Source organism: Podarcis melisellensis, assembly GCF_964234715.1.
Source record: "Podarcis melisellensis genome assembly, chromosome: 2".
Lineage (NCBI taxonomy): Eukaryota > Metazoa > Chordata > Lepidosauria > Squamata > Lacertidae > Podarcis > Podarcis melisellensis.
The window spans coordinates 26,480,264-26,624,442 of record NC_138529.1 but is presented as its reverse complement, the minus strand read 5'-3'; positions in this window follow the sequence as shown (position 1 = coordinate 26,624,442).

Here is a 144,179-nt window from a genome sequence, read left to right as displayed (position 1 = left end):
CATGGATGACTGGCATGTTCCCTCCCTCCTGGTCGATCGTTCAGGAGCTTCAAAAGCTTTCTTCGGCCTGAACATCACAGCGACTGATGCCAACAGACATCGACACACTTAGGGATCCCCAGAGTCTTCACAGCTTGCTTAACAGACCTCAGCAACTCAGCATTTTGGCTAATCTACTTTATTTACATATAAACACACACGGAGCACTGCAATATGGCTCCCTCTCTCTGTAGCATCAGACAGCAAAGAGAAAAAAGAAATAATAATAATAATAGTCCCACTTCATGGAACACAGTAACACAAACATCCTGTCTCTGACACTTTCCACTCTGTGGAGTCAAAACATATACCGCCATGTGATAGACAACAATCCCATGACTGCAATCATGGAGCAGGACTGCAATCATGGAGCAGGAATTCTAACACACATACCCTCCAAAATTTAATTAGTTATACCCTTGCCATCTGATTGGGTTGTCCAAGCCACTCTGCGTGGCTTCCAACTTATAAAACAACAACATTAAAAACATTAAACATTAAAAAACCTCCCTGTACAGGGCTGTCTTTAGATATCTTCTAAGGGTTGTATAGTTACTTACCTCCTTGGCTTGCATAACTCCATCCCCTCTGATGAAAACAGGGATGCCCTAAGGAAAAGTGGGACATTCCAGGATCAAATCAGAAACCAGACTGACTTCTGTAAATCTGGAACTGTCTCTGGAAAATAGGGACACTTGGCGGGTCTAATAATAAAATTTAATCATTGTTATCCACGACCCAGCATATCAAGATTCTGATTCCTGCTCAAGACTAAGCATGTCTCAATCTTCTGGAGTTGTCCTCGAATCTCAGCCTGCCATCTAGGCTGGCATGGAGCTCCTGCACAATCAGAAATTTCTACAGCATTTCAAGTGAAAGATGGGAGCTGAGCGGGCGGTGTTTGCAGCCTTTGAACTGCAGTCAGTGCTCTGTGGAAGAAAGCAACCCTATTTGGGCCAGGCCAATAATGAGAATGTGCAGATTTGACAAAGCAGTAGGATAGAGTCATTTCAAAGCAAACCTGCCAGGATCTTGCTGCATATCCTTGACTGTAATTGTATTATAGATGGGCACAAATTTATTCGGTTCACGTTTTAATGTGAATCTACCCAGTTTCACACTTTGTAAACCGATATGTGAACACAGCTATCCTTGGAAATTTGCAGTTCTCTGAATTTTGCATTTTTAAGTACAGTTTGCCTTAGTGTACATTTTTGTACATGTATCTTGGTGTTGAGGGACGCGGGTGGCGCTGTGGGTTAAACCACTGTGCCACTTGGGCTTGCCAATCGAAAGGTCGGCAGTTCGAATCCCCGCGACGGGGTGAGCTCTCATTGTTTGGTCCCAGCTCCTGCCAACCTAGCGGTTCAAAAGCATGTCAAAGTGCAAGTAGATAAATAGATACCCCTCCAGCGGGAAGGTAAACAGTGTTTCCGTGCACTGCTCTGGTTTCGCCAGAAGCGGCTTAGTCATGCTGGCCACATCACCCGGAAAAACTGTCTGAGGAAACGACAAATGCCGGCTCCCTCGGCCTTTAAAGCCTCAATCCCAGAGTCATTTGCGACTGGACTTAATTGTCAGAGGTCCCTTTACCTTTACTTATCTTGGTGTTACAAAGTTCAGAGAGGAGCAGATGGTGGCTGTATTTCAATTCTTCATCTATTAGCACGGGAAATAGGTGGCCACTTATGAGTCTTTTCAGAAGCCCCAAATAGCTGGCCTTATGAGGTCATCATGATAATGTTACTTTTTAACTCAAATATATAAGTTTCTTAGCCCCAGGGGTTTAAATCAAAACTTGGAATCACAGCAGCAACAAATCTTAAAGAATTAAAAAGACTGCAGATGAAAAGACCTCAAAATGTATTATGTTTATGTTCTAATTACATTGTGTTTTATACCATCTCATCATTTTTAGTGGCCTGAATAATAACTTCTGAGCATTTTGTGCTGCAACATACTGAATAATGGTAATAAAACGGTAAGGATTATGTTTTAAAGGAAGAGCTGAACAGAGGAGGAAATACTTTTTTTGAGCTTAAGAGGGAGGGAAGATTCCACCAAGACTTGCAATAGCAGCACAACAATAGAAGGGAGGGAGGGAGAGAAATGCGACAGAACCGCAGGCGAAGTAAATTGCTTTTTTCCGCATAATGTGTTTCTTATTCTTCCAGGTGGTTCCGATGCTCAAGTCCCAACTGAATGAGTTTCAATTGTCTGAGTCTCTATACTGATGGAAGGTCAACAAGGAGCGGGGAAGGAACAATAGTGAGTTGTGAGGGGTGAAAAAGACTGATGGGGCTTTTTTTTCTAATGCAGGGCACCCGCCAATTCTATGATTCTATGATAATAGCCATAATCTCGTTGCCAGATGGGTGACTGCGCACCATTGACTTGCACCAGCGGTGACTAAAAACGTAGCAGGAAACTCCTCGGTGGTGAAAACATGGTCCAGGTGTGTTGGGAGAAAAGCCATACCCTAGAGAGGTCTGCTGTATTCTAAAACCACAATTCTGGAGAACTTTTGCAACTCCCAAAACTCTGTTTCTGCATGGTCAATGGCTCAGTTGGGTGGTTTTAGATTCAGGACTTACCAGGTGGTAGCCATCTAAGTTTTTTCTCAGAACAGAGCCATTGAAATGAATGAACACAGCCAAGTTAGGTCCACTAATTTCATTTGGTCTGCTCCGAGTAAAAGGATAGTTGAATACCACCCACCCATCTTTATATGGTACTCTCTGTTACCTGACATACTTCGAACTGTGGTAAACCATCCCTGTTGCATTTGTGTGTGCTCCTCCTGGACTTAAGAGCCTGCTAGATCAGTCCAGTGGCCCATTTGGTTAACCATTCTGTTCTTACAGCAGCCAGCCAAGTCCACAGGCAGGACCTGAGAATAGCAGCACTCTCCCCTCTTAAGGTCTCCAGCAACTGGCATTCAGACATACTGCCTCCAACTCTAGAGCCAGAACAAAGCCATCCAAATTGTTGGCCATTGCTGCCTCTTCTGCCTCTAAGTCCTGTATATAGTCATGTTGCTTCTGCCTAGTGTAGGCCAGCACAGCCCATTTCACAACACACAATACAGACATACGTACCCCCCTACAGTGCTTCAAACTCTCTTGTTCTCTGTGCCTCATTGTCCTCATGCCTCCAATTAAAAAGTGAATCTGGCGATGAGCAAAGTACCTCCTAGAAACCATGTGGTAAAATGAGAACACCTCTTTAAATTTCAAAAGAGGATTGATTGCTTGGTGGAATTACACTGAGTGGAAGTTCCCAAAGGTGGCCAAGGATCTACTTAATTTGATAAGGATAGATCTGTTGCGATTGATTGGTTTCTGTATGCAAAGGTCACTATTCAGAGGTAAGCACAACCCCCCGTTTAAACTCTCAGATCCAAATTAGTAAATCAAACATGAACTTTTTATTGTGAAGAATAAAACTTCATAACGTCCAGCTTCTGGTTAAATCAAATTCAAACGAACCTTCAGGTTTGGTCTTATATTGTCTTAGGCCTAATTCAGACATGACAGATTTTCTTCTCCAAGGGTGGGAAAGTTGCCACCCTCCAGATGTTGTTTAACTGTTAGAATTCCTGATCTATGATTGCAGTCATAGGATTGTTGTCTTTCATATGACGGTATATGTTTTGACTCCACAAAGTGGGAAGTGACGGAGACAGGGTGTTTGTGTTACTGTGTTCCGTGTAGTGGGACTATTGTCCTTCATTCTTTTCCTCTTTGCTATCTGATGCTAGAGAGAGACGGAGCCATGGTGCAGTGCTCTGTGTGTGTTTATATGTAAATAAAGTAGATTAGCTAAAATGCTGAGTTGCTGAGGTCTGTTACACGCAAGTTGCGAAGACTCTGCGAATCCCTAAGTGTGCCAGTGTCTGTTGGCATCATTCGCTGTGATGTTCAGGCAGAAGAAAGCTTATGAAGCTCCCGAACGATCAACCAAGAGGGAGAGAACATGTCATTTGGGCATGTGTCTCTGCCAGGGTCCTACTCAAGTGAAGGCTGAACTCCTGACTCCATTTCCTTTCAACTCCAGTTAAAAATAGCCAATGGTCATGGGTGAAGGGGTCTTAAATCATCTGGAGAACCACAGGTTCCTCACCACTTTCCCACACAGAAAACATTCCAATCTAGTATAGAAAGCACCCAGACAGAAAGATGTCCCCAAATTTCTTTCCCATTGACGTCCACTAAGGAATGTGCCCTTCTGATAGGTCTCTTCCTGCATACTGAACAGAACTTTATTCAACACTTTTTGCACCTTCCCCCATGACATTCTTCAGAGTGCGTGATGACGTTCTTTCCTTGTTAGGCAGATCACTGGTTAGCAACGTAGAAAGCTGCCTTATACTGAGTGAGATCCATTGGTCCACCTGGCTCGATACTGACTGCACTCACCAGCAGCTGTTCTCCAGGATTTCCATCTAAAGTTGCTGGGATCTTCTGAATGCAAAGAGGATGAGATCTCCTTTTCCTTCCACTCTTCAAGAAGCAGACAAAATCTACAACGCCCCACCCATCCCTCAGATCACATAGATCTTTCCAACACCGCATTAACTGATGAGAATGCAAAAAGCAGTATGCAGGGAACAGTGGACTGGGTTGGGAATTTGCTTTGCTTTTTGGATTTTCCCAGGATTGTGATAATCTAAATTTATTCTAAAAGTAGGGGGTGGGGTGGGGGTTCTGACAGAGGGCAATGCCATGCAAATGAAGCCCAGAAATATTGAGCTATATATTGGGCCTCAAACACACAATAAAGCCCAATTTGGACAAGCACTTAGAAACATTTTCACTCCTATCATGAACTAGATGCACTTGAACCACTGATGGCTTTCTCTGAAGTACCAGTTTAAAAGATACTCTGTCAGCTTTTCAACAGCAGTCTGGTTCAATCCTGGTTCAAGTGTAGCCCATACCCATAGGTGCTGACTCCTAGGGGCCATGGCAGTTTTGGGGTCCCCAATGTATTTTTTTGAGATGGCCAGGCCCCAGGCATTTGGCTGTACCCCAGTCTCCTTGCAATGTTGCACGCACAACATTAGGCTGTCGTGCAACGTCACATTGGGCCCCTTTGAAAATCTGGAGAAGCTGGTGCCTCTGCCCATACCTTTATATAGACCTGATGTGCCCCGACTCCCCAATGCCTAACAAATCCTCCTGATTCCACCATCTCATCCATGAACTGAGACTCTTCAGCTGTGCCTGCTTAGCTGGCCCTGCACATGGAACTGGCAGCATTCCAGAGAAAGGCTACCTTGAAAGGTCCTACCTTTCCATCTCTTACCTAGCAGTGGTGACACAGTAATATATGTGGCTTCCAAGACAACACAGCTACATCTTCCCCACATCTTTGGTGCTGACATGTGCCACAAGTGCTGATCTCTCCCCAGCATTACCTACCAAGGCTCTCTAGCCAATTGCTATTTATGTTGCAATTGTATTGGAGCAACATTCGCTGCCTCAGTGCAATGGAAGCTCCTCCTTCTGATGGATTCTTCATGGGTAGATTGTAACCCTGTAAGGGTAGATTGAGGTTTATTGGCATTGTGGTTCTGAGTGCTCAGAAGCCATTTTGTGTGTGTAAGGAAGTCCACAAAGCTAAGTGCTGAGTGTGGTTACAGTGTTTTGCTGGAACTCCATTATGTTGATATTCTGCACTTATTTTTTACTGCTGGCCCATTAGCAAGATAAGCCACGACACTCCTTTTCTATACTACACAGCACTTTTATGAAGAGGGTGAAAGCTGTTGCTTATATCAGCAGGCACAAGATAGTAAAAAGGGGAGTAAGAAGGTATCGTTTTCTGTTCCACTCACATGCAACCCTGTTTCTGTTCTACCATAGTTTATCTTCTGCCCAAAACTTTGTTACTTGTCTCACTGCAGCAAAATTGTGTATCTTACTTAGTTTACGTAGTTCATTAAGGTAAAGGTAAAGGACCCCTGGACCGTTAAGTCCAGTCAAAGGTGACTATGGGGTGCAACAGTCATCTCGCTTTTCAGACTGAGGGACCCAGTGTTTGTCCACAGACAGCTTTCCAGGTCATGTGGCCAGTATGACTAAACCACTTCTGGTGCAGTGGAACACCGTGACGTAAACCAGAGTGCAGGGAAATGACGTTTACTTTCCCATGGTACCTATTTATCTACTTGCACTGGTGTGCTTTCAAACTGTTAGGTTGGCAGAAGCTGGGACAGAGCAACAGGAACTCACCCCATTAGGTGGATTTGAACTGCCGGCTTTCCGATCGGCAAGCCCAAGAAGCTCAGTGGTTTAGACCACAGCACCACTGTGTAGTTCATTACATAAATTACATGCTCATGTTATTCCATGCCATTTGTGTCAATACAAAGGAAGTGCAATGCACCTCAGGTTCAGAATTTAATTCGTTCTGGAGGTCCGTTCTTAACCTGAAACTGTTCTTAACTGGAGGTACCACTTTAGCTAATGGGGCCTCCCGCTGCCGCCACGCCACCACAGCGTGATTTCTGTTCTCATCCTGAAGCAAAGTTCTTAACCCGAGGTACTATTTCTGGGTTAGCGGAGTCTGTAACCTGAAGCATCTGCAACCTGAAGTGTCTGTAAGCTGAGGTACCACTGGACACGGAAATAATCAATTACAGATAATTTGTGGACTGAAAGCAAAAACTACAGCGAATACCAATTGCATTCGCTGGATCAATTTCTTTTCTAGACATGGGACAAATAAGCAAACATCAAGAATTTCTGCTCCTGTTTACATTTTCATCAGCATTCTCTGACATCCCTCAATGTAGAGGAGAATCTTTCACGTCCCACCAATTTAGGAACAGCAGTTTTTAAGCGTCCCTTATATTAACACCCGTGGGAAAAGTTGGGAAGACATAAGAATGTCTAGTAGGGGGAAGGACATGGTGCCAAGTCTACTGCCTGAAACTATTCACGGGAAGGTCAAAGGCAAGGCAGAAAGTAGAGCCAGCAATTTGACCCTACAGCAACCAAGAATGCCGCAAAATCTGCAAAGTGTCCCGTCCAGCCTTTATGTGGATAAATGATTTAGACAGTTGTATTAAAATGCAAATTCCTGTCTTGCTTCCTAGTTTATCATCTGACTCGTTATACAATTTGCCAGTTATAGAAGAAAAATTACCATAATGGGCCCCCAGGGAACAGTTATAGAAAGGATACCAAACATTACTTATCTTCCCATTCTGCTACAATTATCTCCCACTTTTGTTCTTTACTTGTTCACTTTCCCCCCTTGGAATTTTCTTTTTCTTTTTTTAAAGCATCAATAGAATCCACACAGTTAGGTACAAATGAAGTGGTAGGCATAGTTAATCCCCCCCCCCTTGCCTTCCGTAAAGTATATTTCATCATTGCACACAAATCCTTTTTCTCCCACTCAAACCATTCCCTTGAGACAGCCTTTCTAATTGTTTGGAAACACCAGGACTTAGGAGATTGGGTCCTCTTTGAAGGAGCCATCAGGAAAAAGAAAATGCAACAACTTTAATGTTGCAACTTCAAAAATGTAGACTGGAAAGAGCTGAGGACATTGTGTAGTGTAGCAAGAACTCTTCAGTGCGGTGCTATGCAAAGGGATTAAAGAATTCTTTCTTTGCTTTCCAGCTCCATGGGAGTAATTTAACTCTGGCCCTATGAACCCGCGAGGAGAACAATTTCCTTGTTATCCAGAAGCTTTTTGGTCAGCTCAGTAGTTTTGAAAAAGGTGCTACTGGAAAGCAATTTTTTAAAAAATAAAATACGGTAAGGGATTCTGCTAACCACTCCTTTATTTTCCACAATACTGGCTTTCATTTCACCAACCTTCATTTTAAGGTTTTGGGGTTTTTTGCTTGCATGTAAATCTCATTGCGTTTGTGTCTGTCACCCAATTAAAGAAGAATCCTTTTAATGTCTACTCAGAAGGAAGTCGCACTGAACTTAGTGGGGCCTACTCCCTGGTAACTGGGTATAGGATTTCAGTGCACAGCAGGAGCTTTACTGCACACTGTGGGCTTACTTCTGAGTAAGCATGCATAGGATTGCACTCTTAGCTGATTTGATTTGAATGTTAAAGTAATTAGTTTACAGTACAGTTTTTGGAGGAAGCATTCTCCCTCCTTTCTTTCTTTCTTGCATGATGGCATGCCTTTTCTAAGATACTGATGCATGCATACTCAATGGCCACGGGATCAAAAAAAGCTTTCCTTCCTATGCAACAGAGAAAGGAGCATTAATGCTTGGATTCAGGTCCTAGATATCTATGTGCATGTTTGCCCTGTAGAGTTGCCAGATGGTGTAAGGGCACATTTGATGGACATGGTTATCTCAAATGAATGGCATCATACAATGTTGAAAAGAACATGGAGTCATGTTTATACAAATAAAGGAGGATCCATGATGTTGTGTGGAAGGGACAGCCAACATGATGCCCTGCAGATGTTGTTGGACTACAGTTCCTATTATCCCCGACCATTGACCATGCCGGCTGGGTCTGATGAGAGTTTTACTCCAACATCTGGAAGGCACTGAGTTGCTACCCATGTTGCATGGGATTGCGATGCTCAGGCTAGTATAGTGGTTGTAGCAACAGAAACCTATTTCCATGGGGCCTAGAAGTGAAGGCACATTGTTTTGTGGCTCACTGATATATTTCAGCTTTGCCAGTGGATTGTGTCTGCTCTCAAGGAGCAAGACAGGGGGTGTAGGAAAGGTATCTGAAAGATGATTAGTTAACAGAGCCAATATGCTTTTGGAACTGTCCATGCTGAGCACAGCAGAGAGACAGAAGCATATCTCTGAAGACTCATACATACCAATATGGGGGAGCTTTGGTAAGAATGGTATTGAAGCTATTTGGTCATGTTTAAGCTTCCAGCAGGGGCAATGCAATACAATCTACTTGGGATGATTTTCAGAACATTTTGACTCATGATTCACATGCACATCTCTTTATTTCTCCCCAGTACTGGTTCTCCAGGGCCTTTGGGGAGGGGCCTTTCCTACCCTTTTCTCTCTAGGATCCTAATGTTGGGAGATTCCATTCCACCTTCTGTTGCAGACGTGGGATTGTAGCATGTCACATGTCTGTTTACATTCCTGCACAGGCTGTTGGGTCTCTTGAGCGGAACTTCCTCTCTGTGTACAGCTTCTGTTTTGAGAGTCTCTCCCAGAAGACGGCAAGGAGAGACGACATGTTTCTTTGTTCTGATTTATGTAAAATAAATCCGTAGTTTTAGTATGTATCCACAGCCTCAGCCTCTTCTGTTGTGCAGTTTACACTGCTACGTATAGTGTGCTCAAGGCAGCTTGAGTTGCTGATTTACGTCGGAGCCAGAGGTCAATGAATCTCCGCAGCATGAGGGCTGAGCGGGAGATGATCCACCTGGGGGCTAGCCAGCTGGCCTTTTGACCCCCTGGATGCTGACACCTAAATGGGACATACCACAGAATGAACCTGGGTTTTATTTGCAAAGCATGAGCTCTACCACTGAGCTAGCTGTAGCCACATACACCACCCCAGACACAGTTCACATATCAATTTCAAAGTGAAGAATTCAAGGAAGAAATTGGGGCTCCATGTACGAATTATTTAGAAAGAGGTGGCTAACTATGTTGTGGTCCCCACTGACCACATTCATTCTTACCTAGCCCTCTTGGGGTCACAGTTCAGTCAGTGGTGGTTGTGGCCACCCCACACTCTCACACCTGCTCTTACATGCTTCTTCTTCTTTGGCGATCACTCATAGCTGAGTAAGATTGTCTTCCATAAACCCGGTTTTAACCATGAGTCAGTAAGTGACTGAGGAAGCCAATTCCGGTTCCACATGCCCTTCCACAGTGGGGACATTGGTTTCTGGATGGGAGTTGATCACAGTGTGGATTTGCCAAGTGTGCCTTCCTCCTAGCACGTTTCTCCCTTGCATCCTGACGCCTTTGGCTGTTCTCCAACTGGAGCGCTCGCAGGCCAGTGTTTCCCAGTTGTCAGTGTTTATACTACATTTTTTAAGATTTGCTTTGAGGCAGTCTTTAAACCTCTTTTGTTGACCACCAGCATTACGCTTTCCATTTTTAATTTCAGAATAGAGTAGTTGCTTTGGAAGACGATCATCAGGCATCCGCACAACATGAGCAGTCCAACAAAGTTGATGTTGAAGAATTATTGCTTCGATACAGACACACACTTCTTCCCAGCTGATCTGGAGTTATCAGTCCTCTCCACACATCCGATGAACAATCTGATCCCTTGGTGGGGACAATTGGTATCTCCTCAAGGGATCAGTCTAACCCACACCTCCCACTCGCATTAGCATTCTATCTACTTTATTCCCTTCTTGCCACTCCTGCCAAAAGTTGTGAGGTCTAGGGAGAGGCAGAAAAAATGTATTCCTAGAGGCCTAATCCTCCTGACCCCACCTTGGGGTTAGCAACCCCCAGTTTATCAGGAAATGCGACGACTGAACACAGGAACAGAGTGCTAGAGGAAAGGCATTCGGACTATACTGAATCAAGACCCATTGCCCTTCTCAAAAGTGGGCTACCACAGTATACAATTCAATAGGGCTCCCTATAGGAGTGAGCTGACACAGTTCATTGGCCTGTACCATAAAGAAGTTCAGACTGCACTTTCTCAGTGGGACCCTCTGACCTTTCAAACCTATAAATCTCCAAAATGTTCTTCTTTCAGAACCTGGGCACTCTGTTGACATTAGAAACGCCCTTTCCGCCTAACCACCCTCCGCCCACTCGTGTTACACTGTGAGAGCTGCTGATTCAATGCCAAGGATTTATAACCGGGAGCCAACGCAATAAATCTGCTTTCAATTGCCCGTTACTCCGGGTCATTTCTTCCCAGCTGCACAGAGTGTGATACGATATCCCCGGAAGCGGGCTGTGACTGCAGAATGGCTTCTAATCGTGTTATCTATGCAGCAGGCGCCATGTACTGTAATGTAATCATAACACTGGCACAAATTAATCCTCCCAGATTACCCCCAAGAAGGGAGGTAAATCCTGGTAACCCCATTTCACAGACGTGGAAGCTATGCTGACTTGCCTGAGGGCGAACAGCGTGTCAGGGAGGCCCCCTCCCCACCCCTCCGTAGGTATCACTTACCCAATTTTTCTGTGTTGAACAGCGCATTTCAGCCAAACATTTTCTGCAGGCCAATAAGATCCCAGCTAGTTGTGGCTTTTGAACCCAATTTTACAGCAGATTAGCTGCACCGTGAAGTGTCTGCCAAACCAGGCTTTATGGAGGGAAGGTGCAGGTAGTTCCAGGAAAATGGGGCAGAGACACCTCTTTTCTCATTGCTAATTGATTCGAGGTAGATCTCATAGCATTCATTCCCCACACAACCTTGCAATTATGGAGTGATGTTCGCAGTCACCTCAAAGCAGCTGCTATAATCCCTGGCCATTGGACAGGCTGGCTGGGGCTGATGAGAGTCCAACAATGTCTGGACGGCTATGGGATACTCCATCCCTATTTAGAGTGCATTTATGGCTTCCTTGTGATGAATATCTCAGTTGGTAGAGCAGGAGATCCTTAATCCCAGGGGTGTGAGTTTGGGTGCCATGTTGGGTGAATGATCCCTGCTGCATTGTAGGGAGTTGGACTAGATCAGGCATTCTCAAACTCGGCCCTCCAGCTGTTTTGGGACTACAGTTCCCATCATCCCTGACCACTGGTCCTGTTAGCTAGGGATGATGGGAGTTGTAGTCCCCAAATAGCTGGAGGGCCGAGTTTGGGGATGGCTGAACTAGTTGATCCTTGTGATCCAACTCTATGATTCTATGAATTCCAAATTGTATGCACCCAAAATCTCTGAGGGGCGAAAACGTCCAGGGGCACAGCCTTACATGAGTTTGGCTAACTTTGGTAGGAGGTTGCTAGGGGCTTCTTTGCGTCTTGTAATCTTTTTGCTACTCCCTGGAAAATACCCTGATGTTGGGAAAGATGGAGGGCACAAGGAGAAGGGGACGACAGAGGATGAGATAGTTGGATAGTGTTCTCGAAGCTACCAGCATGAGTTTGACCAAATTGTGGGAGGCAGTGGAAGACAGGAGTGCCTGGCGTGCTCTGGTCCATGGGGCCACGAAGAGTCGGACACGACTAAACGACTAAACAACAACAACAATCTTTTTGCTTTTTTATGGATGTACAGGTTGAGCATAAGTAGAAGCACAGCTTAAATATTCCATCCGACATCCAGGTCCACTGCTCCCACATTAGGCAAGAACACAGGCAACACCCTGTGATGCTACAAGAGCCTCAAATTCAACTCTCTGCCTCAAAACCGCAGCTTTCTCCTCTTCTTCTTTTTATACACAGAGGGCTTGATGATATCATTTCCAGCCAAGAAATGGGGAAAAGCAAGCTCCAATTCCCAAATGGCTTTCTCCTTCCAGAAGAGTCTCCAAACTATGGTCTAACAATTTGTTCCCATGGCGACATATCACCTGTACTTGGTTAACTACTTAGTTACTATAGCAACATATATTACCTATATTTGTCTAACAATGGAATGTGCCCGCTAGACCTACCCAACCAGTTTGATCACTTAAGCAGTCTTCCTCTTGTTCTGATCCCAAGCTTGCAACCATGGTCAAAAAAATCTGTGGAAGCGACGCTGAAGGTCATTTAATCTGCTCACAGCCATACTGTATCCACTATATAACATCCTCGTTCTGTCTTCGTCCATTTCTTTTTCCTGTTTGTTCTTCCTTTATTTATTTATTTGTTGTTGTTGTTGTTGTTTATTTCTGTTATCCAGCTAGGACTGCAAAGAGAAAAATGGCTGAGTCCTAACATTTCTAAAAGGTTATTCTAAATAAAGCATAATGAAGTTTAGAACAACTCTGCTGAAGAGCACCGACCGCAACATGTCAGGATCACAAATCTGAATGCTGATGCAGAAGCTACCTCTGATTCTCTCATTTAGTCACATCAACTCTGCTAGGTCAATCTCATTAAGATATTTTAATTAAGAGCCCTTAATTATATGTTTTTAATATTGACCTGAACTCTGATTCAATAAAGACTTCAAGTGGCTTAGATGAATAAGGTAGAGAGAGAATAGATTGGAAGAAGGAGTAGGCAGAGTAAATCCTGTGTTGTGATTTAGGTTGCCCATATCCTTTATACCCCCTCATTGCTGCCTGGAGGGCACTTACTCCTGGACTTATCTTTCAGCGACAAAATCCAGGAAGAAAAACCCGGACTGATCAGACACAGCCCACACTCCCTGTACTGTCTCCATGCATTAAATAAAGTAAGAATGGTGTTGGCTTTGGTACATCTGTATTGTAATGTAATATGTGAAAACCAATAAGGAAGGAAGGAAGGAAGGAAGGAAGGAAGGAAGGAAGGAAGGAAGGAAGGAAGGAAGGAAGGAAGGAAGGAAAAGAAAGAAAGAAAGAAAGAAAGAAAGAAAGAAAGAAAGAAAGAAAGAAAGAAAGAAAGAATTTCAAGTGCCAGATTCTACAGGTTGTAGCCCAGTTGGAATTCTGCATGCCAGATCCACCTTGCAACAACAACAACAACAACAACAACAACAACAACAACAACTTATTTACACACCGCCCATCTGGTTGAGTTTCCCCAGCCACTCTGGGTGGCTCCCAATCAAGTGTTAAAAACAGTACAGTGCTACATATTAAAAACTTCCCTGAACAGGGCTGCCTTAAGATGTCTTCTGAATGTCAGGTAATTGTTTATCTCTTTGACATCTGATGGGAGGGCGTTCCACAGGGCAGGCGCCACTACCGAGAAGGCCCTCTGCCTGGTTCCCTGTAGCCTCACTTCTCTCAATGAGGGAACTGCCAGAAGGCCCTCGGCGCTGGATCTCAGTGTCCAGGCTGAACGATGGGGGTGGAGATGCACCTTCAGGTATACAGGACCGAGGCTTCTTCTTTTGCAGCGCCTTCCTTATATTGCAGCCCAACTTTCAAGAAGCCAGAATTCAAGACTTCAGAATTCAACATGATGCAAGGGGACTGCCACGCTGCAAAGTGCAGAATACCCTGTGTGCAATAGGTTCCGATCCTCAGCAGGAAGTCCCACCACCTTAATAGGGTTTGCTCAACATACATTCGTGCCGAGGTCAGTGTGAATGTGAGTTGATTGGTGCATATGCACAAAGCACGGGGTAGAAAATGTCTCCCTCTTGGCCGTACTGCTGAGAGGGGATTTTGCACACTGCTTGCTGATACCTGCCAATACCAATTGATGACTGGAATGTCAAACACTACTCTGTCAAAATGTATACTCCTGGAGCAGAGAACATGCACTTTGACTGGCCAATGTGCATGCTAACTGCTTGAAATTTTCCAGTTGCACAATGATGCTTACATACTAGGTTGGGGGCCTTGAGGGAGGGTGGGAGTAGCCACTCCACGACCCACCAAGGGACATGGAATTTGTTGTGTATTGTGCTGGCCTACCTGCCAGCAGCTTACCTGCCCAATTGGCCAATTGCAGGCAGGCTGACAGACTTGGCTGTGCCCCAGGGGCAGATTGGACTGAGGCAGCAGGCTTCACTCTAGTCCTCCCCTTGGGTATTTAAATGCGACCTGCCTCCACCTCCTTCTCCAGCTGCATAATATTATTTGGAGACTGTGTATGCCGAGCAGATGATTTGTGAAATTCTCTGTCGATGCTGCCCATTTCTGTACATCCTCTACACCTTCATATAAACATGCCCAGTTGTCAGTGTTGATGCACGTTATCCATTCATAGTTCATTGGCAGAGCTTTAAATGCAAACAGTCCCAGTTTTGATTCCTGGCATCTCTAGGGAAGACCCCTGCCTGAAATCCTGGTCTGAATTAGTAGATTCCTATGTTTCTGTTCAACTTGTATGAACACAAGAAGCTGAACACATCTAGGGACATCTTGCTCTGGATGCTTTCATCTGGGTCTATCTCAGGGTTCACTCATCAATCCATTGATAGATGCCAGCACAACTCTTGGCTTATGCCATGGCATTTGTTAGAACATTCAGGCATTAGGAAGTGAAAAAAAAGAACAATTAATTGAATTAAATGGGTTCATCACTGCAGTATCAAAAATCGATCTCACAGCAGACAAACACTGCCCTGCCCTTTATATATTTCTGCTTTTCAGATTACTTCATTTACAGAATGGCATCCAGACTGCTCTGCCCAAATGAAAGCATCAATGAGAGAGCTGACTCACGGGGCCTTAATTATGTTGGACTTTTTCCAACGCAAGCTTTATAAACTGATAGCTTCTTCTGCCCTTAAGCATTGTCCTCTGCAGTTAGTTGATAGTGTTTCTCAGTTATTTCTCTTAACGCTTTATGCTTCGGGGAAAGAGGGAGCAACGGCGGAATAGCCAGGAAACCAGGCACGTAGATCTCAGATGAGTCAATATCTTTAATATAGAGAGTAGGAGTTTTCCAACTACAGGTTTCTCAGGACTCTATAGTGGCAGGTGCAGTTTTGAGATCTAAGCAACACTTCCCCACCTGCCTGGCTGTCCTCCCATGGCCTTTAAAATGTACATTTTGCAGAAGGGGTCACAAGAGGTAGGGTTCAGATAAAGGAAAATAAGAAGATGTGGTTGAGACAATGAGGAGTGGAGGGGCTGGGTTCAGGGGGAATTTCAGCAGCAGATGTTGAGGGTGCTGTGAGCCAGGCTCTTCTGCTTGCAGCTGCTCTGATATCAACCATGAGTCAGCGTCGTCTGCCCAGGAGGTCTCAGAACCTCATCAGAAATAGAAGTGAAAAAAATAGATCCACTGTGAGGAGGATGGAGCGTGAGCAGATCCAGAAGAGTTGAGCTGAGCAACTAAATTGGTCCACTCATCCACAGGACTCCACTGGTGGAGACACAGTGAACAGTTTGTGCCCATGAAACAAAATTCAGGATTCCAAATCAGAATGTTACTCTTTTACATTCAGTTTGCTGGAGGGGTAGGACTTTATGAGACACTGCTTGTGAACATACATGGACTCAATTGGGCATTGCTAGTTCAACATCTGCCTTCTTGGTAATCTCTCCCAGATCCTGTGATACCTGTCCTTCTGACCCTATAGTCTTGCTACTGTGCTGCCTGCTACATCATATTTGGGGGGGGGGCAAAGGTTCAGGACTTGGGAGTCTCTGGTTGTGAGGAATGTGTGCAGCAGCTAGGTCCTGTGACTGGTAGTGCCTCGCAGGACTGGGGCCTTCCTGAGTTTGGCCTGGAAGGGCACAGGTGAGGCTTGACAGGAGACTCGTAGCACCTGGTGGCAAGGGCCGGGAGGGGTATATAAGACCAGCATTTCACTCTGGCTCATTGCCACAGCAACACGCTACCCACCTAGCTGTGCTTAGGCTTCCTGACTCCTGGTATCATGACTCTTGGACACTTGGCTTCCTGACTCCAGGTTTCTGGACTCTTGGACCCTTGGCTTCCTGACTCCTGGTTTCTGGACTCTTGGACTCTTGGCTTCCTGACTCCTGGTTTCCTCATTCGTGGACCCTTGGCTTCCTGAACCCTGGACTGCTGATCCTGGACTGCTGGTGGACTTCCCGACCTCTATCCCGGTCCCAACGTTCTAAGCCGGGACTGCCTGTAACCTGGATCGTGACACTGGCCCTCTGTATATTCTCAGAATCATAGAATTGCAGAGTTAGAAGGGACCCCAAGTGCCATCTAATCCCTGCAATGCAGGAATCTCAGCTAAAGCATCCCTGACCTCCAACCTCTGCTTAAAAACCTCCAAGGAAGGAAGAGTCCACAATCCCCTGAGGGAAGACCATTCCACTGCCAAACAGTTCTTACTGTCAGAAAGTTTTTCCTGATGTTTAGTCAGAATCCCCTTTCTTGTAACTTTGGTTCGAGTCCTACCCTCCATTGTTGGACTCCATCAGCCCACATCAGCATGGCCAATGGTCTGGGGTGATGGGTGTTGTAGTTCAACAGCATCAGGAGGGTCAAAGATTCTCCAGCCCTATGTTAGCTACAACTTTCTATCTGCTTCTTGCTGCTGATTGGCTTCTACTGAAGGTCAATCTCCCCCTGGTCTTGCTTTGGTGTGCTGATGACCTGGCTGGAACAAGGCAGGTCATTGCGAGCCATGGCCATAGTTGCATGAAGGCTCGCCCTGTGATGAGTGTGGCTTCCTATGACTCCATTGAAATGTGCGCCACAGATAACTGGATCACATCATGAATATGCAATGTTCTCCTTGAGAACCATAAAGCAAAGCAGCCACACACCACTCTTCCCAAAGTACTTGACCTGCAGTTGCTATTATGCAGACAGAATGAGGACAGCGTTTGTGCTGCCTTTATATGCATTTCCAAAGCTGGACAGCAAATTAGCCTGCCTTCCACCCCATCACAACCAGGATTGTCAAGATTTTCCCCATCCCACCCCTTCAGAACTCTAGAGACCCAAAGGCACAACTTCTGTTTGACAAAGTACCCTAGCCATAGAGCACTCTGAAGAGAAACTAATTTTTCGTAGTACAGATCTGGGGACTCTAATCATTATCCTGGTGGGTTCAGTGAATCCATAAAGGTGATAGACTGAGAAAGTGAGGGAGTGACTCAAGCAATTCTCCTTCAATTTCTTTATGGTCAGAGGTGCAAAAGCTATGTGGCTTGCTTCAGCCCAAGGAAGGCTGGGCTATGAAAGGTTAGCATGAACTTAGACATGCCCTTGTAAGAAACTTTACTGGTGTGGTGACAACAGCCCTTTAGGTTTGCTCCTATGCTAGAACTGTGTTTTGTGCAAAGTCTTCTGTTTATATGGATCTATCTTTCACACATGACTACATAATAGGCAAGAAAGTGATAGACTGAGAAAGCCAGGGCTTTGCAGAGACACACTCTAAATTAGACTTGCTGAGATTCGGAGTAGGGTAGAAATTCACTTTGTGGGGACCCACCTAATTTGCCCTTCCCAAAACCATATGTGAACTGAAATGCAGCTATCCTTCAATATTCACATTTCTTCAAATTTTGTGATGCAGTTCTTCAACCAAATAATGCATACACAGTGTATATAATGCATGCATTAGTGAGTGTAACATTAAGAAATGCATAGTATTAGGGGAATGTCCACTAAAATGTGTATATTAGGCAACATTGCACACAAAATGTATGCTAACATATAAAATGAGTATATGAGAAATGCACACAGATAATGCTGACAATTTTTGCGATGGCTTCTTAAAATTGTTATCGCAAACTGATTTGGAAATGTGGCGAATTGAACTTAAGATTGGAAAAATGAGAAACCAAGAAAAATGGAAAGTGATGAATTCCTTAAATTAAAAGCTCGTGTGACGACAGGCTTGACCTCTCCTGGCAGATGGTGGGTAGCAAATAGTGCCACAGTGTGGAAAGGCTGCCCATCTATTCCACTGTGGTCAACTCACTGTGGACGAACCGCAGCCCAATAGAGGACATAAGCATCCTCTGGCTGGCCAGAATACTATATTGTGGCTACCATTGATTATGTGGGTTCACTCACTCAGCACTTTTGGGAAACACACTCAGTCCTGCACCACCAATGGGCCAATATAACTTTTGAATGTTCAGGAGTGGCACCTGCTTTGAATGTTCAGGAGTGGCACCTGGAATCTCAGTCTCAAACCCGAAAGCCATTGCAATCCAATCTGAAAGCAGAAATACTGTTTTAGAGGCAGCCTGCCTGCCTGCCCAATCTAGTATTGAATAAATGTGGTCCCATCCTGATGACAAAACAACAAACCTTCTTCTCCACCACCCAACCACCAGATATGCCACCATAGCCCCTACTGTGCACATATTAGGATTAGTACATGGTATCACTGTTTTAACCTTTTGGTTTTTGTCCATTTTCAGCCAGCACTGTCATGTCTGGATGCTGCAACAGGGATACTGTAACCAGACACATGTTCTGGTATTCCGGTATTGCTGAATGGTCTCCTTTTGAGCCTGCTATCAGCTTACCTAGCTGGAAAGCCATCCCCTTCCCCAAAGAGAGTTAAGGCAGCAGACTGAAGCAACAGCACCTCACATTCATGGGTTCCCCCTGCCTTTGCTGGGTCTTATATCTTGTAGTCTGATCATCCAAACCAATAGCCTAACAACTTGCCTAGAACATTTGCAGGCTTTTAATAATGATTTGCTCGTTTGCTGAGTTGCTTCTGTTACAGTATTCTGTAAGAAACGTAGAATCATCTCATGATAGCCTGTAAGTACTACATTTTGCCAACCCTGTCCTGCAAACTGCACTTAAGTGCAACCCACCTACGCAAGCTTTGGTTTGTGCACCAGTGCGGTGCTGACTTGGGATGTGGCTGAAAGCTCAGTTGTTCTGTTTCTCAGCATCATCACAAGCTGTAAGGACTTGGGTAAGTGGCAGCCCTAGCTCTGCCTCTGTATAATTTACTGCAAGGCTATAGTCCATCAGGGGCAGAAAATCATCTTTATCTGTTTAGCAACACGTTCATTAAATAAACACCTTCCTGGCAGCAAGCAATTTCCTCAAGCGTTTCTGTGAAAAATGCCCTCAACCAGATTATGATGGGACATTTTTCACTGGCAGCATCCAGCGGGAAAGACAGAGCTGGAACTGAAACTCGTTCATCTAGCTTAGCCCAAATGCGATTTCGGATGCTTGGTATATCACAGACCATCGTCAGAGAGACAGCGTGGGTCAGTAGGCCCCAAATCTGATTTACCTTGTTTATTATTTTGTCTGCTTCAAAGTCTGAACCGTTCTTTACTGGGTGTGTGATTTGCTGTCTGTTCCGTTTGTTTTCGCCCAGTTCCAAAGGGCTCAGAAGTAGCCTCACTCGCCTGCTTTGGTTTGCAAATGTTGGTTAGACTTTCAGAGCCTCGGTCAAGCCTGCCAGATTTATATCTGATACCCTTGGAAACATAGACAGCTACATTATGTCTGGACATTGGTCTAATCAAGGGTAGCGCCATGTTGGCTGGGGCTGATGGGAACTGTGGTAAGAATTTGCTTCTATACCACCTTGCTCTCAACAAGGTGAGACACCACCTTTTAAACAAAACATGGAACCAAGGAAGTATGGTAAATCAAGTTCAGTATCCCATTAGGAACCCAGTGGTTGTTCAACAATTTCAGTGGGTTTCAAAAAAACAACAACACAATTTTGGGGTCTTCCTATAAAAAGCTCAACAACTTTGCAGGTGTCAGGAATGTAACTTTTTGAAATATGGCAACCGATAACTTCACCCCCGCAATTACGTTGGGGTGCTCATAAGTGCCCAGGCCATTTGGGTCTCAAATGTCCTACTTTATCACTGTTTCCTTAACAACCAGGTCTTCAGCGGGGTTGTTGACATTCTTGTCCCTATCTCACTTCCCTTTGTCCCTGAACCATCCCAGGAAGCTTAAAGGAGATGCTTGGATTCACACTCTGATGTTAACTACAACAACATCCTTTATGACAAAATGTGCCACTTTCATAGTTAGATAGAGGTTTCTTATTTATGGCCTAGAGAGCACAGGGGTTATAAAATGTAGGTGCACAGGAGCAATACATAAAAACTATTCCATGATGCATTCTGTCTTTCTAAAGGTTAAATGCCATTAATATTTGAAACATAATTAAATCAAAATATACACCCTGGATCTCTGATTCTCATATCAGAAATACAGTTTGAAACATCTGGAGGCCCCAGGTTGTCAAAGGCTGGTACAAATAACATGTTATTACTGTTTATAAAACTTATAGGTTACTTTTTATACTAACTAGGCTTAAAACTGTACATAAAACCAATTCAAGGGAGCAATTAAAAACAAATAGCACAGCAAAAGCTCAAACAGCTGTAATTACCCAGTGCTGAATAAATATTGCCCAATGTTCTCTTCTTTGAAATGTGAACATCTCTTTCAGAGAAGCTGGATTTTTTCAGCGAAGTCTGATTGCATTCTTTGTCAAGTGGAAATGGCTGCTCTTTTCAGTTGCTGGGGATACCTTTTTGTAAGGCAGTTCTGAGACAGAGCTGCAGGTTCTTCATCAGCTCATGTGATGTTTCAAATTCTCACATGAGAATTCCCAAAGACTGTGCTCTTGTTTAAATCTTTTGTGTCCTCCCTTCCTTTCTGCTGAGCTCATGCTGTAAATTTGCACAAGTTTGCGAAAGGTGCTAAACCTTTGCATCAAACCAAATCGTTTCAGGAGAGATTCGATTTCTCACCTTCTCAGAGCACTTTTCTGAAAGCTGTTTTGAAAATCCATGGGATGCACTTGTGGGACTGAGCAGCGGTAACATGATAAATGAGCCTATCTGGGGAGTCTCTTTGGGCTGGGGTGACCTGTTCGGATTCTGCAATGTGCATGTCTGTTGGATGATTTAAAACTGGACACCTGTGGTTGTCAGTGGCAGGAGGGAGGCTGCATTCACAATCATTTTTCTCTCACACCTTTGCTTTACTTTGGGTTCATTTGGCCACCTGTTATGAAGATACTATTCTGTGGGATATCTTTGTGCAACCAATGTGTCTCTTGTGGAGCTGTTGGCTATAGAAGGTGGAGGAGAATGTGGAAGAGGCACTGTCTATGCACCCCCAACCCCACACAGAGGAGCTGCCATGCTTGTAGTGCCCTTTGAGGTCTCCATGGCTAACAATGACTTCCATAAATAATGTAATGTGAAGTTATTAGGCCAAAAAAGTTTCTGTGCAGGAGATATGATGCATGCATTGCTGAGACATAGCATTGTTTCTCAGTCAATGGTTGCTGAATATTGGTGTAGTCAGCAAGTCAAGGGAAAGAGGGGCACTTTGTGATCATAGAATCATGATCTGGCAACAGATAATTTTAGACCCTCCAAGTGTCCCTATTTTCCAGGGACAGTCTGGATTTTCAAAAGCCATCCTTGCTTCTGAGTTGATACTGGAATGTCCTTATTTTCCCCAGAGAAATGTTGGAGTATACGGAGTTATGTGACCCCTGAGCCAAGGAGACAAGTAACTATACAACCTTCAGAAGACATCAGAAGGCAGCCCTGTATGGGGAATTTTTTTAAAAAAAAAATAAAATGTTTTATAATGTTTTTATATAGGTTAGAAGCCATCCAGTGTGGCTGGGGCAACCCAGTCAGATGGATGGGGTAAAATTTCATTATTATTATTGAATAGGGTGTTCCTTTTTTCATTGGAGAAATGTTGGAGGGTATGTAATTTAACTGCTGAGTCGAATGCGACAATTCAAACTAACACAGAGAAACATTTTGCAGAAGTGTGCACATACACCCAAGATGAAAACGGGCCTTGGGACTTACAGTTGGTGGAAATGAGCTTGCGAATGGGTGAGTCGTTTTATTTAATCACATGTATTGATTGCATTTATATCCTGCCGTGTGTTGTATGTGGTTCCCACCTCTTCATTTTATCCTCATAACAACCTTGTGGGGTAAGTTAGGCTGAGAAAAAGTGACTGGCCCAAGGTCATCCAGTGAGCTTCATGGCCAAGTAGGGAATTGAACCCAAGTAGGGAATTGGATCCACAGCGGACACGGAGCAATGGATCCAAACTACAAGAAAGAAGATTCCACCTAAACATTAGGAAGAACTTCCTGACAGTAAAAGATGTTCGACAGTGGAATTTGCTGCCAAGGAGTGTGGTGGAGTCTCCTTCTTTGGAGGTCTTTAAGCAGAGGCTTGACAACCATATGTCAGGAGTGCTCTGATGGTGTTTCCTGCTTGGCAGGTGGTTGGACTCGATGGCCCTTGTAGTCTCTTCCAACTCTATGATTCTATGAACCCTGACCTCCCAGGTCCCGGTGCAACACCCCAACCACAACATCACACAATTTTGTCAACCTGGAAGAGTCTGATGTGAGGAACATCTGCTGGGTCCACAGGGGACCGTCACAATGCCTGATGTGCAACATTTTTGCCTGCAAACTAGTTTGAACAGTGGCAAGTTGAAGCAGGCAATGTTTGTCCTGGTGTAGTTTTCCTCACAGTTAGCCCCAAAACTATTGTGATTCTCAGATGTCAACACTGTAGACAATGCAGACTGCAGAGCACATGCTAGAAATCCACAAGTCTCAGATTTACACAGACCCCTCCACCGAAGCAAACCCGAATGGACTAGATTGAGAGCTACACAAGAGGAGGAGGAGGAGGAAGGTAACAAGAGGTCTGGAGGGTGGCAATGCACTGGCTCCCGGTGGAGTACAGGATCAGGTTTAAGGTGCTGGTTTTAACCTTTAAAGCCCTATACGGCCTAGGACCCTCGTACCTACGGGACCGCCTCTCCTGGTATGTCCCACAGAGGAACTTACGATCTTCAAACAAAAACATCTTGGAGGTCCCAGGCCACAGAGAGGTTAGGCCAGCCTCAACCAGAGCCAGGGCTTTATCGGCTGTGGCTCCGATCTGGTGGAACGCTCTGCCACAAGAGATTAGGGCCCTGTGGGACTTGACATCTTTCCGCAGGGCCTGCAAGACAGAGCTGTTCCACCAGGCCTTTGGCCAGGGCACAGCCTGACTCCCTCCTTTGGCAATCTTCACAGAACTCTAGCCCACTGGTTGCCATCAATTTGATTTGAAGTAATTTTTTAATGAAACGATTTTGGAATGTTGTATTATTTTATTGTTGTTAGCCACCCTGAGCCCGGCCTCGGCTGGGGAGGGCGGGATATAAATAAAAATTTATTATTTATTTCTTATTAAAGGGCCTTCTCTGTGGTGGCTCCCCATTTGTGGAATGCTCTCCCCAGGGAGGCTTTCCAGGCACCTGGAGATATGTAATGAGACCATTGACTGATGGCCTTTTAAATGAGTTTGTGGGATAGAGTGCTATTGGTTTGTTTTTGTTTTGTTATGTATTCTGTGTTCTCATTTTGTGTGTTTCTCTTGTGAACCGCCTTGTGATCTTCAGATGAAGGGCGGCATACAAATTAAGTTAATAATAATAATAACAACTGATCAAGCCATGTCAGATTGCAAGGCAGCTTTCCTGATACTCTCTTCATCCGCACCAATTATAACACTGGAGTCAAACATTACAAAATTCCACTTCATTAGAGCTCCAAGGCAGATACATAATGTTAATCACAAGAACCTTGGTATTCTATAGGAGTCTGAGCCTGGAAGCAGGGATATAAAAAAAAAAATGAAAATGAAAAAGCGCCTCACTTTCAAATGCTTTCATTCTACTTTGAGGTTAATAGAAGGCTAATTTGAAAGCATTCGGTTAATGAGAAAGCTAAAAATACACCTCCCCACGAAGACCTTCCCTCTTGGCATCTGTCATGGCAGCAGCAGCTGTGAGGCATTTGTGAGAGAATGCACCATGATGCTCTTTGGAGGGGTAAATGATGATAAATTTTATGGAGGGTGGGAGCAAAGCAGCTGTTCCTCGTCTCCATTGCAAAGGGCCTCACATGCTGGGACTGTGAAGGGCCCATTAGCGAGTTAACTGCCGCCATAAGGTTGCTAGACAGCACGCAGATGACTCAGGGTATCTGTACACAAATAGGGCAAATAGTTTTGGATGAAGCTCATTCTCAAAGTTCAAGCTAAGTTCCAGAGATGCGTCAGGCAAATGGGGCTGCTGCTTGCATTCCCTCCATCCTTGGGTTGACAGTCCGCAATGGGTCATGGGCAGCAATCTGAGGTGAACCAGGAGGCAGGATCTGGAAGGAGCAAAAGGAAGAGCAAAAACACGCTGCAGGTAAGCATAGCTTCCGATTGCTTGGAAGAACCCCTGGAGAGGAGGAGAAATAGATGGCTGTGGGGAAGCAGGGACTTTCCTCATTGGCAAGTGATTTCATGGAGTAAGACCAGGCTTGCTCAACCTCGGCCCTCCAGATGTTTTGAGACTACAATTCCCATCATCCCTGACCGCTGGTCCTGCTAGCTAGGGATCATGGGAGTTGTAGGCCAAAAACATCTGGAGGGCTGAGATTGAGGAAGCTTGAGGAAGACCTACAGGGAATGAGCTGCTGTGCTCATTAGGCCTGACACTCCGCCTGTGAAGATCACGTTTTTGCTAATAAAGAAACAAAATTTTAAAAATCCTTCAAGTAGCACCTTAGAGACCAAGTAATTTTGTTATTGGTATGAGTTTTCATGCCCACGAAAGCTCATACCAATAACAAACTTAGTTGGTCTCTAAGGTGTTACTGGAAGGAACTTTTTACCGTATTTTTTGCTCTTTAAGACTCACTTTTTCCCTCCTAAAAAGTAAGGGGAAATGTGTGTGCGTCTTATGGAGCGAATGCAGGCTGCGCAGCTATCCCAGAAGCCAGAACAGCAAGAGGGATTGCTGCTTTCACTGCGCAGTGATCCCTCTTGCTGTTCTGGCTTCTGAGATTTAGAATATTTTTTTCTTGTTTTCCTCCTCCAAAAACTAGGTGCGTCTTATGGTCTGGTGCGTTTTATAGAGCGTAAAATACAGTAATTTTGTTTCGACTACAGCAGACCAACACGGCTACCTACCTGTTGCTAAGAAAGAGCTAACTCCAACTTTGAACGGTGTGATTTACTGACCAGCTTGCTCTGTGACACATATTCAAAGCAGTTCTCTGGAGGGAAGAGTCCTAGCTCAGCAGTAGAGCATCTGCTTTGCACTGAGAAGGTCACTTGTTCCATTCCTGGCATCTCCAGGTAGGACTGGGAGAGTCCCCTTGTCTGAAACCATGAAGAGCCACTGACAGTCAGTGTAGACAACACTGAGCAAGATGGACCAGTGCTCTGACTCCTGTGTTCCTCTCTTTCGCCAGCCCCCTCTCCTTATCAGAGACACATGAGCCAACTTTAGTTAAAGGTAAAGGTAAAGGGACCCCTGACCATTAGGTCCAGTCACGGATGACTCTGGGGTTGCAGCGCTCATCTCGCTTTACTGGCCGAGGGAGCCGGCATACAGCTTCTGGGTCATGTGGCCAGCATGACTAAGCCGCTTCTGGAGAACCAGAGCAGCACACGGAAATGCCATTTACCTTTCCGCCAGAGTGGTACCTATTGATCTACTTTAGTTAGTTGCTGCCTATTTGCAGGAAGTGCATAAGCAGCCATGTTGGACATCGGAACAAAACGTCAGCCTTATTGTCACCCTCCCTCCGGCTCTCTCCACATCTCTCCACCTCACCTTACCCAAGGCAGCCTGGTGCTGAGAGAAGATAATAGTATATTTTGTTTTGTATTCTACAGTCCATAATGAGAGATGTAGCCAAACAACGATCTGAGATAGCAGGCTACCTAGAATTCAGGATTCTAGGGTAGTCTGGGAGAGTGATTTACTATTTCCTTTTTGTGTTCTGACCTCCTCCTTGCTGCCCACCTGCCTGCTGCGTTCATTGCAATAACACACCATCAATATATCTTTCCCCCCTCCCCATCAGCCTCTTACTCCTCACCCCCCACCCCCCACCATCCTTGGCATGTGCATGTCATTTATAATATACTCCAGTCGAGGGAATACACTGTTTTATGGTACATAACTTTGTAATGTGAAACTAATGTTCTGTGGACAGTTACGCTGCTGTGCTGGAAACTCTGGGATACAACAATGAGGAAGCACCATTTCCCTGAGATGCTGCGTGACAGGTGCTTTGATGTACACAGCTGTTGCTGCTTTTGGCTCAGGTGCAAAAAGATGGGAGCAAAGAACGCAAGGTCCAACTTATTGGGCCCAACCATTGTCCTCTTACTGATTTTTGCCTCTCATAAGGAAGGACTTCTAGTAACCCTGGACCTTTGAAAGAAGGCATAGTGGAAATCCTTGTATTTTCACAGATAGGGCTATCATTATTCTCCATTATTCCCTTTAATGGGACATTATTCTCTTCTAACAGCCTGTTCATAAGAGCAGCTGCATGGAGACAGAGATTGCTGAAATCAGAAGCGCAGGTCTGGCACTGCGGTCAGTTTGCACCCCGCATCCCGCCTTGCACATGAGCCACAATCTGACCATAGTCCAAGGAATGGGGCAGATTTTGCAAAACTATCTGTCCAACACATGCAATTTAGGAACTGAGAGCCGCTAGTGAAAAGCCACTTTTGCTGCAGAAAGCAACTACTGTATTCTGTCTCAATCTCCGCTGGGAAGCTCTACTGGTTACATTTATGATGGTTGTAAGCCACCGTGAGTGTAGGAGGAGGCAGATTTTTTTAAAAATCAATTAAATAAAGACAAGATGGTGATCAAGAAGTAGCAAACATTCGCTCACACATTCACTAGTTTCAAAACTATTTTCAAAAGCTACGAGATATAGTCATGCAAGAGTGGATAAGTCTCATAACCTGTGAATCCCTGCAGCTAGATGCTGCTGACTTGATCATAATATCTAACCATCCTCCAAGAGGGTTGCGTTTTGTAGGAGAAATACACTTCAGCACTCCAAGACAACAGTTTGGAGAACAGCATCACCCATGTAGATTACAGCTGCTCCATAAGTGGTCTCAACTACCAAACCTCTTGGGCTTGCTGATTGGAAGGTTGGCAGTTCGAATCTGCATGATGGGGTGTGCTCTGTCCCAGCTCCTGCCAACCTAGTAGCTCAAAAGCACACCAGTGCAAGTAGATAAATAGGTACCGCTGTAGTGGGAAGGGAAACAGAGTTTCCATGCTTCCTCTGGCTTCCGTCATGGTGTCCCATTGCGCCAGAAGCGGCTTAGTCATGCTGGCCACATGACCTGGAAAGCTACCTGTGGACAAAAGCAAGCAGCCCGAAAGCAAGATGAGCTCCACACCCCATAGTCATCTTTGACTGGATGGAGTCCTATACCTTACCTTACCTCCATAAGGCAGCAACGTATTTCTTTTAGCTAAAAAAGGAAAGCAACTTCTCTTTGCAGGTGCAATGCAGAAGCCTCGCTGCTCACCCTGCCTATCTGCAGTCTGAAGGCTTCCCTTCCTCCTTTCACACAGCTCCTTCATCCCTCCCTTTCAGGTTGTTAAGAGACCATAGATCTCCATCACTTTCCAGCAGCAGCCTGAGCGATGGATGGTGCAGATTTGACCACAGCTGTGTGGTCCTGCACTAAATCAGAGAAGCTGCTTTGAATTCCTGTCAAATGGTCCTTTGAAATGTCTGCGGCCTCCTCGGCAAAGCTGACTTTTCACATGTTTGACTTTATTTCCCACCCACCCACCCCCCTTTTTTTTCTTTCTATGGTATCTCTTCCTTTAACCCTCCTTAATCTCTTCCTCTGATCTTCCTCTAATTTATCTGGTATTCAGCTCCACTGACAAATAAAAGCCATGGTGGTTTGGCTGGCTACTTCAGTCAAAGCTCAGGAGACCACTGCTATTTGTGTTCTGAGGTGCCCGGCTGGAAATCAATGGGTTGTATCTGTGAATTGAAGGGACATATTGAAGAAAGGGTTCAACAGCATTGCTAAGCAATGAATACCTCTGGGAATCGGAAGGCATTTCTGAAGGCTGTGAAATTCGGCCGGTGAATTACAAGAGCCAACAGACCTAATTTCTGCAGTCACCTCTTAGATCCTTAGTATGCCTCTGAATACCAGTTGCTGAGGAACATAGAATCATAGAATTGTAGAGCTGGAAGAGATCCCTAATGTTTAGTTGGAATGCTTAGTTGCTATGTTCTTTCCTTGTCCACCTTGTTGATATATTTTTTTGGCACATATGCACGCATGTATGAACACACATGCCCTTTCCGTCACCTTTCAGTTTTCTCACCTCTCCCATTTAATTGTATTGGATTTACTGAATTTTTAGATGTGCATTTGAAAAGCCAAATTTTTGCAGCCTTTGAACTTCTTTTATAAGGAAACCTCTGGTGAAACCGAGTTTCGCTTTTCTTTCTTTATTATCATTTCATAAGAGAAAATGCCTGGGGTTGTGTGTGTCTGAGAAATGTGTAGTTCTGCAAATCAAACATAAATAACCCTCAAAACAGCACAACAACACACCTGAATAAAGTGGGATAGAAATGCGCAAACATCTCTTGTGCCAGTTGGAGAAGTGCAGGCAACTTGACACCTTTTCTTCTTGTAGAAATTATTTATTTGTATTATATAATTTATTGCATTTCTTTCCCACCCTTTTCTCCAAGGAGCTCAATGTGGCCTACATGGTTCTCCTCCTCCTCCTCCTCCTCCTCCTCCTCCTCCTCTTTGAATTCCAACAACAGGGGAATGAGGTAGGTTAGGCTGAGAGACAGTGACTGGCCCAAGGTCACCCAGTGAGCTTCATGGCTGAGTGGGGATTTGAACCCTGGTTTGCCATATCCCAGCCCTGCACTCCAATTTAGGGAGCCAAGAGGAACACTTTGGAGCAGCTTTCGGCATAAGCTCAAAGGTTCAACCACCCCAATGAATGCTAATAAATTTCCGCAGCATCCCTAAAGTGTTTTTCTCTGCGCAAAAGTAGTCTAGCTCGAACCGTGCAAAAACTGCGGCTGCTGATTGCCCAGCATTTTCAGTGCAGGGGGAAACTGCGGGTCACTTATTCATTAAATCAAGTTTAACTGAAGCATTGACCTGTGATGCAGACATGGCCTGAGCTGCACGATGAATGGGGTTGGGCGGAAAGACCTTTGCACGTGGCTTGATAACGGCAATATATTCAATATCCTCCCGGATGCCACCCATGCAAAGGGTTAATTAACAGCAAATGTCCAAATTAGCTGTGTTAGCCAGAGCACATCAGCCTTGCAGGCTTTTTATATATATATATATATATATCCTGTATATGAGCAGCGTTTGATCAGAAGTGCATGCACACCAGGAAGCTGATTGCCATTAAATGCAGAGCAGAAAAGAGCAAGAAGATTAGAGCCAAGCTGGAGGGTGGTGGGGCAGGGGAAATAGCAAAACTGAAAATAAAGACAAGAGGAGAATGTAGAGGACCAAACAATGTACATTGCAAACGTCCACACTGTAATTGGATATGCAGCTCATAGGTGTCCGCAGGCATCTTGCCAATTCAATTGATTACATCTGTGAGCACAGATGCCTTTTTATTTCACACCAATGTTCACAGCCAGTCCTGAGGTTTTTTTGGGGAGGGAGGGAGAATATAAGAAAGATGCAGGAAATAGAATTTGAGGATAGGGAGGAGGAGAGAAGAAGAAGGTACTGAATGTTAAAAGGGGAAAGGGAGAGGGAGTCTTTTTTAAAAAACTGAACATGACCAGAGCAATTTCGGTTGGAAGATGTTAACGTTTTATCTCTGCTATCCCTTGACCCTTCTGACTAACTTTGACAAGGGACATGAATCACCCACCAGCTCTGGTTTAAAAAACAGAAACCAACCACTTAATGGCCAGGGGCGAGCCCTGGGATGACTTCTGGTTAACAGGCACTGTGATGTTTGTAATGTCCAGGAAGTGAAAGGGAGAAAGACATTGAGCTGGAGGGAAGACGGAAGATCCACCACTGACTGCCAACGGGGATTCATTCACATGAGCCTTTAATCTCGGGTCATAAAGCAGGTTGAATGCACATCCCAGCTGCCCTAGTTCTGCTATGGCCATGACAATGATCTCAGATAATTAGCAAACACATATTGAACTAAGTGTAAAGGGACAGGGGCACAGGGAGAGGAAGAAGTCACTTGGCTCAGACCGTCCTCTCCAACACTCTCAATTTATGGAAAAGCACAGGAGTTCACTTCACCAATGGGAAAAAGGCAGTCTGTTTGTTGACTTGCTCCACCATCTTGGACGAGCAATGGAATCTCTCATCCACCTCTGCTTTAATTGTTAGGAAGGGCTGGTAGTGGTTCTGCTTTGGAGAATTTCAGGGGCGCTTCCAGACAACCTGTTTACTTGAGCACTCATCCTGATTTGTTTGCAGGGAGGCCGGATGGTGCTGGCTATTTATTTATTTACACTCCACCTTTTTCTCCAAGGAGTTCAAACGGGCATACAAGGATCTCCTCATTTAATCCCAGCAACAAACCTGTGAGATCGGTTAGGCTGAGAGGCAGTGACTGGCCCAAGGTCTCCCAGTGAGTTTCACTGCATCAGAGCAAGCATTCTTATCCCAAACCATCCGCAGCATTTCCCCAATACTTTCTTTATTGCAAAAAGCCTGATCATTTGGGGGAAGTGGGTTTGCTGTGCAAGACCTCCCAATCAACTATAGTTGTGCAACCAGAATTTTTCTGGACTGTGAGTGAATCACACTACAACCAAATAGCAACCGTCTGGAAGTGCCAAGGCTCTCAGCCACCCAGTGGGCTCATGTGGGTGTGAACCGGGTGCAACCATTGAGTTCTGGTCAAAGGAAGGAACTACACAGGGTGGCCAATCAGACTTCCAAGAATGAACAGAGGAAGCTGCTTCACAAAGAGTCAGATTGCTGGTCTAATCAGCACAGTATCGTCCACACTCTTGGCCAAGTGTATTCTGGTCTTTGCCGGAGGTGAGGAAATTGCTCGATGATATTGTTCCGAATGTGTGGAGCTATCTTTCTTCCCCTTTGATATAGCAGGTAGTACAAAAAAGCAATCATGGAATATACAATCTACTATTGCTGCATCTGGTAAGTACAACATCCCCACAGAAAAACAACATTGATTTCATAAGCCATTTTCAGACCTTGCTCTGTTTTTCCATTATCAAAATGCACTTCTGTGGTATGATGCCATCTTGCATTCACCATCTGCACCTTAGAATGATATATTCATGCTGAACTTAATTAAATTTATATAATCTTGTTCAAAACAACCATAAACACGGAATAAAGCAGCCCATATATTATAGCATCATATCTATATCCTAATCATGTAAATGACCTCACCTGTGGTTCTTTTGGCATATACTGTCAACAACCGTGTATTTATCTATTTTCCTAGCTTTTCTCTCTCTCCTGCTTCTGAATAATGAATATTTGAAGCAAACAAGTGGTTTGCCATTAGTTCACAAACAATCCATGGCAATCTAAAGTTTTTGAGGCTTAACAGCTTGAATACTGCTTTTCCAACATAGCTCCTTAAGGCATTGTGGTGTAGTGGTTAAGAGTGGTAGTCTCGTAATCTGGGGAACTGGGTTCGTGTCTTCGCTCCTCCACATGCAGCTGCTGGGTGACCTTGGGCTAGTCACACTTCTCTGAAGTCTCTCAGCCTCACTCACCTCACAGAGTGTTTGTTGTGGGGGAGGAAGGGAAAGGAGAATGTTAGCCACTTTGAGACTCCTTCAGGTAGGTTTGAGACTCCAAACTACTACTACTACTACTACTACTACTACTACTACTACTCCTCCTCCTCCTCCTCCTCTTCTTCTTCTTCTTCTTCTTCTTCTTCTTCTTCTTCTTCTTCTTCTTCTTCTTCTTCTCTCTCTTTCTCTCTCTCTCTCTCTGTGTGTGTGTGAGTTGGGGGTCCTCCCCCTTCTCTTAGCTAAGACCATAAGATGCATCTAGGCAGCCTTAATATTTTCCAGTATTCCTTACTGTGGTTTTTGGTTGTAAGTGACCTACCATTCCTCCTCTGCCCCTAAAAGAAACCCCATGCAAATCAAAACTCTTACTTGTAAGTAAGAAATAGATATTTATTCAAGCAAATAACGATATAGGCTCTGCAGAAGACACCATGCTCAGGAGTCAATGCAAGAGCAGGGAAAGATATTTAGAACTCGACAGAAGTGATGAAGATGTCTCAACAAGTTTCCCTGCCCCTCCCACCAAGCTTTTAAAGCTGGGGCATGGGGTGCCCTCCCACCCTCCTGCTTTGCTTTGCAGCACTGGAGCCTTACCTTGCTGTGGGCAAATGCATAGCAATGATATTTGATAGTTACTCAATTATATCACATGATAATTTTGTTACAACAGTTGTTCCAAATGCCGCAGGAAATGGGCTAGATGATTTAGATATTGTTGGACTACAAGTCCTATCAACCTCAGTCAGCATGGGCAATAATCAGGGATGATGTGAGTTGTAGTTGAATACCTGGACAGGAACCACATTGGCAACCCCTGCCATAGTAGGACCTCATTTCACCATTTGTTGCATCTCAGCATCAAACCAACAGGCACATTTTCTGCTAAGTTCTGCACCATCTTTACAGAGCAAATCCAAACTATACCCACAGATGGCACCCATTATTTGGCAAATATATAATGACACCCACGCACCACAAACATTCCTTTTATTATACATTCAGGATTTTTTGTGTACTCCTGATGCTATCAGAGTGGTCACATGTGATTTCATTTTCAAAACTGTTTGCAAATGTTTTGGGGTGGTCACACTGCTTCATTTCCAGTATCCCATATCCCATAGCTTCCTCCTAAAATCTTGTAACTTTTTATACCGCGGATTAGTCTGGTTTGTTTTTCTTCCGCTTTTGCTGAACCATAGCCCCTTCAGATAGCAAAAGTGTGGCAGGACTTCGCGGAACAAGCTTACACAGAATAAATCTAGCAATAGAACACCAGTCTAGAAGGGGCCTAAATAAATCTGTTTTAACTTGTGTTATTCATATTAATTATTTTTTGCATTAGTCAAGCCTACAAAAGAAAGGAGTTGCAAGCTAAGCCAGCAAATATTATTTGCATGATAATCATTGTGCATTAGAGACATTGCCGTGATTTATGCATGGTGCTGTGCTGTTGGTTGGAGAGCTAGCTGTGCATCTTGAATTCTGTGGAATGTGCATTTGTGTACGTTAGTATAATATATCCTAACAATAAAAATCAGATTTCTTTTCTGGTTGCAGAATAATGATGTTGTACTGGGCGTGTATGTTATGAGGATTTTATTCCAAATTGCCCAGAGAAAGTAACTGGGCTCTTCCGGCTGTCCTGTTTATTGAGCATTCATCTCAATTTGTTTGGAGAGAGATTAGACGATGTTGGCTATTTACTGAGCATTCTTTTGGATTCACTGGCATGGAGATTAGATGACGTTGCATCAAAGCAAGTATTATCCCACACTTCCCTTATTGCAAAAAGTCCAATCTTTTCGGGAGAAGCATTTGTCGTATGAGACGTCCCGATCAACTATCATTTTGCAACCTGAATTCACTGGAATGTGATTGAATCCCACCTGAACCGTCTGGAAATTCCTGCTACCCTCTCCTCTCTTTACATTATCTCTCAGGCATCCTAAATGCAAATGTCTTTTTTTCTTCTTCTTCTTTTTTCTTTTTTTCTTTTATATTTTGGATTTTTTTGGAAACTTCAATAAATATTATTTTTAAAAAAATACATTATCTCCCAGGCATGAAAAGCCCAGCGAGTTACTGATTGACATTGTAGTGAGTCATTGCTCTGCGGGATTCCTTTTGTTTCAAGGTTCTGGTTATTTCACATGCCTTATCCTGGTGCGGATTACCTGAAACCTGTAATCACGCTCACAATTGCTCATCACCACAACAGTCTGGAATGGATATAAGCTAGCTAAGTAACTTGAAGCAACAAGGGAACTGATGACTGCTGAAGTGAACGTGGAGTCCCACAATGGCTGAAAAATCCCCACATTTGAAAGGCGACGGACCAAAAATCTTTCATCGATACTCTTTGTCTTGAACTTCCATATTACACTGATCCTGGTCAGACTGGACTGGCTGACAATGTTTCTGGGCCTAATATAAAGTGCTGGTTTTGACCTATAAAACCTTAAATGGCTCAGGATCACAATACCCCAAGGACTGCCTCTCTCCATATGAACTTACATGGACCCTGAGCTCATCTGCTAAGGCCCTTCTTCATGTCCTCTATGAGAGGTCCAGAGGGTGGCAACACAAGAATGGAACCTTTCTGCAGTGCCTCCTCATTTGTGGAATGCTGTTCCCAGGGATGCTAGCCCTCTTAAACCATATTTTAGCCATCTGATCTCACTGTACCAACTTGCTTTCAGCTTAACAGCCTTTAAGCATGTGGCTACAACAGATTGTTGTGAGTTAAAGTGTTGAATCAAGAAAAGGTGGGTCGAGAACCAGTCCTTAATACAGAATTCTAGGAACTGTTACAGAAGGGGGGGGCATGTCTTCTTCACCTTCTTCGCTACAATATATTTGCTCAATTTCTCTAGGACTCCCCTGTCCTCCATAATCCCTCAAGTAAGGTGTCAAGACCCTAATCCTGTCAAATCACTCTGCCAAACCTTTCCTCCGGGCAATGCCAGGTGACAGATTATGCATACATGGACCATTGTCTTCCCATCACCGGCACTCAGGAAGCGCTTATCTGCGCATATCTCCAGCTCTGCATATTCCCCCCCCTCCTCCATATGTTAATCCGGTGTAACCCAACCTCTCCTTAATGAATTCATGATGTAATCTGTGTAACCCAACCTTTCCTTAATGTATTCATGATGTAACTGGGATGTATTTTGCACTGTATTCTGGGACATGGAGGGAGTTTCAAAAGTTCATGTCACCCCTTTCTCGCTGTTCAATCTCGTCTTGAACCTGTTGCGCAATAAACTTGGATCTTCTGTAGTTTGCTCCTGTGCTCCGGCTGAGCTCATTTTCTTCCGCTAGGACCTGCAGACTTAGTCCGACGAGCTGGGTGGCAGGGTAGCTCTGCACCCAGATTTTAGCCGTAACAGTACAAACCTCTGAGTTTTATATTACTCAAAAGCAAATCTAGTGGAAGTAATGGGTTGTAGGGGGAAATTTTCATTTATCTCTAATAATAGGCCACCGTGAAAAGTCATGTTCTTTTATGGATTTGCAGCGAGCTTAGCGTTATCTCACAACGATCAATTACAGCTACGGTACAGTGTGTCTGTCTCAGAAGTTTGCCCCTGATGCACTTGCTGCATCAGAACCTCCAAAAATGCAAGACTTTCTCCAAGTTGTATCATTTCCTCCTGAGAAAGAGTAGGTGTAAGTTCAGATAGTCTCAAAACTGATACAGGCTATTTGAGAACCAATTGGATTAAGGGCAAAATGGATAGCTCACCTGGTTAGAGTGTGGTGCCGATAATGCCAAGGTTGCAGGTTCAATCCCCATAAGGGACAGCTGCATACTCCTGCATTGCAGGGGGTGGGACTAGGTGATCCTCAGGGTCCCTTCCAACTCTATGATTTTATGATAATTCTGCGATGATGATTGCATAGACACATGGAGGGCTGCCCATGTCATTTACAAAAGGAGCAATAATTTGGAACTTACTCCTGTTTGCATATTTTGGAATTGTTTTGCTATTTGAATCTTGTTGGGAAAGCATAATTGCTAGAATCAGAATATTACTCATTCTTATGTGGTCTCATTCTGGGACATATCCTTGTGATCTGGAGATTTCTAGAAACTGCTGTACTTTTGTGTTAGGGTCTGGGCAGAGGAGGAATCATGGAGACCGCCTCCCCAGCCTGACCTTCCCAAGGAGGAAGAAAAGGAAAGCAGTATAGATTTCCAACAGGGGTTTGAGGGAGGGAGCAGCTCAGAGGCAGAAGATGAGAAAAGCTGGGAAGTCATGGGAGAGCCAGAACAACACCCAGCTGACATGTTGTCATTAGAAAGCATTCCAGACCCACCATCTCCCAGAACCCAGCGAACCTTAAAAGTAGGAGAGCAAAGAGCTCAAAGACAGAGGGCACGTAGCAGCAGCCGTAGAGGAGATGATGAAAATGATGAATGAGGAAGTGGGAGAGACGGGGTAGAGATTCACTCGGGACAATGCCATTATCCAAGAGGCTGGGTTCTATAGCCTCTCTCTGTAAAGACTGAAATAAAAAAGGATGATAAGAAACTTTCCCTTGTCTTTATGCTTTCCTGGGCAACCATCTGGGAGCCGCTGACAGCATCCTGACATTTTGGTTGCTAAACTGCATTAAAAGCAAAAGCAAATTGTATTATAATTCTGGAAGTCGCGATCTGCATCTAAAATCAAGATCTTGTGTTGCAGGCCTCCCAGAGTTGTACATCGAAAAACAGTATTTTTTTCCCGTAGGAGAGAGTGCATAGATAAATTCAGTGCCATTTGGCAACCATTACTAGACCCTCTTAACGTGTTCCTCTGATTCTCATTCATGTGCAAAAATTGTCTACTTCTTTTGTTTCCATTTGCCTGTTTGTTTCATTTTCCAGTTGGCTTAAAATTTCTCCACCTTTTAAAAGCAGTTATAATAATCTGGAGTGTTAATTGGATTAGTCGTTTGGTTAGGCGGGGTGCTAACATGGGAGATATTAAACTTGCTGTCTTATTCTCTCCTTTTTTGACGACATTGTGTGTACGTGCGCGTGTAAGAGAGAGACAAAATTCTCCAGTTAATATTCAATAAAATGTTAATAGCCCCCCCTACGTCCCCACAGGATATTAAGATTACAATGAAGGCAACATTAGATGCTGATGCCATTCTGTTTGATGGCTTACTTCCAAAGGATGGAACACAAGTTTAATGCAGGATCCCCAAAATATCCTTTCCTGCAGGTAGGTAAATTGTAAATTTTGACCAGGAAAAGGAATATACGATGACATCAAGGTTATGCAGTCCTGGGCTGACAAGATGGATTATCTCCAGTGATCTGTCATTTGCCAAGATCCTATTGGATTTTCTCTTTCACTCTCGCTTTCTTTCTTTTTTCCTTTCTTTATTTATTTAAGAAAACATTTTTAGAGGCCTTAATAACCATAGAAGGATGTTGTAAAGCAAGCAAAGATATATATCATTTTTATTCAGTCGTGCCTGATAAAAAGTAAGTTCTGGCAATAAATCCTACGACCTTGAGAATTTAAAAATAAAACACCATGACCATGACTTCACCGTTAAAGCAGCTCTTCTTTCAGCCCTTTATAGGGGAGTTTCCAGCCTTCTTTCCGCTGCTCCTAAATCTCACTTACAACAAATGGGGAGGACGGGAAACTATGGGGAGGGGAATCTCCCCTGTGTCATTAACAATGTTGTAAAGGCTAGATCTGCTCCCACAATGGTTAGGGGTTGGAGAAAGAGAAGGCAGCAGAGCACAGGACTCTGTACAGTTTTGCAGCTAAGTGCAAATGGGCACTCAGAATTATCCATCCTATTTGCGGGTGCAAATATTAACAACCTCAGATATGCAGATGACACAACCTGGATGGCATAAAGTGAGGAGGAATTAAAGAACCTTTTAATGAGGGTGAAAGAGAAGAGCGTAAAATATGGCCTGAAGCTCAACATCAAAAAAATGAAGATCATGGCCACTGGTCCCATCACCTCCTGGGAAATAGAAGGGGAAGAAATGGAGGCAGTGAGAGATTTTACTTTCTTGGGCTCCAATGATCACTGTAGATGGTGACAGCAGCCATGGAATTAAAAGACACCTTCTTCTTGGGAGAAAAGCAATGACAAACCTAGACAGCATCTTAAAAAGTAGAGACATCACCTTACCAACAAAGGTCCGTATAGTAAAAGCTATGGTTTTCCCATACATCCCATGATGTATGGAATTGAGAGCTGGACCATAAAGAAGGCTGATTGCTGAAGAATTGATGCTTTTGAATTATGGTGCTGGAGGACACTCTTGAGAGTCCCATGGACTGCAAGAAGATCTAACCTCTCCATTCTGAAGGAAATCAGCCCTGAGTGCTTTGGCCACCTCATGAGAAGAGAAGACTCCCTGGAAAAGACCCTGATGCTGGGAAAGATGGAGGGCACAAGGAGAAGGGGACGACAGAGGACGAGATGGTTGGACAGTGTTCTCGAAGCTACCAGCATGAGTTTGACCAAACTGCGGGAGGCAGTGGAAGACAGGAGTGCCTGGCGTGCTCTGGTCCATGGGGTCACAAAGAGTCGGACACGACTAAACAATAACATTTGCGGGTGCAAAACCTGGGGGTAGGGGGTAGAAACACTGCATTTGCTGAGCAAGAAGAGAAATTCTCCAACAGTTTCTCAAAGACAGGGCTTACCATTAACAGCGATAATAGCACAGCTTCTTTCTCCATCACCACTCCTTTTTTTTTTTACAGCTTCCAACACAGCAAACAGCAGCAGCAATGGTAATGGCAGCCTCAGGACCAGCCCTACTGAGCAGCATGTTGCAGCAGCCTCCCCCCAGTGCTACTGTGGAACCAGCCCTGATCCCACATCCGCAGCTTGAGAAATGTTCAATGGAAAGGGATGAGATAAGAAGTCTTGCTGTGGAGCAGCTGCAGTAGTAACTTCTTTTAGTCCCACATTTCAACGGAGGAATGAAACTGGCTAGATCATGGGCAGCTCCTGGTGTAATAAATTTCACTCCTAGGACTTACAGCGCTAAGGCAGGGGTGCCCAAACTGTTTTCAAAGAGGACCGGATTTGATGAAGTGAACATGCGTGAGGTTTTTTTTTACAATTTTACCCCAAAGTTGTTGAGCTTTTTAGGATTTTACCCCAGGACATATACTGCCACGGGGGCCGGATTAAATCTATCAGCAGGCCGGGTTAAGCCCCCGAAGTGGACTTTGGACGTGAATTCATGTTGAAAAGCAGCCACCCCTTCACATATTGGTCACACACACACACACACACACACACACAGGTCTCCAAAACAGTTCCAGCAAGGCATTATCCATTAGGTGCCTGTAACATGTAACATACCCTCCAACATTCGTCTGATGGAAATAGCAACACCCTATTCAATAATAATAATAATAATAATAATAATAATAATAATAATAATATACTATTTATACCCTGCCTATCTGGCTGGGTTCTCCCAGTCACTCCAGGCACCTTCCAGCATATATAAAAACAGACTGACCTGGGGTGGAATCTAGACACACACACACACACACACACACACACACACACACACAAAACACACTGTGAAAATGCTTTTTTAAAAAAAGTCTTCGCCAGAAGAGAAAACTTCCTGGAAAAGACCCTGATGTTGGGAAAGATTGAGGGCACAGGAAGGGGACGACAGAGGACAAGATATTTGGACAGTGTTCTCGAAGCTACAAACATGAGTTTGACCAAACTGCGGGAGGCAGTGGAAGACAGGAGTGCCTGGCGTGCTCTGGTCCATGGGGTCACAAAGAGTCAGACACGACTAAGCGACTAAACAACATTTAACATAAAAAACCCTTGCCTATACAGGGTTGGTTGCCTACAGATGGCTCAGAGGTCAGGTAACTCCAAACAGTCCACCATTTGTCCCATAAAAATAGGGACATCCTAAGGAAAAGCAAGACATTTTGGGATCAAATCAGAAACCGAGGCAGCTTCTGTAAGTCCGGTACTGTCCCCGGAAGATAGGGACACTTGGGGGAGGTCTGCTGTAATTGTCAGATTGAAACAGACCCAGAACATCACATTTCTGAGGGGTAGCTTGGGCTTTCTGACATTACATCTTGAATTGATACCAAAAAAAAAAGAAAGAAAGATGAAAACCTGCTTTTGACTAGATACCATATAAAGGTAAAGGGACCCCTGACCATTAGGTCCAGTCGTGGATGACTCCGGGGTTGTGGTTCTCATTTTGCTTTATTGGCCAAGGGAGACGGCGTACAGCTTCCGGGTCATGTGGCCAGCATGACTAAGCCGTTTCTGACGAACCAGAGCAGCGCACGGAAACACCGTTTACCTTCCTGCCGGAGCGGTACCAATTTATCTACTTGCACTTTGACGTGCTTTCAGACTGCTAGGTTGGCAGGAGCAGGGACCGAGCAACGGGAGCTCACCCTGTCGCAGGGATTCGAACCACCGACCTTCTGATCGGCAAGTCCTAGGCTCTGTGGTTTAACCCACAGCACCACCCGCGTCCCTAGATACCGTATAAAGGGATGCAAAACAGGAACTCAAGCGCCATAGGCATAACAGACAGTTTGAGAGGTGCCATGTTGTTTTGGGATTCACGAAGATCTCCATGGCATGAGCAGCTTAGGAGGAAGCAGCACAGTGGGGCAGAGAAAAAGAAAATGGTAAGAAAACCTGAATGAATGCACCCTCTTTTTCTTCCATGTGTTTTCAAGAAATATCTCCAATTTGTGAAACTTCTGTCTTAGAGTTTATATCATTTGTAGTAGGAGCACTGCATCCAGCTCCCTCATTATTTTATTATTATTATTTATTTTATTTCTATACCCCCCCTATATCCTAATGTCTCAGGGTAATTCACATAAAATATCAAATACATAAAATCAAAACAGAACCAACAACCCAATAAAACAAACCCTAACAGCCAGCATTTTTAAAAAGGGTATCGGATGTGGATAAAGTCAGCCAAAGGCTGGTTGAAAAGGAACGTTTTTGCCTTCCACCTAAAGGTGTATGGTGAAGGCGCCAGGCAAACTTCCCTGGGGAGAGAATTCCACAGACGGGGAGCCACTGCAGAGAAGGCCCGTTCTTGTGTTGCCACCTTCCTGACCTCCTCAATGCTTGTTCTTCAGTTGCTTTCTGCATACAAATACATTTCAGGAAGAACCAATCTTGCTTTGCTTGCTCCTTAGTTTTTCCCCGCCTTTCATTTTCTGTACTGAACTCCATGTGGTTGTTTTTTTTAAATTCCTCCATAGCTCACTAGAAAAATGACTGCATTTTCTAAATAAGAGTAAGATGCATTGAACAAAAAAAAAATGAATGTATGAATTATTTCAAAAATAATGAAATCCTTCAAAAATAATGAAATCCTTCAAAATATGAAATAAAAGTAAAATATTATCAGAAATACTGAGTTCTGTAACAGTGGCATAGCATGTGTTGACAGTGCCCAGGGCCATGCAGAGGGAGGGAAACAGAGTATGCATGCACATTCAACTACCTAATGGCGACTGTGTCACCCAGAAGATCGCAGCCACAGAGATAAGAAAAGAAGAGTCATTCCCTTGTCTGGAGAGGTCACTTCCTGGTTTCCATTGAGAAACTGTTTGCAACGTAGCCCCGCAATGGAAGTGCGCAGTCATATTGTGGCAGCACCCTGGTGTTGAAATTTTGCACCCGGGGCAACCCCCCCCCCGTGGGCCCCCCCATGCTACGCCACTGCTCTGAGCCCTAGTCAGTTACCTAGTAGATCTAACAATAGCACTGACCATGCCTGTTTCACTGCAGGACCAAGTTCCTATTCCAATCACTCTCAGTGTTGGGGACCTCACAAAGCTACTACAAGAGTCCCACAGTCCCCTCTGAAGCAAAAGGACTCTGGAAAGTCATTTCCCTGAACTTTCCCCATTTGGGCGAAGGGGAGCAAAACAACAGCACATAAACATCGGCTAGGTTTTGTGCCTGTGCTCCGGAGAGTTTCTTTATTTTGCCTCCCCCCCCCCCCGCCTTGATGCTTTTGCTATGTAATTGCTGTTGATTTAAAGATGGAGGGAGTTGCAATGGGCACACGCAGAGCAGGCGTGCTCTGGACCACAGGGAGGCGTTGATCGTCACTGCTCCCGGATCAAATTGTTTTGACAGTTTTGCCAAATTGCAGAAATGGAGGCTCCTGTTGTGTGATAGAAAAAGAAATGACAGCACCAGGGAACTGCTTGCAACTCATTCCCCGCTATATCCACCACTAAGTGAATTTGCATCCGCTTAGTAATGAAGCCAGGCAGACCGTCTCTCGGGGAGGATCCCTGCGCACAATAATTTTTGTCTGCAGCTTTTTTGTTGTTGTTGCAAATTGTTTGTTTCCTCAGTGAACCAAACTCACATGAAGAAACACCATTTTTGTTGTGAAATCTGCATGGCTGTCTGCAATTCCTGATGGGTTCTGGGGAAGAACAGGGAGAGCCGTTCATTGTTTGAAATTGCTGATACCTCTCCAACTGTTAGGAGATAGCAAAACAACCCCGCAAAGCCATCTTCAAACAACAGGGGAGATGCTAGAGAGGAGCAGCCCAACTGAATCAAAGCAGCATGCTTAAATGCAATATAAATAAACCAGCTTATGCACAATTCAAGAAAATTCTAGGGAATCCTGCATAAGCAGATCATCACCTAGGCGGCCCTAAAGTAATGAAAAACCCTTCAGAAACAATATACCACGCAATATAACCCTACGGATTGCTTTGAAATCCCCAGTGAAATAAGATATACACATAGCCAGAGAGAGGATGAAGTTTGTTGTGGAACTTTATTCACCAACAATTCCTTATGACGCTTCAGTGGGCGAATTTTGTTCATGCTCAAGCTCTGTAAAGGTAAAGATAAAGGGACCCCTGACCATTAGGTCCAGTCGTGACCGACTCTGGGGTTGCAGCGCTCATCTCGCTTTATTGGCCAAGGGAGCCGGCATTTGTCTGCAGACAGCTTCCGGGTCATGTGGCCAGCATGACTAAGCCACTTCTGGCGAACCGAAGCAGAGCACGGAAACGCCATTTACCTTCCCACTGGAGTGGTACCTATTTATCTACTTGCACTTTGTGCTTTCGAACTGCTAGGTTGGCAGGAGCTGGGACCGAACAACAGGAGCTCACCCCGTTGCGGGGATTCGAACCGCTGACCTTTTGATCTGCAATCCTAGGCTCTGTGGTTTAACCCACAACTGGTAGCCAAATGTGAGGTTGGAGAAAGCTTTCCTTCAGGTCACCAACTCACACTTAGCTTTTGGCATTGTCCTTCAGTAAGTGGTTGCTCTAGTCATCTGGGCCACTGCTGTCCCGACAGCTTTAGCAGTGCACCTGGTTTCTGCTTGAGACAGATTGCGGGCTGGGTTGTGCTGAGATTGGGCATTGACTGGTGAAGGGACTTGCCTTTCGGTTGGATGAGATGGTCTTTTGGTCCCTGTCAACTCTTTGAGCTGGTTCAAAGGAGTATCTCTGGGACACCAGTTTTGTGTGGCGCCTGCTATATTATCAAGCAACTATGTGATTTTTCTAAGAATTTCAAATGCCCAGATTGCTCAGCTGAGAGCAGTTATTACTTCATTGGAACCTGAATGTTCTGAAGGTTTGTGCTCCAGCCAGGATCAGCTTCCCACGCCAAGCCCTGCATTCTCAGTGGGGAGGAGGCGCTGGCTATCCCACAAAGCCGCCACACACCTAAAAGGGGGTTAGTGGACTTGTGGGGTGGCCACTGTATGTTTGAAGAAGCCCATATAAAAATGCAGTCTGCACAGAAGTTAAGCACATGGTGGTTACATTCATACCTGTGGGTTAATTTTAAGATAGTGTATACACTCACACATGGATAGTCTTGCTCCCAATGATCAGCTAATGCCACCTGGATTTGTCTGTTTTTAAAAAGCACCACAGCTGTCTTCCTGATAGATGTCCACCAAGGAGTACTGGCTTGTCCTGAACAAATTAATGAGTGGGCTTGGCCACAGATTCCAAATGGTGGAGGGGGTCTTCCATTCCACCACTTAGAAAATGACCCTTCCTTATAAACTAGGCCAGCCAACCTTTCCAAACTGTTTCCCTTTTGACAAGTGCTTTTGCCTCACACAGGGAACCTTTGGTGGACAGAGTCGATGTGAGTGTGAACGAAGGAAAGGCCATGGAAATGTTAGCTTCTTCCCAATGCGAAGGGCTTATTAAACACCCCAGGTCAGGAATGACAAGACAAAATTAACCTTTTCTCTTCTCCCTGCCAATTCCCCCTCAAATGTCTTCCTCCAGTCAGTCTCACCGACCTGTTGTCAGGAGGCAGTAAAGGTCATGAGACCTTGATATTTGGCTATGATTAGGTGTTGAAGAGAACCCCACAATGGGTGATTGATGGACACCCACAGGCGCCCAAGGACAACCTCCACTTGTCCAATTCACATCTAATGGAACTTAAAATGTGGCATGTCAGCCAACAGCCGGCATTTGTGGCCGATCCAAGTCACGAACAGCCACCGTAAATAACAGTAAAAGAACGTGGCTGTTGACTTCACCACCCTGAGCTAAATTTCTATTACCAAACTTTTTGGCTACGCGCCCAGCTGCCGTAATGCGCCTTTTTGCTTCTTACTTCATTGCTGCCACTGTGGGGAAGGGTGATATTAATATGAACTGGCATGTACTAGGCTGCCATGGTCTCATGTTGACACTAGAGCATGTGATTAAAAGGGATTGATGACACCGCCACAGAATTCCTTTGCCTACTTGAACTGGAATGCTGCATCTGCCAATTTACTAGGGATCTTTCAAGTTGCACATTGTGGCATAGATTTAAAGTCAACTGAAGTGTGGATTCATTCAACCAACTTCACCGTTCCCACCCGCGAAACATTTCCTTTTCAAGAAACATTATTTCAGCAGCAATTTTATTTCTGTTTTCTTTCTACTGGTGAAAATCCTATGTGTGGATTGTTGTTAAAACTGAAGAATGATGCCATCTATCGTGATTTGAACTCACATCTTCTACTTCATGCCCCTGTGCTTTAAAAATCACCAAGTATCAGAGAATCATGCCGCTGAGGCAACTCTGGTTCTTTCCCTCTGCTGCAGGGATGGGGACCCTGTGGCCCTCAAGATGATGGTGGACTCCTTGACCATTGGCCATTGTAGCTTGGGATGATGGGAGCTGGAGTCCAACAGCATCTAGAAGGCCACAGGGTTCTCTGTCCCCGCTCTGGTAGGTGATAGATAAGTGGATCAATGGAGGAACTGGTGAGACGGGCAGCAGTCACATTCTGTCCTACTGCCTCAAAGCATTTAAAAGGACAGGCAGGATTTCTTTTGACCAAGCCCCTGGCAACCTTATCTGTAATCAATTTTCTTCTTCTTCTGACAGCAGTGCTGATGGAGTGAGCTTTCCACGATGGAGACTTCCTTTGATAGATCCAGTGTCTGATATCAGGGGGAGGGGGGAAAACCCAACTCTCAGTGTTCAAACTTCTCCCTCCAACCCCTTCATCTTTCCTTTTCTTTTTTTCCCCAGACCTGCCAAACTCAGAGAAAATGTTTTAAGACAAAGCCTCATTCAAGCTTATAACTGAAGGTTGACGCCATTGGCAGTTTTTCAAAGGAAAAACCGGGGAGGCAAGCCGCCTCAAATGAGCAAACGTTTCTGAGAACTCAAATGACAGCTCAGAAGGTGGCTTAAAAAACACACCAAACTATCAATGAACCCCGGCACCACATGTTGTTTTTGTTGTTAGAGATGGAGGGAAAATTTGTTCGGACTGCATTTTAAAGCGAAGCAACCTAATTCACTGATTGCAGACTTACATGCTGATCAACAGAGCACAGCTATTAGTTAGATTACACACTCTTAATTTTACAAGGTAGCTTTGGTTCAACACACACACTTTACGGGGAAATGAGCATAGAAACAAAGGAAACTGCCTTTGAAACTGAGTCAGGCCATTGGCTCATCTAGCTCAGGTTTCCCAAACTTGGGTCTCCAGCTGTTTTGGACTATAGCTCCCATCATCCCTAGCTAGCCGGACCAGCAGTCAAGAATGATGGCACTTGCAGTCCAAAAACAGCAGGAGACCCAAGTTTGGGAAATTGTGGTCTACACCGACTGGCAGGAGCTGTCCAGGATTTCAGGCAGGGGACTTTCCAAGCCCTACCTAAAAATGCTGTGGATTGCACCCAAGACCACCTGCATGCAAGCTAACTGCTCCACCACTGAGCCATGGAACTTCGCTATCAAAATGCATACAGAAATGTGTGTTTTAAGTGAATAGTGCATATTTTAGGGGACTGTGTGTATGGTTTAAATGCAATTTTCTGTACCTTTTTAAAAAATGGCCAAAAAACTGGGATGAACACAAGTGAAACTGTCATAAAATGGAAATAGGTCCACCCACCCACCCATCATTGTTGTGCTATTACAAATATTTATAACCCATCCTTCACCAGCCAGCATGGTGTAGTGGTTAGGAGCGGTGGACTCGTAATCTGGTGAACCAGGTTCGCTTCCCCGCTCTTCCACATGCAGCTGCTGGGTGACCTTGGGCCAGTCACACTTCTCTGGAGTCTCTCAGCCCCACTCACCTCACAGAGTATTTGTTGTAGGGGAGGAAGGGAAAGGAGATTGTTAGCCGCTTTGAGACTCCTTAGGGGGAGTGAAAGGCAGGATATCAAGTCCAAACTCCTCCTCCTCCTCTTCCTGGGTACAGTCCATAAAAAATTAATCATATAATACACAACAACAAAGCCATCATAGCACCTCATGTTAATCATAAAGCAATAGGCAGAGGGGGCAAGCTGGTAACAAACCATCCCCACTGCTATGGCAGAAGTAACTCGATAGCTTGATAGAATCAAATCCTGACAATAACTTCTAACATGCACATTTTCATGTTGTGGAAAAGCCAATAACAGCAGAATGCTGCTAGGTCAACCCTTTGATATCATGCAGGCAAATACAAGCATCCGCATGCTCTCCACACAACTTCAAGAGGTCAAGTGGGAATCGTGAGCCAGCCTCATGCAGAGCATTTTCCTAAACATGGGTTTCTTTATGCATGCACTAAGGAAACTCAAGGTGGAATCTAACTGTGTGTGAGCACGAAGGCAGTTCAGGCAACTGACTTTTTACTCCTGTAGCCTTCTGTCCCCTTCCCCTGCTCAAGCCTCTTTTGAGGGTTGGAGGAGCTGACCAAATATGGGGGGCGGGGAGGTTTTATACAGTTTTTGAAGAATAATCCAAAATCAGGTGGAAGGATCTTGCAGTGCTTGCAGAAGGTTCCCACTTTTAGACATTCCCCCCCTCCAACTGTAGCCCCGTTTGACACAATCCACAATTATCAGTAGATCCCTCCAGCCCAAGCAATTTCCCCTGTACTCAAGAAACCAACACACATAGGTGACCATTCATCTAGCAAAGTGAGTTTTGGCCCACAATATATTATGCACAAGATATCTGTTAGTCAGGAAGCTGCCACAAAATTCTGTTGTTTGTCCTGCAACAGACTAACTTCTCTGGGAGCAAAACCAAAACCTGTATATGCTGTTATGCTCTTTAATGGCCAAGACATGATGCAATCAAGAAATATAACCGTTAAGCTTTGGGTAAGAGGAACATCGGCATGTCAGGGATAAAGAGAAGCCCAATTCAGGCTTGGCATCAGATACTTTAGAGGACTCCATACTCCAAGCCCCAGCCTCTCTAGTGAGGAAGGGGGTGGTTTTGTGGCTGCCGCAGAAAAGAGGCTGGGCGGTGGAGCTGCTTATTTGACCAATGAGATGGGTGGGCAGTCTAAGCTCACTTTTGAAGCATCCATCCAGCTTCTCTAGACTTTCCAATGCAGGGTTATCCAGTCATAAGTGGACCAAGTAGTAATTATGGGTTGTTGTTGTTGCCTGCTCTAAACTGGAACTCCAGAGAACTGCTAGGTACCACAGTGATGATTGGCAGAGACAACGTGGGTTCCAGGGGATTTGCGAAGGAAGAAACTTTGGTGCCATTGTGTAGAATGAGTGGGACTGCAGACACAACCTAACAAGTGACTTTATTCCAAGTGTATCAACACCTTAGCAACTAAAGCATTAGGGTTCTCATGTACAATTTGTCACCTGGTCACCCTACCAAGGTTGAACCTGATAGCTCTTGCATGCAAATCAGCAGCTCTACCACTATGCTACAGGCTGAAAACACACCATACAGTGGTACCTCAGGTTAAGTACTTAATTCATTCTGGAGGTCTGTTCTTAACCTGAAGCACCACTTTAGCTAATGGGGCCTCTTGCTGCCGCCGCACCACCAAAGCCCGATTTCTGTTCTTATCCTGAAGCCAAGTTCTTAACCTGAAGCACTATTTCTGGGTTAGCGGAGTGTGTAACCTGAAGCGTATGTAACCCGAGGTACCACTGTATATTTAAAGCACACATCCCCACCCACCAAGAATCTTGGGGGTTGTGGCTCACCCCTCACAGAGCTGTGATTCCCAGCACCCTTAGCAAACTGCAGTTCCCAGACTTCTTGTTGTTTCTGCTGCTGCTGTCTGTGTACTTTATATGTGTCAAAGGAGCGGTGAGTACGCAGCCACAGTCGTTTCCTCATTCCCCGACTCTACGCAAATATAGCTGCCAACATTCAAGAAGCCAGACAAAACAGAACCCCCCAAATCCTTGTCTGCTAAAGGCTTCCTTCCTAGTTAGTGAATCTCTCTGACACAATGTCAGATCTTTCAAAAGCAAACAAGATAACAAACACATGGGCACCATATGCTCTTTTTCTCACCCTCCACCCTCCTCTGAAAACGAAAAGCACTTTGCCGAATATCCTCTGGAAATTCTCTGCCGGTTGTGGCTGGCTGCCACCATTTCCCTCCCACAATGCCCTGGAAGAAGGCAAGATGGAAGCCTTCCACAAACCTTGTGGAAGATGCAGAATGGCGGCAAAATAAAACAAGCTTCACCTGAGGATTGCTGCTTCCATATGCTTCAACATTTCTCTGATGAAAATAGGGGCATCTTAAATAATAATAATAATAATAATAATAATAATAATAATAATAATAATGGTATCCCACCCATCTGACTAGGTTGCCCCAGCCACTTTGGGCAGCTTCTCACATCTATAAAAAAACATAATAAAACATCGAACATTAAAAAACTTCCCTGTACAGGGCTGCCTTCAGATATCTCCTAAAGCTTGTATAGTTATTTATCTCATTGGCTTGGGAGAATCTCCGATGAAAACAGGGACGTCTCAAGGAAAAGTGGGACATTCCGCAAGTGAATCAAAAACTGGGACGGCTTCTGTAGATGTGGGACTGTCCCTGGAAAACAGGGACACTTGGAGGGTCTGTGCTTGGTATGCATGTCTTAAAGACACACAGATTCTGTTTGTTCGTTTTTTAAAAAATGACCCTCTTTTTCCTCACCCACCCACACGCCACACCCCTCTGCTTGAGAGCTTTCTACAAACAGAATCATAGGAAGCTGGCATCTGCACATGCCCTCGGAGAAGCAGTTTCCTTCTTGGATGGAGAGTCAAGAGACACTGGCTCCATTGATCTGGCTCCTTTTGCAGCCTTCAGGGAAGGCCCTTCAGCGGTGGTTGCATGCACAGGGCATGGCAGCCACCAAATGCTATTTTGGACAGAGCCAGTTTGCCACCTAATTACATGCAGAATGGAAATAATAAGAACTGCAGCTGCAGACAAGCCTGGCAGCATGAATAAATATCGGGGAGGAATCAACCTATCACTTTAATAAGGAAATAATTCTGTTAGCTTGAATTTTCCTGTCAGCCGCTTTTATTAAACACAGGCGCAACTATGCTATTAGCAATACGGAGTGTGCCCGATGCCAGGGAAAAGTCTTCCCTCCTGCATGTTTTGTTCAGCCGACTTGGTTAAGCAGATTAGATGCAAAGCAGAAAGGAGAGAAATAAAGCACAATGAATGGAGGGGGGAAAGAAGGGGAAGAGGAGAAAGAAATCACAATGCCGTCTAGCCCTGCCTTGCTCATAGATGAAACCCTCAGCACCTAGCACAATATATGTTTTGTTTTTCTTGCTCAAAATAATCAGAACCCAACTGATAATAATGTTCACCTACCAAGGGCCTGGCAAGGAAGGTAGTCAGCTCCTTATTTGAAGGCGATATCTCTCCTGTACTTTTTATAAGTAGCTAGTATGTTAATAATAATAATAATAATAATAATAATAATAATAATAATAATAATAATTTATTATTTATACCCCACCCATCTGGCTGGGCTTCCCCAGCCACCACTCTGGGCGACTTTCAACAAAATATTAAAATACAGTAATGCATCAAACATTAAAAGCTTCCCTAAACAGGGCTGCCTTCAGATGTTTTCCAAAAGTCTGGTGGTTGTTGTTCTCTTTGACATCTGGTGGGAGGGCGTTCCCCAGGGTGGGCACCACTACTGAAAAGGCCCTCTGCCTGGTTCCCTGTAACTTGGCTTCTCGCAGTGAGGGAACCGCCAGAAGGCCCTCGGTGGTGGACCTCAGTGTCCGGGTAGAATGGTGGGGGTGGAGACACTCCTTCAGATATACTGGACCGAGGCCATTTAGGGCTTTAAAGGTCAGCACCAATACTTTGAATTGCACTTGGAAATGTACTGGGAGCCAATGTAGGTCTTTAAAGATCGGTGTTATATGGTCTCGGCGGCCGCTCCCAGTCACCAGTCTAGCTGCCACATTCTGGATTAGTTGTAGTTTCTGGGTCACCTTCAAAGGTACTCCCACATAGAGCGCATTGCAGTAGGCCAAGCGAGAGATAACCAGAGCATGCACCACTCTGGCAAGACAGTCCGCGGGCAGATAGGGTGTCAGCCTGCGTACCAGATGGAGCTGGTAAACAGCTGCTCTGGACACAGAACTGACCTGTGCCTCCATGGACAGCTGTGAGTCCAAAATGACTCCCAGGCTGCGCACCTGGTCCTTCAGGGGCACAGTTACCCCATTCAGGACCAGGGAGCCCTCCACGCCCGCCCGCCCGCCTCCTGTCCCCCAAATGATGATGCCAAAGGCTTATCTTTTTGCTTCCCTTGCTGCAGAGACATAAGAAACATCTGCAAAACATCTCTCTAACACCAACTGCTCCACCAAGACCCTTGCCCAATCTTGACGTCCAGGCTTAGGCAACCCAGCTTGCAGTTCAGCAAAGTGATAAAGATGAGTTGCCAACTCGTGTAGGTCTCATGGGTAGCCCTTAGCTGCATACCATGCACAAATAATATTTTTCCCCTCCAAGAAATCTCAATTACATACCAGCATTTGTTCCAGGCCTAAGGCTGATAGCAAATTCTCCTGCTGCTGTCCCAGGAGCTCTTTCCTAGCTTCCCAGGCATGAAAAAGGTACCAGTGATATAACACAACAAGGCAGAGCAGGAAGTCAGATAAACACAGGAGAAAGAACCAATATTTCAAGAAGATAGAGGAGGGGAAGTTATGCTTGTCACAGCACCAATAGCAACTAGGCAAAACCTGTCACAATGGTGAATTTGCCTGTTCTGGTCAAGCTGGGACAATATAACCGATTCCTAGGAAACAGCTCTGGCAGCTGGAGAAGAAAGTGGGTGTGGTTCTTGTAATCATTAATATTTATTAAATTTGTATACCGCTCTTCAACTGTAGACCTTAGGGCAGTTCACAACATAAAAATACAAGAGAAAAAAGAACAAAAAATGCATAATAAAAGTAAGAGCAAAAACAAATCAATAACCCCTCTCCCTCTACCTCTCCAGAAACACATTTCAAAGAGTATAGGATGTTAATCAACCAAAGGCCTCGTTGAAGAGGAACATTTTTGCCTGAAGCCTGAAGGTATATAATGAAGGCACCAGCCAAACCTCCCTTATACTTCCAGTAGCAGAGGATACTGGAACCAGAGCTCAGCCAAAATGTCTCAGAACACATTTTTCTTATAACATTCCTAAGATTTTTCCTGTTCTCACCCCCACTTTGTTTTTATGCAGAATTTTCTTTAAATATTCTTCACCCCCCCCCTGCAACCCATTTGCCTCCATTTCTTTCCCATAATGCCCTGGAATGAAACTAGGACCTTGCAGAGGGTACAAAATGGCTGCTTGGATGCCAACGACAGTTGCTTGTACCCGCCAATGTTTTTCTGATGAAAATAGGGGCGCCCTCTTCCATGCCCTCCAACATTTCTCTGATACAAAATAAAGATGTCCCCTTCAACATTTCTCCAATGAAAATAGGGGAAAGCAGGACATTGTGGGATCAAATAAAAAACCAAGATGGCTTCTGTAAATCTGCGTCTGTCCCTGGAAATATAGGGACACTAGGAGAGTCTGCTGCTGCTGTCATGTGCAGAAGCAGCACAAGAGAAACAAAAACTTAGGAGGCTGTGATACTGCTAATGTTTATCTTCTAGCAGACATCCAGCCTTCGCAGTGGACACACCAGACCCACCCTTCTCTCTGTACTAATCAGTGTCTTGGGAAAATACCACTTCCCTTTGCAGTGTCTCTGATCTGGATGGTGGCCTCACTCCAGAGGCAGGGCAGATTTCCTTGCTGTGTGCTTTTTCATAATAATGTAGTAGTACATCTTAGAGATGTACCGCTGTTGTTCAAAAGCTCAGGTAGCAGTGATAATTCAGGCTGTTCTTCACAGTGGGCCAAAAATAACTCCAAACGATGTATTTTAAAAAGCAATTTGTGCCCGCAGAGTCAGACAGAGAGCTCTTGAGCCAAAGGCAGCTCTTTGGGATGGGGGGAAAGAGAAGGATGGGTCAACCCAAACTTTATACAGTTGAAACAACCAGGAGTCTTGTGGAACCTTAAAAACTGACAAGCATACTATGGCATAGGTTTTTATGGACCAAAGTTATCCTAAGTTGATGTGTGTGGAGCAAGCTTGTTTTCCACTGCTCCAGAGGGTATGACCTGAACCAATGGATTCAACTCAGAAGAATGGAGATTCTGACTAGACATTAGGAAGCACTTTCTGGCTGTAAGAGCTGTTTGACAGTGTTTGACCTTGGAAGGGGGTGGACTCTCCTTCATTGGAGGTTTCGAAACAGAGGTTGGATAGCCTTCTGTCAGAGATTCTTTATCCCTTCATAATACACCTTCAGGTGCCAGGCAAAAACATTCCTCTTTAACCTGGCCTTTGATTGATTGACATTCAATGCCCATTTGGACTGTGCTGGGGGACTGGTGTTGGGTTGTTCTTGTTTTTATTTTGGTTATGTATTGTGTGTTTTCAATTGTGAATTTATCCCGTGAACTACCCTGAGACCTGTGGGTATGGGGAGGTGTACAAATTTAAATACAGTGGTACCTCAGGTTAAGAACTTAATTTGTTCTGGAGGTCCATTCTTAACCTGAAACTGTTCTTAACCTGAGGTACCACTTTAGCTAATGGGGCCTCCCGCTGCCGCAACGCGATTTCTGTTCTCATCCTGAAGCAAAGTTCTTAACCTGAGGTACTATTTCTGGGTTAGCAGAGTCTGTAACCTGAAGCGTCTGTAACCCGAGGCACCACTGTAATAATAGCTGTAATTCCTGCATTGCAGGGGGTTGGAGTAGATGACTCTTGGGGTCCCTTCCAACTTTAAAGTAAACGGTAAAGGGACCCCTGACCCTTAGGTCCAGTCATGGCTGACTCTGGGGTTGCGGCGCTCATCTCACTTTGCTGGCCGAGGGAGCCGGCGTACAGCTTCCGGGTCATGTGGCCAGCATGACTAAGCCGCTTCTGGCGAACCAGAGCAGCGCACGGAAACACTGTTTACCTATCCTGCCAGAGCGGTACCTATTTATCTACTTGCACTTTGATGTGCTTTCGAACTGCTAGGTTGGCAGGAGCAGGGACAGAGCAACGGGAGCTCACCCCGTCGCGGGGATTCGAACCGCTGACCTTCTGATCGACAAGTCCTAGGCTCAGTGGTTTAACCCACAGCGCCACCCACGTCCCTTCCAACTTTACGATTCTGTAATTCTATTCTGAAGGTACCCAGGCAAGCAGTATGCTTTCACAGCTAACAACCCAGGCGTTTCTTAGCTGCTGCCACAGCCAACACCTCTGTTGGGATAAAGAGAGAATGTTATTCTCATCATTCATCCTGGAAGCTGGGGGCTTTGCTCCAGGTTGACTTGGGTTCAGCAGCTGTGGGCAGAAGCACATGGTCTGATGCCAACTTAATTAATCTTCTGTCTGATGCAGAAAAGGTAGTGGTCCTGGAGGAAGCCGAAAGAGATGATTGTGCTGCAGTGAAACAAAAGGAAACAGTTAGAGTGTGACAGCTGATATTAAAATGGCTACAACTCACTTCAAATCCTCAGTCTACAAAGCTTCTTCTTTTAGAAATAGTGGGGTTACTTCAGGTTAAGTGTCTGATGCTACATTCCAATTGTTGATATTTAATTAGCTCTAAAATTAAAGCCTCCTCTCATTGTTGTTAGAAAGCATTTAACTTCTAATTGATTGAGATGAAACGTCTCCTGGAGATGGGGTGTCGCTTTTTTTTCAGGACGGGGTTGAGGATGACTAGCAAGAAGCAGCTTCAGTGGAAATTGTTGGTATTTCAGGAAGGAGAGGGTTCTTGTTAAAGGGAAAAGGTACCGATTCTAGATTTGTTCCACCACCATCAATCAGGATAGAATTCTGCAACTTCTCTCTGTAATGATATATTATAAAGCAAATGGTGCATCGTAATACAATGGGGATCTGTTGTGAGGAATGTGTGTAGGGTATTGTATGTAAGTTCTCGCATCATATATATATATATAGAATTGTCTATTTGCTTTAATTTCAACATGTAACTTATCTTTCTGGGGAACCCAAGGCAACAACACAAATACATTCATGGGAGGAAACGTGTTGTTGTTTTTTTTTAAAAGAAACAAAAAAAACCCATTAAATATGTATTGTACATATTATTGCGAGGCTGCCATTCTATTCCCTAGGGAGACTCAGACACACAAAGGGATTCTGGGTGTGTAGGGGAAGGTGGATGGTCCTTAGGACCTGGGGAAGCAGCTGAGAAACCAAAGTCCAGTTTCATGGAATATAAAGCTATCAGTGCCTACTGGCTATGAAGGCTGTGTACAACCTCCCCCCATTACTGGAGGTGGTATGCTTCTGAATACAAGTTTCATGGAAATCACATGTGCAGAGAGTGCTGTGTGCTTAAGTTCTGCTTGCGAGCTTCGAATGGGCATCTGGTTGGCCACCATGAAAACAGGATGCTGAAACACTTAGGCCTCGGGTTTGATCCAGTGGGGCTCTTCTGATATTCTTATGCAACTGAAGATAGAGTGGATAAAGTAAAAGACCTTTGGGGAAGAAAGAGCAGAGCTGGGAGAAGGAGGGAATCAAGTGTAAAACAACAAGCACAATGAAAGATAAGAGAGGGGAAAGTCGTGCTACAGGTAGGAGAGAAATTCTGCTTGGTTCAGATTGGTTCAGACTTCCCAGAAACAATACACAAAGTGAAATGCAGCCATCCTTCAGAATTCCGACTTGAAGTTGCAGTTCTTCAGGCAAAGGTTCTCTCTCTGTGTGTGTGTCACACACACACACACACACACACTTGGGGAAAGTAGGCAAAAAAATGCATGCTTTAATAAAAAATAACATACAAGCATGCTTTATATTTGGGGAAATTACTTCTAAGCATTTGCCTATCAGGCAGAATGGCTACCTGAAATAATTAAGAGAATCATGTGCATTCATTAAAAAAAAAAAAGAATTTTGCAGAAACTGATGCAGAGGCATGGGGAGCTGAAATTAAGGTAGGGAAAAATGTGAAATGGAAAGAAACCAACACTGAGCGATGCATCAGTCCCTAGGTAGCAGAGGCAGAGAGGCTATGGATGAGCAGAGTGAGTCACGGCTCCTTCCTACAGAGCCAGCGCTGACGGTGGCAAGAGCTGTTGCGAATGTTGCATAGCTACCCCCCTTTCAAGGTCATTTCCACTTTTTTCTTTCCGAGGGATTTTCTTTCTTCCTTTTTGCCCCTATTTGTGTTTCTTTTGCTAATCCTGAGCATGGGGGAGTTCAAGGCTCACGGATCAATTGCGAGGAAGGGAAAGGCGTCAAGGCATGGCAGGACCATGAGCTGCTTTGCAATCAATAAGGATCAGCAGTCGATCAGCTCAAACATTAAAACTCTGTGAAGGAAACTGAAAAGCACAGCCCAGGCCAAAAGGGAAAACATCGCCTTTCAGCTAGTGATGGGTAAAATCTTCCTTTGGCTCACCTCAGTTTCTACTTCCTTTTGGGGGGATGTGGGGAGAGGCCTTCCCTTGCAAGATCTGGGGAGAAATGCAAGATTTTTGAGAATTCGGAAGAGATCTTAAAAAGCAAATGGACTTAGTGACCATCCCTGACCCCTGCTATGACCTCCTACTTCCATGAATCCCCAGACCCCTTCTCCACTCCCCCAGTCCCCTGCTGTGACCCTTACCTCTGTGAATTCCTGGACTTCCTTTATATTACCCCTTCCCCCATATATGCTCAATGGAAGGGAAGGGGCAGAAGCAGAGGATGACCATTTCTCCCTCTTCCTCCCACTCTTGAAGACTCTCCCTTTCTCACTGCTTCCCTCTGCCCCTAGCACTGAAGGACAACTGTCCTGGCTTTTGATAAACCCAAGTGCTTCACCTCAGAATCACAGGTGAGCACCAGGAATCTTTGCATCCCTGTGCTGCTGCTGCTTTCTGAATTTTACATTCAGGGGAAGAGTGTTTGTGAAACAAAATGTCATTGCAAAGCAGGGGAGCAACACTTTTAATTTGCATTAATTAGGCGAGGAGGGATGGATTATTGATCATGCATAAGACCCCAGCAGTAATCTGACTTTATTTATCACAATATCCCCAGCTTTGACTATTCAAAATTCATCTGCAGGTTCCCCTCCCCCTCCCCCTAATCATGAACTGGATCAGTTCATTTGTGTGTGTGTGTGTGTGTGTCCATGCCCAGTGGAGGTGGGAAGCAGAGGAGGTATTAAAGATTTAGCCAAAATGTTAAGCCAAATACATTCTTTTTTGGCCAGAAGCCCTTGTTCAACAATGAAGTCAGCTAGTATTTGAAATGGGAAGCCCTTCCTTTAAGGTTTTAAGTTTGGCTTCCATCCTATGTACACCAACCTGGGAGTAGATTTCATCGAACTCAGAGGAACTTATGTCTGGGTTAGAAATGGAAAGACCTGTCAATTTTGGATCTCTCTGTTTTCCACATATGCACAGCAATTTCTGAAATCTCTTTTGAAAAGCCCTCATGAAAATTCTTGCATTTTATTGTAAATTTCTCCAAATGAACATATTCTTGTATGCCTGTCAGGGAATGGACAGGATCTGAAGATTGGATTGGGGGATTCAGTCGCTTCCAGCGTTTTCAGAAGCAGAGAGACAGACAGACACAGAAGCTGAACAGATTAGGGAGGAGCTACCCAGCTACAAGATAATGACAAGAGATCGAGCAGGGAGGGGGCAGCTGGGAGACACATCAGTTGAGAGTGTGAGGGAGCCCCCCTCCCCACGGACTCGGAGGTCCAAATGTATCAGAGAACAAAGGAGGCAGAGAGGGGGAGGAGCTTCCCGTTGGCGCGCTCCTTGCTGCGGAAATTGGAAGTCAGATTCAGAGTAGGCAACTGCCCTCCTTGCGGACAGCTGTGTATTTTGTGACCACAACATGAAACTGCGATAAAAGGACTATAAATTTATCAACTTCTCGTTAATTCTTATCTGTGAAGTTACTGAAGGGAGGGGAGGACTCTCGGAGCTTGACAATGCCCCTTTGTCTAACACATTTTTGCAAAGAGTTTCTCCTAACATAATGTGTTGTTTAATGTTAATTTCACTAACAAATCCATCATTATGCACACTTTCAAATAATGTATGCATTTTTTTAATCATTGCTTGGTTGAAGAACTGCATAGCAAATTTCAGATAACTGAGAATTTTGGAGGATGGCTTTGTTTTGGTTCTCACGGAGTTTCGGAAAACTTAGTTTTGATCAATTCAGCTTTAAACGAGGAATGAATCAAGTATATCCCCCATCCCTAGTCTGGTACTTTTCGTAAACTGTTTTGAGTTGGCTTTTTTATTTTGTTTTGTTTTACAATGAAGTGGTATAATTTTTTTAGTTAATAAGCAAATAAATATTATGTACAGTGGTACCTCGAGTTACAAACGCCTCAGGTTACAAACACTTCAGGTTACAAACTCCCCTAACCTGGAAGAGTTACCTCGAGTTGAGAACTTTGCTCCAGGATGAGAATGGAAATTGTGTGCCAGTGGCACAGCAGCAGCAAGAGGTCCCATTAGCGAAAGCACGCCTCTAGTTAGGAACAGTTTCAGGTTAAGACTGGACCTCCGGAACAAATTAAGTTTGTAACTAGAGGTACGACTGTATAGGATTGCACTGTTAGGCAACTGTTGACAAACCTCCAAGTAGGAAATAGCCAGATTTCATGCTGGATATTTTCATCAGGCAACCCAATGGATCTCTGCCAAATCTAATGGCACCTTGACAAGTGATATTAAGAATGCTGTTTTAACCTGGAACAGGCATCCTGTTAAATGTTGTTAAAACATCACAGAAAGCAGAAAAAGATCAATTTCAAAATGAAAGGTACATTCCCATCAATGTCGATTTGCATTTTTTATTTACGTACCTTGATTTACAGATTTGAGAAATTTACAAACCCTCATGAGAGTGTTTGTTGAAGCCTGTTTCAAGCACATATCTCAGATCTTTCAAGCGAGAATTCTTCCCGCTGCTTTCTGGGATCTGGACCCTGGGAAAGGTGTGCTTGAAATGTCGCTTCGGGAAGGTCGGAATAGAAGTCAAACACACCTTCAGACAGCTCCCATTTTACACATGATAGGTAAACTGACTGGTTTGCTGGAACAAGAATGGATTCGCATCAAGACTATATGCTCTTTACAGCAGGCATAACAGATCATGATTTCATAGCCCTACGTGCTGCCCGGGATGTTTTTCCACCGCCTGCATCAGAGATAGCAGACCTCAGGCACAGGTATCAATTGTGGCCCTCCCGGCCTCTCTGTATGGCCCTTGGGACACTCACTAGGCCACACCTCATTATTAGCCACACCCCCTCTTCCTAGGTCACAATCCTCTGCAGCCATTCTATAACGCAGCACTGCCAGTCCTAAGCAAGGGTCCAGTTTTCATAAAAGGTATGCCTCAAACAGAGTGCTTTTGAAACAATCCGTATAGAGATCTGATATACTGCGAATGTCACATTTAGCAGAGAAGGCCGCAATATCCCCCAGTCATTATCACTCTGTTGTGTGTGAGTCTAAAATTGCATCTCAACTTCCTTGCTTTTGATATTCCTCTTTGTATTCACTACAGGAGCTCTTTAGACAATAGCATCCTCCGGGTGACAGAGAAAACTGATGTTTCATTCCAAATCAGATGGGTTTTGTCTCCCAACTGAACCACAAAGCACAGAGACAGTGACTTTTTTATTGCTCTCTGTGGGCTCTGAATGAACCAACAGAGGCCACCTAACTCCCCTAATGGAAGAAAGCCAAGCAGGCTTAAATCTCAAGAGAAGTGGAAAAAGCTGGACTGAAGCAGCAGGCCAGCTTGACATTTCTTAGTACTCCCTGATACTCATGGGAAGATGGATCCTCCTCCAGCACAATAAATCATTTCCAAGTGAAAATGGAGTTGTGGGAGTGGGCAGTCACCTAGCATCCACCTGAGGTGGAAGTGAAATTCTCAGTGGAACCATTCTCAGTGGAACTCTTGCCCTACAGAATTTCCAACATGTGATGCTGCTCTCCAGGCCAAGGTCCTTCTGCAAACACAAACCAGACTCCCTTGGTACAGATGCAGAAAGGCAGTGAGGAAAGGACATATGAGTCAGAGGTAGAGTGGGGACTATGAGCATTTCATATGGTTTCAATGAAGCGGATTCCTCAATGGTTCCTTTAGTAGGCATCAGTCCATGCAATCCTCTCTTGAAAGGAGCTGTGCTTCCTTTGGATTCTAAAAGGATCTTGCTCCATTGCTAGCTGTTAATACTTTGCTGGTGGCTTCTGGTCATTTGCAAAACCACAGCTCAAATTGCCAGAGACAGATCTAGTTGCAGGAAGAGCTTGTGGAGGTCAGGTAGGAAAGCAGCTTGCATCCAGAAACACCTCTACCCTTTCTTAGGAAGATGTAACCAACCAGATAGGTCCCTCTACTTCCCTAGGCCTTCTTGTGCGTTCTCCTTTTTCCTTCCTGACCACCCCTTCCTGCCTGGAGCTCTGCTCTCTGACAGCCCTGGATTGTTCTGGGCCACCCCACTTGTGGCAATCTGGGGCTGTCTTAACTGCACTTGAGTAACACCAAGATCCCCCCCCCCCAATCAGCTTGGTTTAGTTCAGGACTCAGCTGAACCCAGTGCACAGCCCTAATATTGATGCAAATTTTAAACAATGCATTGTCTAGCATCTCAGACTCTTTACCATATTTAACCTAGAAGAGGCCCTGAGGCATTCCACCAGTACACATGAAACCCTTATTTTCCATCTTTGTATTTCTATGACCTGGTTCTATACTGCATTCTTGTTGAGCTGGTGGCACTTGGCAGCTGCTGTCAGATCATGGGTAGACCTAAATTTTAGCTTTGTACAGTAGGCTACTTTCTACTGTATGCGCTCACATACCCCTCTCTATCATCCATCCATCCATCCAAGCAAGAGACATTATCAGAGTTCAAGGACAGATTATAGGCATGTGAAAACACCCAAGGAAGGTGGGAAATGGGGACAATGAAGGGCGTGGTTTTGGGAAAGGAGGTTTGTCTTGAAAGGAGGTCTGAGGGTCAGACTGAAAGGTCCAGAGAGCCAAATTTGGGGCTGAAGTTCTCCACCCTCGGTTTGAAGCCACAGGAGCTGGAGGCAGATGGGAGCAAATGCACAGTTTGAGGATCACCTTCAGAAGAGACAGAAAGGCAGCTAAGAGGGGAGGAGAAGGGGAGCCTTGTTACCTTCACCTTTGATGCTAAAGGTGTATATACAGTGAGGGGGGAAAGTATTTGATTCCCTGCTAAATTTGCCCATTTGCCCTCTGACGAAGAAATGACCAGTCCATAATTTTAATGGTAGGTTTAGTGTAGTGTGAGAGACAGAATAACAACAGGAAAACCCCCAGAAACCCAGAAGACAAAAGCCAGAGATTGATGTGCATCAACGGGTGAAATAAGTATTTGATCCCTTTGCAAAAGATGACTTAGTACTTGGTGGCAAAACCCTTGCTGGCAATTACAGAGGTCAGATGTTTGTTGTAGGTGGCCACCAGGTTTGCACACAAATTTAGGGCAAATTTAGCAGGCAAATTAGTTGTGATTGTAATATGTTGCTGTTCTGTTTTTTTTATATTGCCTGGGTTCTTCTGGAGAAGAACAGGCAACAACAACAACCAACAAACAACATGTGAGGTAGGTTAGATGAATAAATTGGTGAAATTGAGATCTGAACTCAGGTCTCCAGATTTGAAGGGCAGCACACTGGCCTCTGTGGGGACGCAGGTGGCGCTGTGGGTTAAAGCCTCAGCGCCTAGGGCTTGCTGATCGAAAGGTTGGCGGTTTGAATCCCTGCGGCGGGGTGCGCTCCTGCTGCTCGGTCCCAGCGCCTGCCAACCTAGCAGTTCGAAAGCACCTCCGGGTGCAAGTAGATAAATAGGGACCGCTTACCAGCGGGAAGGTAAACGGCGTTTCCGTGTGCGGCTCTGGCTCACCAGAGCAGCGATGTCACGCTGGCCACGTGACCCGGAAGTGTCTCCGGACAGCGCTGGCCCCTGGCCTCTTAAGTGAGATGGGCGCACAACCCCAGAGTCTGTCAAGACTGGCCCGTACGGGCAGGGGTACCTTTACCTTTACCTTACACTGGCCTCTGCACTTTCAATGATTTTTGCTTTGTTCTCTTATTTAAATAATCTCTTGCACTCCTCTCCAGCTGAAATAGGATCCCAGAGTGGGTTACAAATCAATACAAACAAGACAGGTCTTGCCCCCAGGCTTACAAGTTAAAGACAGGACACAAAAGGAAAATGGATTTGGGGGCAGGGAGGAGCGGGAAATATGCAAACACAGGTACCAGTTCTTAAATGCTCATTGAAAAAGTTCAAGAAAAGAAAGAGCCCAAAGCTGCAGGTCTCTCCCACATGCTAGCGGAGTCACCCTCTCCCCTTTCATTTCCCTCTGCTGCTCAGCAGCTTGATGTAACGGCTGCTGCAACCTGCTGCCCAACATTTGAAGCGAAAGGGTGGCTGCCTGTTGCCACATAAGTAAAGATAAAGGGACCCCTGACCATTAGGTCCAGTCGTGACTGACTCTGGGGTTGTGGCGCTCATCTCACTTTATTGGCCGAGGGAGCCGGCATACAGCTTCGGGGTCATGTGGTCAGCATGACTAAGCCGCTTCTGGTGAACCAGAGCAGCACATGGAAACGTCGTTTACCTTCCCGTTGGAGCGGTACCTATTTATCTACTTGCACTTTGACATGCTTTTGAACTGCTAGATTGGCAGGAGCAGGGACCGAGCAATGGGAGCTCACCCCGTCGCGGGGATTCGAACCACCAGCCTTCTGATCAGCAAGTCCTAGGCTCTGTGGTTTAACCCACAGCACCAACGCATAGAACAATGATGTCCTCCTCAACCACTCAATGGGAAATGTTCCAAGATGAAGATAAAGAAAATAGATGGGCTTATGGGCTAATAGTCCCTGGCAGAAGAAGGGAAGCGTTAGTCAATAATCGAGGAGCTATTTCCCCAGCCTTAAGCTATGAAACCAAAGCATCATGAGCTACAATGGAACAGCCTGGGCAATAAGCATGGAGGGGGAAAGATTGAGCATCCTTAGCTGTTCTTTGCCCCTCTGGATTGAAAATCACTCACTGTAAAGTTAATATCACAGCCAGCTGAGAAGAGGAAATTGAGTGAGAGCCAGCAAATTGGAATGCCTTTGAGAAACTGGGGGTGGGGTGGAGAGGAGAGGGAAATGAGCAATGATGAGGTCCAGGTCGTGTCTCACATACTGCATAGTGCTTGCCCCAGATAATCAAGTGCCCTTACCTTTATTAGCACCAATAAGGATAACAGTCCCTTTCTCTGGTTGCTTAGCTGATCATCACCACCTGGAGTAAAGTTTTTAGAGCATAGCGGTACTGACTGCTCAGACAGTTAAATAGTGCATGGCTGGAAGAGCTAAAGAAGGCACCTTGAATTGGAAAACTTCCTTTACACCATGCAAGGCGTACACAGCAGCTAAAGGCTATTTTAAAAGAAAGAAGATGAAAACATGTATTGGATGAAACCTAAGAGTTGTCCATAATTTTACTACTGAATTCTGGACACATCCAAAATCCAATAGCAAATTATAAGGCTGGTCCCTACATCAGAATCCATCACTATTCTGGAAAGGCTTCTTTTGGGGGCCTCACCAGAGTGGCATGAACCCCCAATGTAATAAGGTCACTGGTTCAGACAATATAAACACAGCAAATGGTACAGAGTGGTGCTCTGTGATCATTGCAGAGCTCCATACAGTGATCATAAGTAGGAAATTAGGGCCTACACACCTAGAATTTTACAAGCATGGGTTGCAATTTGGAATGTCCCCTTTTCACATGACTGTCCACAGAGTGCAAAGACAGGAACGACTGACCAGATGGTGGAGAAGGCACCATGCAAAGGAGTGTCAGTAGAGCCACTAAATTGTATGAATGATCGAATAAGACCAGAAATAATTACACATATCCTTCTGGGGGTGTCTGGCAATAGCAAGGCCAAGCGGAGATCTCAGAAAATGGTACATCTTGGACAGCACCTATTGACATGACCAGATAATGGTCATATTCCAGAGATGGGGAAGCTCAGGCCCCTCAACCCTCTGTATCTGGCCCTCAGGACTCTTCCAGGCTCATCATTAGACCCCCTTGAGTGTTTTTGCCTGGCTGGAATGTGTCCTGGAACTTTGATCATGCTTTTTGCTTGTCTAGATGCAGGTCGGAAAGGGGTGTGCAACTTTGTGTAGAAACTAAAGGTAAAGGTAAAGGGACCCCTGACAATTAGGTCCAGTCATGGCCGACTCTGGGGTTGCGGCGCTCATCTCGCTTTATTGGCCAAGGGAGCCGGCATACAGCTTCCGGGTCATGTGGCCAGCATGACTAAGCCGCTTCTGGCGAACCAGAGCAGTGCACGGAAACACTGTTTACCTTCCTGCCGGGGCAGTACCTATTTATCTACTTGCACTTTGATGTGCTTTTGAACTGCTAGGTTGGTTGGCAAGTAGGTTTAAGAAAGTCTTAAATGAAGTGATTCATAAGGACCAAGCAGGCTTTCTCCCTGGTAGGCATTTATTTGACAACACAAGAAACATCATTGACATTTTGGAGTTTTTACAGATTAATTCAAACACAAGAGCGGTGTTGATTTTTATTGATGCGGAGAAGGCCTTTGACAACATTTCTTGGCTGTTTATGAAGAAAAATTTGGAAAGGATGGGAGTAGGGCGGGGGTTTGAAAATGGAATAGAAGCAATTTATTCAGAACAAAAAGCTAAATTGATAGTAAACAACGTGGTGACAGAGGAGTTCAAAATTGAAAAAGGGACACGACAGGGGTGCCCTCTATCTCCTCTGTTGTTTATTTCAGTCCTGGAGGTGCTATTGAACATGATTAGAAATGACCGGTTGACACAGGGAATTGTGGTCGGAGAGAAACAATATAAACTGAAAGCTTTTGCAGATGACTTGGTATTAACATTACAGGAGCCAGCCTCTAGTACTAAAAGAGCGTTAGAATTAATTTTTGACTTTGGTCGGGTGGCGGGATTCAAGCTGAATAAACAAAAAACTAAAGTTTTAGCAAAAAATTTGACAACTACTGAAATAGAGGAGTTCAGAAAAGAAACAGAACTAAATGTGGTCAAAAAAGTAAAGTACCTAGGGGTCCATTTGACCTCCAAAAATTTGAATTTATTTAAGGACAACTATGAGAAATGTTGGTCAGAGATCAAAAGAGATCTGGAAATATGGTCAAGATTAAAACTTTCCTTGCTGGGCAGAATAGCTGCTATAAAGATGAATGTATTGCCGAAAATGCTATTTTTGTTTCAGGCCCTCCAGATCGTGGATAAGGTGGAATGTTTTGGAAAATGGCAGAGGGATTTATCTAAATTTGTCTGGCAGGGCAAAAAGCCCCGAATAAAGTTTAAAATACTAACAGATGCGAAAGAAAGAGGGGGGTTTGCCCTGCCGGACTTGAGGTTATATTATGAAGCTGCAGCCCTCTGCTGGTTGAAGGATTGGATTTTATTGGAGAACACCGATGTCCTTGACCTGGAGGGATTTGATAATGCTTTTGGGTGGCATGCATATTTGTGGTATGACAAGGTTAAAGTTCATAAATTGTTCAAAAACCATATTGTCAGAAGGGCAATTTTCATGGTCTGGTCAAAATATAAAGACTTATTGGAGAGTAAAACTCCGAGGTGGCTCTCACCGATGGAGGCCAAAGCACGTAAAAGACTCAATATGGAGGCCCACTGGCCTAAATATTGGGAAATAATTGAAAAAATTGGAGATAAATGGAGGTTACAGAGTATGGAAAAGTTAAAAAACAAGGTGCGAGATTGGTTGCATTATGCTCAAATCCAGGAAGTTTTTAAAGCAGACAAAAAAGTGGGTTTTCAGGAGGAAAAATCGAAACTAGAAACAGAGTTGCTTGAGCCAAAATCTAAGCTAATTTCGAGAATGTATAACTTGCTGCTTAAATGGAACACACAGGATGAGACTGTCAAATCCTCTATGATAAAGTGGGCACAGGACTTGGGGCATAACATTATGTTTGAAGACTGGGAAAGGTTATGGAACACCGGAATGAAATTCACGGCATGTACTGCCTTGAAGGAAAACATTATGAAAATGATATACCGGTGGTACATGACCCCAGTCAAGCTTGCAAAGATATATCACCTGTCCGATAATAAATGTTGGAAATGTAAGGAAGAGGAAGGGACATTTTTACACCTCTGGTGGACCTGCCCGAAAGTGAAGGCCTTCTGGGAAATGATACATAATGAACTAAAAAAGGTGCTGAGATTCACCTTACCTAAGAAACCGGAGGCCTTCCTTCTGGGCATGGTAGACCAGAGGATGGTCAAGAAAGATAGAACTTTCTTTATGTACGCTACTACAGCAGCGAGGATTTTGTTGGCAAAGCACTGGAAGACACAAAATCTACCCACATTGGAAGAATGGCAGACGCAGCTGATGGACTATATGGAGTTGGCTGAAATGACTGGCAGAATTCGAGACTCGGGAGAAGAAGAAACGGAGGAAGTTTGGGAAAATTTTAAGGACTATTTGAAAAAGCATTATAAGTTGTATGAATGTTAAAAAATGCTCCTTTCTAGGAAGGTATAGCTTCAGTATCGGCAAATTCCTGAATTGATAAATAAGACACTATAAGACAGAAGTGAGATAATGAAATATTTTTATTGTGTGGAAATTAAAAATTAATGCAATTGTACTGAAATGTTTACATCAGATAACACGATAAAATGGAAGATATATTGTTATGTATAAAATAAGTTAACAAATTGCTGAGGTTTTGGTTACACAGGGAATGCAGTGCTCGGGAGATGGGGGGAGTCCATTGGATCTATGGAAGTATGTAGTTGAAAGTGGAAATTTGTTTATTAAAAACCTAATAAAATATTTATAAAAAAAAAAATGAACTGCTAGGTTGGCAGGAGCAGGGACAGAGCCCATCGCGGGGATTCAAACCGCTGACCTTCTGATCGGCAAGTCCTAGGCTCTGTGGTTTAACCCACAGCGCCACCCGCGTCCCTGTGTAGGAACTAAAGATAAAGGTAAAGGTACCCCTGCCCGTACGGGCCAGTCTTGCCAGACTCTAGGGTTGCGCGCTCATCTCACTCTATAGGCCGGGAGCCAGTGCTGTCCGTAGACACTTCCAGGTCACGTGGCCAGCGTGACAAGCTGCATCTGGTGAACCAGCGCAGCACACGGAAAGCCGTTTACCTTCCCGCTGGTAAGCGGTCCCTATTTATCTACTTGCACCCGGGGGTGCTTTCAAACTGATAGGTTGGCAGGTGCTGGGACCGAACGACGGGAGCTCACCCCGCCATGGGGATTCAAACCGCCGGCCATGCGATTGGCGAGTCCTAGGCACTGAGGCTTTACCCACAGCCCCACCCGTGTCTGTGTATGAACTAGTCTACCTTAAAAAAAGTAAAATCACCTTAGTTGCTCTTCCTACTTTTGCCTCTGACCGTGGCCTCAAGTGCATTTTTACAACGGAACTATAAAATTCCCTTGTCCCATCCAGCAATGAAATGTGGTCCCCAGAAGGTTGCCCAGATGGGAATTGATCCCCAATATAAAAAAGTTTCCCAACCACTGCCTTCCTAAACTTAGATCTCAAGGTTGTGTTTGACATCTCAAGGTCCTTGTTGGAACTGACATTGCCCTCCTTTATTCCCTTCTTTGCCTGAAGGTCTTAACATGCAAAGGCTCTAGTAGCACACATTCCCTAGTCCTGGGTTCCTGATTCAAGGTCCAAAGTCCCTGTTGATGCTGCTCCCAAGCAGGCTGTTTCTATGAGCTGATGTTTTTCACACAAACCATGGCCAATTGGCCATGTACCTTGAGGTGCACTAAACTACAGAGCAGTGGCCAATTCGCTGTGCTTCTCAGTAAAATACTAAGATCAGATTCCTGGCATGGATTCTTCATCCAGGGCATAATGAATTTTCTGATTGGCCAGACATACTAACTGATTGTCAGCTGCCTGTCAAACTGAGTGATTGACAGCTCAGCATGGTCCAGCAGTGACTGGCCATGCCATTGGCATTTGACACTGGCAGAAAGGTTCTTTTTCATGTAATTTCTAAAAAGCAGATTGTTTAGTTAGCAGCACCTTAGGAAACGTGGCAAAATGACAGAATGCATTATCAAGAAGCAGACTCATCTGAGCCTTCCCAAATTGCCGAAGTTTGGGGTTGTGACCGAGCAGCCGTGGTGGAAATGACTTCTGCCCACAGTAGCCTCCTGCTCACTCCAGGCATCTTCAGCATCTAGATTGCTATAAATGAGGCAGCTTCAATTGCTCTGGTTAAATTATGCATTAGCTTTTTAAGCAGCAGTTTAAACTTAGAGTGAGATGGATTTTATCAGTGCCTGATGCCCCACCTCAGGCTGTAAAATTTCATCTCTGATAGATCAGATGGGTAATATTTTCCCCCTTTATTGAGGAGCAGAAATTCACCATTCTGACAAGACACAGAAGAGAACCAGGCATATGGTTTAACTTGCAGCCCCAACTTCCCTGATTCTTCTGATGAAATCTGCCTTTGCTGCTAGTCTAGTACCTTTTTCCTCCAATGCTCCAAAGATGTCAAATTGCTGTTCCATAATCCCTGATACCTTAGCTAGTCTCATGAGACTCTTGTGAGAATATAAGTTGCTATTTCAGTACAACTGTGATGGGTTTCCTACCCAGAATTCCTGGGGGAAATCCTCCATATCAGATACTAAAATGCTTAGTCTTGTTGGTATGAAATCTAAAATGGAACCCTATTCGCCAAAGACAATAGCTTTGGGTCACCAAGGTTTATACCAGAATGAGAAAGACCATTCTTTAAAAATGTACTCCATGCAGGGAGACCTAATTGTTGAGCATTTCCTCCTTCCTTAAGCAGTGAGACATTCCAGGGATGGTGCAGCCAGGTTTGGTTTTCTATTGCATGTGAGAGAGTAAGCACTGGAGACTTGTAGTGTTTTTGGAATATTAGCTTCATTTACAAATATGCACGTGAAACGTTAAGTGGAAGAAAACAACCAGACCTCCTGCAAGGCAGCAAATCTGCTACCCAAATGAGATCCTCAAAAAAGAAGAAGCCATGCATCACCAAGGTATTTAGCTTCCAGCCAACTAAGAGTGCGCCCTCTCTCTCTCTCTCTCTCTCTCTCTCTCTCTCTCTCTCTCTCTCTCTCTCTCTCTCTCTCTCACACACACACACACACACACACACACACACACCACACACATCTGTCCCTTCTACTTAGCCAAATGGGAGTATCACCTTTTTTCAAGTGCTAGTGCTGGGCTGCTAATTCTCAACAGAGATGTGTTGGACTAATTGGTGAGGGCTGAATTTATAGAGGGGAGAGAACCTACCTTCCATATTTTCCCACTTTGAGTTTAATCCTCAGAACAATGCTATGTTCAAGTAAGCAAAAATGGCAGCCACCAGCACAGAGCAGCACTAATTAGGCTTGTGCCCCTCATTGTTAAAATTTGCCTCACCTTTGAAAGTGGCCTCATCCACGCACCCCTTTTCTGAAACCTACAAAGAGGGCTATTTTTGCTTAGTCATTAACTGTCTCCATCAAGACACTCAATAGATCTCCAGAGATAAGGACACAGTCTTCCAAGCGTCTGTTTACAATGTACAGAACTTCTTAGGAGTCAGAACTTCCCCTTAACATGGCAATTTTCCATTAAGTACTATCTGGGAGAGGGAGAGAGAGAGCTTTTTCTGGGAGAATGCAAGGGTACACATACCCCTAAACATTTTGGCCATTTACTGTATTTATTTCCCCCAATTTAAACTATAAAATGGTGATTTTCTTGAGTCAAAATAAGAGTACCCCTAAACATTAGAAAAAAGCAGTGTCTGTGTGAGTGTGTGAGTGTGTGTGTGTGTGTGTGCGTCCCATGGCTCTACCAGATGTGTTCAATGGTTGTGAGATCTCCCCTTCTTCTCAATATACCAGCAGCTTCATAATTTTACTGCCTTCATCTCCATTTAACAGAACCTGCTAGAGCAACATTGAAAGGGCTGTGTAGCCATCTGCCTTTGCAGAAGGCACAGAGCAGCAGAATCTTGCTGCCTTCAGCCCAGCTTTTCATCCAAGAATCACTGCACTACAGTTAAGCACATCCATAAACATAAATGGTGGTAAATTTTTATGGTCAAAGGCCATTTTCCCAGCCCTCAAGGTAAAACCTATATCTGAATCACAAGGAGAGAAGATTTAGAAGACCTGTCACAAATGATACAGGGACCTGCCGGGAATAACAGCAGACAGGAAGACCTGTCTCTGAGAGGAGCTGTCCCAGGTATTAATTTCTAGAGAGGCTTAACTTGCGTGGAGGGCTTGCAATGCACAAGGTGTCAGGGACAAAACGCTTCCAGGGGTCTTAATGCCAAGTGAAATGGATCTCAGAGCTAATGATTTCAAGAGGCCCTGGTCTGCTCCAAAAGGTTTTCCCCCAATAAGTACCAGATGTAACGTGTGACCTGGGCACTTAATATCATTTCTGGAGAAGTTCAGCCTGATGCTAAGCATTTAATTTCTCCCATGAATCAACTGGTTTCCCCGAGGGTGGACATAAAGCTGCTACCAATCACAACCTTTTCCCTCCCTCTTTTGGCATCCAAATTGTTCCATCAGGACAAAATTAGCATGGGGGGAAAATTGTTGCATGGAACTCAAGATATGACAAATTACCTGCATTTGCAATTGTCAGATTCAATCGTGAATCATCTCAAAGGATTGCAAATCGTGGTAAAATCAAGTTAGTTTTGCCATTAGAGAGAGTTTGGGTATAAATCGCAGAAAAGGAACCAACGCTTTATGACAGCATTTGAATTTGTTATTGAAATTGTAATGGTGGCACTTACGAAGTTCTTTTCATATGGCTGCAAAGCAAACTGACGAAACAGCAGTTATGTCAAAGTTTATGCTGGGGGGGGGGGCTCTGTGGCTGCAAATTAGAGATCAAAGTCGTTTCTAAAGATATCTTCATCTCTTGAAATCCACTGCCATCGGGCACAGCCAAAAGCAGAGCAGATAATCAAATGTGGGTTAATTTAACAAGAGCAGTGAGGCTTGTCTAAATTTAGCCTGTCTGCAGTATTTGCTGGCCAGGTAGTTCAGAAGAGCACATGCAGGAAACTTCAGGGTGATCAATTCCTATGGATGTTAAGGATTTGTAGCACAATTCTGACCACTCAGAAGTAAGTCCCATTGAGTTCAATAGGCAATCATTGCAGCGTCCATCTCGATAAGTTCCTAGTTAAAATATGTTGTGAAATTGTACCATCCTGCTCCTAACTGGTCTGTAGGAATCAGCAAAACCCACTAATACAGATTCGATTTGTTACTGTGGGAAACAGGATGCTGATCTAGACAGGGGCATGGTTCAGTGCTAGAGTATCTGCACTGCATATTGAAGGGTCCAGGTTTCATCCTTGCAACTCCATGTAGGGCAGGAGAGACCCCTGCCTGAAACCCTGGGACAGCCACAGTGAGTCAGTAAACAATTCAGTTTAGGCTACTGGTCTAGAATGGACCAATTGCCTGACTTACTATAAGGCAGCTTCCTATGTTGGTCTGATGCAGCAGGGATCTTCATCTATCCACATGTATAATTACTAACAATGCAATCCTATGCATGCAAATAAGTACATTTGAGTTCAGCTCCATGCACCAGTACACTGGTTCTTACACAGCACAGTTGCAGTTCTGCGGTATTCCGCGTCAGAACACAGGAAGCTTATATCATACTAAATCAGATGACAGATCCAGCTAGTACAGTGTTGTGTCTACACCGACTGCCAGCAGCTCTCCCAAGATTGAACCTGGGGCTTTTTCATATGCAAGGCATGTGCTCTGACCCTGAGCTACGGCCCTTCTAATCAGCCGCATGTTGATTAAGCACATCTCCATTTTCACTAGGCTGGAGAGCTCAAATGCTACACATTGCAGGCTTTGTTTTGCCCTGAGCTAATGGGATTTTAAACTCAGTCAGCTATAGCATCTTTGGACAATTTTGTATCTATTGGAAATATTAGTATATGCCTCTCCTGCTGTGTGGACTATTGAGACCGGACAACGGGAACTCTTCAGAATTCTTACCCCTCCCCCCAAAAGGGGAAAATAATGGCTTGGAATGATGCTCATTATTTTTAAAAGTCCCCAGAGCATGGGAAGACAGACTTCAGGCTTGTAGGAGTGTACTTTGTGTTTTACTAGAGCCATGAGATCCAGGTGCAAAAAGACATTCACTTAGAAAGAAAGAACATTGTTCCTCTGATCAGCACAGGGATTTGTCTGGAGTACCAGAACGGAGCTGAATCAGCACAAAAATTCATTTCTGGTGACTCCACAATTTCTTCATCTCCTCAGTCTAATTGTGAGGGGAGAACCGTTTTGTCATATTGTTTAACAATTAGGAATCAGAAACTCCTTACTGCAGATCAAGCAGAGAGCTGCAAGTAGATCCCATTCTACTTCTGGGTCAGCTCTCGCCCTGACCTAGCCACTGTGATCCACGCGACAGTCACCTCCAGACTGGATTATTGTAACTCGCTCTACGTGGGGCTGCCCTTGAGACTGACCCAGAAACTCCAGCGGGTGCAGAATGCCACGGCGAGACTCCTTACGGGGTCCTCACTGCGAGATCACATTCACCCGGTGCTATACCAGCTGCACTGGCTCCCGGTGGGGTACAGGATCAGGTTTAAGGTGCTGGTTTTAACCTTTAAAGCCCTATACGGCCTAGGACCCTCGTACCTACGGGACTGCCTCTCCTGGTATGTCCCACAGAGGAACTTACGGTCTTCAAACAAAAACATCCTGAAGGTCCCAGGCCACAGAGAGGTTAGGCTGGCCTCAACTAGAGCCTGGGCTTTTTCGGCTGTGCCTCCAATCTGGTGGAACGCTCTGCCACAAGAGATTAGGGCCCTGCGGGATTTGACATCTTTCCGCAGGGCCTGCAAGACAGAGCTGTTCCACCAGGCCTTTGGTCAGGGCACAGCCTGACTCCCTGCTTTGGCAATCTTCACAGAACTTTAGCCTAATGGTTGAATTAATTTTATAATGAAATGATTTTAGAATGTTGTACTATTTTATTGTTGTTAGCCGGCCTGAGCTCGGCTTCGGCTGGGGAGGGCGGGATATAAATAAAAATTATTATTATTATTATTATTATTATTATTATTATTATTATTATTATGCCAACTTCAGCCCCAGGGGCTCAGGTTGAACCTTGAAGATCATCTGTTGACCGCCAATATCAGCTTTGCTTTATACTGGAACCCTTCAGTGACTTGGGCACATGTGTCAAACCTAAGAGTCTTTTGGAGGACCACATCTACCCCCACTTGGGGTGGGAGACAAGGAGCAGACTATGGACTACCTCCCTCCCTCACTGCTTGGCTTAATTTTTCACTGGTACAGTTCTGTGGCTGAGGCTGGAGAAGATCACAGCATTGATTTCAGCACCAGGGACAGCTACTAATATAAGAGTCTACTTGCCTCCTAAGCCACAGGGCAGACATGTAACAATCAGCAGTGCTCTTCATGTATGCCAGTGAGGATACCCGCAAAATAACTACTGTTGAGATTGACAGAGCTTCAGTGTTCTCTTCTAACCAGTGTATCACTAGGGTTGAAATGCTGAATTGATTCATTGGTTAGTTATTAAAAGCTTATTGAATGACTAAATAGTTGCCCACAATTAATTAGGTAAGCCTATTTTTAATATAGGCTTTAATATAGGTTTAAAGACACGCTCAAGGCAGATCTAAAAAAAAAAAATGCAGTATAAGCATGGATAATTGGGAAACACTGGCCTGCAAGCACTACAGTTGAAGAATATCTTCTACCAAAGGTATCATGGACTTTGAAGAAGCACAAACTCAGGACCAGGGCTGTCTTAAGCAAAGATCTGCCCAGTGCCCCCCCAGGTTGTCTAGTCTCAGGCGTGCAGGAGGGCGGAGTTGGCCAGCCGCCACAGCATCTCACTGGCTTGGTCGCCCCCGAACTCGCGGCGCAGAGCTACCCACAGCAGAAGACCCCACCATGGCGCTCCGACTGATGGGCAGGCTCTTCCCCGGACTCAACTCTCAGGCCCCAGACTCTCAGCCTGGCGCCCCTGAGAGCCCGGCCTCCGGGTGCCCTGCACCCCTTGCGCCTATGGGTAAGACGGCCTTACTCAGGAAGAAAAGGAGAAACATGCTTAGAGAATGACACATTTGTCAAATCCTCACTGTGATCACCTGGAAACCTATGTGTGAATCCAGAATTGGCCTCCACAGTCACTTACAAATACACTGTTAAGAACATGTTCATGGAAGATAATCTTACTTGGCTACGAGTTATCACCAAAGAAGAATTTTTAATATAAGAATGAATATAAAAATTGCAGATTGCATGACAGCTGTCTTTGCAAAAGAGGCATTCCCTCTCTCACACCCAGCTAGGAGCACCTCTTCTTAGATGCTGACTGCTATTTTGATGCCTGCATGCAAGGGGTTGGGCTGGATTATCTCTGGGATCCCTTCCAACGCTACGATTCTACGATCGCCAGAAAAAGTATGCATTCTAAACTATTGTTTTGTTCATATCTGAACGCCTGGAGATTTAATTGAATAAGTTATTGTTCAACCGATTAAAGCTCATGCAATTGATCAACTTTCTTTAAGCAGGTGACAATCCAATTCATTGTTGCTGTCATTCCAAGAACACGGGGACTGTCAGGAAGGTAAAAATCCAAAAATGCTAATGGAAAAAGCAACAGCAGGGGCCAGCAGAGAAAGGTTTAATATTTGTTTGATGTACTCTAGGTATAATCGAGATAGGGAGCCCATTGAAAACTCCTCCAGCCTTGGCTAAGAGACACTTAGGAGCTGTCTTAAGCAGCAGGCACAAATGAGTCTGTCTCGCTGCTAATGAGGACATCAAATGCCCCATTAAGTTCTGCAAAGCAGCTAGCTGCAATGGTAGAAGAGCTGCTCATAGACAGGGTATATGAGCTCTTCTTGGAGCTCCTGGCTTTTGGGGGGTGAGACACATGCCCCTACTCCAGAGGCCATGGCTGCAGTCCTAGCTTCACTGACACAGCTGGGAGCAAGCTATTGAATTCATTAGGGTTTACTTCTGAGTAGTCACGGCTAGGATTGTTCTGTAAATCTGACTGATGCATTTGAACAGGTTCTTTTTTATCAATAGGCAGTGAAGCCTGAAATAGCAAGAATGCTGCAGTGGTGCAAATATTCACTATTGCTTCCACCTCCTTCAATTTATGGGTCACGTTCAGAAGTATCACAAGACAACCCAGGACCTGAGGGGATAATCCAGTCTCTAAAGGTCATATAACAACTGGGCACAACCTGCTTGGAATACCCCAGGCCCCACCAGTCGCCCACATGACAGTTTAGCAGAATTATGGGAACCGTCTCACTGGCCCAGTTGGAACTCATACAGGGGGAATGAAAGCCCATGGGACATAAAGGAGTTGTTCACACATCCATGCTTATTACAGGGTGGGTGGGTTTTCGGAGAAGCACAGCTCAGTGGCAGAGCACAATCTCTGCATGCAGCAGCTCCCACCTTTGACCTCTGGAATCCCCAGTTAAAAGAACCAGATAGCAAAAGATGGGGGTGTCTTCTGATGGAAACCCAAGAAAGGTGTTGGCCTGGCAATGATGTGATCCCAGTAAATTTGCGAGCACAATTCAAAGTGTTGGTGCTGACCTTTAAAACCCTAAATGGCCTCAGCCCAGTATACCTGAAGGAGCGTCTCCACCCCCATCGTTCAGCCCAGATACTGAGGTCCAGCCCCGAGGGCCTTCTGGAGGTTCCCTCACTGCGAAAAGTGAGGTTACAGGGAACCAGGCATAGGACCTTCTCAGTAGTGGCACCCAACCTGTGGAATGCCCTCCCATCAGATGTCAAGGAAAGAAACAACTTTACTATTTTAAGGTAAAGGTAAAGGGATCCCTAAACGTTAGGTCCAGTTGTGGATGACTCTGGGGTTGCGGCATTCATCTCACTTTATTGTCTGAGGGAGCTGGCGTACAGCTTCTGGGTCATGCTTCTGGCGAACCAGAGCAGCGCACGGAAACGCAGTTTACCTTCCCACCAGAGCAGTACCTATTTATCTACTTGCACTTTGATGTGCCCTGTTTAGGGAAGTTTATAATGTTTGATGTTTTATCATGTTTTTAATATCCTGTTGGGAGCTGCCCAGAGTGGCGTGGGGTATGTATGTATGTATGTATGTATGTATGCATGTATGTATAAATGAATGAATGAATGAATGAATGTTGTTGTTGCTGCTGCTGCTGCTGCTGAACCGAAGCCCTTACCTGGTATAAGGCGGCTTCTTATGTATCTGTGGGCTATGGTTTCCCACATTTCGGAGCATTTCATTAAAGCAGAAGCTGGTGAAGAAGCAGCAGCAAGTGTAGTCATGTCCCGAGGCAAAGATTATCTCCAATTCCATAGGTGAAATATTGGGTTTCTTTGTTGTTGCTTTTGTGCAAGGTGGAATGCCTACCAGGAAACAATAGTGCTGGCTAAGGAGGGTGTAGTCTTCATACAAGGTGCTTTGCAATTAGAGGGAAACAAAGGCATGAAGAAAAGAAAAGAAAAGGGGCAGTGTTTTTGTTTTTAAAAAAGCATATTCTCAGAAAACATTTCCCCTCAGCACATGATGTGATGCTTTTCCTTCCCCTCCCAAGTGGACGCTTCTGCCCTGAAGTGTACAATGCAATTAGCACAAGCTTCAAGTTGAATGTTTCAAATGGGCCTTCTCATCCATTTGTAATACATTGCATCTCGCAGCTCCCTTTTTAGAAACAAACTCATAAAACCTTTTAAATGCACAAGTGAAATTAGCTTTAATTTGAAGCTTAGCCTTAATAGAGCAAGCATTCAGTTGCTTGCTTTTAGGGGCAGGAGCGAAATTTCCCAGAATCCAATGAGAAGCCATTGAAACAGGAGATGGTCCTTAGAAATGCCATGATCAGGTGCAACAAGAGAGATTGGCTCTCAGAGCCAAATCTTTCCCCTTAGATTTACCAACTGCCCAGCCAGAGGCAAAAGAGATTCATGAAGCAAGAGACATACCTTTCATTGGATGTGGGACTTGCAAGAAGCCAACTACACCGTTATGGATTCAGTCTGAAATAGGTTGCTAAATCTCTTTTTCGCTCTCTCTGCGCACAGTGCAGACATTTTAGCTCTCCCACAGGCAGACTGAATGGCGCTCTCTACTCAAAGCATGTCATGGAAGGCTCGCTTAAATAGATACTAGAGGGTATCAACAGGTTTCCAAAATTGGATTTTCTGAAACAAGAATCTGTCATTAAACTATAATCTTGTTTCACTGGACAAAATGAAGATGAGACCTTGGCCAAAAAGAGCATGAGAAGAGCTCAGCTGGATCAACTCTGATGAACCATTTTGCTAGCATCTTGAATCCCACATTGGCTAATCTGTTGCCTCTAGGAAGTTGCCCATGACTAGCTGGGATCAGAGATATAGCAAGCAGAGCTACCAAGTTCTGGAGAAGGATACTAAACAGCAAGCCAAACACTAACAGGAAGCTGTGGACTCATCAAAGGTCCAAAGGCAATGGAGAGATTTTTATCCTCTCTACCAGCTCTGCCTCTTCCTGATCATCTGCTGGGTCATTGTTTGAAGTTGGATTTCCCTCCTCCATAGTAGACCTTTCCTCCCAAGGAGACCACAGACAATTGAGCCTTCTGGCAGCCAACCACATGGCCTCCTACAGCAACTCTGACCTCCCTCTCCTCAATGCCTAATATATTGTTGTGCGTTTGGAGGAGGGAATAGGCTGTATGCCTGAGTCCCTTCTAATTCCTGGATCCAGAAAGGATCTGATTGCTGGAATAGCCAGGCCAGCTTCTTGGTGAGTTAATGGCCCCCTGAAGTATGGGTTGTTAGAGTAACAAAGGAAGTGGCTTTGTGCCAGAGGACAAATGGGTAGGCTCTTCTCCCTCACCTGGCTGTTGCTGAGAAGGACAAAGGGCCAGAGGTGTGAGAGAGAGCTGAGCTGGAAGCAGCTCTCTGCAGGCAGAAGTCTGAGACATGCTTGATTTCTGCAAGACCCTCTTGGGGTATGAATACTGTGAACCCCTCCATCATAGGCTCTAGTTCAGAGGTCAGCAAACTTTTTCAGCAGGGGGCCGGTCCACTGTCCCTCAGATCTTGTGGGGGGCCGGACTATTTTTGCGGGGGGCGATGAAAGAATTCCTATGCTCCACAAATAACCCAGAGATGCATTTTAAATAAAAGCACACATCCTACTCATGTAAAAACATACTGATTCCTGGACCATCTGCGGGCTGGATTTAGAAGGCAATTGGGCTGGATCCAGCCCCCGGGCCTTAGTTTGCCTACCCATGCTCTAGTTGTATTTGTGTGTAAATAAAATAAAGACACCGCAGTCTCCACTGTCCCTCATTCCGTGAAAACCAGATCCTGAGTTCAGAACCGCTGGAATCTCATGCCGCTGGGAAATTGGGGCAACAATACATATTTTAAAGGCCTCTAAGCCTTTGGCCATCCCATCTTTGGCAATGAATTCCCATATTTACGTGTTGTGTGAAATCATACACTTTTTTGCCCTGGTCTGTTCAGAATCTACGACCAATCAATTTCGCTGGATGGCATTGGGTTGTATCCAACAAAATCACTGCACGAGCGGAACAAATTCTGCTTGCCTAGTGGAACTTGCCCTTCCTCCCATCAGAGCAAATTTGGTGTGGGCTTGCAGAAGTCACAGGGGAGAGGAAAGGGGGAGGAAGTTCCATTGCACAAGTGAAACTTGTTCATTCGCACGGTAAATTTTCTGGATGCAATCTTCTGAGTTAAAATGTTGGTTTCTCTGCAATGCATATGAACGCAAGATTCAACATCTGTAAAATACAAAATTAAAAAAGAATATTCATTTGAATCCAGATTACGTATCTGCGAGCCCTCCAAGATAGAACATCAGCCTCATTATCTCTTGGCTTCATCCCTCAGTCTCTTAGAAAGAAATTGCTCTCCTGTCTGATGAATAACATTTCATCTTAGAGCCCAATTCATAAAAAAGTGGTGTATTTTTTTTTAAACTAACAGGTAATAGATTTGTCCCCCACTGTGCAGCATTGTTCACTGCATTGATTGTCCATGAGGATTAGACAAAAGCTTGACAAATAAACTGTCAAGGCTGGTCACAGTTAAATTGTGAGATTCCAGCTACAGTTATCTTTATAGAAGTTGGTTGTCTTTATAGAAGTATTTTCTCTCTTTTTTCTATATAATACCACTTCTGGCAACAATTAGTGCATTTTAGTACTCCATTCAGTTCTGCTATCTAATTTGGTTTCTTATAGAGAGAGAGGGTGTGAAGTTATACCTTGCATGTTTGGTAAATTTCTGTTTTATATCTTTCTCACAGCCAAATGAAGCTGAGCTAATGATACTTTTGCTTTCACCTCCAGTCCTCCTCCGCAAAGGCCAGTTTCCAGGGACATTCCAGGCAAAAATCTTCCCACTTACAAGTAACCATGATTTCAGATAGATACTCCCAACCCTATCTTGATGTACTGGGGCTTGAACCTGGGACTTCTCTGCATGCAAAACAGAATCTCTACCACTGAGCTACAGCCCTTCTTTTCTCAAAACCAGCCTTCAGAATCTGAATCATGAGTGCCCATGGATGACCAGTGTTCCAGCTCATACTCATCCCATGTCAAAACAGTCATTCTCACTTAGGGCTCATCCAGACTTGCACTTGTTCCATGCCTAGAGATCATGGGTTCAAGTAATAGTAATAGTAATAGTAATAGTAATAGTAGTAGTAGTAGTAATAATAATAATAATAATAATAATAATAATAATAATAATAATAAAATTTATACCCCGCCCATCTGGCTGGGTTTCCCACCACTCTGGGCAGCTTCCAACAGAACACTAAAATACAATAACCTATTAAACATTAAAAGCTTCCCTAAACAGGGCTGCCTTCAGATGTCTTCAATAATAATAATAATAATAATAATAATTTATTATTATGGTTTTCTGCTTGCCCCATACTTGCTAGGCATGAGTCCAAGCAGTTTTGTTCTTGCCCCATGGCTTTTCCTGGGAAAACCTGCTCCTTAGCGATAAAGCAGAGCAAACACCAATGGACTACACATATGGTCTATGTGGGGCTATCTTTGAAGGTGACTCTGAAACTACAACTAATCCAGAATGCGGCCGCCAGACTGGTGACTGGGAGCAGCTGCCAGGACCATACAACACTGGTCCTAAAGGATCTACATTGGCTCCCGTTATGTTTCCGAGCACAATTCCAAGTGTTGGTGCTGACGTTTAAAGCCCTAAGCGGTCTCGGCTCAATATACCTGGAGGAGTGTCTCCACCCCCATCATTCAGCCTGGACACTGAGGTCCTCCTCTGAGAGTCTTCTGGCAGTTCCCTCACTGGTCTCATGAGAGTTGGAGTCCAACAACGACCAGTGATGGTGCCACACACCGCTGTGGTAAAGCATGCTGTGATTCACAGCATCAAAGAATCATAGAACTATGGATATGAACCCTGAGGATCACCTAGTTCAATGCAGGATGATGCAGGTGTCTGTGTGAGCAGACCTGATTCCCTACATACATTCCCCACTTAGCACTATGTTGTATTCCATTTTGTGTTTTATCATAGGGTGATAAATGTAGTATACGGTATCAAATTAGCTAGGCCCAAAAGGTAAAAAAATAAAAAAAACCCACCTTGACCTATTAATCTAATAATCGAGTTACAAACAAGTGATAAATGATTCTTTATGAAACCCCCATTTTTAAACATTCAGTAAAAGTGGTGCAAATTGGAACTTGGAGTCAATGAAATTAATTCAAATGGTGTAATCACTTAATTTTTGCCCTATTTGAATCCATTTCTAGGTTTCAGTCTTATAGCTATGCTGCATGGTCTTAAGACTAACAAGAGGCCATAGCTAATGACTCATCTCTGTCAATGCTCCTAGCTACTGGGAAGTGTGTATGTGTGTGTGTGTGTGTGCGCGTGTGTGTGCGTGCATGTGTATGTGTGTAGATGCAGACTTCAGAAGATCAGATAATTTTTCTTCTTTATTCCAAGTATTCGTGATTTCTTTTGCAATTGTTTTTTTTTAAAAAATTCTTTTTATTAAGTTTCGTTTGATGCATACACATGACAAAAAAATAGATGTGAAAGAAAAAAAGAAAAAAAAAGTAAAAAATAAAAAAGAGGGAAAAAATAGAGAAAAAACAAGACAATTCTTTTGCAATTGTTGATGCACCTCTAACTTTGCCTTTCCCATAACCTCTCCTGTATAGAGAGAAAGACGTGAAACCTTTCTTTATGGATGCTAAGGTGGTAAGAGGCAGAGGTGCTATAATCTACAGCTGAATGATCTTCTCTTTTTCTGCCCTTTTTAAAACAAGTTTGTGCTTGTCTCAGCACAAAAGAATCGGAGAAGAAAAGCCACCCATAAAAGCCTAAAAACATTGTATCGACTGGTGAAATCATAAAAAAATGTCTTGACCTGCTAAATGAATTAACTTGCTAAATGAATGCATTTGCATACATCTAAATAAATGAATGCATAAAGCCCAGGCCAGACACTTACCAAACCACTCATATGAACAAGATGCAAATGTGACAAAGGTGTAGATTTTGACTTGTTTGTCTTTTCAGTACTCTTAGCTGTGTGCATTGTAGTTGTATGTGGAAGGGGACACTCTCAACAAAGGAAAGGGCTTTTTTTTATGTGGCAATGGCATTTGCAGATATTTGGACACAAACAGTTTTCCAAAATGGAATGCTGAATATTTTTTTGGTGTCACAGAGGTAAAGTGGATAATGGGCTTGGAAAAATGTAAAAAGTCTCAAGGTTGGGTGCTTGTTAACAAAAATATTGTTCTCTCTGGAGCGTAAGCCATAAAACTTCTGAAAAGTGAGTGGGTGAAGAAGAACGCCATCTAGTGAGAAGAGCTGGGGAGATAGATGAGTTGGAAAGCCCAGAAGCGAAAGGGCTGATGGGAGCTTTGTGAGAGATCTCCAAGGGGTGGGGGAAGGGAGGGGGCCTGAACCCAGGGATGGGATGTATCCAGTATCTTTTCAATCCACCCTGTCATTCCGATTCAATTTGTTACTTAGGTCTGAATCTGATCTGTTAAATCTGAAGGTCTGTTTTGCTCCTGTTGATGGGAGGGACCTATAAATGGCTACAACTTTTCTTTGTCACACAAGTGGATGAAATTTGTAGGCAGTGTGCTTCCTCCCCCCCCCCACCTAAAGTAGACTAACTCTGCCAAATTTCAAGCATATCTATCCTAAGAATTTTCTTTAATTTTCTTATTTTCTTCTAGAATTGGACACAACTTGCAGACATGGCCACTGCTTCTGAAGTAATGAAGACAGTCAGACTTTAGAAAGATAGGTACATGGTTCCCCCTCACCCCGAGCAGACTTTGCCATTTTAGGGTGGGAAAATAGGAATCACTTACCCAGGCCTAATGTTCTTTTCTTTTTTGAAAATCAGTTTGAAAACTGGGGGCATAAGAGAGCTGTGGGAAGGTGTTTGAGGCCAGAGCTGTGAGTGCCACATGCTTGCCCTTTCCTCCTGGTGGAACATCTGCCTTGCATGCAGAAGATCCCAAGGAGAAACCCCTGCCTGAAACTTTGGAGACCCACTGCCAGTGAGTACGGACAATGCTAAGCAAGATGGTTCAATGATCTCAACCTGTGGGTCCCCAGATGTTGTTGGACTACAAGTCCCATCTTCCCTGACCACTGGTCATGCTGGCTAGGCATGATGAGAGTTGTAGTCCAACAACATCGGGGGATCCACAGGTTGAGAAACACTGATATAAGGCAACTTCCTATGTTTCCCTCTGAAGCCAACCTGCTGCCCTCTAGTGCTATGGAGGACATCAGCTCATTGCCAGCATTGGCCCAAGATTTCAACCACCAATCTGGTCAGGTATTGTACATGGAATGTGGGTGGTACTATCTTGTCACTCACCTCAGGCAGCAAAAGGTCTTGGGTCAGCCCTGTGTGCTGAAGATGCAGCTTTCACTTTAGGGACCCACTCGTTTGTTCATTCACACTAAGCCATGGTTCGACTTGGCAGCACACACAAACCAAGCCGATGCTTTGGTAAGCAAGAAATCAACAATTAAAACTCAGCGAGTCTAGCCAGAACCTGGAAGACCAAGGGTGAGTGGGAGTACATGGGTCTCCAAGGGGATATTGACTAGACTGTTTTCAATGGTTTCCATTGTTTATAATGCCCCAATCAGGAAACCCAGCACACATGTTTTGACCTGACACACACGCTGCCTTTCTTTCCCCCTGACAATGCGTCTTCCACTCCATGAGCATAGTTCTAAGCATTTCTAAACACACGTTTAAAAATAGCCTCTGAAGGTTGAAGACCCAGAGATGGAGTAGAAACAATCTCATTGCATAACGACAACAGCGAGGAATCGGCGTGACATTTCAGTAAATGCTACAGCCATTTGTAAGTGTTCATTTCAGCCGGTACCCCATCTATTACATGACAGCTATTTGCTTAACATCCCAGGGAGAATTCACTTGGTTTACAGATAAGCTGTTTAAGGAGGCGCTGGTATCAAGATGTAAAGTGTTATAATATGGACAATTTGTTACCACCGCAGCCGAGCGTCTGTGTCATTACAGCTTGCAGAGGTAGGGATACAGTTGGCTGTTTCTTCAACTTCCAAGCTAATGGAGAAAGCGGGGAGTGCATCATGGGGGAAGAGGAATGATGAGAATCAGGGAAGTTGCATTGCTTGGAAAAGACCAGTGCAGTTACAATTTGCAAAGGTTTGTTTTCAATAAAAGTTGACTAGTGTCCAGAAGTTCATTTAGGTCTGTTTCACATGGCTCATTAATAGAGAGGAGACTGTTAGCGCAAGGGAGAGTAGAACTAGCAGTGGTTATTAGATGAGATTGGCAAGCAGTGGGACGCATCCTTTTGCTTGTGTATTCCCTGCAGACTGAATGTTGTTGGGCATCACAGAGGATGAATGAGGGGGTGAGTCATTCTGTAATTGTTCCATGTCTTGTACAGTTCACTGCATGGCACCCGGTGTTCACCATTATTAGCGACAGGATACCGGGGCAGAGAGTTGATCTTGTTCTTACGACTCAGAGAAACAGAAAGCTGTTGATTTTACTCTGTTGGCTATTTGTGTTCCATAGAAGCAGCCTCCTTTTTTAAAAAACAAAACCCCCATAGCAATACTTGATTATCACTTTCAATTTATAGATAAACGCATCAAGAATCACTGCATGGGCATTCTCTTATGATGCACGCAGGCTTTGTAAACGGAATCCAACATAACAGAACCAAACAAGATGTTAATGTGACAAGAATAAAAAGGGAAGAGAGAGAATTTGGAATGTTTAACTCTACAAATTGCAGCACATATCCCTCTACTTCATGATAACATTCAGTATCTTACAATGGTGGCAAACTTTGAAAGCGGGAACTTCAAAATATGAATCTTTCTGTTCAGAAATCCACAGGCCCAGTCTATAACAGGGCTTGCCATCTCTGCCAGCCTGCCCTTTCTGACATCCAGCTCCTGTTCCCAAACAAGCCTATATATCAAACAGATGGGGTAGCCAGTAGTGAGACGGGCACAGTGGGTGGTAATCAACCAAGCTTTCTCGGAGTAGACCCATTTAAACTAATAGCCATGGCTAAGTTGGGCCATTAATGTCAACGGGTCATCACTGAGTAAAACCTAGTTGACTTTCACCCAGTCAACAGGGGAGACCTTGTAAGATTGGTCTTTAATTGGCAACAACTAAGGAATGTTGATCAAGAAGGCCATTTCCTCCCAGAAAATTGTCCTGGATAATTGGGAAAAACCAAACCCATTCCAAGGTGGGCCAAGGTGAGTGAATGTTGTAGGTGAGGTGAAATCCTTATCCTTGGCCCTTGTGTTGATAAGATCCTTCTCTTTACAGGATGTATTTAATACTTTGCTTAAGATGTGATCTGCCTGCTATACCAGCCTGACAGTTGATCAAGACTGTACATTAACTGATTTCCATTCAGTATGAGCCAGAATTTAGCCATTATCAACGTATTTTCTATTATTTGGTGATTTAATTTATTAGCCGAGTCTTTAATAATAAGCCAGTAGCATCAGATCTGATCTCATTGGAATTGTGCAGCCCGTTGCAATTGCATTGACTACATAATGCTTGTCTAATAGACCTTAATTTTTCAACATTCCCAGCAAACATGCACGTAAGTATGTTCGTTCTTTTACCGTATCTCCAACATCTCGCATTTCTCAAACTGTATATCTTACTTAATTTTTTTTCCAGCCTTAAATACCACTGATATACTACTTGGTAATTATTTTATTTAAAATGAATGCATAGGCATGTCGCAGGAGTAGATGTGAAATTGTTTTTCCATTTATCTTCTGGCAGATGATTTCCCAGAAAAGCTTCCCGTTTCCTTTTAAAGTTATTCCTCAGACTTGACTACTGTTTTGTATATTTCTGATGGGAGCTCTTTGGTGTTGTGTTTTGTCTTGTCACATAGCCTCTCAAATATAGTAAATTTCATTCTGATTTTTTTATTACCCCATTAGGTATGGATCTTTGGTCTTAACTGAGAGTATTGAAATCGCAGCGGTGTCTCACCTTCATACGTTCAGATATATTTTGATATGATCTTATTTGATTGTCTTTTATTACTATCCTTTTTTTTATAAAAAAAAACACAGTTTCAGCTCGCAGGCGATTGTTCTTTTTCATTATAAAGATAAGATGAAAAGCCAAACCTTCCCGGGACCCAGGCTGCAATCCTACGGCTGTGTACCTGGGAGCAAGCACCATTAAGCTCAATGGGATTTACTTCTGAGTAGAGGAGATTGCACTGTCAGTCACTCCAATCTGGCTCTTGTCACGCACAGGCCTAGTTTCCTGGGAATGTGGAAAGGAATGTGTGTCTGGAGGCAGATCCAATTGAGAGCAATACAAGAGAGATGACAGAAAGCAGGCAAACATTTTTGATTTCTTTGCAATTTGCTTGACTATCAAGTGAAAGGTTCTCCTTCCTTGAACATGAAAATGTGGACATGAAAATCAAATCATGTGGATGGGTCATCCATTACCCCAGGAAAACAGGCTTTACAGACACCTTGTCCAGAGACACTTGTCTAAGAGAAGTCTACGTTCCAATGGAGTAATTGGCTGAACTTAAGCCAATGCTGCATTTTCTGACAGAAGACAGGACAGGGAAGAAGCAGAGAAATGTTCCGGGGTAAGACTCTTCCCTCTTGTTGAGAGGGGCCTAAGGTTGGGAGTGTTTGGAAAATATTCTTTAAGAAAGGGATAAAAGTTCCTGGAAGCTTTAAAGAGGGATCCAAAATTTTCTTTAGTGTGTAGGAGTGACACTCTAGGCTTGACTGGTGTCAGCTGGAGGTGCAAATAAAGGAAGGAAGTTGCAGGCTCCAATTTCCACACAAGGAAAGCACACACACACACGCTATCAGCAGACATTCTGATATAATAATAATAATAATAATAATAATAATAATAATAATAATAATAATATTTATACCCCACCCATCTGGCTGGGTTTTCCCAGTCACTCTGGGCGGCTTCCAACAGAATATTAAAATACAATAGTGCATCAAACATTAAAAGCTTCCCTAAACAGGGCTGCCTTCAGATGTTTTCTAAAAGTATGGTAGTTGTTTTTCTCTTTGACATCTGGTGGGAGGGCGTTCCACAGGGTGGGTGCCACTACCGAGAAGGCCCTCTGCCTAGTTCCCTGTAACTTGGCTTCTCACAGCGAGGGAACCGCCAGAAGGCCCTTGACACTGGACCTTGGTATCCATGCAGAATGATAGAGGTCGAGACGCTCCTTCAGGTATACTGGACCGAGGCCATTTAGGGCTTTAAAGGTCAGCACCAACACTTTGAATTGTGCTTGCAAATGCACTGGGAGCACAGTATTGCTGCCCTGGACACAGAATTGACCTGCACCTCCATGGACAGCTGTGAGTCCAAAATGACTCCCAGGCTGCGCACCTGGTCCATAAGGGGCACAGTTACCCCATTCAGGACCAGGGAGTCTTCCACACTTGCCTGCCTCCTGGCCCTTCCAAAACAGTACTTCTGTCTTGTCAGGATTCAACCTCAAGGTTGGAAGTAAGATAATGTGTGCTGCTGATACTGTGAGTTTTGCTGTGTCAGGATTATTAATTACTGGACTGAGATTATACCATGCCAGAGAGATAAAGAAGGAATGTAAATTGCTTGTATATAATAGTAACAGAAATGCTTGTGCAACCAATCAAGCAATAAAGAAGCTCTTGACTGTGAATTTGAGTATGACTCCTGTTCTTTGTCATCTGCCTCTGGGGAAAACTCTGCTACAAACAGCAAGAAGTGGTTTACCAAGGTGCCACCACACAAGCAGAAAAGTGCAAATATCAAAGCAGTATCAGCAGGAGACAGCAGGAGACATCACAAGCTGCAACTGCCCAAGTTAGACCATGTAAGGGGCTAACATGCGAATGAAGGGGAGTGAGGATGAGTGACTAGCCCTGCTTTAATGTTCTGCGTGCACACCAGGTCCTACTCCCAAACCTCTGAATGTTTAGGCAAAGTTCTCAAGGCTTTATTCATGTAGGCTACTGCAAGCCATCAGGCGCAGCAATCACAAAACACTCCTGATTGTGTGGAGGAGCCTATATGAGGACAGTCAGATCCCCCTTCTAATTTTCATCCTACAAACATAGATTTATGGGTGGAGCCATTCAGACACATGGGCCGGGGCCATGAGGCATTATTCTACTCCTCTTCTATATATTAGCTCTCCACATGGAAGGCTAAAACATGAAAGGGGTGACTGTCAGTTTCTAGTGTGAGATATATATATGCCAAATTGGTGCTGATGTGTGAAAAGCCAACCTTTAGTTTATGGCAGGTGTGGGAACCTTTCTAGTCCAGGGTGGTGGTGGGGGATATTGTTATCTCCTCAACCCCTCACAGGCAAAGTTTGACAGGTAGGCAGAGACTCCCAGCTGTCAATCACCTGGTGCCATAATGACACCAGGTGACCTTTTCTCCACAGCACTTTGAACTGAGCTTCTGAAGATTTGACAATCAGCAGCATGCCAGATCTTCAGAAGCCCAGTTCCCACTGCTGCAGAAAATAGCCTTTTTGAGGGAAGCTTCTGTAGATGTCTGCAGAAGCCCCTCTCAAAGTGTTCTTTTGCCCTTTGTGTTGAAAGAAGCTTTGCAGACACCATCGATCGGCTTTTGGCCAGGAACTGCTCTTACCTTCCCTACACCTGACATTTTTAATGACCTCAGTTATAGGGCAAGTTGGCATGACTTGCCCCCGACACGTCTAATCAGGCCCGTTCCTCTCGCCTGGTTTATGGAGGTGGGGGAGCAAAGGAATATGAAAGCCGAAGAGTATAAAAAAGAGTATAAAAACAAATGCCTGTTTCAGAGTCATCCAAGATGGTGGCTGTCACTACATCTTGGGGTAGAAAATTCTATTGTTTGTTCATGGACTGTGTGGAGGAGAACTCCTTTTTCTTTGTGCTGTATCTCCCCGCTTAATTGGACGGCATCAGGTTCTGACGTTATGAAGGAAGGAGGAATTCCTCACTTTAAGTGGTGGGCTCAGTGATGGACAAATTCCTATAGGCTTGGTTGGCTCATTTTTGTGTGTGAGTTTTCTCAGAGAATTCTCAGGGAGGGGGATCTTCAGTTGATTCCCAAGAGTTTTCCCCCCAGCTCATCATGTTGCCAGACACGTGCATATTGTTACAGCTCCCCCTGGTTCACAATGTCCTCTTCTGCCCTTTATACAATTCACCTAGGGAGAGATTCCTCTATTCATTTCTTAATTTTCTAGAAGGTCATCAGGTGATTTCAAAATTGGTTGCTTGCCAACGCAGACAAATTTGTTACCTGCATACACACTATATCTTTAAAGTTCATTCACGGCACATTTCTCTCCCTCAAAGAATCCTGGGCATTGTATTTTACCCCTCACCAAGTTTCAGTTCCCAGCAACCCTTAACAAACTACTGTACCCATAATTCACTGAGAAGGGAAATGTGCTGTGAATGTGCTGTGTATGGAATCTTACATGCACGAGCAGTGAGAAAGTTGTGGGCTACTTTTTTGACCCCAATATTGACTGCCAAAGTTTTTTGGGTTGTTGTTTTTTGCTTCGTAAAGCTAAACAATTAGGGAAAGTTTACATTTTTAAGTTTTGGTTATTTGCAGTTCTAAAAACAGATCCCTGGGATGTTAAGCCAATAGCTGTCACATGCTCTGGGTTTGCATGGTTTGTTTTTGTAATATATACTGCAGTAGCCATTGATTGCAAGCCATACAAATCTGACTGACTGACATTGCCCCTTGAGGAATGGGTGTTCCCAGCACCAACCATGACTGAGAGTGACTTGGAAAATCAGCTTACACTCTAGGGAATAAGAGGCGATTTTAGATCTCAATAGGAACAGCAACCACAGAACACGTCAGGAATCCACTGAGATAACTTACCAAACAAAAGTCTGCTTGGATGGACAAGTGGGGGCAGTCATTTCGCCCCATTTGTGGAAGCCGAGAAGTTTCATTGAGAGTAAGGAGTTAACATTAACAAACTTCTGCTCCTGTACCTACAAAGCACTAGGCTTTGTAATTCACATCTTTATCCGAGAATCAATGAGTGTTTCATCCAGCATAAGACAATGTAACAATATAGATATAAGAACTTTTAGATATAAGAATCCCTTTTTGAATACCTCAATTTTCACTTCTTAGCTGACTTAAAATTAAATTGCTTTTCTGGGCCTGATCTGATGTAGACAGAAGTGCAAGATATGCATAGTCAGTACAGCTCCAGAGAAACTATCTGGCCTGCCACATGGGCTAGAACGTCTTCTGCAGGGATAGGAAATTGCCCAATCTTCTCTTCTCCCTTTTCCTCCTTTGTTATCTTATCAACTTCCATTCCCAGCCCATCTTAAAGATGAGCAGGAGGTGAACGGTTCAACGATTGAACTACTCTGGAGACTGTCCCTGGGATCTCCTTGACCATGGGGAAGCCCTCTTCAACTAGCCCCCCGCCTTCACACATTGTAACTAGAGGCTGGGATATTATATCTGCCTCCTAGGAGCCAACTGAACAAGCTATTTCTGCCCCAGCCCCCTTTTCTCTATTCAGTAGAACTGACGCACACCACTTTCCTGCCTAAAGAAAGATGTCAGCTGCTTTGAAATTCAAGCTCACATAGAAACTGAGAGTATCGCATTCCTTCTGCCTGCCTGTCAAATGTATGGCAAGAGCTGTTGTTTCCTTTTACACCAAACCTCCCCCTCTGCTCCCTCCCCTCCGTGTATCCTAAATAAAAGTCTTCATTTTGAGATATATTATTCCAACTGATGAACTTGCAACCCAAGAGTTTCTCTCTATAAGCTGGGGGTGGGGGTTGCCTGTTGTGCTGCTGCTGTCGCAAGAATGAAGGGGGAGACCGAGAGAAGCCTTTGGGTAATGATGGCTGGGAATGGGAAGGCACAAAGCGGGGGGGGGGGAGCTTACAGCCCTTCCTACATTGTTGGATGCTCAGCCCTCATCAATCCCAGCCAACAAGGCCAATGGTCAGGGGTAATGGAAGTTTTAGTTCAACAACACCTGGAGGGCCAGGGATACCCTATCCTTGTGTATAGATCTTTCCCTACCCCTAATTTTCATCCAAAGGAAGTGGCAGCAGGGAAACCCTTCTATGGGGCAAAGGAGAAGTGATGGGAGCAGAACGTGGGTCACTGTTCTTCCAAATTACTGCAAATTATAGAACTTTAGTGACTGTGCCCACAAAACCACTTTGTCAGCCTGAATGCTGACCAAGAATCTTACAGAATATTACAAGAATTTTACAAAATCTTACATTCCAAGTTGCAGAAGACCAGACCAGCTGGGTCTGGTCTTCTGGTCTTCTAAACTGTTGCCTGATTAGAGCATTTCAAGCTGGACGTGTCAAGCCTTTGTCCCTTTAGCAGTCACAGGGGGCTGGAGGCTGAGAGAGGCAGTCTGACAGTCTGAAAAGGCTCTTCACCTTTGTTGGGGCAACTTGGCTCCATTGGAGCTATCTGTGGGTTTGCAATGCCTGGCCAGCCTTGGCCCCTGCTCTATGGATCCAGCACCAGGCCAGAACACAACATCAGCTCCCAAATACAGGAAGCCGCAACTTACCTGCATTTAACTTATGTGTGTTCAGCTTTTCGCTGAAAATTATTTGGCAAAACAATTTAAATACATTAGAAAAGGGGCAGGGATCTGGGGGGAAATATTTTGGCAAGCAATGTGTTTTGACTATTTAGGCACTGTCCCCAGAATGTAACCCCCATATAAGTTGTGAGCTTACTGCCTATATAGGTAAAGGTAAAGAGACCCTTGACCGTTAGGGTTGCGGCGCTCATCTCGCTTTACTGGCCAAAGGAGCTGACGTACAGCATGGAAACGCCGTTTACCTCCCCGCCGGAGCAATACCTAATTATCTACTTGCACTTTGTGCTTTTGAACTGCTAGGTTGGCCAGAGCGGGGACCAAGCAACGGGAGCTCACCCGATCACGGGGATTCAAACTGCCGACCTTCTGATCGGCAAGTCCTAGGCTCTGTGGTTTACCCCACAATGCCACCCACTACTGCCTATATACTTTGCCTCATCTCCCCTTTCAGCCAGTATGCCATCTCTTTCCTTCCATTGACTCCACCTTGCTCAGTGTGTCACTCCTGACACTCCCAGCTGCAAACAGTTTCCTTACCCAGGAACCATTTTGAAGGTACATCTGCTCCAGGAAGAAGGGTTGTCAGAACTGGGGGGAGAGCTATCTATCAGTATTCAATTTGAGTGGGCGTATCCTGCTCTTCCTCTGCCTCAGTTCCTCTCCTCTTAATCAGGAACAAGTACACCAGAGTCAGCAGAGAGACTCCAGATTTATGACGGTGCCTCTAAAACATAATTTAGACCCCTGAAATAAACACCCCTTCCCATTTTCGGATGATTTTTCTTGACCTAGTGATGTGTGTTACTGTTCTTGCTCGCTCCCAATGCACAGCCAAGCCGTAAGTTCAGTGAAGGATTCTGTCTTTTGCCTAGGGGGTTGCTTCCCCACCCCTCTGGCAGCTGAGTTATTGCTTGGCCAATGGTGGTGGGGAAGGGGGGCTTGGGGGATACACAGAGTCCAAGATGCACAATTCATAAGCATCTCCGACAGCCAAGACATTTGCAGAGGAGAAATTAATGGCCTGCTTGGTGAACTCTGAGCTTCAGAAATCATTGGGAGCTGTGCCTGAAGAATGACTATCTTTCGTGGAGGGGATAGAGGATATAGTGGAATGGGGCAGCACATGGTACCCATGGTACCCAGAGTTGCAGGTGATGGCTTTGGTCAGCTAATCCCATCTGGGGGTATAGAAACCTAAAGGGCATAAAGGACATGCTGGGCACAGGGCAACCTCTAGGAAAGTTTTGTTGCCTTGCTCCTAAATGTTCAAGAATTGGGAGGCCATCGGACAAGAGGAAATGCATTGCCAACAAAGAGGATGCAGATTTGCATAAAATGTGCATATGCTAATTTGAATGTATACCTCTGATTTAGAAAGAATGCCTATAATTTTAAATATAAATGTGGTGGGTGATGCCAAACATTATTTATGGACTTTATGGACTTTAATCCATTGACTTATGTGGGTCTACCCTAAGTAAAAAGTAAAGGGTAAAGGGACCCCTGACCATTAGGTCCACTTGTGGCCGACTCTGGGGTTGCAGTGCTCATCTCGCTTTATTGGCCGAGGGAGCCGGCGTACAGCTTCCGGGTCATGTGGCCAACATGACTAAGCTGCTTCTGGCGAAACCAGAGCAGCGCACGGAAATGCCGTTTACCTTCCCACAGGAGCGGTACCTATTTACCTACTTGCACTTTGACGTGCTTTTGAACTGCTAAGTTGGCAGGAGCAGGGACCGAGCAACGGGAGCTCACCCTATCATGGGGATTCGAACCGTCGACCTTCTGATCGGCAAGCCCTAGGCTCTGTGGTTTAACCCACAGTGCCACCCACGTCCCTCTACCCTAAGTAGGGTTCCCATATTTTAAAAAGTTGTTGAGCTTTTTCAGGGAAAGTTGTTTTGGGGGGGCAAGTCACCGAAAAAGTTGTTGCTAAAGTTGTAACATCTTCAGGACTCTTGCTGCTCTCCCTTCTTAGGATTCTTTTAAATTTTAGCCAAACCTGGACCAGACAGCAGCTTTCTGTAAAGTAGGACACATGGCTGCCCTATGAATGAGGTGCAGCTCTTTCCCCACCCCGGTATGTTTTGGACCAGTTCTACGGAGCATTTTAAGCATAGCACTTCAGAACATCTAAAAGGTACTACAACCAGTGCCGGATTTATGTATAGACTAAGTAGGCTGAAGCCTAGGGCCTCTAAATCTAGGGGGCCTCGCCACCCAGCCTGCTCCCCAGCAGGCAGTCTCCCCTCTCCCAAAATTGCAAACCCAAGATTTCATGTGAGGGCAGGACAACTTGAGTCTCTAAGTCTAGGGGGCCTCGCCAGCCTGCCCTCTCCCCAGTGCCTCAGTCTCCCCTCTCTCAAAATTGCAAACCCAAGACTTCATGCAAGGGCAGGGAAACTCAGGCCCAGCAACTATGAGACTGAAGGAGAGGAACAACAAGACCTTCCACAAGTGACCAAGAGAGGGCACCAAGGCAGCCTCCTACCTGATCACTCAAGGGCACCTTTATCAATTTGGCCTTGGGGTATACATAGATGGATGGTTCTCCAAAGTTCCTGTTGAAACGCTTGCAAGCATTCCACACTACATTCCCCCCTTATTCTTATCATACGCACAAACAGTTTGGCAACGTAATCCCAAAGCAGGTTTACTTACAACGAAGACCCACTGTGTTCGGTGGCATTATCTATTTAGCACCATCCATTTGCCTAGTGATTTATAGAGTTTCATCAGCAAACAAAGTCCAGCTATTTAAAATCTACATTTTGACTGCAGTGTAGGTGGGATGCTGGGTGGTGGGTGGGAGGGATGGAGAGAGAAAAAAGAGAGGAAGAAGGGGAGGCAACCATAACAGGAGCTGGATCCCAGAGAGCACAATCATGTATACTTAGTCTTTGTTTAAGTTAGAAGATGAGGATTAGAGTTACAGCCAAAGGCTATGCAGAAACAGCAGGTTTTGAAGAGAGGGGTGGCGCCATCGGTGTAATTATGCCCAGGATTGCCACTGTGCAATCTGAAACCTATGTTCATTTACTTTGAAGGAAGGAAGCTCCCCCTGAGTTAAATGGGTCTCACACCCAAGTAAGCGCACATAAAATTGCAGTCTCGGTGTTTGGAACACTTCGTTTCTGACGTGAATAGCTGTAGGAAGGGCCTTCTGCAGCTTAAAGGAGCTTGCTCAGGTGACCACACACCAGTCTCTTTCACTGGTTTTTCTTGCAACAGTCTATCCTGACTCCCACCCTGGAAAACTGTGCTGCACCAAAGACTCAAGTGATCCCCTGTTCATGGCCACAAGTGGCATACCCTTCAACTGTCCTGAGAAACTGGGACATCCCAAATTTTTTGCCCAAGGGCATGGCTGCCATTTTGGGCACCATAATCTCACTGTGAAATTTTTTTCCCCCAGGGCCATGACCTGATGTCGGGCTTGCCTAGGACATGTTGGGGGGTATGATGTGGCCCCTGACCTTTCTGTTTCTCAGCCGGCATGACTTCTACAGACTGTAGAGCCATCTCTGTCTTTATGTAACAGGATTTTATTGTAAGCTAGCTCTTCTGCCCCTCAAAGCAAGTCTGTAGTTCACGCATGAATCTGGGATGTACAGGCCACAAACTGTCTGAGAGTCTTGAGCTTAGCTCTGCTTACCTTTGCCATATGCAATGTGCGAATACTGGCTTGCAGAGGGTTGGTCACTACTGGATCTAACTTTCCAGCTGCACCCAATTTCCCACCCCTGTTTTACAGGTTAATGCTATTGCTGCCTCCAGATGTTTTGGGACTACTGTTCCCATCATCCCCGACCACTGGTCCTGTTAGCTAGGGATCATGGGAGTTTTAGTCCCAAAACATCTGGAGGGCCGAGGTTGCCTTTGCCTGGTCTTTACCTTTGAGAAGGAGGTGGGGCAAGTGGAGACAAAGAAAGTGTGTCAAGGACCAACTGGTTGGGTGAGGAAGAGTGGTGGCAGCCACCTGCCTCAAGGGAGGGCACAGAAGACAACAACATAGATCCCGGTGGTGTGACACTGAAGAGCAGTCTGCAAAAGGGACGACCTAGGAGGTGCTAGAAGCAGGGGGGTTGAGCGATCACTCAAGGGCGATCAAGGGGGGAGTGGTCAGGAGAAGACAGAGAAGAGTCAGATGTTGCCCTTGCTACACAGCAGCAGGACAATCCCAGTCCTGCTGGCTCGCCTCCTCTCTGATACCCTGATCGAGGAGAGTCCTGCATGTCGCTGAGCAATGGGCCAGACAGGCCCAGAGGAGGAGCTTGTCCTCTTGACACAGCCTTGGGAGGGATCCAGAGTGAAAGGTTAAAGGGGGAAGGGCAGAGCTAGTGCTCAGTTTCATCAACGTCTCAGTTGGATTAAGGCGAACCAGAGGACTCTGCTGGGTTGTTTTCTGTTAATAAAGAGCTGGTTGTATTCCACGCCTCCCGTGTGTGTGCCTGCCCTGTGGTTGACTTGGCTCCTTGACACAGTGGTTAGTGGGTGCTCCATGGATACAAGCAAAACACAGCTGTCAACTCCTACGAACCGAGGCAATTTCAGTCCCCGGAATATATATTTTTTTGAGGGGGCCGGGCCCCATTAATTTTCAGAATGTGTTTGGCTCCGCCCCTGGCTCCTCGCAACGTTGTGCCACTGCCTACCTCTGGATAAGCTGGTGCCTCTGAAGCAGAATATAGACATGGCCCTGATTCTATTTCAGAAAGAAAAGGAATTCCACCTATGTCTCCATCTGGGCTAGGAGGGCAACTCAGGTGGAGTTTAGGATTAACCCAGCTTCACACTTGTGCATGAGAGGCAGGGAGAATTATCCTTGGAGAGGCCAGGGGTGATGGAGGAGCCATTGTCGGGCAAGAGAGGTGCTGCCTCAAAGCAGTCGGCTGCTTCCGTTTGCCTTCTGCTACACTTCAAAGACACACGGAGCAACATTTTTATTTTTATTTTTAATTTAGAGAAAGGTTTTCTTGGAAGAGATGCTTTGAATCGTGATAAGGTTGTTAATTTCGCCCCCTTTTAAAATAATAATAAATAAATAAGCCCCAGGTGCCACAGTTGGCACTTAGCTTAATCAAAGAGTGTCATCCTAGTGATAATTTATGACTCTCATCCATCACGGGCTGCTCACCCTTCTCCGTGGTGTAATTTCTAATGGGCCTCTTGGGAGAGAGCAGCTCCGGTTCAGACCTAATCTCTGTGGGTGCTCCCAGAGCCATGCACAAAGGATTTAGTGGATGCTATAATACAGGTACTAGGAGGACAGGGATTAAGGAAGGGGAAGGGTCTTGGAAAGAAAATGAAAACAACAACCACTTCTTGTTTAAACTTGAAGGGAAGTTGGATGAAATGCTGAAAATAGTACAGTCATACCTCTTGTTACGTTAGCTTCAGGTTACATCTTTTCAGGTTGCATCCTGCAGCAACCCGGAAGTACCAGAAAGGGTTACTTCCAGGTTGCGCCACTTGTGCATGCGCAGACACGCAAAATGATGTCACATGCATGCACAGAAGTGGTGAATCACGACCCACGCACAGAAACGGGTTGCATTCTCTTCAGGTTGCAAACAGGGCTCTGGAACGGATCCTGTTCGCAACCAGAGGTACCAATGTATTGATAAACAGTATTGGAAATGAGAATTCAGAAACTGAGAATCTGCAATATCCTCAGGCAGCTGCCAGGGTTCCAGCATCCCAGTGGACCCAACTGATGATACCCACTTGACGCCCACCCCATTCAGCAGGGTCTGAAGTTCCCACAATCCTCCTGATGTACTATCACTTGGTGAGAAATGGCAGCCCCCTGTGAGGATCCATCAAGGGCATTGTGGGAAATTTAAATGGCAGCTCCACTGGAACCTTGCTGCTGCTGCTGCTGCCCACTGCTATCTCACCTGCCAGCAAGTAAATCCATGAGATTTGGGTTCTACTGGCATAGCAGAGCATCTCTCCCCGCTACCACCACCCAAAACATGGCTGTGGGGAGACATATTAAATCACAGCCATGGGGCCAAGATGGTGGTGAAATTAACCTCGTCCCTGTGCTGTGTCCCCAACGGAAAATACTGGTGGAAACCACAGTGTTTCCAAATATCTTGCTGCCATGTGTCGCACTGAGCCAAGCTCCTCACACCTCCCCTTTCCACTTAGTAAGAACCAGTGACCCCCTGTTGGAAAGCCAAGAGACTTACAGTGTCCCACCAGTGCCAACTCACTGCCACTGTTAGAGCAGGATGCAGTACTGACCTGATCCACAAGGAGTCTCCTTGAGTTCTTTTACTGTTGCCCTCCAGGTGGCGAATTTTTCCACTGTGCCTACTGTAGACAGAGAGGGGTTAGATAGGCTGTACTAGTTGTTGTGTGGCCTGTGGTGCAACTGCTGTGCTGGGAAAGGCCTGTGCTGATGCTGCCTTCATCTCAGCATTACTTGTGCCATTTCATCTCCCAAACCTTGCCCTTCCCCTTTTGGCACTGCTGAGGGCTCCTCGGTTTGGATTCACCATTCAGGCCCCTCCCTTGGCTTCCACAATGCCCCTTCCTTTCTTCCTTTACCCACAGCACCTGCTTATCACAGTCACCAGCGCCGGCCTGAGACATTTAGGGCTATTTATTGAGCATCCGTCTCAATTTGCTTGCACAAAGCTTTTGCAGTGGTTAGATAATATCCTGCCTTTATCGAGCACTTGTTCTGATGTCTGTACGACAATGAGCATTCATCTGACATTCATCCTGATTTACTTGTGGGGTATTTTTACATCTTCCTGTTATTCATTCATTTCACACTTTTCAATGTGTCTGCCCATCACTTTCCTAATTGCAAAAAGTAGATTTCGTCTTAGAGTGGATTTGTTGTGCTGGGGCGATGGAGTACTTTAATCTACTTTAATTGCGCAAACCAAATTTTCCCGGTATGCACTCGAATCTCTCCTGCAAAATAATGGCCATCTGGAGTTGCCTGAAGCCGAGGAGCCCTGGCTAAGGCATCAAAAAGTCCTGCTGCCAGACACCAGAGTTTTGCCTTCATCTAGTCCCACCACTGTGATGCCAGATGAAAGCAGGTCACTTCACCTGGCTGTGTGCCAGGTCCAGTTCTGCATATCCTCCAAGTGTCCCTGTTTTCCAGGGATAGTCCTGGATTAAAGAAGCTGTCCCAGTTTCTAATTTGATTCCTTAGGAGATTCCTATTTTCATTGGAGAAACATTGGAGTTACACAACCCAGTGGTGGAGAAACATTGGAGTTACGCAACCCAGTGGTGGAGTTACGCAACCCAGTGGTGGAGAAAGCCGATTGGGCACCTGGGGTGGTGCCCAGGGGCGGGGCCAGCTGGGGCAGGATAATCCACAGGGCCTCCGAGGAGTCCGCCTGCCTCCTACCACTCAGCCACCCTACATCTGAGGGGGAGGCAGCGGGCGGACCGTTTAGGGCAGTGCAGGCTGCGGGCACTCAAGCCACCGTGTCGCTCCCAGAGAGACACATGGCGCGGGCATGCTGCAGACCCCACAGTGAGTGCCTCCCGGCATTTTGTCACCCCTCCAGTGGTGACACCTGGGGCAGCCCACCCCCAATGCATCCTCTTTCTCCGTCCTGATGCAATGCCCTGAGCCAAGCATATAAGTCACCATACATCCTTTAGAAGATATCTGAAGGCAGCCATGTATAGAAGAAGAGGAGGAGGAGGAGGAGGAGGAGGAGGAGGAGGAGTTTGGATTTGAAATCCCACTTTATCACTACCCTAAGGAGTCTCAAAGTGGCTAACAATCTCCTTTCCTTTCCTCCCCCACAACAAACACTCTGTGAGGTGAGTGAGGCTGAAAGACTCTTAACCACTACACCTGACTGGCTCTCAGGGAAGTTGTATAAGGAAGCTTTTTAATGTTTGATGTTTTGTTTTTATATATGTTGGAAGCCACCCAGGGTGGCTGGGGCAACCCAGTCAGATGAACAGGATATAAATATTATTGATGTTGTTGTTGTTGAATAGGACATCTCTACTTCCGTCGGAGAAATGTTGGAGGGTAGGGTCCTGCAGTTTGCACCCTCCCCAGTGATTTCATAAAACAGCTCTCTGCCCTGGCCCCACTGAAACCCCTTGCTCTTTCCCACAACCCCATGAAAATCCAGTGAAGAATTCACCTGCAGTAGAGTCTCTTCCCTTCATCATACCAGATTCAGCTCACTCTCCCTTCACACCTCAGGCTGGTCCTGGTTCTGTCTTAAAAGCAAAAGCAAAAATTGTCCATGCACTAACTCCGAGAGCTGCGTTTTGTGATATACCGCCAGGGTCACTTCAACAAGACCCCTAAAACTTATTTCATTTGGAAGCTGTCAGGGCTTTGCCAACGTGCCACTGTGCTGTTCCCAACAAAATACAGGCCCCTAATTAAGCTTCCTCTGCCAGGCTCTTCCCCAGACCCCAAAGGCGCTGCTCAGAATACAGAGCGCTTTGCAAAAAGGCGACTAATTTTGCACAATCGGCACACATGCCCACAAAAAGAGGCAAAATTTATGGCCCCGCCAAAGGAGAAATGCTGCCGAGCAGAGCTATAAAATCCAGGGATCCTAGGCCCTTCTATTACCACTGGGTGTCACAGGCAGTGACGGATGGCAAAAAACTGAGATTGCAAACCAAATCGCTTTCGCTTTGCACAAAACAAACTCGGCGGAGAGCGGCAGACATCCGCAGGCTGCAAAGGCAGGCCACCTGGGGGCTGTATGGCGCACCTGGGCTTTCCAAGTGTCACTGTGCGCAACGGCTTTGCTAGGCAGCAACAGGCTTTTATTGGGAGAATATTCTTTTAGAAAGTGCAATTGGAAGAGATGTTTGTGAGTATCACTCTCACCTGTCAAGGCAGCCCTGGGAAGTCACATCATGGAGGATAGAGATATCTCATATGTTGTCGTTTAGTCATTTAGTCGTGTCCAACTCTTCGTGACCCCATGAACCAGAGCACACCAGGCACTCCTGTCTTCCACTGCCTCCCGCAGTTTGGTCAAACTCATGCTGGTAGCTTCAAGAACACTATCCAACCATCTCATCCTCTGTCGCCCCCTTCTCCTTGTGCCCTCCATCTTTCCCAACACCAGGGTCTTTTCCAGGGAGTCTTCTCTTCTCATGAGGTGGCCAAAGTATAGGAGCCTCAGCTTCAGGATCTGTCCCTCCAGTGAGCCCTGGAACTTTGGCATGGGAAGCTCCCCGCCTCCCCTCCCTCAATAAATTTGATAAATAACAATTTAATGAATCATAATAAATAATAGCGATTTAGTCTTATCCTAAAATATTCTACCCAGTGCTTTTCTTCTTCAAGAAAATGTTTAGGGGTACTCTCATTTTCCTACTCATATTAAAACACTGCCCCAGAAAAAATCACTGATTCTACCACATAAACACCATTGGTCTCCACAGTGCCCTCATTCCAAGAAAGCCAACCCCATGCGCTGGAACTTCTCACTGCTTAGAGATGGAATGTACAGAATGTAGCAATACTGATAACAGAACGAGCAAACAAAATGGAACTCCTTCCAGTTTCCCTCTGTAACTCTGTCTATCTTGTGGCGCTGTGGTCTAAATTGCTGAGCTTCTTGGGCTTGTCGATTAGAAGGTCGGCAGTTTGAATCCACACGACTGAGTGAGCTCCCGTTGCTCTGTCCCAACTCCTGCCAACCTAGCAGTTCAAAAGCATGCCAGTGCAAGTAGATAGATAGGTACCACTGTGGTGGGATTTCCATGCACTCTGGCTTCCATCACGGTGTCCCGTTGAGTCATACTGGCCACATGACCCGGAAAGCTGTCTGTGGACAAACACCAGCTCCCTTAGCCTGAAAGCGAGATGAGTGCTGCAACCCCATAGTCACCTTTAACTGGACTTAACTGTCCAGGGGTCCTTTACCTTTTACCTTACCAAAGAGTTTTCAGTCAAGTTGTGCAGGGGGCTTTGAAGCCCAGCTTGTCAATAATACATTGGGAGTCCTGTCACTTACCTCTTTGGCTTGTCCTTTTATCATAATGGACAGATCGATGCCCAGCAGAAAGAAGCGTTGGTGCAGGTTGGTAGAAGGCCCTTTGTAATGACAAAGGGGAGGAAGAAAAAGACTCCCCACTTGCATGAGAAGCAACAGAACGGAGGGAGCAAGACAAGGAGGAGGGGAGGAGGAGGGAGCTTATCCCAGAATGTGATTCTGCGACACACTCTATCAGCTCCACATCTGTTCCTTGATTGAATGTGTTATACCACTCGCTGCCTGGCACCCGTTGTCTCCAGCACCTTGATTGCATCGGCAGAGGGAGAATCAAACAGCACAGATGAGCAGGGCCCTATCGATCACCACTTCTCGCATCCCAGACAGCTGCTGAGAAATTGCCATTTATTTCCCAACCACAGCATTTGGGGAAGTGGGAGCAGGGGAGAGGCAAGCTGTGGGGTGCCTCAGTGGGGAGCGCATGTGATAGGCAGGGAGGCCTTCTGCCTCTTCCTGCTTACGGACTGGATGCTCAAGTAGCGATCCAAGAAGCGAGAAAGCAAGTGAACTAGCACCTGATCCCGTTCACCCCTGTTGTCTGTCTGTGAGCGAGGAAGCCTTCTGCGTTCTTTGTACAAATGCCAAGACTATTTTCAGATACCGCGTTTGCCCTCCTGGCAGAGCAGTGGCAAATCACTCCCTGATGTTCGAGCAGCAGCATTCGTTTATTCTCGGAAGTTGCTCCGACGTAGTTTTAATATGATGTTAGAACTAGGGCAAGTCACACAAGATGTGTTGTGCTTACAATAAACAGCCAGAAAGGGAGTGTGTACAGGTGACTCAGTGGTAGAACATCTGATTTCCATGCAGGAGGTCGCAGGTTCAATCCCTGGCATCTTGAGGCAGGGCTGGGAATGTCCCCTGCCTGAAATCCTGGAGAACTGAGGTCAGCCAGCACAGATAATACTGAGCTAGATGGACCAATTGTCTTAGTACAAGGCAAGTTGCTCTTGGTGGTTACCATATGCTTTTATCCTTCCAGACACGGTAAGGAACATTGAACCTTAGCAGTACCTTTGTCCTTATGAGTCCATGGCTCCCTGGACCAATTACATTCTTTCTTTCTGTGGCTCCCATGTGGGGAAAGGTGCTCCAGGTCTCAGGAGCTCACCCCTTGCCTGCTGAGCCATAGATTAAGAGCAGAGGTCAACAAACTTTTTCAGCAGGGGGCCAGTCCACTGTCCCTCACACCATGTGGTGGGCCGGACAATATTTTGAGGGGGGGGGGAATGAATGAATTCCTATGCCCCACAAATAACCCAGAGATGCATTTTAAATAAAAGCACACATTCTACTCATGTAAAGACACCAGACAGGCCCCACAAATAACCCAGAGATGCATTTTAAATAAAGGGACACATTCAACTCATGTAAAAACACACTGATTCCCGGACCATCCGTGGGCCAGATTTAGAAGGCGATTGGGCCACATCCAGCCCCTGAGCCTTAGTTTGCCTACCCATGATTAAGAGTCTCATTCTCTTCTGACTGAGCTATCTTGGTGAGCTATCTTCCCTAGTGAAGGGAAGAGAGAGTGTGAGGAAGGAAGTTTGTATTATCTCTTCCTTCTGAGTACTATTGGAAGTTGGTTTCACTTCTGTGTGTGTCGCTGTTCTGCACTGGTGTTCAGAGAGCACAGACGTATTGATGGAGTCTCTGTATATAAGACTGTAAATAAAGTCGTTTTAGAACTACGACTGAGTCTTTCTTCTGCTGTGATATACCAGAAGACTGGCGTGCTCTTTTCAGGAGAGAAGGGTCAGTTATTACCGGCTACTCTGGACTGAAGAAGATTTACAGCCAGAGAGGGCCACCGGGGAATGCTCCGGAGACTTGGGAAGTTTGCAGCCTTCCCAGGGCGATTTTCCAACAAAACTAATGCAGAAGTAGGCAATGTGGTCCAGTTGTTGCTGGACTCCAATTCCCATCAGCCCCAGCCAGCATAGCCTGTGGTCAGGGATGATGGGTGTTGTAGTCCAGTAACATCCAGAGCACCACACTGACCATCCCTGCATGGATGCATAGATAGGAAGATGTTGTTTCAGGAAATGTGTAGGGAGAGCCCAAGATTGCTTGCTTGGTGGAAAAGCAATTTGGGGATATGAAGCACCCTGTGGCTTGAAGAGTGCAGCCCAGAATGCCTTCAGAGAGTGCTGCAAGACAGGTGTCTGATCATGCAATGGAGCAACTGCAGGGAGCAAGGGGGAGAGAAAATGCCTTGGGCTGGTCCTGGAGTCAAGCATTTCCCAAGCTAAAAGTCAGGGGTCTGTAAATAGTTGGAAGCCTGACAAATGAAGAAACAACCTCATGAGATAGCAGTTCTACATACAGTGAAGAGGTGTTGTTTTGTAAATTTGCAGTAATTCATTCACATTTTCCAATCAGTTCTCCTGAGATTTGGTGACATTTTCAAGAGGCACTTTTCAATAACGGGCTAATGCAAATACAGATGCCTTGTCTGGGCTTTCCACTCCCATGACTGCAAATCACACCCTTCATGGCCTGGTGAGAATGCCGGAGGCACATATATGCTGCAGAATACTAACCTGGAAACTGTATTGGGAGATTTATAGACACTGACTTTGGAAAAGGTTAGATTTCACTGGACCCACAGAACTCATACCAAAGTCTGGTTATTTCTGTGGTTTGGCAGAATATTTAGAGATTAGGGTCTAAAGCCATTAATCCAATGTCCAACAGAACATTAAAAATGTGTTGTTTAGGGGCACCGAATGCACCCTGATCAACTTTCTGGACAGAAGGGGGAACATCTGTCCTGGGATTAAAATCTCCACTCAGACATAATTGTGGCATTTTGTCCACATACTCATGTCACACCAACATGCCTGAATTATCACCCTGTAAGTTAAAAACTAGGTGTAAAAAGCAACGGAGCCTAAGAGTCTTGGGTAATATTCTGCAGATCAACACCAGACTTGTAAAGTACATCTGACACATGGCTTTCCTCAAAGGATCCTGGGAACTGTGCTGTAGTTGCCTCTTCACAGAGCTACAATTCCCAGCACCCTTAACAAATTACGGTTCCTGTGATTCTTTGGGGTGTGTTTTACATAGGCATTGGATGTACTTAAAATGTATGGTTTGAATCTGCTCATTGATAACTAATGGTGGGAAATGCTCAAATGAAATAACAGAGGCCTTGTTAGGGTGATGAAATCTAAGCTTAATAAACCAACATTCATGAGTCTTCTGGCTGCACAGTCCATCCTCACATTACCTATTGCCTGAGCTGTTCCAGAAATTCTTCAGTTAGCCACAGTTTCCTGTTGCCCGTGAAACAGGAAACCATGGTTACCAGGACTGGAATGAGCTGGGATCTTAAACCATGATATGAAATTAGTTTAAGATGCTGGGTGAATTGTGTACATACTCATTGCAAGTTTCGTCTCCGTCATGTCCAGAAATACACTTGATCATTAGGCATTCACAGAATATTACACAAGGGGGGAAATATCAGTGTGAGAGGTATCTAGAGATAACCATCTTCCTTCTGGTTGATAGTTCACTTACTTGAGGGACAATGGGGCAGCACTTCACCCACTGGCAACTAAAGTGGCCCAAGAGTTCTGGAGTCACAGATGTCCCATTCTCCACCTCTTTTGATCAGGGTTTTGTACTTGAGTATCAGAACCTAAACCCCCCAAAATAATGTAAGAGGTGGTCAAGGGGCTCCAACTAGGAATTTAAGAAGACAGCAATTTCCATCCCATCACATTTGGCACTATTTCCATTCTGCTACAATGTGGCTTCTGCTAAAAGCTACATTATTCGTTGCACTATCCACTATGTCTGAAGCTAAAGTAATTACAGTGGACGCTCGGGTTGTGAATGTGATCCATGTGGGAGCCAGGTTCACAACCTGCGCACGCGCGGGTCATGATTAGGCACTTCTGCACATGCGCAAAGCACGATTTAGTGCTTCTGCGCATGTGCGAGTGCCGAAACCCAGAAATAACCCGTTCCAGTACTTCTGGGTTCGGTGCGGTGCGCAGCCCGAAAATGCACAATCTGAAGCATCTGTAACCCGAGATATGACTGTAATGATATAACTAATGACGTTATTAACTTCAATGGAAGGGAAAAGTCAGAAACAATCTGTTTATTTTTTCTGTTTGCAGACTAAAAATCCAATGGTAGCAAATGCAGCCCATATTTGCCCACATAATTTCCATTCCTGACCTCAGGAAACAATGCAGATTGCAGCAATTTCCACTCCTGTTTCTGATCGAATTCTCCCGCATCCCTTCCGCAACTTATACACACTATTGTGTCACCGAACGCACGGCAGCCTGTGGTGTGCTAGACCTATACTGTGTCGCTTCCTTATCCTCCAGCGACCCACAAACCTTTGCGCACTGTTTCTCTGCTCTGCCACTTTAGAGAAAAACAGGGAGCACCAAGGGAAGAGAAGCAAGGCAGCACAGAGAACCACGAGGGGCAGTGAAAAACAACAGCAGGAGATGAGCTTATCAACCGGGAACAGTAATTTCAGTATTATGTGTGTGCTGGGTGGAAGGAAGATGGAAGAAGCCTGGGTACTATTATAACCAGGGGTACTGGGCAGTGAGAGAGGAAGCGGGAGGCAGCATAAGTGAGTGAGGCTGCAAGCTCATTTTAAGAAGTCCCATGGGCTAGGCCTCAATTTCTGGCAGGGCTGGCTGTTCCTTCTGCGCCGCCAACGTCAATTGGTGAGAAGCTGCTGCCTCCTGATAAGAAGAGTAAATCCAGACCCTCATGCCGGCCTGCAGACAATTGCCGTGTATACGTTTTCACAAGGGACGGGGCATGCAGAGAAAGGTTTAAGGGGGCAGACATCAAAAAGCTACAAAGGGAATGGAAAAGGGGATTTATGTCTACGGTTGGTAGGTAGATCCAGAGCCAGCAAGACCGTGCGCTGCTTACAGGGCTTAAAACAAAGCCTGAGCTATTTGCTTGTTCCTGTTTAAAATGTAGCCTGACTTTCAGATCAAAGGAAGAGCGTGTGTCAAATAGGCAGGGAACAGCACAGACAAAGAGTCACCGGGAATAAATACCACAGGGCATTTCCAGATGATCAGTTTAAAGGGCAACAAATGATCAGTTGCCACTTGTTGTTGCACAGGACTTTGGACATCTTCCCTGAAGGAAGTGTCTTTCTTTTCAAAGTTGTTGCATTGTCCCAGAACCCAACCGACAATCAAACGAGTTTGGGGAAATACAATTCCTCCCTCACCTAGCAAGGCCTTTGCAAGGTGGAATGTCATCTGGAAAGCTGGTACAGTGCAGCTCAGGGTTGCCTACACTTGGGTCTCCAGCTATTTTTGGACTATAGTTCCCATCATCCCTGACCACTGTTCCTGCTAACTAGGGATGATGGGGGTTATAGTCCAAAAACAGCTGGAGACCCAACTTTTGGAAAACCTGTAGCACAGGAATAGGCAAACTCAGCCCTCCAGATGTTTTGAGACTACAATTCCCATCATCCCTGACCACTGGTCCTGTTAGCTAGGGGTGATGGGAGTTGTAGTCCCAAAACATCTGGAGGGCCGAGTTTGGCCATGCCTGCTGTAGCAGCTAAGAGACTTGACCATGGGGACCACTCAAAAAGTGGCAGGATGATGGAGGCAACGGTCAAGGACAACTGAAGAGGTGAATGATGAGATAGTGTTATTCATTCCATATATTGAAGCCCACTAGACAGATAGTGAGACCTAGACAGCATCTTAAAAAGCAGAGACATCACCTTGCCAACAAAGGTCTGCATAGTTAAAGCTATGGTTTTCCCAGTAGTGATGTATGGAAGTGAGAGCTGGGCCATAAAGAAGGCTGATCACCAAAGAATCGATGCTTTTGAATTATGGTGCTGGAGGAGACTCTTGAGAGTCCCATGGACTGCAAGAAGATCTAACCTCTCCATTCCTAAGGAAATCAGCCCTGAGTGTTCACTGGAAGGACAGATCCTGAAGCTGAGGCTCCAATACTTTGGCCACCTCATGAGAAGAGAAGACTCCCTGGAAAAGACCCTGGTGTTGGGAAAGATTGAGGGCACAAGGGGAAGGGGACGACAGAGGACAAGATAGTTGGACATGTTCTCGAAGCTACCAGCATGAGTTTGACCAAACTGCGGGAGGCAGTGGAAGACAGGAGTGCCTGGCGTGCTCTGGTCCATGGGGTCACGAAGAGTCGGACACGACTAAACAACTAAACAACAAAGACAGATAGTTGGATCTTACTTTGGCACTGGTGAAGAGACAGCATTCTCCACCACACCTGAGGGCAGCAGGCTAGCCTAGGGGGTGAAGTGCAGCAGACACCGCTTTGTTCTCCCAACACTGCAGTACTGCTGCCTGCCTCCCAGCACCCACAGCCTGAAGTGACTGCCTCAACCTGCTCAATAATAGGACCAGTCCTGAATCAGCCTCCCCAAAGGGGCTTGCTTAGCTGCACCTTATGAGCTTTCCGGCACTAAATCAAGACTGCTTTATTATTCACAACCCATGTTCTTAATCTGGGCTTCCTGGTTTCACGATGAATGTTTCTTTATTGTGTATCTGCCAGAAACAATTTTTGATGGTGCTTTCATTGATTTGTATTGCATTATGACTATAGCAGTTTACTCTCTTAATATTTGTAAGCCTCCAAGAGAATGCATGTTATTGGATGGCTGTGCAATACACTTAGTGAGCAACATTTGCTAATGTTTCGCAGGTGGAGCAGCTGAAGGAGACTGATGACTTGTTGTGCTTGTCCATAAATGCAGCTGCGAAGTGAGCTTCAACTTCAAGCACTGTGAACATGCTGTCAGCTCATTTTGCATATTACATACGACAGTCTTAGAGACTGCACAGTTAGGGACATAGGAAGTCATGCTATAGTGAGTCAGATCACTGGTCTATCTAGCTCAGTATTGTCTCCACTGATTGGCCACTACTCTTTAGGGCAGGCTTCCTCAAACTTGGCCCTCCAGATGTTTTGAGACTACAATTCCCATCATCCCTGACCACTGGTCCTGCTAGCTAGGGATCATGGGAGTTGTAGGCCAAAAACATCTGGAGGGCTGAGTTTGAGGAAACCTGCTTTAGGGGTTCAAACAGGAGCATTTCCCTGTTTGTGGAATTCCATCCCATAGAGGCCACCTAGCACCTTCTGCCATGTATTTTTGGCACCAAGCAAACAGCCTTTTCTTATTCCAAGCCTTTTAAAATATGCTGTGGTTCTTAATATTTATTTAGCTCCATGTTTTCTTTTCAATTCCTCCAATTCCTGCTTTCAGTTGTTTTGTTTCTGTCTCAGTTGGTGTGTTTTGTCTGGTGTGCTTTACACATAATTTGAATTTATTGTTTTACTCTATAAGCCTTCTGTTACGGGTTGCCTATAAATAAAATACAATAAACCTCTGGAACTAGGTAAGATTTCAGCGTCTATTTGGAGTTCTGGAAGTTGATCATCTGTCTAACCAGAACTCTATACCCATGAACCATTTTGTACCCCCCCCCCAATATCTTCTGATGGCTATCATTCATCTCAATGTTATTTGTGGGGACCAAGGAACTATCCAGAGGGAAAGTGAAATGTAGAACTTATATGGGTGTTAAGTTCCATCATACCTCTATAGCTTTTTTAGTATTTGCCGAATAGACTTTCAAGTCCCAATATATAACCAAAAGTGTACTATTCAGTCTACACACAATGAATGACCAGGGGAGGGTTGTTGTTGTTGTTGTTGTTGTTGTTGTTTGCAGATGTAGGTATCCTTGCACAGGGGACCGGGAGAGGAAGGATAATAGCTATCCTATGGTTTTTATCCCACCTTTCAACAAAGGTGGATGACATATGTTCATTCATATATATATATATATATATTCAAAAATATAAACATAAAACAATTCAAAATCCAAATATCGAGATTGCTCTGAATCTCCTGACTTCCCCCCAATCCTTGCATGGGTCCTTTTGATTCTATTTTCAACTGCATATCAATATTTCTCCATTTTTTTCATCTTCCTAAGTTATCTACATGTTCTGTTACATTCCAAGTGTATTTAAAATCCTGCTAATGTTTTAACCTGCTTACAATGATTGTGTATATACATTATAAACATTTCCCATTCTTTTTTAAATTTCTTGCCTTCTTGATTCCTGAGCTTCCCAATTAGTTTCGCCATTTCGGCATAGTCCATCAACTTGATTTGCCGTCCTTCTCTGGTCGGGGCTGATGTTCCAACGCTTTGATGGGGAGTGCTTCGCTTCCAAAGAGATGTGTCTCTTGGGGTTCTTAGGACAAATGGATATCTTGGACAGTATCTGGCCCAATGACAAAGGAGTGAGAGTATCCAGCTTCTCCTGGCCCTACCCAGTAAGCCAGCAACCCAAATATCTCAGTGAGGTTCTAACCTTAGGGTGGGTAGGAAGCTCATAGGACAAGCAGTCCAGACCCCTCATAGGTGAGGCCTTTAAAGACCTCAACCTTCCCTTCCTCTCATGAGATTCTGTGGGAAGATCTCATTCTGTGAGATCATGTGAGAGCATGAGAAGGAGGAGCAACTCTGCCTCCCCATTTTCTAGATCAATGCTGCCCTGTATGCAGTCATGCCTGGAACAAAGCTAATATAGGACTCCTCCCCTCCCCACTCCAAATCCACAGGGTTCCTAATAATAATAATAATAATAATTTATTATTTATACCCCGCCAATCTGGCTGAGTTTCCCCAGCCACTCTGGGCGGCTCTCAATCAAATGTTAAAAACAGTACAGCATTAAATATTAAAAACTTCCCTGAACAGGGCTGTCTTCAGATGTCTTTTAAAGATAGGATAGCTGCTTATTTCCTTCACATCTGAAGGGAGGGCATTCCACAGGGCGGGCGCCACTACCAAGAAGGCCCTCTGTCTGGTTCCCTGCAACCTCACTTCTCGCAATGAGGGAACCGCCAGAAGGCCCTCGGTGCTGGATCTCAGTGTCTGGGCTGAACGATGGGGGTGAAGACGCTTCTTCATGTATACAGGACCGAGGCCGTTCATGGCTTTAAAGGTCAGCACCAACACTTTGAATTGTGCTCGGAAACGTACTGGGAGCCAATGTAGATCTCTCAGGATTGGTGTTATATGGTCTTGGCGGCTGCCCCCAGTCGCCAGTCTAGCTGCCGCATTCTGGATTCATTGCAGTTTCCAGGTCACCTTCAAAGGTAGCCCCACGTAGAGCGCATTGCAGTAGTCCAAGCGGGAGACAACTAGAGCATGCACCACTCTGGCAATACAGTCCGCAGGCAGGTAGGATCTCAGCCTGCGTACCAGGTGGAGCTGGTAGACAGCCGCCCTGGACACAGAATTAACCTGCGCCTCCATGGACAACTGTGAGTCCAAATATTCCTGAAGGCAGAGTTTGAAAATCAGTGCCCTAACTCCGTCTTCTCCAACCTGGTGCTCTCTGCATGCTACTGGCATCCACCTCTCACCAACGTGAGCCAGCATGTCAAATAGCCAAGGGACAATGGGAGTTGGAAACTAAAAACATCCAGAGGTCATCAAGTTGGGGAAGGCTACCTAACCAATGCCACTCTTCCCGATCCCTTCCCATGGCTTCCTATGCTTTACTTAAACCATTTGGAAAGACCAGGCTTGTGCTAGCTGGCCATCTCGGTATTCAATCAAGTCACACTTGGCTTAGCACCGTTCATCCCCACGAGCCAATATCTGCTAGATTGATGGGAATCAATGACGGATGTATGCATGGAGCCTCTCCTCTCTTGTAGGAGAGGAAATCTTCTTCCATTCCTGTTGCTGCTGTTTGTCTGAATTCCTTATGCTCTGTGCATCCTTCCCCTTGGAGCTGCACGCTGTGTCATTAATATATCTGTCACAGGCCACCTTCTGGGGGAGATAACATTGATATAGCCATTACTACATGGGGAGAGTAAACCTCTTGCTGCAAGCAGTCCCTTTCCCCTTCCCATTCATGAATCCCAGCTCACTCGTCGAAGGCGAAGCCATAGCATGCCATCAAATTAAGGGAGATAATCACCATGTGGCGATGGAAGCCTTGGTCTCAGATTAATGCCTGGGCTCCTGCCGGCTTCGCAGTTTGCAGCAGCAAATATTATATATATATATATATATATATATATATATATATATATATATATATATATCGCAGTGCTAGGCTGCTGGCCAGAGATAAAAGGTAGGAGCCAGGCCCTAAATCAGATCAAAAAGTGGGTTCAAACTGTGACTGGTTAGGGTTCGAAAGAAATTTCCTTAAGACGAATGGCTATTGAACTGCTCAGAACAAAGCATTGAAGAAAGCATAACAATTATCAGAAAGTTAGAGGGATTGTGAGCATTATTTGCTTTGAAACTAAGGTGTTGCCATCTTGACGGTTAGCAAATTTCAGATGTGTTTGTTTACAGCAGGGATAGGGCTGGGTGATATTTGGTTTTCAACATTGCAATGTATCACCAGCTAAACTTTGTGATATACTGATATATCACAATGTCTGAAATAAGGATGGAGCTACGTAGAGGCATTGGCTGGCTTCACAGTTTTCCCCACACTGTGATTTTTGCATAGCACACACACACACACAATTATTTCTTTCCTTAGAGCAGAGGTGTCAGGATGCTGTCAGTGGTTCCTGGCTTGTTGCCCAGGATAGTATAAAGACAAGGAAAAGATTCTTACAGTCCTTTTTTATTTCAGACTTTACAGAAAGAGGTTATAGAAACCAAGCCTCTTGGATAATGGCGTTGTCCCGAGTGAATCTCCACCCACCCTCTCTCCCACTTCCTCATTTGTCATCATCATAACCTCCTCTAAGGGTGCCGCTCAGTGCCTTCTGTCTTTGAGCTCTTTGCTCTCCTACTTTTAAGGCTTGCCGGGTTCTGAAAGATGGTGGGTCTGGAATGCTTTTTAATGACAACGTGTCAGCTGCGTATTGCTCTGGCTCTCCCATGATTTCCCAACTCCCCCCCCCATCTGCCTCTGAGATGTGATCACCCTCAAGCCCCTGTTGTAAATCTATACTGTCTTCCTCCTCCCCCTCCCTGGAAGGGTCAGGAGAAGGGAGGCGGTCTCCACCATTCCTCCTCTGCCCAGTCCTTGACAGGTGGGGATCTTCAGGGCTGGGGCAAAACCTCTCTATCCAGCCCTTGAGACACTCCACAGCCCTCTCCCCAGACCACACCCCATGCCAATTTTGCCCTTCTCTTGCTTGGCTTGAATATGCCCTTGAACTGTGATATTACCTTTTCCATGCCTGGATGGAAGTGTTTGTGTGTATGTGATTAGCCACACCTCTGACTTGTGTGTGGCTGGAATGTAGACTTCTGTACAAAGGTAGGAATCACATCCATCGCTCTGCCTACCTTTGCCTCTGGACTCACCTGCCATTGGCATGTGCCCCACTGAAGTTTGCCCAGAAGCAAATGTGGCCCCTGAGCAGTAAAATTTTTTTGTTGCCTTAGAGCAGCAGTTCTCAACCTGTGGGTCACCAGATGTTGTTGGACTACAACACCCATCATCCCTGAGCTCTGGCCTTGCTAGCTAGGGATGATGGGAGTTGTAGTCCAACATCATCTGGGGACCCACAGGTTGAGAACCACTGCCTTAGAGGGTTTGGCAAAGGAACATAACATGGTGGGGTTCAGTATGCTTGTGTATATATTCACTAGGCAGTGAGTTTTGAAGAAAGAAGCTCATCTTTTAATAGCGCAGTGCATGTGTTTATAAAGGCTGCTCAGGATGTCTACCTGACAGATTCAAGCTGGTTTGATCTTCCTTCCCTCTCCCTGGGGAACCCTGGGAACTATAGTTCTGTGAAGAGGGATGGGGGATATCTGACAGTCGTCCTCTCAGCATCCTTGACAAATAACAATTCCCAGGATTCGCTGGAGGAACAATGACAGTTAAAACGGCACAGCATTAATAAAAGTTTGCAGCGTAGATCGGCTCAAGAGTGGCTTTGGATACTGCATCTTCTAAGGGGAACAGATGGAAAAAGTGACTTGCGCTTGTTTGTAACATTCAAAATAAAATCATGCTTTCCCCCTGAGGGATCATGTGTGGGTTGGCAGTGCAAAAAATAACTTGTGCCTAAGGGAAGATATCCTCAGGGGGATGGTTGGTTCTGTGGGACGTAGCTGTAAATTTCTAGTAAACCTGGGCTTACTAAATTTTGGCATTTAGCAATGCTGTTGGAGAGCATGTGATTGCCTCATAGCAAAATGTCCCACATAGCACCCTTTGACTTTCCAGTGATGTCATCACTTTATTTCATTGATAGACATTCTTTTAATTGGGATTGCCTAAGGATTTGATCCACACACATAGACACTACAGAGGGTACCCTGCAAGACTTAGGACCCCAGGAAGGAAGGGGGGGTACACCCTTAAGAATCGTTGGATGCACTTTGATAGACCATCTCATTGCATCTCTATTTAAAGAAGCACAAAAAGGGCAGTGAAGTCTTAAAGAACAGCTCAGATGTGCATGCCTTTGATAGCTGCTGCCTTTGTTTCCTGGCCTGTGTCTTTAGCCTTACTTAATCCCTTCCTCCCCTGCCAAAGAGGTAAAATTGCTTCCTAAAAGCATCTTCCGTCAGTTACTCCTGTGACTTGGACTCCTTTTAATCAGGGACAAATCTAGGAAATGGAGTTCTAGAGTGGGTGATATTTATATACTGAGGATCTCAATGATATCTTTCCATTCAGATGATATATCTGTACCAGGACGGATGCCAAGATCAATCTAGTGCCGATAACAAGAACAAGAGGGACTTTTAATGACATTGAGAAGTTGGCAAAGTTTCAAGCCAATCTGAGAGACTCTGAACTTTCACAGCATGCATAACAAGCTAATAGAATTTCCTGCCCCATAATGTAGCAAAGTATAAAAGTCTAAGGGCAAAATGCACAGGATAACTTTGGCTTTCCCGCCCACCATTGAACCCAATGTGTTTTCACTATATGCAATTTTGGCTTTAGGCATGAACTCCGGATGTAACCCCCCACATAAGGTGCAGGCTGACTGTACCTTTTCATATTCTGAAAGGTGCGTTCTGGCTGTACTCCTAGCAGGACCACAGGAGGTGCCTAGACGTAGATAACCAGGACATAAGAGCCAGAGCTAGCCAGTCTATTGTAATCTGGTTGTCCACTGTGAGGGAACAGAGTGCTGATCCAGCAGGTCTCTTATGTTCTTACATGACTCTGGAGTCACACATAACTGCAGGACCCACAGAACATTCCCAGGTAGGCCTTCTCCACATACACTGTATTTTAATCCGGCAAATTTTCATTAGCGTTGACTTTTGATGCATAGTTGCTCTGGGGCAGGGAAGGGAGTGAAAGAGCCAGATCTGGGGGTGGGGGGCAACCAGGGATTTTTTTCCCAGCTTGAAGTCACTGGAACTCAGTTACAGCATCTCTCATGTGAGTGCCATTGCTATTCTAAGAGGACGAGGGAGGTGTTCGTGGTGAGTTCCAGCATCTCTCTCCCCCCCCCAAACCTTTCCACTCCTTTGTGTCCTTTTCCAGGCTTGCTTGCAGCCATTACTACCCTGGTCTGCTGCTAATTCTGCACTGTTGTTTCAGTTTGTTTGTTACTTGAAAGAACTTCTAACCTGCAGATGATGTCCCTGAGGGTTGGAACTTCTAACCAGCAGATGATGTCCCTGAGGGTTGGCAAAACCCTCCCATTGCCCTCACTTTCCATTGAGGGTGGTGGTGGCATGGAAGCAGGAACTTGCCTTTGTTGACTGGGCCACTCAGCCAACACTCCCTGTCTTGTCTCAGTGTCTGCCAGGATCTGGAGTGGTAACACTTTTGTTTCAATCCAGTTTTCATCATGCATGGTCATGACGAACCTGTAGATACTCACATAGGAACGTGGGTGGTCATTATCTATCCACAAAATTTCAACAGACTGTGCTTCTGGATGTGCTTCGGAAGTGTGCATCATGTTCCAACAAGTCAGCTATGCACTCCCAGATTGAAGCAGGAGAGCATCAGTCCAGTTGCCTCAGCAATAGGGATACTTTCCCTTTCCACACAGGCATATGTACGCATGCATGCACACGTGCGCACGCACACACACACACACACACACACCCCTGGTACACTCTCACCCTTGCAACCAGCTGCACTGGACAAAAAGGTTTGCAAAACAATTCCTCCCCCCATTTCAACTCAGCCATAATTTTACTCTTTCCCATCACGCAGCATGAAAAATGCTTTGTTTGCCTCTCTGTGTTTGTCATTAAACCTCAGAATTAATTATATGTCACCATGACCTTTCCAAAACAGTTTCCTCATCCCAAAGCATCCACCCTGCCAGCACTCTGGAGAAGAGTGTGTGCGACAACCTTGGGTCAGCTTGGCTGAGAAAAGGGAGCTCTTTACTGCAGTACCATTGCAAAAGCAGCTTGGGTTTCTTTGCCGCTCCCAACTTGCACATCCCTTTCTGTTCAGCCTCTCTCCAATCTCACTATCAGCCCAAATGACCTTTTCAGTCATTTGGGGCAATGAAGGTGAAGTCAGTTTTTCTACATCACCTGGCTCGGTGGTGGTGGGGAAATGCGGGGGGGGGGGGGGAATCGAGCGCTCTTAAAAATAACACTCAACTGTTTAAGGATGTATGCGCCATGTTAAATCTTCAAGAAAGGGGCCAATTATGCTGTCAGGGAGGGTGATATAATTTGGGAAAGTTAGTTCCACAGCAGTAATTTCTTTCTCACCAGTGCTTCCCTGTGGGGATTTAGTAGCCAGCTATCTGTCAGGCAGCAGAAGGTGGTTTTTTTCCTCCCCTCTTAAGCACAGGATGGGGTGAGTCTTAACAAGAATGTGTAACCCTTTTTATGCTAGTCCTTTGGACTGACAACTGTGATAGGGCTATGCTGTTCCTCTCAGCCCTTGAATGGCACTGTGAGTGCTTTCTGGCCTCAGGAGCTAATTTTATTTTCAAGCTCTGACTGAGGAGAAGCTTGCCATTATTACCTTGTAAACCACCAGTTGAGTTTCCTCAAATTTCTGTATTTTCCCTTCAACGTCCACTGGCTGACCCGCTCCTATGCTGGAAAGTGTAGTGTTGGTGGTCAACAGAAGAGGTTTAAAGACTTTCTTAAGGCAAATATTTTTTAAAAATGTAATATAAACACCGACAACTGGGAAACACTCAACTGCAAGCGCTCCAATTGGAGAACAGCCTTTACCAAAGGTGTCATGGACTTTGAAGATGCTCAAACTCAGGATGAAAAGGTAGAAACATGCTAAGAGGAAGGCACTTTTGGCAAAGCCTCACTGTGATCAACTCCTGACTGGAAACCTATGTCCCCACTGTGGAAGGACATGTGGATCCAGAATTGGCCTCCACGATCACTTACAGACTCACCTCTAAGATCGTGTTCATGGAAGACAATCTTACTCAGCTATGAGTGATAGCCGAAGAAGAAGAAGATCACTGTTCAAACTAGTTTCCAGGCAAAAATGTTGCACATTAGGCATTGTGATGGTCCCCTGTGGACCCGGCAGAAGACAATCTTACTCGGCTAAGAGGGATCACCAGAGAAGAAGATGCTAGGCCTGCCCTCATTTCCAACCCTTACAGCTGTGGCTGGCAAGAAAGAGGCAGAAACAAAGATTGCCTGAAATCTGGCACTATTCAATACCCACTACACCAGAGGGAACCTATGTTGCCCTATGGGCTTACAAACAACATGCCATGAAGTAAACTGACTGGAGGTATTCTTACAATCATGCCACATTTTAGCGGGAGATCCCATTTTGAGGTACCATGATCTCACATAAGGTTGCGATCTCACACGTTTTGCTCCAAAATGTGCCATGTTCTTGGACGGGTCATGTGACTCAGGTGGGAGCCAGCAGGGAAGATGTGCATCCTGGTTTCTTGCGTCAATGTGTTGGAGGGTATGATGTATGTATGTTGCCCCTGGAAGGATGAGCAGAAGAGGTTGTAGCCCAATTCAGCTAAGAATTCTGCTGAGAATTTGGCTGAAAATTTATTCCCTACTCCATCCTAGATTATACAAGCATCTCACTCAAAAGCTTGCAATAAAGCTGACCACCTAGCTGTGCCCATGTCCCATAAAAAATCAATCAATCAATCAATCAATCAATAATATGGTTGATTTTATTGACATCCTATGCCCCTTTAAAATGTGTTGGGTAGGTGATTGGGTTGTTGTTGTTGTTTTTATTTTGATTATGTATTTCATGGTCCCACAGTCGGATTTTATTCTGTGAACATGCCCTGAGACTTGTGGCTTTATGGTGGTATATAAATTCAATAAACAAACAAACAAACAATGCAAAAATAAATAAATAAAAGTGCTGTGGAGCTCTTTAAAGACTAGCCAGTTCATCAGCATGTTTTTAGATGGTACTTGCCACGGATCTGACAGGATGAAAAGAACATAGCTCTCTAATTGGTGGTTATTGGAAGTGAATTGTGGCCTAGGGCATTATTTATTTATTTTTTCTCATGCATTTCATGCTTCTACAATAATGTTCAGACATTTGAGGTGCAGGTTTTCAATGTAATTTTTCCAAATTACAGCGATCAACGTCGTAACTCCAGACTCCGTACCATGGTATTCAGTAATTTAAATAAAAGATATCAGCACTCTGATAGACCGCTTACATTAAATCTTTTGGTAGCAGCAAAGATCCTTCTGGCCAGACATTGGAGAATTAGTCACAGCACCATTTATAAAGGAAGGGCTTATTAAAACACTTGAAATGGCTGAAACTGACAAATTAAGTGATCGCGTCCAAAGAAGAAGCAGGGAAACTGTTCACCAGTCTTACTGGTTGAGAAATGGATGCCATTTATTGCAGAGAGAGAAAAACCCTGTGCCTATATATATATATATATATATATATATATATATATATGCTTTCGTAGATTTTCACGGGTACAGGAATGCAGGTTTTGGTGTCCTCGGGTGTCTTCCCGTGTAAAAGTTGGGGTGTCTAGGCGACGTTTCGACGAGGTCTCACTCGTCATCTTCAGGCTGGTGCTTTCGGCTTCTTGTTACTGGAACAGAGCAGGATCTCAGTGTTTGAGTTCCTATAAATACTGTTGAGGGGGTGTGGTGTATAGCCTCCAATGTTCTGGGCAGAGAGGAAGTTCCCAGGCTAGTGTGCCTTTTCTTCTTTTGTTCCTTAATTACTTGAGGGATAAATACTCCACAGATAAATTACAGACACCATCCAGTAGCCAAACCATGGTGGCACCTCCGGATGCTGCACCCCCCTGCAATCCCTACACAGATCTGGCTGACACAGGCCACAAAACCACAGCTCGCCCCTATACACGAAGCCAAGCCAGAGCACAACTAAGTGCAGTACAGCCATCTTCTCAGAAAAACTCTTCACAAAGTTCAAGAGGTCAAGACACAAAGACTTTAGCAACTAATCCACACCTAATGACCCACCTAAGTGGTACTCAGGATATCACTCAAGAAATCACTCAAGATATCCCTCAAGTAATTAAGGAACAAAAGAAGAAAAGGCACACTAGCCTGGGAACTTCCTCTCTGCCCAGAACATTGGAGGCTATACACCACACCCCCTCAACAGTATTTATAGGAACTCAAACACTGAGATCCTGCTCTGTTCCAGTAACAAGAAGCCGAAAGCACCAGCCTGAAGATGACGAGTGAGACCTCGTCGAAACGTCGCCTAGACACCCCAACCCCAGGTTGCAGGAGCAACGTTGTTGTTGAGTACCTGTTCCTGCCCGGACCCAGACCTGACCCTCCAGTGTTCCTGTCCCCGCCCGGCTTCCTGCTTCGGACCTCGCCCCGCTCCTTGTGAACTGTTTCCAGGCTAGTGACCCAGGACCAGACTTTGACTAGGCCAACGGTAACCTTCCCCCTGGGACCAGCACACACACTAATACATGTTATAAAGCCACAGGCTCCATTTTAGATGTCCAGAGACCTACTATCCGGCATGAGGATGGCACATGGATCCAAAGCCTGGCTTTTTTTGAGGCTGTAGAGTGACCTATGACACAACTCTCCCTGTTCATTATTAAATTTCAAGGCAAATTCTAGTTGACTAACTTGTCTAGATACACCCAGCCTCTTAAATAAGGAAACACTTCTATGCAAGCACATGTCTCTTTCCTCCCCTAGCATACTCCTCCTACATTGTCATCACAGCTACCTCTTCTACTGTTTCTCTTGGCCTTGCATGGTTGGAGAAGCTCCTGCCCCTTCAGCCTTGGCATCAGCTGGCACCTTTGAACTGGGGGGGGGGGACCCAGCCTGCCTGGCAAAGGTTAACATTTGGCACTATGAAACATAATGAAGTGCTAACTTGTCATATTTTTTTCCCCTTTAAATGAAGTTGTGGCACTGGAGATTTATAGCTGCTAATGAGCCAGAATAATAATTAGTCATTTTTTAATGAGGCTGATGATCACTCAGACAGAAAGAGACAGTAAAACCGGTCTCAGCTTTGCCCTAATTTTCTGCTGGTAATTGTGTGACATGCCCGGATGCCTGGAATTCACCCAGCCAGCCCTTCTCCTACCACTTCTGCCAGGCATCTGGGCCAAGCTGGATTGTCTGCCCTTCTCCTCCATGCAGAAGGTGGACAGGCTGCAAGCAGATGAGGCAGCCTCCTTGCCAGGTGAGAGCATTCGAACGTAGAGGACGTTGCAACATATTCCTCGCCAGCAGGATGGCACCTGCCCAAGAGATCATTGGCAACCGGCCACAGATAACAGGGAGGTGTGTTTGTGTGGCATATCTTGACTCGGATGGCTGCAATGAGCCATTATTGTGCTGCATGGGCTCAAGCAGATGGAGTCAAGGAAGCATGGACTTAGCCAGTGGTCTCAGAAGTTGGGGGGGGGGGTGAGAGAAAGAGATTCCTTCTTGCCATCTCAACCTGTCTTGCCTAGTCTTTTCCCAGCCCCATACCTGAGCCTGCAAAAGACAAAGCTACAGTGCAGAAACTCAGTCTAGTTGAGAGCCAGTGTGGTGTAGTGGTTAAGAGAGGTAAACTCGTAATCTGGGGAACCGGGTTCGTGTCTCCGCTCCTCCGCCTGCAGCTGCTGGGTGACCTTGGGCAAGTCACACTTCTTTGAAGTCTCTCAGCCCCACTCACCTCACAGAGTGTTTGTTGTGGGGGAGGAAGGGAAAGGAGAACGTTAGCCGCTTTGAGACTCCTTAAAGGGAGTGAAAGGCGGGATATCAATTCCAAACTCTTCTAGTTGATTTCAGTGCAACTCCTTAAGCTGTTGATAAGGGTAAGATGTCCCCCATACATAGGAACAACTATTTGGGGAGGGGTTCCTCAATTTTAAAGGACTTCAAGCATGGCTGCAGGGGCCTTCTCCGACAGTCTTTGCTAGTGGATGTTGATAATCCTTTTAGCCATGCCCTCAAGTCCTTTCCTCTCTCCTTTTTGGCTGGGAGGTCTCCAGGTTAATTGCCTGGAAAAAGATATTCCAGTTGTTTATTTTAAACCTGCTGTATTAATTTCTGCAAGAGTCGTTCTTGCTGCATATTGCATAAAAGGGCTTACCTTTCCCAGGGTGAGATAAGCAATTTTATATTCCTCTATTGTGCCTTTGCCTCTCACCTTTCCATTAGCCTTTTGTTTCCTTTTGGAAGTTAAAAAGGGTCTTCATTCTCTTCTGCTCCCCTTTGCGAGGATGATCTCTCTGTGATCGTCGCTGCCTTATCCTTCTTCTCTTGCACTTTGTTCTGCTACATTATTTTCTGCCACGGGGTGTGTATACACAGTGCTCAAGTTGGGGGGAGCACCATTCATTTACACAGAAGCGTTATGAAAGGCTGTTGCATTATTCCCTTGGCCTTTCCTGTTTGCCTTTCTGATGGCCACAGCCTGATCCCATTCAGCCAGCTTTCCACAATGACGCTGAGATCTCTCTCACACATCACTTTCATCCCTTACAAACTGATTACCTTTTTTGCTTCTGAAGCGGCTTGAAGAAAAACTCTGCTTGGCTCAGAATGGGAGGGGGATAGGGGAGGCCTTTCTAGGTCGCTCGGATCACACCTCACCCACAGGCAGCAAGTTGTCATTCCCTACAGTGTCTTTATTATGTAAGGAGCATCCCAGCTCCAGTGCTGAAACTTCTCAACTTCCCCATTTAGAAATGGCTCAGGGCGGTTCAACACTGCCCAGGTTTCCACTTGGGCAGGTGGGTTTTTTCATGCCCATGCTGGGGGCTAGAGATGTACGTTTCCGAGCACAATTCAAAGTGTTGGTGCTGACCTTTAAAGCCCTAAACGGCCTCGGTCCTGTATACCTGAAGGAGTGTCTCCACCCCCATCGTTCTACCCGGACACTGAGGTCCAGCACCGAGGGCCTTCTGGTGGTTCCCTTGCTGCAAGAAGTCAAGTTACAGGGAACAAGGCAGAGGGCCTTCTCGGTAGTGGCACCCTCCCTGTGGAACGCCCTCCCACCAGATGTCAAAGAGAACAAGAACTACCAGACTTTTAGAAGATGTCTGAAGGCAGCCCTGTTTAGGGAAGCTTTTAATGTTTGATGTATTACAGTATTTTAATATTTTTTTGGAAGCTGCCCAGAGTGGCTGGGGAAGCCCAGCCAGATGGGCGGGGTATAAATAATAAATTATTATTATTATTATAATTCCGGGTAGTGGGGGTGAAATATCACATATTTCACTGCTTTAAGCCCTCCCTGAAGCGAGTACACGTATTGTTAAAGTCTGTATGTGTTCACGGGATTATGCTGGCCCAAACCCTCCCCCCCCCAAAAAAAATTCCTTACATTTCTTTGAAAAATTCAGCCTTAAAAAAAAATAGTTTCTAAATCCTCTCAATCAATCAATCAATCAAAACTTTATTAGCAAAGCCAACAGGCCACAGCTATGCAAGAATTAAAAATAAAGTAAGAATAAAAGGAAGAAAAGAACAAGCAGAAGGAGGTCCGTCAGATGAACAAGTCTGTCACTCAGATGGTGGCCCTCAATTTCACAGCTCTCTCGATGTACCTCGCGACCTTCTCTGTTATCTGACTGTCCGTATCAGATAAGAGAAAATACAGTGTAGTGTCTTGTGAACGGCCGGGGTTGGAGAGAATGAGTGGAGTAATAATCTCATTCCTTAGGTCTTTGTAAAGGGGGCAGGATAGGAGGACGTGGGACGTAGGTCCATTACAAATCTCCATTCCCTCAGTTTCATAGCCTCCAGCGTTTTGTGAGAAAAATTTGGGGCACCCCCCTCGACTCCTTCACTTGCTCCCTCCCTGCCACTGACCCCTTCCTCACCTGCCCACCCAGCCCCTCTTCCCCCCCCTCTTTTACCTTTGCTGTCTTGGACCTCAGGAAGCAGCCTCCACAAAATACTGCATTTCCTGGTACTGCACAGCCTAGCGCCTCCTCCAGGAAGGTCGATCCAACCCCATGGAGCATGGGGAGATGCTGTACAGCCTAGAGCAGCCCCCCAGGAAAATCGGGGTATCCCAAATGGGTATCAGAAGTCGGGGCAGCTTCTGTAAATTCGGGGTGTCCCAATTAAATCAGGACACTTGAGGGGGTCTGTGGTTCTGCCCTGCCCCTGGAAAAATATTCTGAAATGTTAGCTTCACATTGCGGTGGAAAGGAGAGGGAGCTAGGAAAGGACAGGACTTTTACCTTATCCAGCAAGGTTTTCCTTGTGTCCCAATTTTTTTTAAAAAAAGTGTTGACAGCAGTGCTGATGCCACAGTGACCTGGAACCCCATATCCCACCGCTGCTTCTGTTTGGTTGTGAAGTGGGCGGCAATAAACTGGAGAAAACCAAAATTTGGGTTACCAGAAGCCCACAAGCTGGACATGAGCACAGCTTGTTTCCCTCAGCAAACTGGGATTCAGAGGGGTGTACTTTACGCAAGTAACCCATTGCCTCAGCTCGAGACTACTTCCTCATCAATTGTCTTGCTTTTGTTGCACTATATATAGCAGCGGTTCTCAACCTGTGGGTTCCCAGATGTTGTTGGACTACAACTCCCATCATCTCTGAGCTCTGGCCTTGCTAGCTAGGGATGATGGGAGTTGTAGTCCAACAACATCTGGGGACCCACAGGTTGAGAACCGCTGATATATAGTGTAAGGGTGTCCCTCCAGATAGCAATAATGCGGTAACATTGGGGAAGCAATGCAGAAGTGGCATTTCTTGGGTTTCCATGGCCATGCGGAGGGGTGGTTGGGTGGAAGGGAAACCAAAGGAGTGTGTATGCCCATTCAACTGCCTAATGGCGTCTCCCAGGAGATCGCAGCCACAGAGATAAGAAAAGAAGAGTCATTCTGTTATCTGGAGAGGACACTTCCCGCTTTTCACAGAGAAGCCCTTTTCAACGGAGCCCAGCGATGGGAGCCTGCAGCTGTATTGAGGCAGCACCAGGTGTTGAAATTTTGCACCCCTCACCATTTTGCACCTGGGGGCAACTGCCCTGTAGCCCCACACACTACACCAGTGTTTCCCAACCTTGTGCCTCCAGATGTTTTTGAACTACAACTCCCATCATCCCTGACTAGCAAGACCAGTGGCAAGGGATGATGGGAATTGTGGTCCAAAAACAGCTGGAGGCACAAGGTTGGGAAACACTGCACTACACTACTGCATTGCAGAACAAGCAAACTCCAAACAAAGCCCACCCTGTACAGCCAAACTAAGCAGCACAGGTTGCAAACATCCTTTTCTCCTTTACAGTCGGTTCCACTCTTGATTGCACCAGCACCTCTAATGTAAGTGGCCACCCCATAAACAGGCTTCTTAGGTTATTCCGTTTAGGCTTCCACGCTGTGCTGTGAAGACTAGCCTCCAAGCACTGAAGCTTGCAAGTTGATAGCTGGGCCTCCCAGCCTGCCGTGGCCTTGTGAACCTGCCCCAATGATTGATGACAGGCACATCGGCCAGAAAAACGCAGACAAGGCTGGAATATTCATTGCCTCTACCACTACCTAATACAAATAGCAGGGATTTGCCGGCACCACACAGCTGCCCAGGCTCAAGATATTCCTCAAATACTTTATGGGGTGACAGCAGCTGGCCTTTGCATGAAACAGTGAGCTTGAGACACACATGAGTGCACCAGAAGTCCTTTTGTCAGCCTGGACAGCGGCAGTGGAGGAGGGCAGGTTAGATTGACACCATTAGCTGCGTCTGTATGTTGGTTTCTTCACGTATATGAAGAACCACCCCTTCATTACTGACCCACAGCTCCTGAGGGCATCCCCCTCCCATTCGAGTTCTGCTGATGCCTCTCTATCTTGACCAGCAGCTGTCCTATTGTCGCCTACTCCACCAATCCATTCCAACCTCTTCAGATGCTCTTCAGCATCTAATATGCAACTGCTGCATCATCCTAGCATCACTTGTTTGGTCTCCTTGAACACAACTGGAGCAGGATCTTGAAGAGGAGTGGAGAACCTCAGGACTCACAACCAAATGCGGTTCTTCAGGCCACTTTATTTGTCCCTCAAGAGTCTCCCCAGGCTACACCACCTCCCCGGACTACACCATCATTGAGCGCTCTGGCATGGCTGGAATATTGATGGTGTTTCTTGTTGTGTCTCAGGTGTGTAAATATGTGAGTAAAATCAAGTTTAAAATGGTAGAATTCACATTCATTGCTCTGCCCACTTTCACTTCTGGCCCTGCCCATTGGCATGTGGCCCCTGGAAAGGTGTCCACCAGGGAACATGGCCCCTGAGCTGAAAAGGTTTCCCATGCCCCAAATCTATAGATTTGTCACTCTCCATAATTCCAGCAAGTGTCCATATAGAAGAAGAAGAAGAAGAAGAAGAAGAAGAAGAAGAAGAAGAGTAGGAGTAGTAGTAGTAGTAGTTTGGATTTGATATCCTGCCTTTCACTTCCCTTCGGGAGTCTCAAAGCGGCTAACATTCTCCTTTCCCTCCCTCCCCAACAACAAACACTCTGTGAGGTGAGTGGGGCTGAGAGACTTCAGAGAAGTGTGACTGGCCCAAGGTCACCCAGCAGCTGCATGTGGAAGAGCGGAGACGAGACTACCGCTCTTAACCACTACACCACACTGGCTCTCCCATATAATGCTTCCCATCCCAGTTTTCAGCAATTCACCTATGCTTAGCCAAAGTACTTCTGCAGGGAACAAAACACCCTCCCTACTATATGGATAGAAACCAAAGCTCAGTGGTAGAGCAAAGGGTCTCTGGTTCAATCTCTGGCATTCCCCATTAGGGCTGGGAAAGACTCCATTCTGAAATCCTGGAGAGCCACTGTCAGTGCAAGTAGTAGTGATCTATATGGACCATTGTTTTGATTTTGTATCAGGCAGTTTCATACTTTCTTTGCTTTGGAAGATTCCCAGAAATCACTTCTACATCTACAAATGTATGCAAATGTTTTGTCTAGGGATGGGTGGATCTGTCAGTTCTGGTTTCTCTCCAGTTTTCTTTTTCCCAATGATTTTAAATTCAGTTTTCCACATTTCCATATCACTTTGCAACTCTTTTTTAAAAGTCCTCGTGAAAATTCATCAACATTTTAGTGTGAATTTATCCTAATATACTTTTTTGCAATAATAATAATAATAATATTAATAATAATAATAATTTATTTATACCCCACCCATGTGGCTGGGCTTCCAACAGAATATTAAAATACAATAGCCTATTCAACATTAAAAACTTCCCTAAAAAGGGCTGCCTTCACCCTTTACCCTAATCTTTACCCTGGCCAATGGCAAGGGATGATGGGAGTTGTAGTTCAGCAGTGTCTGGAGGGCCAAAGATTATCCAAACTTGATTTACAGGAACATTCTGCAGTCAAATCACTTTTAGACATAGTCTGTATGTAATTCATCTAAAAGACTCTAACCTGACCATATCCCACAACGTAAGCAAAATTATTATAAATGTATCAAAAACCCTTTGACCTGCATTTAATGGAATCATGCCTGTTAGAAGGGATTTGTGTCATTATGGAAAGATGGCCAGAGAGCATGTTCCTATTTTACCACTAGAAAAGAAAAGTGTAACGCATCTTCAAAGTTTGCAGCGTGCAGCGGGATTTCAGCCTTCTCAAAGCAATGCGTCCATTGAGTTGTGATACACAAAGCTGCCCAGTATGCTCCATCATCAAAAGCAGAACCCCCCTTTGGAGAATTTAAAGAACCAAGCACATATTCTTTTGGGACAAAAGAAGGCACCATGCAGCGGGAGCTGAATGGATCCACAGGGAAAAAAGCAATGCTAACATCCTGCTGCTGAGATCTGCAGGGAGAGTGGGAGGTCACTATAAGGTTCCCTGCCCCCTTCCTGCCCACTATAAAAGCAATTATCAGATAATAATTCATGGGCACTCAAGGACAAATCTGCAGGTTCAGCTTTGAGACAAGAAGGATTAATAGTGAGGGCAAGTCTTCAACGGCAGAGGCCAGCTCATTCGTACACAAAACTAGGAACTGGGTAAGAGGGATCATCTAGAGACAGAGTTCCTTAACGGAACATAGATTGGTTCTTCATATATAATAAAAGTAGCAATGATATGGAGGCCAGTTCATTTTGATTGACTGCCGCTGGGTAAACAGAACAAGCTGACCTTATCAGGGCCAGAGTAGAATCATAGAACTGTAGGGTTGGAAGGGGTTCATCTAGTTCACTCCCTGCAATGCAGGAATCTTTCAGCCAGTGTGGGGCTTGAACCCACAACTGTGAGATTAAGAGTCTCATGCTCTAACAGCTGAAAATCCCAATACACTTTGTATGGAATTTGGACTTGGGGGCTTGGGTGAGAGCAGGGTGTGGGAAACGTCTAGCAAGAGACCTGGGTGGTTTTGAAAGAGGATTAGTCAAATTCATGGAGAAGAGGGTTGTCAAAGGCTAATGGTCACGATGGTTTTGCTCTGCCTCCGTGACTGAAGGCAGTAATACTTCTGAACACCAGTTGCAAGAAACCACAGAAGGGAAGAGTGTTCTTGTACTTGTATCCTGCTTGTGGGTTTTCCAAATGCATCTGGTTGGCCACTGTAAAAATGGGATGCTGGACTAGAAAGGTCACTGGTCTGATCCAGCCAGTGGCGTAGCATGGGTTGACAGCATCCGGGGCTGCGTGAAGGAGAGGGAAATGGAGTATACATGCATATTCAACTGCATAACAGTGTCCATGTCACCCAGGAGATTGCAGTCACAGAGATAAGAGAAGAGGACTTGCTCCATTGTCTGGAGAAATCACTTCCTAGTTCACATGGAGAAGCTGTTTTGAACAGAGCCCAGTGGCAGAAGGGCGCAGTTGTACTGAGGCAGCACCAGGTGTTGAAATTTTGTGCACCTAACAATTTTCCGCCTGTGCCCCCCCCCCCCCACGCTACATCACTGGATCCAGCAGGCTCTTCTTAATGTTCTTTTTAGACTTGACCACAGAGGCATATTAGGAAGGCCTATTTGGCCAACATAAGAAATGCTTAGGCTTCAACTCCGACCCTACCTACTCACCTGGGAGTAAGTCCCATTGAATTCAGTAGGACTTGCTTCTGAGTAGACATGGTTAGCTTTGTGTTGTTAGTCGAGTAGAGTTACCTGATATTTCAGGCTTTGTCATAGATTTCCTGGGGGACTTCAAACAGATCTTTCACCCCACCTATATGTCTTCTTTTCCAAGGTAATTTTTAAAAGAAGAAGAAGAAGACAAAAATTCAATGGAGCATACATTTTCAGGGCAACATTTCAGCTCTCAACTAGATGACATTTTGGACATGTAGACAATAGGCCATCTCTGAAATAACTTTCAGCATCAGACTTCAGGTCAGCCACAGTCCTTCTTGTATTCTTTTTGCTTGGCCTGAAGAATCTGGTTCAATGTGGTGAATCCACTGTTGGGTCCACTTAAGTTTGCTCTACACTTTCTGGTTATCATACAAAATAGTACAGTACTTGCACCACCACACGCAATGTGTAGAGTGGCTCACCACATTTTACTTCTATGTCATAAGAAGACCATATGGTCCTAGAGTATGTTCAGGAGTAGAGGTTCAGGAGTATGATCCAGAAGTGATGTTGTTGCAAGACACCTCAGTCTCCGAGTGGTGCGAGATCCCAGGGGTTCCAGGCGCTTACTCAGGGTTTTTGCTTCCTTTGAGGCACAGTGGAGACAGTGGTGTCTTTGTGATACATGGTTTATTTTCACATAAATACAGCCTGAGCCTACGATGGAGGGGTTCACAGAATTACCACCCCGAAAGGGCCTGGCTTCCTCCATAGTTGTAGCCTTGCAATCAAACAGAAATCAATCGGATCTGTCTCTCTTGTTTTCCAGCATGATGCTTTGCTTCTAGATCACATCACATCACTTCAACTCCCTGCTCTCAACTCTGGCTTTATCCTTCTCACTATCTGTGAGTTGAGGAAGGGGACCTCACCCATTTGCTGTCTTGCACAGTTCCACTTCCTTTGTTCCCCTTAATGGCCCATCTCCCAGGCAATTGCCTCACCCGTCAACTAGCCTGGCCTTTATTTCAACACTTGCTAGATACAGGGGTTAGAAGGGTCTTTGTATACTATACACCCTACAACTCCTAACACTATAATATTATGTCTTTTGTTAAATACCAAGGACAGCATTAAAAACAAACAAACTCTCCCAGGCTCAAAGATTCAGCTAAATTGGCTAAAAAGCCACCTCTAAGGGTCTCTCCCTTTCAAAGAGGAAATTTGTCAGTTAGTTGTGCCACAATGAACATGCAAAAACCTGACCTCTTTGTCATGTTATGCTGTATAACCAGTAATTTTCTCTTAGGAGGAGGGCTCATATATTTGTCTGAATACATAGAAATGCCTGAGGCCACACATAAAAGCGAAATTGTAAATCTTAACTGAACAAAAAGAAAAAGAAAAACCCACTAGCAAATCTGGAGATATAATTTGCATTTCTCACTTCTTCATGAGGATGTCCTCTCCATAATACCTTATTCTTCTGAGAAATCCACTTCCACTAGCAAGCTCTGTGCTTGAAAAATCAGTTTCTGTTTGCGTCCACATTGCTTGAACTCCAAGAGGCTTGTTTGGCCTAGATGGAGCAAGAGCTGTGTGCAGTATCTCTAGATGATATGGAAGTAAGAGGCAACAACTTGGATATACATGTCGTTAGGGATGAATCTATTTCCAGTCAATGTAAATTCCACATATTCATTCATAAGTCTGTCCAGTCCCCTTTCTCCATTAATCTGCAATTGCTTTTTCGGCTGCACGAAAGAATTTGTATTTAAATACATGTTTTATCACATAATACCTATTTAAATATGTATTTTATCTCAGTGTACACATTTTATACTAAAATATGCATTTTTAAAGCATTTTGATATTTTACTTTATTTTCAAGCCAGCAGCTGCACTGCAAAGTTTGGAGGAGTGTGAAATCCAAAGGATATTTATTTTTAAATAAAATATTTCAAGCCTGAAGCAATCCCAGAGCGGGTTACAATCAAAATACATTAAAACTCAATGCATAATAAAAACCACCAACTAATGAAACACCAGCAACAACACAAAATTTTCATCATAACAGACATGGTGACCAAAAAGAGGTTAACTCAAAGGCCTTGATAAATAGAAAGACCTTTAACTGGTGCAAATATTATATATATGAATGAATTGGCACCAGCCTTATTTGAGATGAGAGAAAATTCCATAACTGTGTCAGGTTTCTAGCTCCCACACACAGCCTGGGATTTGGGCTGTTGATGCATTCACCTTGAACCTGGCTCAAGAGGATATAGACAGCCAGTACAACAGTTGTTCCACAGCATCCCTCACCAGTTATAGCTTCCAGGCCAAGATCAAAAGCAGTTCCACAAACAGTGCATTACAACAGTCTTGATATTACTAGTGTATGTTCACTATTCCCACTCAGGAATGGCCATAGTTGGCACAACTGTTGGAGGCGGTTGGAGGATGGATGGCGGCTAATGGATTGAGGTTGAATCATGACAAGCCAGAAGTACTGTTCTTGGGGGACAGGGAGTGGGCTGGTGTGGAGGACTCCCTGGTCCAGAATGGGGTAACTGTGCCCCTGAAGGACCAGGTGTGCAGCCTGGGAGTCATTTTGGACTCACAGCTGTCCATGGAGGCACAGGTCAGTTCTGTGTCCAGGACAGCTGTTTACCAGCTCCACCTGCTACGCAGACTGAGACCCTACCTGCCCATGGACTATCTCACCAGAGTGGTGCATGCTCTGGTTATCTCCCGCTTGGACTACTAGAATACGCTCTACATGGGGCTACCTTTGAAGGTGACCTGGAAACTACAACTAATCCAGAATGTGGCAGCTAGACTGGTGACTGGGGGCAGCCGCCGAGACCATATAACACCAGTCCTGAAAGACCTACATTGGCTCACAGTACGTTTCTGAACACAATTCAAAGTGTTGGTGTTGACCTTTAAAGCCCTAAACGGCCTCGGCCCAGTATACCTGAAGGAGCGTCTCCACTCCCATCATTCTGCCCGGACACAGAGGTCCAGTGCCAAGGGCCTTCTGGCGGCTCCCTCACTGCGAGAAGCAAAGCTACAGGAAACCAGGCAGAGGGCCTTTTCGGTAGTGGTGCCCGCCCTGTGGAATGCCCTCCCTGTCAAAGAGATAAGCATTTAGACATCTGAAGGCAGCCCTGTTCAGGGAAGTTTTTAATGTGTGACATTTTAATGTATTTTTAATTTTGTTAGAAGCTGCCCAGAATGGCTGGGGAAGCCCAGCCAGATGGGCAGGGTACAAATATTTATTTATTTATTTATTTTATTATTATTATTATTATTACAACAACCCAAGCTGGAAAAGGCACTCCCCGCGGTGAGACCACTTGTATCTTCAACACCAGTGTGAGATCCAAGTGTGCGACACCGTCCCACATCCAGAACAGACAAAATGGCCTGACCCTGAACTTGGGAACTGTCCACAAACAGTGCCCCATCTTGTTAGGATTCAGCCTCAACTTATTGATCCAAAACGATGTTCCAATCCACACGTTAAGTGCAGGAGGTGTGGATCCGGTCCATTTAGATTGGAATTCCCAGAAACCAAATTCCTTAAGAATATGACAGTGGTGAAACGGATTAAAGGCAGCCTGTAGCTAAGCCATCATTACAGGAAGTCTAGAAATTAGCAAAAAGAATTTGGGAATCACAAGTTTCAGTAACCGAATGACCCATTGCTCCCCTACTACTTTTGTCTCCTGCGAACCATATGAATTTAATTAGGCTAATCCATCTCGTTAAGAAAGTCAGACATCCATATAGGTGCCGGGGCCCTACTCTAACAAACTGGTATGTATAACACTGCATTAGTCAGAAGCAAAACCCGTGTGCATAACATACTATGTTAAATGTAAGTTTGGAAGGAAAGCCTCATAATCCCACATCCTATTGATTTAGGGCAATTTTCTCTGCTTGCTCTACCGATTATTCTCAACCCCACCCCCAGCAATCTGTTGTAAAAGGGGGGGGGAGACTCTGTTACAAAGTTCATTTCAGAAGCTAAAAGCAAATAAGCAGAAGGCAAGTAAGATAATTAAATGACAGATAAAGATGACACAAAAAAGAAAAAGTAGAGAAGCATCAAAGGACTCCCTGCTGTCCTCACAGAAAAAGTTATTGCATGGCCTTCCTTAAAACACAGGTTGGGTTTTTCTTTCCTTTTCTTTTAAATCATCCTTGGATTCGGTTGTGGTGTTAACACACCAGCGCATTTATTGAAAATGATTATGCTACAAAAATCCTCTTTAGAGATTGATTTGCAACGATAATTTTCTGACCTTGATGTCCAGACATGCAATCTGCATGGTGGCTACGGATCAAACAGACGCTAATTCCTCCAAGAAGAGAAGGAGGGGTGTAGAAAATTTTAGCTTTCAGGCAGTTTAAAAAAAAGGAAAGAAAAGGCTTTATAATTTGCTAAGGGGAGCGGGAGGAGGAAACAGCCCTAGATTTTGTAATTAACTTCTGCAACTTAATCTTGAACTTAATCTTTCAGAAGCTCAGGAACTGGACAAGGAATTGACATTGAACTGCCTCCCCTTACAGGTGGAAAACTGTGCTAGTTGCAAAGGGAATTCACTGCTCTCTCACATGCATTGTAGGAAATGAAATAATCAATTCATTTTCACCATCTTTAAAATTAACCTCCTATGAAACTCGCTAGAGGACATTCACACCCCCGATATGCAAATAGTATGAATATTGAGCTGTTGATAGGTCGCTCTGAGTGATATAACTTCCGTGCATTATCTATACTGCTGGTGTTTTTAGATGTGAAAAACCTTAATAATGAGCAAAATGTTTTGCTCCATTTTTCCATGAACAGTTGGAAACTCGAGGCAGGCTTATTAAGGTCAATATTCTTCACAGGAAAGAAGAGAATGGAGAATTATAGTTGCGGGGGCATTTGCCTAGATATTTGCAGACAAAGATACATTTTGGAAAATGGTTGCTCTTGATTACTTTTTCGGAATTGGTCATCTATACAGCCTACATGGCTCAATCAGGGGTGGACCGCCCTCGGTATCTTCGCTGAGGGGGGTGACATTTGGCAGTCGCAGGTGGGAGGCGTGCCAAATGTCTGCCCCTAGCTGCAGGCACATGCACCGCTCTGTGCACCCCAAGCAGCTATCCTGTGCCTGGGAGGGCACTCCCCGCCCTCTTGGGAGCGCGCCTGTCCTGGGCAGCACGGGCATATGCTCCACCGCTGGGCTCAATATCCATTTCTCTAAAAAAAAAAGTACAGTCATACCTTGGGTTACAGACGCTTCAGGTTACATTTTTTCAGGTTACGGACGCGCCGAAATCTGGAAGTACCGGAATGGGTTACATCCGGGTTTCGGCGCGCGCGCATGCGCAGAAGCACTAAATTGCACTTTGCACATGCACAGAAGTGCCAAATCACAGCCCACATGTGAGCAGACGCGGCGCTCCGGTTTGCAAATGTTCCTCCTGCACAGATCACCTCCGCAACCTGAGCATCCACTGTAATGAGAAACTCTTGCAGTACAGTGGTACCTCGGGTTACATACGCTTCAAGTTACATACGCTTCAGGTTACAGACTCCGCTAACCCAGAAATATTAACTCGGGTTAAGAACTTTGCTTCAGGATGAGAACAGAAATTGCGCGGTGGCAGCGGGAGGCCCCATTCAAGGGCGCCAAGTATGGGGGGCTCTGGGTGCCTGAGCAACCACAAAAAATTATTGTAGGTGCTCAGAACCCACACCGCAGGGCCCCCATGCAACTTCTGAGGTCTCGCAAGGCCTCAGACAGCATCTCTGAGGCCTTGGAGATGCTTTCTGAGGCCTTCTGAGATCTTGGAACTTGACTTCTGGTACCACCGAGGCCAGGGTGTGTGTGTCATGTTACAACATGATGGCATGACATCACACATGCTGGGCACTCATAACCAGGGGCCCAAGTTGGCTCCCCTGGGAGACTTGCAGCTAGGAGTGGATGAATCCATGCAATTTTGGTTTCTCTCAGTTTCTCATTTCTCCAATCCTAAATTCAGTTGTACACACTTCTACAGCAATTTGCACTTCTTTCATTGTTAAAAATTCTTCAGTATATTACTGCGACTTCTCCCTGATAAAATATCTTTGTATGCATTGTCATATATTTGCAAGCAGCTTCTCCTAATAAAACACAAGTCTGTGTGTTATTTTCACTAATATACAGTGGTACCTCAGGTTACATACGCTTCAGGTTACATACGCTTCAGGTTACAGACTCCGCTAACCCAGAAATAGTACCTCAGGTTAAGAACTTTGCTTCAGGATGAGAACAGAAATTGTGCTCCGGCGGCGCGGTGGCAGCAGGAGGCCCCATTAGCTAAAGTGGTGCTTCAGGTTAAGAACAGTTTCAGGTTAAAAACGGACCTCCAGAACGAATTAAGCTCTTAACCCTAGGTACCACTGTATGCACCTTTATGAACACTTTCTCCATATATATGCATTTTGGTAAACATGCTTTGGGTGGAGAATTGCATTTCAAAATTCAGAGAAGTGCCCATTTCGAAGGACAGCTGGCGTTTCAGTTCATATTTTGGCTCAGAAAGTGCAAATTAGGTGGTTTCTCATTACAAAGCATCAAAATCACATTTCTCCCACTTCCCTTGTTGCAGCAAGCATAAAGATTATCAATGTTCTCTGGCAGCCTACAACTCCCCTCTATATCAGAACTCTCCTCGTGCAATAATCTTCTTCGGGATCCTTTTGATTTTTCTCTTCCCATTTTCTTCTGATGTCTCCTGACCTGTTTCTACCTGTTGAGGAATTAATGTCTTCTATGTCTTTATATGTTTGTATTTTGTAATCTTTTTTTTTTTGGAGGGGGGGGAATAGCCTTATAAAAAAATGACGGAGTAGGAAACCAGCCATCAGCAGATGAAATAACAAAGGCATCCTACTTTGCCTCTCTTTCCAACGGATAAATTGCAAATCCCAGGTATACTTCCACTGACTTGAGCCCACACTTGCAGGTCGGATAGGACTGGTAGTACAGGAGATCATCACAGTCCTGGATTCACATATAATCTAAACTAGCTATAGCTTGGGCCCCCACTCTCTTGGGGCCCCCCAAAAAAATTAAAGGGAAAAAACTGGATGTACATTTCCAAAATATAAGATAAAATAATAATAATAAAACCTACATACAGCAACAGTGTTTCATGTTGTGTAGTCTCCTATGATGTAAGTAATAGATACCTAAAGGGAAAGGGAAAGGGAAAGGGACCCCATACCATTTGGTCCAGTCGCGGACGACTCTGGGATTGTGGCGCTCATCTCACTTTACTGGCAAAGGGAGCTGGCGTACAGCTTCTGGGTCATGTGGCCAGCATGACTAAGCCACTTCTGGTGAACCAAACAGCGACAATTTGTTGTTGACAAAAGACAGCTAGACATATAAAGGGCACCATTACCTTCAGTAGCTTAGTGCCCCATCAAACCTAAATCCGGCCCTGCATGTATAGCAGAGCTTTCTGAACTTCTCATGCTGGTGACACACTTTTTAGACATGCTTCATTTCGTGACACAGGTAATTCAGTTTTACTAGCAAATTGGAGGTTAAACTAACCCCTTTCCAGCCCCAGGAGAAGCATGGGGAGCATTCACACAACACACCTACAACACTGCAGCCAACACGCTAATGTGTTGCGGCACAGTTTGGAAGCTCTCATGTATAGCATCCCTTTAGTTGCGCTGGTTCATTGTTCTCGTACTGCCCTGAGACTGGAGAGGGGCTGATCCAATGGTGAATTAATGCAGTTTGATTTTCTAATCCCACAAGGCCATTCTATCTTTCCCTTCCATTCTTCTTTCTTTTTCCACAAATAACATGCATCATTATTATTTTTTCTGAATTCCCCCCATCAATCAGAATCCTTCTTCTTGAAGAGCATAGGGTGTAATTCACCACCCTGCATAGCAAAATTAGTTCTAGTTCATCTTAACGTGTCATTGGCCATAATTTCTCTATGGCTAGAAACAACAACAACAACAGTCCAACCTGGTTTACTGACAGATCATGAGTCCAAAAACATGAGTTCCCCCCCCTTCAAAACAGGAATCCAATGCTCGGACACTGTGTTGTTCTAAGTCAGCCTTTCTCAACCTGTGGGTCCCGAGATGTTGTTGAACTACAACTCCCATCACCCCTAGCTAGCAAGGCCAGAGCTCAGGGATGATGGGAGTTGTTGTCCAACAACATCTGGAGACAGACATGTTAAACCTGTCGACCGTGATCTACAGGTAGATCGCCGGGCTGCTCCATGTCGATCGCAGGATGGGAGGAAGTGATCGCCTGTGTTCTCCTGAGTGATCGCGCCACTGCTTCAGTTCTGAAAACTTGTATATCCTGCGGTTGTGGCGGAGTGCCCCTCCCCCCGTGAAAAATGGGGGGAGGGGCACTCCAGCTATTGCCAATCCTTCCCCAAAACAGCTGAACAACTCAGACCCCACTCCCCACTAAAGAAAGAACTCCCCACTAAATAACTCAGATCCCACTCCCCACTAAAGGGAGTAGATCGCAGTCTCTAGAGAGTTGGACGTGCCTGGAATAAAGGATTGTAAAAGAGTTCATGAGAACCAAGGCCCCATACAGGTGTCGCTACTGTACGGCACCAACCTACCTTCTGCATAAATCCAGGTTCTGCTTTGGGTTTGCTCAGCCTACTTTGGACTAAAGAGGTCTCCAGGTAAATATGAACATTAGCAGCCGCAGCTTGGCAGCCTCCTGACATCAGCCTCTAGTTTATGATAAGTACTAAGAACAAACAATTTTAAGCAACCACATTTCAGCCTTCTGAAATATTCCCAGCTGTGCTATTTGTCCTACTGCTGAGTTCAGCTAATAGCCTCGATAAAGGTGTGAACATCATTGCATTATCCATCTCATTTAGGAGAAACTGTATGGCATGAAAATCAGAGCAGCCCTACATAAGCCCGTTAAAAAACTTACTCTATTATTTCTCAAAGGTGTAATTAAATTTAATTGTCAGTTACAGAGCCAGTGCCAATACAATGTATTGTGCGAGCTCCGGGTCCTTGATTTTTGCCTCTGCCGTGTCAAAAGTGGTTTTTCTGCTCAAGGTTCCTCTTAACAGGCCTGCCACACACACTCCAAGTTCATCAAAGGAAAGGCACTATATTAACCTGGTAGTTGGGTGGCTGGATAGTCAATACTTCTGCTTTCCATAGTTGACACTATTTTTATCATTACGTCTTAGGTTTTAAGACAGCTGATTTACCACTGAGGACATGTAGTCTTATTTTACAACAGAAAAAACCCATGCAAAATAATGAAGTGCAAAATAAAAAGAGAAAACTCTTACTATTCCCATAGAGGAACCATTATGTTACATACCTAAATCCTAAGTAAAAAAAGTTAAGTAATGAACTGATTCTGATTCACTTCCTATCTAGAGCTCCAAAAACCCAATTTTAAATTAAGAAAGTTTTGTTAATTCTGCCTCTTTCCTAGTTTAATTGCTGAGGTCTCTCAGATTGTATTAAAATATCCCGTATCTTTCTTAACTACTGTTTTACCATGACCAGTTGTTTCTTACTTTTCCAGTGCACTGTTTCACCAGAAATTATATTGGTTGTATTATCATATTCATTATAAGGTCACTCTTTCCTTTGCTTCTCTGATGGCTTCCTTTGGACACCCCAGTTTTAAAATAGCCTTTAATTAAACCAATGGCCTTGACCATCCCTTTGTTCTCAAAATACCATGGGTGACTGACAGCCAAGCTTGGACATCTAAGAACATATTCCATTTTCCATTACTTTATCATTGCTCTGAGCAGCCAAGCTTGAACATAAAAAGAAAAGGAAAAACTCAGGAGCTTCAAAAGTTTGTAATGTTTCAAGCTAATAGTTGGCAAAATGGAAGATCTTTCATCTGTCCTGTGTTTTGCCATTTGCAGTCTGGATTCACTGGGTTCCTTTCTTCTCCAAGAACTTCTGTACATTTTCCAGACAATGGGTAACATTTTAGTGTAGGGGTTGTTGTTGTTGTTATTTTATTTATATCCATCTAGCTGGGTTTCCCCAGACACACTAGGTGGTTTTATATGTGCTTCCAGGACATACAAAAACATAATAGAAAGTCAAATATTAAAAACTTCCCGATACAGGGCTGCCTTCAGACGTCTTCTAAAAGTTGTGTAGTTCTTTATCTCCTTGACATCTGATGGGAGGGCATTCCACAGGGTGGGCGCCACTGCTGAGAAGTCTCTCTGCCTGGTTCCCTGTAACTTCACTCCTCACAGTGAGAGAACGGTCAGAAGGCCGACACAGGTGAACCTCAGTATCTGGGCTGAACAGTGAAGGTAGAGAAGCTCCTTCAGGGTTGAAACCATTTAGGGCTTTAAAGGTTGGCACCAACACTTTGAATTGTGCTCGGAAACGTAATGGGAACCAGTGAAGATCCTTTAGGGCCAGTGTTACATGGTCCCAGTGGTCGCTCCCAGTCACTAGTCTGCTGCGTTCTGGATTAGTTGTAGTTTCCAAGTCACCTTCAAAGGTAGCATTACAGTAGTCCAAGCTACTACTTGGACTGGGGTAGCTGTTGTGGTGGCCTTCAGATGTTGATGGAGACCTGTTCCCTCTGACCACTCACCATGCTGGCTGGGGCTGATGGGAGCTGGGGTCCAAGTGGGCATGGTTGAGTTCCCCTGGCTTAGTGTTTTGGAAGGATTTGCTAAATTGTAAACATTCCTGGTCTTTTAAGCATTTCTCATTACATGTCTGTGCATGTGCTCTTCAAAGCAAGTCCTCCTGGGTTCAACGGCACATATTCTAAAGTTAAGTGCACACAAGGCTGCAAACCCAGTCTTTATCCTTGGTCAGTAGATTTAGCACTTACACATGGGACTGGAAACAAATAAAGCAAGGACTAAGCATATAAACAACTGATCTAATTTAAGAATGGTCCAGCTTGATCAGACCAAGGTACATCTCGTTCATCACTCTGCCTCCATTCCAGGGCAGGCAGGTGCATCTGGGAAACCCACAAGCATCAGGGCATGAAGGCAACAGACTCCTCTGTAGCTTCTCCATAGAATTTTAGGCTCAGATGTCTACTATCTCTGGATGGGTGGATGAATGAATGAAATAATATGCTCAGTGAAATATGTTTATTCTCTCCATAGTGCTGATGCCCTTTCCTCCAGAACCTGATACAACCCCGCAACCCATCCATAACTGCACCATGGATTATATGGCATTTAAGTCTGCTCTCTTCCTCCAGTTCTTCCTCATCATCCTGTAATCTGCTCTCCCAAACTCCTCCATTTTACTAACGCAAAACTCCTCCTGCCCCTTCCACTCCTCCCTCCCGCACACCTACCCATAAAGCACATTTCTTCCCTTCTAGTAAAACAGAGAAGGGGAGCCTGTCTGTGGGCCTCCAACTTTCATCAGCCTCAGCCATCATGGCCAATTGTCAGGAGGTGGTGGGAGTTGTAACCCAATCTGGAGGGCACCGGGTTGTACTTGGGGATGAAATTGTGGTTTTAACAGGCCACTATGGAAATGTAGCTGTTTGTGAAGTGACATGGCCAGTTTTTCTACCATCCAAGTGGCTCCTACTAGCTAACGATCAGCAAATAATATTTATTTATTGATACATACATACATACATACATTCCCTAAACAGGGCTGCCTTCAGATGTCTTCTAAAAGTCAGATAGTTGTTTATTGCCTTGACATCTGATGGGAGGGCGTTCCACAGGGCTGGGGCCACTACTGAGAAGGCCTTCTGCCTGGTTCCTGGTTCAATATTTATTCACACATATGCATTGGGTTTTCCTCTGAAAGGCATTGCAGCCCTAGTTGTTCTCTCTTTTTCTTTCTGTGTATGTGTGTGTTGAAAGAGAGAGAGAGAATATTTATCGGCTGAATCAAATAATAGCTTGGGTTTTACTTTAGGGGGTGGGCACAGGAGAGTGACCGTGGAAAATGCTTTCACTGGCCTCTCCTCTAAAACCCTTCCAAGATCCCCAGCAATCCCAAATCAAATTCCAGCCCCAAAATGTTAATGACAGTCCACATGGTTAGAATGAAAACCTGCATTGTTCTTGAGGGGGGAAATATTATAATCAAAACAACGCTATAAGATGACATGGAACAGGCTGCAGCGAGGCAAAATTTCATTTCATTCCATTATTTTTTTTATACCTATAATTCACTGCCTATATGATGTTAGCTTGATAAAGTTCTGGTAACTGCTGAGCCGCCTTCCCTTCACACCAACTGAGTTCTAATAATTGGGTGCTGTCTCCGGCGTTCATCATCTCTCCGCTCCCTGAAAGAAGTGCTGCAATTAGCAGGCATCACCCTGTAATAAAGACTTTAATATCCACTTTCACGGCTCATATTACAGTCATTCAGGCCTGTCCCCTTTCCAGGAGACTTGACAAGGGCCCGGATGGCCTGCATGAAAGAGGCACATAAAGCAAAGCTTTCTCTGCTGTGGAAATACCTCCTACCCACCCATCCCCCTTTGCCTTCTGCAATCTCCTGCGTGGATCTTGGCCAGACATCTGCAGCCTATTCTCCTCCAATCGGCCCTTTCCCTCCCCTCCCATGGCACCACAGCTGGGCAAGTTGGATCTGTGCCCAAGAGGTCATCAGATCTGGATGAGGCCCAATAAAACTGGGTCCCTTGCTCTCATGGCCCAATCGTCACCGCCATTTTCTCACAAGGCATTGCCAGCATATTCTCTGACATGACGGGAATTAGAACAAGGCTTTGTGAGACGTTTTTATTCTGAAAAGAAGGGACAATGCCCCGAGAAGGAGGCACATTACAAATCCAACAACCGATCTCAAAAAGGCTTGTTCTTCCACACACCTGCCACTGAGGAGGAGGTATAAATCCCCCAAAAAACCAGAGGCATTGCATGTTATGGAAACCATATTACAATGCACATTACAATGATGTCTCTGCTAAACAGCCCTACAGAAAAGTGAAGGGGCAGGAATGTCCTAAAATCACCAGTCTGCCACTCAAATAATAGAATTGACAAGTATGTCTGGCAGGGTTGACAGCTCATGCTAAACCCTATTCTGGAGGTAAACAAAGGAAGACTGGATATCTTCCTCCTAATTGCCTGGTGGCATCTAACATAACAAAACTGTCCCTCTTCTTCGGAAATGTTCGAAGCTATATGGATTGCAATCTGACAGACCAGTTTGGAACAGGTGTTCACCTTTTCCTGTCCCTGTGCCTTCAAGAGTGGCCTTGCTTGCAGATATGAAGCCAGCAAAGTATTTCTACCACTTATTTCAAGGCTAAGAATGTGTTCACTTGCTAAACACTTAGAAGCTTGTCGCGTATTCTACGCGAAGCTTTCAGCAGAGACGCTAAGAGTTCCAGGTTTGTCCAGTTCTGTCTTTTTTTAATGTGAGCTATTTACACAGGCATATACAAAAGAAACAGTCCATACAGAGTACTTACAAACGAATACTCTCCTCCACCACAGCTCTACAGCACAACCACCATACAGGACAACCACCACACCAACCACACCCACTGTTACACAGGCTTTCTTTTTAAAGCAGGTGATACTAATTACACTCCTGCTGAGTCACTCTGACCCAGCAGAGTATTGCATCATCCTGAAGCCTGCAGGCTTATCCAGTATCCTGCAAATCCCAACACTCCTCCTTAAGTCAAAGGCTTGAGACCTAATAATTCTCTTAAGTCTCGAAATTTAGGAGCATCCAAACATTTTGTATACAAATCTGCCACATTACATTTTGTGTTACAGTGCTGTACCTTTAACACATTTCTTTCCAAAGCATTTTTCACATTTCCGTATCTTATAGCTATATGTTTGCTCTTGCTTTTAAAGTTCTGTTGGTTAGCAAGCTGTTGTGCAGCCATGTTGTCACTTAGCACAGTGATTGGCATTTCAGAAGGTATTCCAAGCTCTTTTGTTAGGCAAGCAAACCATTCTATTTGTGATACACATTCACTTATGGCTGAGTACTCTGCTTCACAAGTACTTGTGGCAACAAATGTTTGTTTCTGGGATTTCCACTGAACCAGGGCATTTCCAATATATATGGCATAGCCAGTGGTAGACTTTCCATTTTCTCTGTCCCCCCAGCTGGCATCAGCGTATGCATACACTTGCTGATCATATCCTGTATCCAGCACCAGTTTGTAATCTTTTGTGCCTTTCAGATACCTTAGGATTCTTTTAAGTGCTAGCCAATCTCTCTGAGCCGGGTCTGCACTTCTTTGGCTTAACATGTGCACTGCCAATGTTATGTCAGGTCTTGTCCAACAACTTAAATATAACAGAGAACCCAACAGAGAATGAAACGCTGTTGCATTCTCACATTTTTGCCCTTCTGGTTCATTTTTGTACTGGGTAGTTATGGGAGTATCAACCTCATTTGCCCTCTCCATTCCATATGTCTTTAGTAACTTTTCAATTTTTTCCTTCTGACTCAGAGAGTAGACGCCCTCTTCATTTCTCTGAACCTCTACTCCTAAGTAATTCTGAATCTCTCCCAAATACTTCAGTTTGTATTTGTTACCTAGGCTGTTCATAAACCAAGACACTTGCTTTTGTGCAGTTGTTATCAGACAGATATCGTCAACATACAAAAGTAAATAACAAACACTTCCTTGCACCACTGCTGAATATAAACAGGAATCAGCCAGGCTTTGTTTGAATCCCATCTTTTTCAAAGTTGTGTCTATGCATTCATGCCATAGACGTGCACTTTGGTGCAACCCGTATAGTGCCCTTTGCAGCTTTAACACCATGCTGTCTTTTTCCAGCTCATAACCTGGTATTTGCTGTAAATACACCTCGGCGTCTATAGGAGCATTTAAATATGCTGAGGCAACATCAAAATGATTAACTTTTAACCCTCTCAGACTTGCCATTGCTAAAACTGATTTTACTGTTTCAGCCTTTGCTGTTGGGGCAAACACCTCATCATAATGTATCATTTTCCTTTGTGTAAAGCCCCTTGCCACCAACCTGGCTTTCCTCTGACAACTACCATCAGCCAGCTTTTTCACTTTAAAAACCCACTTACAGCTTATGGGCTTTTTACCTTCAGGCAATTCTGTAGGGACAAACACATTGTTGTTTAGCAGAGAGTTATACTCTGCCTGCATTGCCTTTAACCACGCCTCTTTCTCTAGAGTAGGTAACTCCTGCACTTCTTCAAAGTTTTCTGGCTCAGTTACACAAACCTGGTTTATGGTGGCTGGGAACCCATAACGGTCTGGAGGCTGACCTTTATTACTTCTTGCAGACCTCCTTGGTTCATTAATCTCATCCCTTGGGCTACCTTCAGGACTGCTTTTGGGGTGGATTGACTCTGTAGATCTACCTCCTCCTGTCCCTGTTGCACTTTCTTTTCTCCCCTGCTCCATACTAGCAGCTGGAGAAAAATGCTCAACCTTTACCTCCTCCCTTTCAGTTTCTCTGGGAGAGTAGCCAATTCTCAGCTTTGTTTCAACTGCCTTATCAGGTATGCTCGGCAGTAAAACTTTTTCTGGCAGCAGGTTTGCATGTATCTTGGGCCAATTTCTTTGCTCATTAAAGCTGGCTGATCGACTATAACTCAAAAGATTTTTATCATCTTCAAACCTGTAAGCTTTCGTACCACTTTCATACCCAAGAAATAGCAACTGCTGTGCCCTTTTCCCACCTTTTCTTCGGTTCTTTACAGGTATGTCAACCCATGCCTTTGTCCCAAAGATTCTCAAATGTTGCAAACTGGGACTTTTGTTATAGAGAATTTTATAGGGTATGTCATCTAGTACCCTTGACCACAAGCGATTCCCAATATAATTTGCGGTCTTAATACTCTCAGCCCAGTACTTAATTGGGAGATTTGCATCTGCTAGCAATGCTTTCATTTGTGTCTGCAAGACACCTCCCCTACGTTCTGCTACTCCGTTCTCCTGAGGCGTCGCCACATTGGTAAGCCTATGTTTGATCCCTTGGGAACGCAACCAGTTTCTTAGGGAGCTTGCCATAAACTCTCCTCCCCTGTCTGACTGAATAGAGCACACCTTTTCGTCAAGTTGCCGTTCTACCCTTCTTACCCAGAACTTCAAAGTTTGGGCAACGTCAGACTTTTGCTTCAATGGATAGACCCAGCCAAATCTAGAATAGTCATCCACTAGGATCAAGCAATACTTGTTATGGGAGACACTTGGTGGAAAAGGACCAGTTACATCAGCATGAATCAACTCCAGTGGTTTTTTGGTTTCTCTCTGGCTTGCTCTTGCTACTGGGCAAGCCCTGCTTTTAACCTCCTTGCAGATATTACAGTCTAAGT